Raw genomic sequence first — 143,852 nt, forward strand, 5'->3', positions numbered from 1 at the left:
AGAGGTGAAGGTGAAATGTGAAGAAGTGATGGTGAAGAGCGAAGAAGTGAAGGTAAAATGTGAAGATGAAGATTCAACTCCAAAATCGGACCTTCGCATCGATGGAGGCAACGTGAAGCAGGAGGAGAATTCTGACTGTGAGGCAGAACGAGGCAACTCCCAGCAGTTTGTGGAAGTGGAGGTGTGGGTGGACTTCCTCCGAGACAATACCAAGTCAAATGGAGACCCGGTAGATATATAAGCCAGAGACGATGTCGCTCCAATGGATGCACCTTTGTCACAGGCCTTTAATGACAAGAATGTGAAGTTGAACACTCGGTTCCTAGATTCAATCTGCAGAAGAAGAGCGGCCAGTCTTTGTGGACCTGTGGATTGGGTAGATCTCTAACCAGGAGCGAGAGCCAATAAGCTCCCAAGCATTCGCTATGTTATCATAATTGCATTTATATGGTGCTTGCTTAATCGCTCAGCAATTCAGAGTGTTGTATCGTATTTAGTCTCAAACACTTGAAGAGCATCCCAAGTAGCAGCTGCCCCTGTGTGGCACAAGGTGGTGGCCTTGCACCGGCCTGCATGTGGACAAGAGCCTATCAGTAGGGGGCGATGGTTGATGTGGCATCTTGGTTGTGGAGTTTGTAGGTAATGTTTAGAATTTGCTAAATTTTGACTCAGATGCCAGCATGCAATGGCCGACTTATTTTGAATGGTGCATTAGTATGTTGTACATACACTGTTAAGTAGACGGTGCATATTTTTTAAATTAGCTTCTTGTTAATCGGATGTAACCTAATGCAGTATATTTCATTGCAGTAATTCAATTTTGTTAATATGCCTGTCAATAATTTTGAATGAATACTTGTCTGATTGTGTGCGTACATGTAACCTTTTGTCTATAAGGGTCAAACATTGAATAAGTGATGTTAGGACAAAGAGTGTGTTTTGGAAGTAGCCTTTCAGATAACTCAGGTGAGACCCGTTCTTCTTGTGATACAGGTCAAAGGGTATTTTTGTGATTTCGGGAAGCATCTCCCTCTGGAGCAACTCATTGTCTTTGAAATAGGGAGCACACTGATCATTCATCAATTACAAGGCATACCACTTAAAAGTTACACGAAGAGGAGATACATTCTCTACAACACGAATTATAATTTGGTATTACGTGTTGACACAAATTTCGTCTAACTAGGACTAGAAATGCTCCTTACTGATTAACATCTGGATGTTTGAAGTTATCAGTTGAAGCAAGCCCGGCTGCTGTTGAGATGCTGTGCACCAATTAGGGTCCACAGGTGGCTTGCACTGAATCAATGACGCACTCCCAGAAGTCTGTTGCTAGTTATAGTTCTGTTAAACATTCCTTTGTTTTGTGGAGAGATCGATAAATAAAAGATGTCGTGTCTGCTGATCTGCTTTATTAGGCCGTAAGGTGAACTAGGAAAAAGTGGCTAGAAAATGATTTTCGTTCCCACACCTGGGAACTACTTTTTAAATGATTTTTTTCATAGACAAAACCATTTTCGACTTTATGTTAAAAGTTCTCCGCAAAATACCCTGCAGTTTTTTTTTCAAAATCCATAAATGTATATAATTGTGAATTGGAAAAAACGAAAATCTTATGCTGCTGGTTTTGTTTGTAACCTTATTTATATACATTTTAGCAACACCAAATATCTCTCAAACTGACACTTATACATGTACCTAAACACTTGAGACAGGTTTTGGTGCATTATATACTCAAGTGTGAATGTCGATCATGAAATATGGCACATTTGTAGAAAATATGCTTCAACTTCATGGATTGGCATTAAGCAAAATTAAACATAAACATTTTAAATTTAGCAAAACTGTGATGTTTTGTACATCAAAATTTTCAGTAGGTACTGTGTAATCACAGAAAGATACAAATATAAGCACACTTTGGCCCAAGTTGGCTGAAATAACTCGAAATGCTACACTGTCCACTTGTTTTGGAATGCTGCCAAAAAAAATTACAATTCTACCACAGATTCTTTACAGCTCAAAATCACCTTAAATTATAACACAGCGCATATTTACTCATTGGTATCATCCCTATCACTATCAGAGCCATCATCCCATGTAGGTCTTTCTTCTGTTTCCTGTAAAACATTTGCACAATTTTGACACCGACATAAATCAGTACAAGACAGTCTTGCAGACATACAGGAACATCTTCCAGTCTCACATTTGCTATGCTTGCAACTGCAGTGGACTGCCTGCAACACACTTTCAGGGGCAGGATTTCTAGTCAACCAGGTCACTGTTAACTCACCATCATCGAGGTGCCATCCATTGCCAACGGGTGAAGGGGCACACATTATACCTTTTCAGAGAATGTCTCATTATGGCTGCTTGGTAGTTTGCCCTTTTGCAGTGTTGGTACAGGGTGTCACTTGTCGGGGGCATGGATAGTTTTGGAACAGCTGACGATGCCATACAGAATGCTTTATATCTTGCATCGTTCACATTTTCGGCAGATGACTGGCCATACAGGTGGCACACATATGTGCAAAGTAGCTCAAAGGTAGACTGGTCTAGGTTAAAATTGCTACCCAGATTTGTAAAAGCAGTCAGATATTCCTCTTTCTCACAAGCAACAGAAAATGCCTTTATTTTGCCTTTGTCATAAAAGGCACTTGTAGAGTCACAACCTGAGAAGGTATGGATCCCAATAAGTGCCAAACAGACACTTGTGCCAAGAGCTGACGACACCTTAGCTAAGTCAATGAGCCTTAATTCTAGATTTGAAGCTTTCGTGACTGCAAGGATTCATACTCTTAGTTCTTTTGGTAAAGTCACGTCGGTGAAAATGAAATTAAAATTAATAAAAAAAATAAAATCACGACGTTTCGGAGGCAACACAAGCTTCCGTCTTCAGGTGAAACTCAGATTTTTTTGCTGTGACAGTTTTACCTGAAGACGGAAGCTTGTGTTGCCTCTGAAACGTCGTGATTTTGTTGTTTTTATTTTTTATTAATTTTAATTTCATTTTTACCTACGTGACTTTAACGAAAGAACTGAGAGTATCAATGAGCCTTGTTTTATTGCAAACCCCGTGAAAAAATACAACCTACATGGTAAATCTGGCTGCAGACTTAAAGCAATCACTGCCACATTAGTATCAGGGCTCTTGATGACTACAGTTTGATGTTCCTGTGCAGCATGTTGTGCATGTAAAAACACCCCGGTGTCACATTCTTCATGATCACATGTCAGATCTTCAACAGCACTGAGAGTATGTAAACCCACCATTACAGTCACGCAGTGACACAGGTCTCCATGTGCTTTGTACAAGCTTAAGTCCTTTCCCACAGTGGTAAGATCAGCCTCTCGCCACACAGCATAGAGGAATTCTGCCAGTGCTTCTTTGTTTGTTCCATCTGATAGAAACTTTTTCCATTGTGTTGGTGTCTTCTGATCCCGTCCATAAATTTTCACCAGTTTTGTACCACCACCAGCTCTATGTGACCGTTCCATTCAGACGCTGTCTCCCCGACAGACCTGGTCTTTACCTGAGGACGGCTGCTTGCGTTGTGGCCGGAACGTCATGAGAATTATTTTATTATGTTTTATTTTTATTATGTTTTATTTTTATTATTTTATTACTTCCCTTCTACGTGACTTTACCGAATGAACCAAGAAGATGAATCCCTGCAGTCACGAAAGCTTTAAATCGAAACGTTCTAGGGTTTTAATACTCCTTTTTGGATACTGGTCAATCACAAAGTCTATCCGTGTACAGTTGTGTATCAGAGCAAGTTTGACTATGTATTGCAGTATGGTCTCTGCAAGCTCCCCAAAGGTACTTGGTATTGACCGAATGGCTTGAATGACTGCCATGCCATCAAAGAGAATAGCTCCATCTGTCGGAACTTTGTCAACTAAACAGTCTCCACCTTTGGTTTCCAATAAATCCATAAGAGTTGATTTGTTTGTTTTAGCAAGTGAACCATCAGCACTGCCTAAAGGATATGACACGGTTCCCAAGGAGTAAGACAGAATATCCCGCAGGTCAATTTGTCTACTTTGACCTATGACGAGTAATCTGGAGAATAGTTTCTTGTCGGCACGTAGAATCACTTCCTTGCCTGCTGTAGATTTCTTCTTTGTCTTTGCTTGGTCACTAAAGGTCTTCAGTTTTTGTGTGGCCTCGGGATGCCGGGCTCCTCGGCAGCGTGGTGCGACGCCTCGCCAGGACGTCGCGCCTCGACCCAAGTCTCCCCAGCAAAATCCGGCGAGTCGTGGCACCCCACATGATTGGCCCACACACACACCTGCCACTCACTCACACACCGCAACTAACGGGGGTCAGAAATTATCCATTGTCACGCCAAAACGTACCTCCGGGGGGTGTGCGGTCCAACCGACCCAGTGGTCCGAGTTGGCTCATCGTGTTGTTGCCGCGTCGTCGGGGTCGTCAGTTGTTGTGGGACATATTGATGGGGTCGAGGTATGAGTCTTGATTGATACGGGAGCATCGGCGACTATTGTGTCCGATTTGATTTACAACATTCTCCCCATTCAAAGTCGTCCCTTGCTCCCTGTTGATGTCCCATGTTACGCTGCTAATGGGGGTTCGTTGGGCATTATCGGACAGATCCGCGCGCAAATTTGTATTGGGGACATTAAATTATCCGGCCCGATATTGGTCTCCTCCTCGCTGGCGGTTCCGTGCCTGTTGGGGACGGATTTCTTGGCAAAAATGCCCATTCATATACTAATCGACCAAGGATGCATTGAACTCCCGTCAGGGCGACGTATGGCCTTTTTGTTATCCCCCGCTACCACTGTCCATGCGGCGTTTGCAACGGTACCGGCGCTGGTCGCGAGGACGGTACGCGTACCGCCGGGAGCTCAAATGCTCGTACCTCTTAGGCTGCGCCGGCCGTTTGCGGAGGGCGTCGGGGATCGGGGGGTTCTATTGGGACCATCGAGGGCCGGGGTCAATGGACCCGACTTGGTAGCGGCCCAGACCCTGGTAAAAGGGAACGAGGACCCCTTCATCGCGGTCCTCAATGTGGGGTCGCGAACGGCCGTGGTTCCTCAGGGGACCGTGCTCGCGCACGCGACGCCGGTGCCTCGTGAGGAACCGGTTGTTGCTCAGGTGAGCGCCGGTTCGCCCTTGCTACCGCATTCAGATCGTGATGAGGGGTGGCTCGATGCGCTTTGCGCGGGATCGGTGGACCTGTCCGGTCCACAGCGTGAGAGACTTCGAGTCCTCCTTCGCGAATTTTCAGACGTTTTTAGTCTAAATAAATACGATATTGGCTGTACTAAATTGCTGAAACACCATATTGACACGGGTGACAGCGCGCCAATCCGCCAAAATCCCTTTCGGTTAAGTCCCGCCGAAAAGGAGCATGTTAAATCGGCCGTTGACGACATGCTAGCTGCGGATATCATATCGCCTTCCACCAGCCCTTGGGGCGCGCCGATCGTTCTGGTTAAAAAACACGACAGATCATTGCGCTTTTGTGTGGATTTCCGTCGGCTTAACAAAATTTCTGTAGCCGACGCATACCCGCTTCCCCGGATGGATGAATCGCTTGATGCCCTGGCAGGGGCGCGATTCTTCTCCACATTGGATTTAATGTCCAGGTTCTGGCAGCTCCCTCTGGATGACGAATCAAAACCGAAAACTGCTTTCCGTACGCTGCAGGGCCTTTTCCAATTTAATCGCTTGCCGATGGGATTACATTCCACGCTGGCAACTTTTCAGCGATTAATGGAATTGGTTCTGGCTGGCTTGCAGTGGGATTCGTGTCTGATTTACCTAGACGATGTCATCGTCTTTAGTAGAACATTCGAGGAACACCTCCAGAGGTTGCGTGCCATTTTTCTCAAGATGCGGGCTGCTAATTTGAAGTTCAAGCCCCAGAAGAGTTTCTTGCTCCGCGAATCGGTGCGCTATTTGGGTCACATTGTGGGCCGTTCAGGCATTGCCACTGATCCCGCCAAAACGAAATGTGTTAGCTCCTGGCCGACTCCCACCTTGGTGGGTGAGGTCAGGAGTTTCATCGGATTCGCATCATACTACCGCCGGTTTGTCGCTGATTTCGCTACCATTGCAAAACCCTTACATGCCTTGACAGCTAAGGGGGTCAAATTTCATTGGGGTAAGGAGGAAGACGCTGCTTTTCACTCGCTCCGGGACGCCCTAGTCGGGGCTCCGCCATTGAGTTACCCCGATTTTACAAAACCCTTCTTGCTCGATACAGACGCAAGCAACACGGGCATCGGGGGCGTTCTCTCCCAGGTTATTGGGGGCGTGGAACATGTGGTTGCGTACGGCAGTCGGGTGTTGTTTCCGGCGGAACAAAGATACTGCGTTACCCGTAGGGAACTATTGGCAATCGTGTACTTCATTCAACAATACCGCCCATATCTGTACGGTCGGCGTTTCACCGTCTGCACAGATCATGCGGCGCTGCAGTATGCTTTGCGGGTTCAACAGCCATCGGGACAATTGTCTCGATGGTTGGAAATCCTTCAGGATTTCGATTTTGCGACTACCTATCGTAAGGGCATTCGCCACACCAACGCGGACGCTCTGTCCCGGTTACCACCCACCTCTGAGTGCGCTTGCCTTCTGGGTTCAGGGCGTTGCAGACCTCCGAATGTCAGCTCTAATTCGGTTTTAGCAGCCGCCGCTGATGCGCCTTGCGTTGCCGGTCCTATCGAGCAAGAAGGGAGGGATTCCTTGCTGGGGTTGTCGGTTGCGGAGTGGGGGCGCCTCCAAATGGAGGACACCTCCCTCCTCGCTTTGCGCCGTCGCATCGGGGGAATTGTGCAGGGGGGTGAAAATGTCGACTCCTGGGGGTTGGTCCAGGGCCTTCTCATGCACTGGGATGGCAAATCCCGTCGACACCGGCTGGTGGTGCCTTCTGCGTTGCGGGGGAGGGTCGTGTGGGCTGCGCACGAGCGACCCCTCCACTTAGGGACCCACAAAACCCTTGCCACACTCCAACTAGATTTTTCATGGCCGGGCATGGCAAGGGATGTGGAGGACCTGTTGGAGTCATGCACTCAGTGCGCACAAAGGAAGCCACCAGCCAAGGGGTCTAACCCACCCTTACAGTCCGTAAAAGTTTCCCGAGTTAACGAGCTCGTTGCACTAGATATTCTGGGCCCATTCCCCGCTACGCCTAGGGGGAATAGATACCTGTTAACCGGGGTAGAATATTTTACGAGATGGCCTATGGCCTGGGCCCTCACCAATCAGTCAGCAACAGCCATCGTGTAGGCCTTTGTCCAGGGCTATGTCCTCGACAAAGGTGCTCCCGAGCGACTGCTGACCGATCAGGGTAAAAAATTTTCGGGGAAGCTTCTCCACGAGGTGTGCGAGCTCCTGGGAACGAAAAAGATTCGTATCTCCCCATATCATCCGCAAACGGACGGAATGGTGGAGCGGCTGCATCGGACCATCACGTCCATGCTGTCCCAGCAGGTGTCTGAATCCCAGACCGATTGGGACCTTCATATCCCGGGGGTTTTGGCAGCATACAGGATGGCTCCCCATGCGGCGACCGGGTTTTCGCCCTTTTTCCTAATGTATGGCCGCGAGCCTAACCCACCTGTTCCGACTCAGCTGCGGATCTCCACGCCGCATAGTAAATCCAAATTGGCCGAACATGTGAAATTCAACGTCGCTAAATTGACAGAGGCGCGGGAGGCGGCCATGCAGAACTCTGAACTCCGCCAGAAGGCAAATGAGAGGCTCAGGCTGGCTCGGGTGCACGTGCTTCAGTGGAAGCCGGGTGACCAGGCGTGGTTGCACTGTCCCCAAATCCTGCTAGCAACCTCGTCTAAACTGGTGCGGCCGTGTCGGGGGCCCATGGAGGTGGTGCAGGTTTTGCGCCCACAATGTGTGCGTATCCGATGGGGGAAACGTCGGTGGTTTGTGCACCCCTCCAGGTTAAAACTGTTCGTTGCACCCCATGTTCCTACTTCACACACGCGTGGCCAATCATGTGAGGGGTCCACCGACTCCCGGAGTACGACTTCTCTGCTGTCATCTGACTTAACACCGTCTGTTCCACCTCCAGGCGCACCAGGAGTGACACGCTCACGACCGCCAACCCCTCCCGGGGGGGTCAGGGGTCACTCTGCAGCGGAGCCGGACACCCTCACACCCGGACTGCTAACAACCGCCACTGGCCAAACCAGAGGGGTCCCTTGTGACGGCCCCGCTGCAAGGACGCGCGCCAGAACGCGTAGACTTTTGTGAGGCCGGCCGCCAACGCGACCCTTGCGAGCGACCGCCCTCGGTTCTTGTATATATGTTGTTTTTACGGGATGGGGTATTTATTCGGTCGGGGTGCGTCGTGTTGGTTTGTTCTTCTTCTTGTTGTTGTTGTTGTTGTTAAACATTTGTGAGGCACACACGGGTTCAAAGGGGGGGATGCATCTTTATTGCTATTTTGTTGCAGCCGGGACGGCTGCGAGCTGTACAGGGGGGGGGTGATGTAGAGCCGTTGTAGCCGTTCTAGACGGCCTGATTTAGACTTGCCGCGGGTGGCAAACAAACACAATGGGCGTGGCTACGTCGGTATGCGGAGCAGGTGCTCGCAGCGACGTCCTCGCCGTACGCTGGGATCCCCCACAGCCCCTCCCCTCGGGGGGAGATGGCTATTTAAGGCGATGAGCCGAAGGGCTCTGGGTCTAGTGTTAAGCTGTAACCAGTGAAGAAAGAAGACCAGCTAGACCGGCCCTGGAACTCCCTGGGATCGCTGTCCTTTTAAGGACCGACCAGGCAAGCCAGCGGCGTGGCCCCCAGAGCCCAGAATCGACGCTCTTCTAAGAGCGGGGTCTGGGTATTCGGGGTGCCGTAACCTAGGTGTAAGCTAGCTGTGAGCTAGGCTGTTGTGTTCCGTAGCTAGACGGGTGAAGGTGCCGATACCCCTTCAGTTACTGTAAGCTTCCGAGTTACGTGCTGGTGTTAATAAATAAGCGTGTGCCTCCAACTACGTGTCAAGTCTCCCTGGAACCATACTACACAAGTATTGTAGGAACCTTCTTTGAGAATCCCTTTGGTATTTTGTCTCTGCCTTCTACTAGTTGAAGTTGGGCAAGGCTAGTGTCTAGACTGACAACTGTGTCCCATGCTGCACAATGTCCTAGTCTATTTAGAAGTGACACAATTTGTGATGAACCTGTTAAATGGCGAACCGTTAGACTAAGACACAATGATTTAGGGGTCTGCCTCCGACCCTTAGATGCAAGATACACAATGTCTTGACAGATAGATATCACTTTTAGGGTCAAATCATCTGGAATATCAACATAATGGGCCAGTGTTGGTTCCTCAGTTGCACCAATAATCCAGGAAATCAGATTGTATAGTTCAATTGGAACGACAGATTTTGCCTCGCTCACATTTAGGTCATCTGATGTGGGTGGCCACGGGCATTTCATACCGGGAGAGTCACAAAGAAGCATCCTTAATATTAATGCCGCACTGTAAAGTGTCCTCGTGTCCTCTGCAGTATTGATGGAGGCCATTGAACTTGGTCTTTGTGGACCAGCTTTTGCACTAGCCCTGTTTTCACAGTCACTTTCGCTAGTTACCTCAGTTGACTCTGTTGTTTCTGTACCTGATGGATGAGGTAGCCTATCAGCTTATCTGCAGACAATGTCTCAACGAAAACCATCTCACTTATGTTGCGCTTCTTGGGGGAGTGAAACACCAGCTGGGTGAAATCACGGGCCAACCTCCTACTTTTGAAATGTGAAAATGTGAGGGAATTATTAATTAATATTTATTAATATAAAATATTGCTAACTCACTGCTCTTCTGAGGTCACAGTAACTGATGCACTAGACTTTGTCAAAAACCTGGTGTACTGTCTATAACAGGACTTGTGGTATCGCACCTCCAGAGACACAGTCTTTGTCTCGAATATGCACAAGAATGCTAGTGTCTTCCTTCATCTCAGCAGCTATCAGCAAATTACCTGTAAATACATTAATAAAAACTAATTAAACTAATAAAAAACTGTGTTAAGAGTTAAACAATATTGAGTGTTCTGGCTGTAGCTGTGTAACGGGTTCCGGAGACACTTGTAGAGGTAACTTCTTAATTACTCTCCAACACTCCAACAGTCCAACTACTCTGTTACAGCCTAGGTACACAGCCTAGGTACACAGCCTAGATACACTACTCTGGCTACGCTCTGGAACTCGCCCTCACAAGGACGTAGAGCCGGGAGTTCCAGAGTCCCACCACTAGCCCTCACAGCGTCCCAGGGTCCTCACATGGCTGGTCTTGGGTCTTGAGCTACAACTGGCCCTGATCGTCCAGGGAGCTCCCCTTTTATGCCTAGTCCCTAACGAGGGGTGGGGCCTTGTGCGCCCCCAGATATCCCACAGAGCACACACAGCCCCTCCCCCCCCGTTGATGGCGCCAAGGGGCTTAAGCGCCTGGGCCGCCCGGGAACCCAACGCCTGGTGCCAAGGGGCTTAAGCGTCTGGACCGCCTGGGAACCCAGTGCCCGGCGCCAAGGGGCCCAAGCGCCTGGGCCGCCCAGGGTCCCAGAGCCCCCCAGCAGCCCCTCCCATGTCACTACAGCTGTATGCAAAACAATGCAAATCTGTCTCTGACTGTAAAATAAACATTACATAAATTATGTAATTGTAATTGAAAGTTAGCCATGGTACCCAGCATAAGGGAATAAAAGTTCAAACGTGTGTGTTTGTGTGTGTTTTGTTTTTACCTACCTGCTGACGTTTCTGCCTGTGAAAGATGGTCTTTCTGGCGTTTGGGGAAGTAATAAAATAATAAAAATAAAACATAATAAAACAAATCTCATGACGTTTCGGCCACAACGCAAGCAGCCGTCCTCAGGTGAAAACCAGGTCTGTCGAGGCGACAGCGTCTGAATGAAACAGCACACGTGCTTGGAGCACATATATAAGCTGGGTTGGAAGAGGGGAAAAGGGCGCCTTGACAAAAAAATATGCATATCAAGAGGAATTTAGCATATTTATGGGAAATGCAGGTATGTGATTAGTACTACTTATGCCCGTGCATTATGCAGGATTAGCAGCATCAAAGGGAAGGGATATGGGAAATGCAGGTATGTGATTAGTACTACTTATGCCCGTGCATTATGCAGGATTAGCAGCATCAAAGGGAGGGGATATGGGAAATGCAGGTATGTGAATAGTACTACTTATGCCCGCGCATTATGCAGGATTAGCAGCATCAAAGGGAGGGGATAGGGGTAGCATTAATAAAGGGAAGGAGTGTTAATAGTATGTAGCTGCAGTAACTAAAACCACCACGTAAACAACTAAAGTATAACTACATAGTATCATCAGTATACTAAATATACTCTACAATAAGCTGAGTTACTAACAGTAAGTAATACATTACAATTCTACGTCGTAAAAAATATATAATATGCTTCCATCTAAACTTTATTCTCTTACATCACACGAGTCTACACCGTACTATATACTGCCATAGACAAACCCAACATTAAATTATATACTGTATTGCTATAAACCACCCTAAACCTTATACATTGTAATACTACACTGTGTATTATTCTGCCCACCCTAATGTATATCACACTGCTGTATATTCACTATACAATTACGAAACTATATATTTCTTTGTACATTGTATTAAAGCATATACATTTTATACTATTTGTTATTATACACTGTACCATTGACCGTCGTGTGAAAGATACTAAGAGGAAGCAACGAAATATGTCAATGGGTGAGTAGTGATTGGAAACTTGCAGCGGAGCAAAGAATCCATTCCCTGCGGAGAATACAATGCCAGTGAGTGGAACACGGTCTGAAAGTCACCATAAACGTGAACACAATCAGTTAAGATCCGAAATGGTTTATTACGTCCTTCCAATGATTGCTAAGCCAGAATCCATCTTCTCGATTGAAATTGTCTCTGTGTTTGTATATGTGGATCGCCTCATGAACGAATCTCTCATGGTAGCCAGATGGCTTGCAGAGAACCTCTGTCTTGGAGAAGTCAATATCATGTGAACCCACTGATTTGTAACAGTGATCTGCCACGGCTGAGGTGTTTGTCCTACCGTGTTTCAAGTCTGATTTATGTTCACGGATGCGGTCCGAGAAATGTCGTTTGGTTTCTCCAATGTAACTGCTACCACAGAAGCAACTTAGTTTGTAGACGCCAGGGCACTATGTCTGGAACCACATCTTTTACAGACGGGACCAGATCACGGATTTTATGTACTGTGTTGAATCGGACCTGGATCTTGTGTTTAATCAGGATTTAGGAGATCTTTTTTGTGACCCCAGCAATGTAGGGTAAGGTGATGGTCTTGAGAGGCTCCTCAACAAGATCCTTCTTAATGGTTGGAGTGATGGTTTATAGCAATACAGTATATAATTTAATGTTGGGTTTGTCTATGGCAGTATATAGTACGGTGTAGACTCGTGTGATGTAAGAGAATACAGTTTATATGGAAGCATATTATATATTTTTTTATGACGTAGAATTGTAATGTATTACTTACTGTTAGTAACTCAGCTTATTGTAGAGTATATTTAGTATACTGATGATACTATGTAGTTATACTTTAGTTGTTTACGTGGTGGTTTTAGTTACTGCAGCTACATACTATTAACACTCCTTCCCTTTATTAATGCTACCCCTATCCCCTCCCTTTGATGCTGCTAATCCTGCATAATGCACGGGCATAAGTAGTACTATTCACATACCTGCATTTCCCATATCCCTTCCCTTTGATGCTGCTAATCCTGCATAATGCACGGGCATAAGTAGTACTAATCACATACCTGCATTTTCCATAAATATGTTAAATTCCTCTTGATATGCATATTCTTTTGTCAAGGCGCCCTTTTCCTCCCTTCCAGCCCAGCTTATATATATGCTCCAAGCACGTGTGCTGTTTCATTCAGACGCTGTCGCCTCGACAGACCTGGTTTTCACCTGAGGACGGCTGCTTGCGTTGTGACCGAAACGTCGTGAGAATTGTTTTATTATGTTTTATTTTTATTATTTTATTACTTCCCTTCTACGTGACTTTACCTTGCAGTCACGAAAGCTTTAAATAGAAAAGTAATGTACTTGTCCGTTTTCTTACAAATTATGCGCAAGGCAGAAAGCACAGGACCAGCACAAGGTACTGGCAGGCCGGTCCTGGACCTAAGTTTTTTTGCGGGACAATCAACTGCAGCGATACTAACGTTACTACCCGATGGCACAGACTTGCCTTGATCTTGAGCTTCAGGACGCTGTGTGGCCCGTTTCTCGGCCGCATCCAAGCGCTTTTTGTCAATGAAACGCCTGTAGCAAGTGGAGTGAAACCCAGCATCTTCGGGAACATTGTCAAACTCGATTTCTAGACAATGTTTGTATGTTTCTGCTATTCTCTGATTCTCACTGTTTGACGCAGTTTCTGAATGTATCCCACCGTGTGCGTGTAAAATCCTTTGTTTCTTCTTTCTTTATGGACGTGAGATGCATGTAGCATTGTTTAAAACACTTTTTACGGACTTTTGAAGGAGGTCTGGCCGTAATTTACTCATCTTCACTACTCGATATTGACAACAAGGGCGCAGACATCTTGGACTGTTTACCTCCCGTCCCAAAAAAGCGGCCATCTTATTGGTCGAGCGGGAAGCACGTGACGAATGTTTTGCGAAGCCTCATCACTGATGATCAAAATATGATTACTCGAGGAAAGAAATATTGCCGACTTTAAACAGTAATACAAAATAAACTGCAGGATTAGACATGGAGAACCTTTATTTTCACGCCCAAAAACAATAGATATTTTTATTTTTCTTCTTAGGTTTTTTTCGGTAAAGTCACGTAGAAAGTAAAACAAAATAAAAACAAAAATCACGACGTTTCGGAGGCAACACAAGTCTCCGTCATCAGGTGGGACCGTCACAGCCAGATTAGCTGTATCAAGTGAGGCAATGATTCAAGATGTAATCCCTTAAAAGCGAGTTGAGGGGGGAGGGAGAGGGAGGGGGGAGCTCATCAGACTATGGTAGTCAATGAAAGGAACGTATCGGGAGGGAGGGGGGGGCGAGGCCAAAAGGGTGGGCGATGGACGTGGAAGCGCTTGTGCGCAAGCGGCCAATTACTGCACACGCCAACACAATGGAGCGATTGTGCGCAAGCGGCCAGCCACTGCAACCGCCAACACAATGGGCAGAGAGGAGGAGGGGAGGTCTAATACACATGATAGACAAAAGAACGAAAATGATGATGGGTACAAACTTAGGGGGAGCTCATCAGACTATGGTAGCCAATGAATGGAACGTATCGGGAGGGAGTGGGGGGCGGGGGGGCGAGGCTAAAAAGGGTGGGCGACGGACGTGGAAGCGCTTGTGCGCAAGCGGCCAATTACTGCACACGCCAACACAATGGACAGAGAGGGGGAGGGGGGGTCTGATACACATGATAGACAAAAGAACGAAAATGCCCATGTTTATACCAATGCTGGCTGAACAATGAAGAGAGTACTGTTAAAAATAACTGGGGATGTTAACACTCGGTAAAGTACAGTAAAATAGTGCCTGTCAGATAAGATGATCCAAAAATTGTGATTAAGTCTTTTTTTTTTTTTGCGTGGTTGATAACATCTTTCCAATGATTACTAAGTTTGTACCCATCATCACGGTTGAAATTATGTCTGTGTTTGTATATTTGTATGGCTTCGTGTACAAACCTTTGATGGTAGCCGGGAGGTTTGCAGAGAACCTTGGTCTCGGAAAAGACAATTTCATGAGAGCCCACCGAGTGGTAGCAATGATCGGCCACGGCAGAAGAATCAGTTCTGCCGTGTTTCAGATCTGACTTGTGCTCGCGGACACGATCAGAAACATGACGTTTCGTTTCTCCAATGTAGCAATCACCACAAATGCAACTCAATTTGTAGACTCCAGGATACTGTAAGTCAGGAACGACATCCTTCACAGATGGAATCAGATCACGGATTTTATGCACTGTACTGAATCGGACTTGGATCTTATGTTTGTTTAGAATTTTAGGGATCTTTTTGGTCACGCCAGCTATGTATGGTAACGTGATGGTTTTGGTCGGAGTTTCATGTGGCTGTTTCTGTGTGGTGGGAGAGACAGCTTGGCGGATAGTACGGTCAGAGTATCCGTTCATCCTGAGGGCCCGATGTACATGTCTTAATTCACCGGTCAGGTGGTGTTTGTCAGAAATGCCATGTGCTCTGTGGTATAGCGTTTTTATGAGAGAGTTCTTTTGGTGGGAATTCGGTTTCAAGTAGGAATCTGTGTGGGTGGCTTTTCTGTAGACAGAATGTCCCAAGGAACCGTCAGGACTCCTCTCAAACAGAATATCCAAGAATGGTAGTTTACCGTCTTTCTCCACTTCCATGGTGAATCTGATGGATGGGTGTCTAGAATTGATGTGGTCCAAGAAGTGGTTCAATGCTGGGAGGCCATGTGGCCAGATGACGAAAGTGTCATCCACATATCTCTTCCACAGGGAAGGACGCAGGGTGGATGTCTGGATGGCGTCTGATTCAAACTTTTCCATGAACATGTTGGCTATAACTGGTGATTATTAGAATGAAAAGAATTTAGTGCCCCATATATGGGAACGGGATTAAACGTACGGCCTATATAGCAAGGAGGTAATTTTAAGAGCACATTTGAAATGCATTTCTGGTACAGATTTTTATTCGGTTACAAGGCAGAGCACATCTAGTAGATACATTCTGCACAACAACACTCATTCGTATTTTGCATGACGTCTTATATGTTGGCGAACTAGGACAAGACATGGTCCTTGCCGATTAACGTCTGGATGTTAACAACCATGGGTTGAAGCAAGCCTGACCGCCTGTGACGCCCCTCACAACCGTTTACGGCCTTGGGCCAGGAAAGTCACGAAAAAAATTGTGCACGAACGACGCATCCACGCAAGCACCCTATGCTCCGTTTTGAAGTTTTAAAATTAAACAACTTTGAATTGTATTATGTTTTGAATAAGATAATTGTATTTCTTCAATAAAAGCTTATATCATTTTACATCTGGAAGACTTAATTGAAAACGACATTTCATTTGAATTTTCTCTAGTCGTTAAGTAGATGGCCTTACTGGGGTTCAGTTCGATGCGGACTTTCACCTGGTTGGGATCGCGGGGTAGAGATAAGGCGACATAGAGCTGGCCGTGCCAGAAGACCGCCGTCTGCAGATCGATTCCAAAGTGAATGAACGTTTGTCTCTGCGCCTCCGTCGTACATGCAGGGGGCGCGTAGGTTTGCAGCGCCCCCTGCATGAAAACAATGGAAAGTGCAGGGTTCATCACAGATAGATGAAGTGCGCTTATATAAGAGTACTCGCGGGAAGTACCTGGCGTTGCCCGGGCGCAAAAGACACACACACACAGACATTCGCTTTAGATACACATGGAGTTACACACACAAATCGACGTACAGTGATACCTCGGTTCACGAACGCTTCTGTTCACGAACAACTACTGTACTTACTGTAATGTACAGTTCACCCGTTTGAGTGCTTACTGAAGTCATCTCAAGCAAGGTTAGTGTTCTCTCTTTATACATTACTATACTGTACAGTACTAATGTGTATTGTAATTTGTTTCATATTTTTGTGCTTCAAAAACCAAAAAAAAAGGTCAGAACGGATTAACCGGATTTACATTGAACCCTATGGGAAAATGTGCCTCGGTTCATGACCAATTCGGTTTGCGACCAGAGTCAGTTCACGAATTAAGTTCGTGAACCGAGGTATCACTGTACACACATACAGCGACTCACACACACGTAGACACTCACACACACATGGACCTAAGCACACATGGATTTACACACATCGACTAAGAGACACACACATTGACTTACACACAACATGGACCCACGCACACACATCGACTTACACACACACATGGACTCACACACACATACATATGTTGAGGTGCAAATTATGACGCGGAGGCAGGTCTTCAGTTAAGGGCTTGCGCCAGTTATTTATTAAGGGTTTCGGGTAACTTCCCCAGGGGTAGGGGTCCTTCACACGGACCTTCACTCTGTCTGTTCCTAGCTCGGCTAGCTCCAGGGCTCTCTCCCTCGAGTCGGTTCGGGGGTTTAGCCAACACCGACCGAACGGGGAGAGCAGCACCTTCTATCACTACGGCCAGCTTCTCTCCAGACTCCCTGAGCTCTACCCCTGGCTGGTTCTTCAACCGCTCTCTATCCCGGGCTCCCACAGTGACCCCACTTTCGTCATGGGGTCCCCCTTAAGTACCTAGAGGAGACGTGGGGTCATCGCCTCGCCCAGCGTGCATGACGTCATCGCACTGAACAGCGAGCATGAGGTCACATCCCCATATTACTCCACACAGAGACTCACACACATTGGCCTCCACACATACGGACTCGCACAGACATGGACTTTAGATACACACACATGGAGTTATACACACATATCGACTCACACAAACACATTGACTTACACAAATATGGACTAACACACACATATGGACTAACACACATACACATCGACGTACATACACACATCAATTGACACACATAGACAAACAGTGACTTACACACATGAAGCCATGCACACACATGGACTAACACACACACATGGACTGACACACACACATGGACTAACATGCACACCTGGACTTACACACACATCGACGTACACACACAGACATCTGGCGTTGCCCGGGCAAAAAAGACACAGACACACCGACTTACACACACACATGGACCTAAACACACACACATATGGACTTAAAAACACAAAGATCCCCCGTATAGCCTTAACAGACTGTTGGGGCAAGTGCTGTTAGCGAGCACCTATGAAGGCCGGAACGGCACACGAGGGGGTGGGTGGCCAGCACCACGCCCGACCGCCTTTGTCTCCCTAGTAGCAATGTTTACACACCGCACCAGGTACTCATTTGAGGCTGAGTCGACCTTAAACACACACACACATCGACTCACACACACATCGACTTACACAGCAATCCCCAATGATGCCACAGCTAGAGCAATTTTCTCTCTCTGGCGAGCCTTTGCGAGGAGCAGTTTCAAAACAAAGGTCTTCCCAGTACTGGCAGGTGCATCAAGGATAAACATGATTCGATTTGTAGTCTCAATGTCTTCCAAGATTTCCGTGTAGGCTTCTATTTGTGCATCCATCAGCTTTGGTTAATTTTCCTAAATACATGTAAGAATCTGTAAAGCATAATAGCATATTTCACATAGGATCTCTTGAGCAAGGGCATGCAGGTTGTCCCTGTAGGATGTTGGTAGTCCCATAGACGTGAAGTATTTTCCAGCAATGGAGTGCAGTTTGTCGTGAAGGAGGATGAGGGCCTGTTTGAAGATGACATCAGAAAAGTTGTCCAGGTTTGTATTTTGTTATTGAGCTCCGTGGAGGATGTCCTCACTTATGCCCTCTTTGTATTTTTGCCAGAGTCCCATGGGGTTAGATGGGCTGCAAACTTGAAGATTTATGCAGAAGAGCAATGTCATGTATGTGTTGGAGTTATGAAATTTTGATTAAAATAATACAAATTAATAATTTTCCGAAAAATGCGCAAATCGCATTAATTATGTTAATGTGTGTATTAACATGCATAAATTATGATAATGCGTGTAATGATATGCATAAATTATGATGGTGTGAGTAATTGTATGCATAAATTATGATAATCGCGGAGATAATCGTAGTAATTTATGCGGATGCTTGCGATGATGTTAATGTGAGCAGTTGTGGTAATTAGGCTCAGCTTCGTTTATCCAGAGTTATGTCAATCAGGATAACACGATGATCAATGATTAAACGTTTACCGATTATCCTAGTGTGTGTTATGAGATTTAGGTCTCCATTTTCATATCTCATCACAGGATACAGTTATCAAAAATAAGATGGTTTTGCATGGACTTGGAAAGAATCACTCGAACAGTTGGTGTTAAGCAATTTTATTCTAACAAGCATGTGACATTCTATCATGCAGGTCAAACATGCGTCAATAATTCATGAATAACCAAACACTTATGCATTTGCGATATCATGCATTCGATTAATATGAATAACTAAAATTCTTATGCAATTACGAGATTAAGCATTGACTAAAATGAATGAATAAACACTTATGCATTTACTAAATTGAATAACTCAAAACTCTTATGCATTTTCGATATTGTGCATTCGACTAATATGGATAACTAAAATTCTTATGCAAGTACGAGATTAAGCATTGACTAAAATGAATGAATAAACACTTATGCATTTACTAAATTGAATAACTCAAAACTCTTATGCATTTTTGATATTGTGCATTTAACGAACTTAATGACCAAAATTTATTATGCAATCGTAACCTCTACCTCTCCACCAGGCATCTCATTAGTTCGTTTTTGTATCTGTAGTGGTGGTATTGACGTGCGCCGACTGTGACAGTGATGGATCACGGGGCGGCGCGGGGTGCGGGGTTGGGCACGCGTTGTGGGCGTGGTGTGGACGCGCGCGCCGGGAGTGACAGATGACGGGGCGGCGCGGCGTGGGTGGTGAGGCACGATGAGATGTGGGAAAACAGGATTGTAGCCAGCGCCCGGCGATTGGTCGAATAAGTGGGTGCTCGCAGCGACGTCCGCAGGTGGGGTATAAAGGGGGACGCGCGAGAGCACTCGGGGAGAGTTACCCAGTTGAAGACCCGAAGACGGAGCTGAAGACCTAGTACCCCGAGACCCCTAGTCCCGCCGTCCTTGTGGGGACCGGGGCCCTGTGTGGCTCGGAGGCGAGGCTGTGGGACCCGGGGTCCGACGCCCCCGTGGGTCGGGCTGGGGACCCACAGTCGAGACGGATACCCCGGGCAGGGAGTGTCCCGAGTAGCTCAGTGGCGTTAGTCGCCGAGTAGCTAAGTGGATGTTGGTCATCCGAGTAGCTCAGTGGCGTTAGTCGCCGAGTAGCTAAGTGGGTGTTTGTCACCCGAGATACTAAGTGGATGTTGGTCATCCGAGTAGCTCAGTGGGCGTTAGTCGCCAAGTAGCTAAGTGGGTGTTTGTCACCCGAGATACTAAGTGGGTGTTTGTCACCCGAGATACTAAGTGGGTGTTTGTCACCCGAGATACGAAGTAGGTGTTAGTCACCTGTGAACGAGTTTGATAAAATAAAGAGTGTGTTACCCGTGAAGTCGTCTCCCGCCGAGTTAATACATTACATATCGATCACAATCGGCGACTGGCCGAGTTTGAAAACAAACATGACACACTTCATTTGCGGTAATAAACAGCACTTATTGTATCCCAGAGGCGAAGGTCTATGTGAGGGCGGGTGTGGGGAGAGCGAGTCTGATTTTTTTTTAATTAATTCTTCGGCGAGATTCTCTGACAAAGGGGAACTGGTTTGACAAGATTTTCTCTCTCTGTGCACGGTCGATTTGTAATGAGAATTTCGGGAGGTTGAGTTTGCCTCGACGAGTCTATTGATCGCCTATGTGATGAGCGGAACAAGGGAAAGGCACGGAAACCAACCTCACTCTTATAACCGACGGACTCTTAATCACTCGATGGGCCACGATTCCTCATGGCCAGCTGATGGTTCATGTAGTTGATAATCAGTCTTCCAATAATTGTGTAGGGTTGATACGACAGTAAGGGTGAACTAGATAGGATAGTCTCACAGGTGAGTGGGGCGTCGATGCGTGCGTGTGTGTGGGTCTATTGGTGGGGGAAGTTGTGGGTACGAACGACTTTCGGAGGAGGGTCCTCTTTGTCGCGGCTGCGGTGATCGGCGGCTGCAGACTCCTTCCTCGGTAGAGCCCGTACGAAGATTGGCGGCGCGGTCGGGCGAGCACCTCGGCGTGGTGGCGGCAAGAGAGCTGGCTCGTTCACTCGTGTGCGGCAGGCGAGCACCTCGGCGATGCACGTCAAGGTGGTTGAGTCTCGTGTGCTCGTTTGCGGCAGGCGATGCACCTCGGCGATGCACGTCAAGGTGGTTGAGTCTCGTGTGCTCGTTTGCGGCAGGCGATGCACCTCGGCACCACGCGAACCTCGTCCTTCTGGATGACGAGAGCTTCTTCGCTGGCGGTGACGAGAAGAGATGGCTGTCGCCCTGGAGATCTCTGGTGGCCTTAGCCCGGAGACGAGATGAGATGTAAGCCGGAGCTCGTGAAGAACTGTGATGAGGCTCGGAGCCCTGGCGATCTGTGGTGGGGCCAGAGGCCCTGACGATCTGTGGTGAATGTATTTTTTTTTGGCTTATATCGAGAATATCCACTCAGTTTCCCGAGTTGTTCAAAGTCTGTCATAAAACCTTCTTGTGGGTGGGGCCATCTGCATCCGTGTGTGTGTGTCCGTCCGTGTGTTTCGCGTGCGTGTTTGTCCGTGTGTTTATTAGCTTTGAAGACACAGCTGTGTGTCGTTCTGGAAGGGGGGGGGGCTCGTGACGGCGCCAACGAAGATATCCATTAGCCAGACCGATGATTCGCGTCGAGTTCTATATATATAAAAGAGATATTCGAATCCATGTTTTTGTTACTGAATAATATTTGTCGCGACAACCTACGCGTTAAGCGAGCTTAATTATTTCCGCCCTCGCTCGGGGATCATATCTTTTGTCTCACACAGCTTAAGTTGTTTTGGTTTGGAAGTTGAAATGCGATTTATTCCATTATGCCCCAGTTATGCCGAAACCGTGTTCCCGATGTTTCATCGTGACCCGATCTCTCATGGAGATGTTATTCCTTGCGTGTGCAATTTTTGCTATCCGTGTTGTGGGAAGACAAAGACGGTTGTTTCCACGGTGGAAGCACCCGGCACATGCGCTTATTTATTTATTTCCCAGAGCGTGTTAATTTCCTTTGAGCCCTTGCCCGGGAGTTTTATTGGTGTCATTTCCTCGCTTTTGTGCCTGCGTGTGGAGATCCTCTCGGAAAGATGAAGACGGTTGTGTTGTGGGAAGACAAAGACGGTTGTTTCCACGGTGGAAGCACCCGGCGCATGCTTTTATTTATTTATCTTCGAAGACGTGTTAATTTCCTTTGAGCCATTGCCCCCTTTATGGGTGCATTTCCTCGCTTTTGTGCCTGCGTGTGGAGATCCTCTCGGAAAGACAAAGACGGCCGTGTTGCTCGCTTCTCATGGGGTGTTGTCTCTGGTTAATTTTGAGAGCCTTCTCCGCCTTTCCTCTTCTACTTTAATTCCGTACTTATTATTTGACTTCTTGTGATTATTTAATCTGATATCCCGGCTAGGGATCTTTGTTTTGGAGCGAAATAGATGCCATAATTGTTCTTCGATGCTTCGGCCCGGCCGTGTAGAAATTATTTAAAGGTAAATAATGTCAGTATTTAATTAACAATGATGAGTCGCGATTTTGGTGCAGACTGTAGTCTGCTTTCCAATTGGAGTGAGGATGGATACTGTTTGCTTAATCTTCATGGCTAAGTTTACTTGTGCATCTAACATGGTTCGAAGACCCGTGTGTGCTTTTTGTCGTCAATGCTGTTTCTTTGTTAAAACATAACCATCTCTTCCTCCGGGTGCCCGGCCCTGCAAGGTTTTTTTTACGAGAGGGTGTCATTTCGACCCTCTGCCTGCCATCCCCCCCTCCCTTGTTCCTCCTGTGTGAAATTCGGGGAGTTTTTATGATCTTGATTACCCTTCTTTCATGCCCTCTTTCCTTTGAAATGAGGTGTGCGCACATCTGTGTTAGTGTGTGGGGGCCTCTGTGGGAGTGTGGGGCGTGTTCGTTCCCACGTTGCCGCGTCTATTAAAAAAATGATATTATCTATGTTGGCAGAATGATTCTTAAAAAAAATTAATTTTAAATATTAAAAAGGGGGGCATATACACAACAGTTGGAAAGGGGACTGACCAACAGAAGCTTCTGTCATAGCTTTATGAATATGGTGATCATGCGCAATAATTGCACGAACATTGCAAGCTTCCCTGTATGTTTGACAGACAACTCGTTCCACTGTTTATAGGTTTTGGAAAGATTTGTGCCGTTTGGCAACATGGAGAAGCATTGGGAGAAAGTAGCACTGCTAATTGTTGGGATGAACTGTGTAGACTCGTCCGAAGGCATCCGATTCACCGTCAGCAGCCCTTCGCTTCCATTTTTTTAGCAGTCCATGTATAGTAGGAGGGAACTTAATGGTAAAGCAGGTTGGCAGCAAATGGGTCACTTGGACAGGGCCTGTTGTTGGGCATTTCCTTTGGTGACGTAGATGCGTTGACCATTTTGGAGGTGAAGTGCCAAATGATGGGGAAGTCAAAAATTCAGCAAATGGCCTCATTGTTGCTGATGTATGTTACTTGGAAAAAAGGTTTTGGGTCATGCATACTTTGCCTGTCTGTTTTGTAAGGCAAAGACAGCCAATTACACCATTGGAACCTCATTTGCCAGTAAAAAATATTATTGGTTATTTACCCTTTTATCTGGCAACAAAACTGACACCTTTTTTACAAGGAGTCATGTTTGCATGGACCACAATACCTGCAGTCATAATGCAAACAAAAAACATAACTCTGATAATGTATGCACTGTCCTTAAAGTTGATTGGTCCACACCCGAGACAGCTTTCCTTAGAGCCTAGTCTCACATGGTGTTGGACCATATGACACCAAAAGGCGCACCAACACCATGTGAGACTAGGCTCTAAGGAAAGCTGTCTTGGGTGTGGACCAATCAACTTTAAGGACAGTGCATATATTATCAGAGTTATGTTTTTTGTTTGCATTATGACTGCAGGTATTGTGGTCTATACAAACATGACTCCTTGTAAAAAGGTGTCAGTTTTGTTGCCAGATAAAAGGGTTAAAAAACAATTATCAAAGACAGACATGTCAGAGCCTTTTTACTTAAAAATGTCATGGTGACATTTCTTACTTTTTTACGTAATATATAGGATACTAAGGCAAAGCACACCCTAGGATTGCACTTTTGTTGAAAAATGAAGCTGTAAAAATATGGCCATTATAAAATGTTCCACTTTTAATCTAATACATGGCATACTAAGAGTAAATACAATTGATGAATTAACTTTTTGTTGAAAAATGAAGCTATGAAAATTTGGCTTATTTTGGTTAAAACTGGCATAAGTAAGTACCCAATTTTCCTTTTGGGACGTGAAAATGTAATCGTGAAATTTCTCACTTTTAAAGTAATATAGAGCATACTAATGCTTAACAAAATGGAGGAATTCACCTTTTCTTAGAAAATCTATCTATGAAAATGTAGCAAATTTTGGCCGAGAACGGCATTGGTAAAGTATGCCGATTTGATCTTTTTACTTCAAATTTGATGGTGAATATTCCCACTTTTAATGTAATATATAGGCTACTCAGGCTCAACACAAATTTTTATTTAAAAATACAGCTGTAAAAATTCGTTCAATTTTAGGCAAAAACGGCAGAGGTTAGTATGTAGATTTTCTGTTTGGAACGTGAACATTTCAACGTGAAATTTTCCACTTTTAATCTAATACATAACATACTAAGTCTAAATACAATGGAGCAATGAACTTTTGTCGACAAATAAGGCTGTGAAAGTTTGGCCAATTTTGGTCGATTTTATTTTACTTTTAAATTTCATGGTGAAATTTCCCACTTTTTTTACGTAATATATCGGATACTAAGGCTAAGCACACCCGAGGATTGCACTTTTGTTGAAAAATTAAGCTGTAAAAATTTGGCCATTATTGGCCAAAAACGGCATAGGTTAGTATGCCGATATTCTATATTGGGACGTGAACATTTCATCATAAAATTTTCCACTTTTAATCTAATACATATCATACTAGGGTTAAATACAATAGAGGAATTAACTTTCGTCCGAAAATAAAGCTATGAAAGTTGGGCTTATTTGGCCTAAAATCGGCACAGTATGCCGATTAACTTTTTTATATTCGAAAATTTCTTGTATGAAATTCCCCACTTTTTCACGTAAAATATAGGCTACTCAGGCTAAACACAACCAAGGAATGCACTTTTCGTTGAAAACAAAATCTAAAAAAATTGGATCAATTTTGCCAAAAAACGGCATAGGTTAGTATGGCGATATTCTTTTTATGGACGTGAAAATGTCATCGTGAAATGTCGCCAGCGGTGTGCTGGAGAGCCAAGCCACATCTACAAAGTGCTGCTCATAGCGAGCAGCACCGATGGAGGGCGATGTTGACACACCGCACCGGTTACTCGTTTGAGGCCGAGTCGACACTGCTGCTTCCTTTCTGTCAACAAACTTGAACTCTGACCCCGCTCTCTGACGTCACCCATCCGCGTGACCTCATTGGCGTCAAACGCCAGGGGGAGGTGTGCCTCGCTAGTGACGTCATGTCACCTACCCCCGACGACCGCGCTCTTGAGCGTGACGTCACCCATGCTCGGCCGCTGCCGATATCTGTCCCAGTGCCAATCATTATTTGGGCAAAGCCACGCCCGGTAACTGGCGGCTCATTAACATAATGTATTCGTGAAAGCTGTCGCGAGTTGAGAGCCGCTCATTGTGGGAGGGGAGTGTCATCTTACCCCGCAAGTGACGTCATGTCACCTGCTGCCGCGTGACATCGAGAGGGACCAGGAAGTTGCCGCTCGGCCCGTGCACTGAAATCCGAAGTGAGAAATTCTCATCGCGGTTGTGGTGGTTGTGGTGGTGGTTGTTGTGGTGGTGGTGGTTTTTGTTGTTGTGTACCGAGGTAGAGCCTCGCTCTCTCTCTCGTAGGGATGTCAATTGAGTAGCAGCGAGCATGGAAGCGATGTCCACGTTGAAGCTTTACAACGCGGGGCCTTGCCTCCTGCCCTCGCCTGATCGCGTTTGCTTCAATTCTCTCGCTTAAGTTTAATTTGTCTTGACCCGGCTCGCCACTTTGTAACTTTGTTTAAATATTCAATATTAACACAGTTTTTTTTTTCATTTTACCAGACTACGCCCGCGTTGAGCTGCTTAACCGCTCTTGTTTTCACAAGCGACCTGCCCACAACAACAAGGTGAGGCTTGTCAACAGCGTAGTGGTGTTCACTCTAGACGCGTGGTGGTGTTCACTCTCGAAGCGTGGCGGCGCTCACTCTAGAAGCGTGGCGGCGTTCACTCTAGATGCGTGGCGGCGTTCACTCTAGAAGCGTGGCGGGGTTCACTCTGGACGCGTGGCGGCGTTCACTCTGGACGCGTGGCGGCGTTCACTCTGGACGCGAGGCGGCGTTCACTCTGGACGCGTGGCGGCGTTCACTCTGGACGCGTGGCGGCGTTCACTCTGGACGCGTGGCGGCGTTCACTCTAGACGCGTGGCGGCGTTCCCTCTAGACGCGTGGCGGCGTTCCCTCTAGACGCGTGACGGTGTTCACTCTCTACATATGGAGGGGAAACCGTGGGGTCCGGAGGGAAAGCCACGTGACCACGGGGAGAGAGAGAGACACGCAGCCTCGGCTGTGTTGATTGATCCTCGATGAATGATTTGGAGTGAGCAAGCATTAATACTGCGCAGGTGAAGGTGGCCAGGCGTGGGTCTGGACACACCACCACCTGTAAACCATACAGTGTGTGATAGTGGCGGAGCCAGTGGGGGTGGGGGTGGCACGTGCCCCCCTAACGATCTGATGGAAATCCATAATTTCGATCAGATCATTGGGATTTGAAGCTTTCGTGACTGCAAGGATTCATATTCTTAGGTTTTTTCGGTAAAGTCACGTAGGTTAAAAATTTAAAATTAATGAAAGTAAAATAAAATGAAAATCACGACGTTTCGGAGGCAACACAAGCTTCCGTCTTCAGGAGGAACCGTCACAGCCTGACAGCTGTATCAAGTAAATGAGAGATTACAGGAGATACCACTCCGTATATATAATGGTTGAGGGGGGGGGGGAAGGGCCAGGAATGGCCCACTTTTTATTATTATGGTAAGGTGCGGCTTGAGACTATGAATAGACTGCATAACAAAAGACTGAGCCTTTATTATGGAGAAATTCGGTTTGTGACTACGCCTAGTCTACATAACACAAGTGTGAAAAAAGAAAGCTAAACCTGGTAGAAAGCTAAACATGGTAAAACAAAACTGGCTGTCTATCAGTAACCTGTAATAGTTTTCTGTCAAATAAGATGGTCCAAATAAGTGTAGTTAAATCTTTTTTGCATGGTTAATCACATCTTTCCAATGATTACTCAGTTTGTAACCATCATCACGGTTGAAATTATGTCTGTGTTTGTATATTTGTATGGCTTCATGTACAAACCTTTGATGGTAGCCAGGAGGTTTGCAGAGCACCCTGGTCTCGGAAAAGACAATTTCATGAGAGCCCACAGAGTTGTAGCAATGATCGGCAACGGCCGAAGAATCAGTTCTGCCATGTTTCAGATCTGACTTGTGCTCGCGGACACGATCAGAAACATGACGTTTCGTTTCTCCAATGTAGCAATCACCACAACTGCAACTCAATTTGCAGACTCCAGGATACTGTAAGTCAGGAACGACATCCTTCACAGATGGAATTAGATCACGGATTTTATGCACTGTACTGAATCGGACTTGGATCTTACGTTTGTTTAGAATTTTGGAGATCTTTTTGGTCACGCCTGCTATGTATGGTAACGTGATAGTTTTGGTCGGAGTTTCATGTGGCTGTTTCTGTGTGGTGGGAGAAACAGCTTGGCGGATAGTGCGGTCAGAGTATCCGTTCATCCTGAGGGCCCGATGTACATGTCTTAATTCACCGGCCAGGTGGTGTTGGTCAGAAATGCCATGGGCTCTGTGGTATAGCGTTTTGATGAGAGAATTCTTTTGAGATGGGTGGTGGTGGGAATCCGGTTTCAAGTAGGAATCTGTGTGGGTGGCTTTCCTGTAGACAGAATGTCCCAAGGATCCGTCAGGTCTCCTCTCAAACAGAATATCCAAGAATGGTAGTTTACCATCTTAATTTTAATTTTTTACCTACGTGACTTTACCGAAAAAACCTAAGAATACAGATCATTGGGGTTTATTAGTAACTAACTTCACTACCCGGCTTTGCCTGAGACTTGGATTATTGTCTTGGATTAATTTCATATTCCCTTATATTTGACTGAAAAACCCTGAAAAAAAATGTATGCTTGCAAGAAAGTAAAAAGCCGAAACAAATCACTTAAAATCGGATGTTTTCACTCACGGAATTTTAACCTTAACCCACTTCTACGTAAGGTCGATTTTGGACCCTCGGGAAGGGAATGACATGGCGAGCTGAAAATAGTCGAGTTCACTTCGAAATTCCAGACAGCATAAGCTGTGAAAATTTCATGACGCCAGAGCTCGGCGTTGAAGAGTTTTTGCTGCTTCACTAAAAAAAACAGATGTAATTTCTGCGTTATATTTAAGATAACAGTTGTACCCGTTCTTCACACGGATATGTTTTGAAACTTTGAGAAGCCAATGGCTTCATTGGCCAGGAGCGAAGCGCCACCTAAAATCTCCCGGCACACTGTTAACAACTCTAGAAGTATGGCGCGCAAAGAGCCATATGGTAGGGGTAAGCATTGCAGAGCGCTTAACTCAGGTGTGATGCGGGTTGACGCCACACACTTCATGGTCATTTCCCCCATCCCCCCCCCCCAAAATACAAAAGTCTATTTTTATACTTTTTACATTGTGTACAGTATGGAACCTACCCATATGCCAAATTTCAAGTGTGTAGCATGTTGGGAAGTATGCTAAACATTTCGAACAGGCACACGTATCCACACATTTCCCTTTCAGATATATAGATAAATGGGCATTTTGCCAGCCCCACTGCCACCGTGTCTCATTATTACGTGCCAGGGACTCTATGAGAGGACAACAGTCCGAGTCCATAATTGGCAATAAGTAACGGCAAAGCAATTAGAAGCGACTCGCAGAATTGTGCGCAGTTGCGTATACAGTACACGACTTCCCTGAAGGCAAACACCTTCAGCGAGCCCGATGCCGATCACCCGCGTCAAATAAAAAACAAGGGACTAGTTCTTATTTACTAACAACTCCTTACTTACTAACAACTCACTTACTAACAACTCACTTACTAACAACTCCTATTATTTTTCATTGCTGGAGGGGTTGCCCCCCCCACCTGAAAATCCTGACTCCGCCTCTGAGTATGAAGTTTGTATTTGCAGTAAAGACTATTAACTCTATTGCGCACGGAGGTTATATCAAAACAGTATTTTTTTCGTTTTATTCTGGAACTCTTTGTAAGAATGGAGTCGGGAAGTTATCACAGCACACGTGCTGCTGAAGTCGGAACTGTTCATACCAGCATTCAAGGACATCTGTGCCTGGCTTCACACCTCTAAGTTTCGATTTAACATGAATTTATGCATTTCTGCATAACACAAATCGTATTATTTTCAACACCCTTTGCTATGTCAGCTGAATTTTGCTTTCATAAATATTATTTTTGAAGCCAGACAGCCGAAATTGTGTTAGGAGTTTTGGGTTAACATTCATTTTGAAGAATAGAGGGCTTCCAGGCATGTTTGTGACCATTTGCCCTCTCATTGTGTGCCATAACAGCCCGTGTGATGAATTTGGGACTAAGTATAGACGTGTAAGTGATGTGACTGTATATATGCATTCCTCTGTGCATTGATACTGATGTGTAGATGGTGTGGATATTCTTTTTTTCTGTCTGCAGCTGTCGCTTCCTCTGCAGAATTGGTCTGATGGAGCAAAGGCACTCGGCGCGGCTCGGTGCAAAAAGGCATCAATGCGACCGGTGTGCATACAGCACGGATCGTCTTGAACATTTGACACAGCACCAGAGAACTCACACAGGAGAGAAACCCTTCAAGTGCAGTATGTGTAGGAAGGCGTTTGCACAGTCATCTGCTCTTGTAGCACACCAGAGAACACACACGGGAGAGAAACCCTTCCGGTGCAATGTGTGTGGGAAGGCGTTTGCACAGTCATCTACTCTTGTAGCACACCAGAGAACACACACGGGAGAGAAACCCTTCAGGTGCAGTTTGTGTGGGAAGGCATTTTCACATCCATCTGCTCTTAAAAAACACCAGAGAACACACACAGCAGAGAAACCCTTCAGGTGCACTCTGTGCAGGAAGGCGTTTTCAGATTCATATAATCTTGTAACACACCAGAAAACGCACACAGGAGAGAAACCCTTCAAGTGCAGTGTGTGTGAGAAGGCATTTGCACTTTCATCTACTCTTGTAACACACCACAGAACACACACGGGAGATAAACCCTTCAAGTGCAGTGTGTGTCAGAAGGCGTTTGTACGTTCATCTACTCTTGTAATACACCAGAGATCACACACGGGAGAGAACCCCTTCAAGTGCAGTGTGTGTGGGAATCTGTTTTCACAGTTATCTACTCTTGTAGCACATCAGAGAACACACACGATAGAGAACCCCTTCAGGTACACTCTGTGCGGGAAGGCATTTGCACCAAATCTTCAAAGACACCAGAGAACACATAAGCATCAGAATATCCACAAGGAGTGGAGTCTGAAATCAGCTTGTGAAAGTCAAATTGCCACAATGAGCCCATCTCTCATGAAACAACCGGAAGAAAATCCCAGCTTAGACACTTTTAAAGGTATCGAGGTGAAATGTGAAGAAGTGAAATGTGAAGTGATGGTGAAGAGCGAGGAAGTGAAGTTAAAATGTGAAGATGAAGATTCAACTCCAAAATCGGACCTTCACATCGATGGAGGCAACGTGAAGCAGGAGGAGAATTTTGAGGCAGAGCGAGGCAACTCACAGCAGTTTGTGGAAGTGGAGGTGTGGGTGGACTTCCTCCGAGACAAAAAAAGTCAAATGGAGACCCGGTAGATGTGTAAGGCTGAGATGATGTCGCTCCAATAGATGAACCTTTGTCACAGGCCTTTAATGAAAAGAATGTGAACTTGAACACTCAACCTAGGTGCAACCTGCAGAGTAAGAGTGGCCAGTCTTTGTGGACCTGTGGGTTGGGTAGATCTCTAACTAGGAGCGAGAGCCAATAAGCTCCCAAGCATTCACTATGTTATCAATTGCATTTACATGGTGCTTGCTTAATCGCCTGGGAAATTCGGAGTTTTGCGTCGTATCTCGTCTCAAACACTCGAGCATCCCCAAGTAGCAGCTGCCCTTGTGTGGCACGAGGTGGTGGCCCTGCACCGGCCTGCATGTGGACCAGAGCCTGTCAGTAGGGGGCGATGGTTGATGTGGCATCTCAGTTGTGGAGTTTGTAGGTAATGTTTAGAATTTGCTAAATTTTTACCCAGACGCCAGCATGCAATGGCCTACTCGTTTTGAATGGCGCAATAGTATGTTGTACATACACTGTTAAGCAGACTGCATATTTTTTTAAATGGCTTCGTGTTAATACGATGTAACCTGATGCAGCATATTTAAGTGCAGTAATTCAATTTTGTTCATATGCCTGTCAATCATTTAGAATGAATACTTGTCTGATTGTGTACGTACATGTAACATTTTGTCTATAAGGGTCAAACATTGAATATGTGATGTTGGGGGCAAAGTGTGTGTTTTTGACGTAACCTGTACAGATAACTCAGGTGAGACTCGTTGTTGTGGTACAGGTCAAAGGGTACTTTTGTGTTTTCAGGAAGCATCTCCCTCTGGAGCAACTCATTGTCTTTGAAATGGCGAGTACACTCGGATCATTCATCAGTTACAAGGCATAACACTCAAAAGTTACACATATAGGAGGTACATTCTCTACAACACGAATTATAATTTTATGTTATATGTTGACATAGATTTTGTCGAATTCGGACAAGAAATGGTCCTTGCTGATTAACGTCTGGATATTCACAACCATGGGTTAAAGCAAGCCTGACCGCCTGCGGTGCCCCTCACAACCATTTACGGCCTTGGGCCAGGAAAGTCACGAAAAAAATTGCACACGAACGAAGCATCCACGCAAGCTTCCAATGCTCCATTTTGAAGTTTGAAATGAAACAACTTTGAATTGTATTATGTTTTGAATTAGATAATTGTATTTCTTCATTAAAAGCCAATATTTTACATCTGGAAGACTTCTTTGAAAACGACATTTCATGTGAATGTATCTCGTCGTGAAGTAGATGGCCTTGCCGGGGGTTCGGTTCGATGCGGACTTTCACCTGGTTGGGATCGCGGGATCGAGATAAGGCGACACAGCTGTCCGTGCGAGAAGACCGCCGTCAGTAGATCGATTCCAACGCGATCGACCGTCTGTCCCTGCGCCTCTGTCATTCATGCAGGGGGCGCGTAGGTTTGTAGCGCCCCCTGCATGAAAACGATGGAATGTGCAGCGTTCGTCACATGAAGTTGTGCATAAGCGCCATAACAAGGTGCTGTAAGCTGACCTGCCACCACGTTCACGGGTCGACGGGGCAGCCAGGAGAGAGCGAGGTGCGTAGGGGTCGACCAAAGGTTAACCCCCCCCCCCCCCCCCGTGACCAGAGACTAACACCCCTGACCCCCCACCCGTCCCCAAGGTCCCTTAAAATAAGACCTTCCAGAAGGTTCTGGGAGTGGGGGGGGGTCAGGAGGGGATGGGTGACCCTGACCTGAGGATAAAAGGCCGGCCCTCTGGACGGGCCCGGTAGTGTTCACCAACTAAAGTCTGAAGACATCCGAAGACCTGAAGACTGGACCAGCACCCGGGGACCCTCAACCGAGGCTCTCGTTAGAGCCGTGTTGTAGTGGATCCCAGGTGGCTCGGACACCCTGGGACCCTCCCCGAGCTCTAGCCAGAGCCGGGTTGTAGCGGACCAGAGGTGAGCTCCTGTACCCTGGCTGGGATGGGTCGTCCAGTCTTCCCTGAACGCCGGGCTAAGGGACCCGTGGGTAGCAGAGCCCGAAGTGTGGAAGGAGCCGAGTTCAAAAGAGTTATAATAAATGCTTTGCCTCAACTAGACGTCTCCGTGTGGTTAGTAAAGGACACAACACTTATATGGGTTTTCAAAGTACCTTCGTTTTACAGAAAGCAACTTCGCGTGAGCCCACCGCATTAAAACAATGCTCAGCTGAGCGGGGCGAGCCACGGGGGGGGGGGGGGGGTCACCTTATCTTTGTCACGTGCCGTAGCTCACGTGACTTCTGCCGCGATAATGTCTGGATGTTTTCGCCTGAGGACCGCTCGTGTTCCGATCGAAACGTCGTGATTTATTGTTTTTCGATAACCCACATTGCTTACACGTACACAACACACACAATGAAATTAATAGAAACTAGAACGACTTCCGGGAATGGGTAAAGATTGAGGCATCTCTTTCAAGTGTTCGATTCATCATCTCTCTGTCCATCTGTGTCTCTGTTCGCCTCTGTGTGTCTCTCTCTGCCTGTGTGTCTCTCTATCTGTCTCTGTGTTCCTCTTGTCTGTGCCTGTCCGCCTGTCTTGTCTGTCTCAAACTTGCTCCCAACACACAAAGACAAAGACCCCCGTATAGCCTGGACAGAATGTTGGGACAAGTGCTGTTAGCGATCACCTAACACACAGACAAAGATCCCCCATATAGCCTGGACAGAATGTTGGGGCAAGTGCTGTTAGCGATCACCTAACACACAGACAAAGATCCCCCGTATAGCCTGGACAGAATGTTGGGACAAGTGCTGTTAGCGATCACCTAACACACAGACAAAGATCCCCCATATAGCCTGGACAGAATGTTGGGGCAAGTGCTGTTAGCGATCACCTAACACACAGACAAAGATCCCCCGTTATAGCCTGGACAGAATGTTGGGGCAACTGCTGTTAGCGATTATCTAACACAGACAAAGATCCCCCGTATAGCCTGGACAGAATGTTGGGGCAAGTGCTGTTAGCGATCACCTAACACACAGACAAAGATCCCCCGTATAGCCTGGACAGAATGTTGGGGCAAGTGCTGTTAGCGATCACCTAACACGGACAAAGATCCCCCGTATAGCCTGGACAGAATGTTGGGGCAAGTGCTGTTAGCGATCACCTAACACACAGACAAAGATCCCCCGTATCGCCCCCCTTCTAGAACCCCCTCGAAGGTTCCCGAGCTTCTCCCGCCGAGCCCCTCGCGTCCCCTTCTCCCCACGTCCCTTCCTCCCGCCTAGCCCCTCCGTCCCCTTCTCCCCACGTCCCTTCCTCCCGTCTAGCCCCTCCAACCCCTTCTCCCCACGTCCCTTCCTTCCGCCTAGCCCCTCCATCCCCTTCTCCCCATGTCCCTTCCTCCCGCCTAGCCCCTCCGTCCCCTTCTCCCCACGCCCCTTCCTCCCGCCTAGCCCCTCCGTCCCCTTCTCCCCACGTCCCTTCCTCCCGCCTAGCCCCTCCATCCCCTTCTCCCCATGTCCCTTCCTCCTGTCTAGCCCCTCGCGTCCCCTTCTCCCCACGTCCCTTCCTCCCGTCTAGCCCCTCCATCCCCTTCTCCCCACGTCCCTTCCTCCCGTCTAGCCCCTCGCGTCTGGTGGACAGAGTTGGCATGGCAGTCGAGCTCCTTTTTGCCAGCAGTCAGCGCTCCACGCCGCAGTGACTCCGATTCCACATCGCGACACAAAGGAAGGCCGCTTGTCAGAGTGAATGTAGCAACAGCAACAATGGTGATGATGATCAGTTTATAGAGCAGGGTCTCACTCGGTCTTATGACAATTCCTGGAGGGTCCTTGCTCTACTTTTTGATGTTTAGCCATTACATTTTTAATGACATATTTTGCTTCGTTTGAGACTAAACTTTTGACCAGCCGGAGCAAGGAACCACCACTCACGAGGGAGTCACACCCCAAGATGGATCGATATCAACACTCGTTAATGTCACCGAGTTATTTTTGTGTTTCTTTGTAAAAAAAAAGAGCAATCAATTTTTATCTTAATTTGAAGCTTTCGTGACTGCAGGAATCCATACTCTTTGGGCCTTTCGGTAAAGTCACGTAGGTAGAAAATTAATAAATCACGAGGACACTTCAATCGCAACACGAGCCATCGTCCTCAGGTGAATTAAATGGCTGAACGTCAAAAGTAGAGCCAGGATCCGCTCTTTCTCATGCCGCAGCAGTTTACCTGCTGTATTTTTTCACCTGAGGACGATGTCTCGTTTTGCGATCGAATCGTCGTTGTGATTTAATTTTCTACCTGCGTGACTTTACCGAAAGAACCAAAGAGTAAGCAATCAATTTTTTTTAATACTGTTGTGCGGACAAGAACGCTTCCCACCGCGCGTTGCACTCACCACGGTGCTGGTGTGAGCCCTGCCGCGGTGTGAGCCCTGCCGTGGTGTGAGCCCTGCCATGCTGTGAGCCCTGCCACGGCGTGAGCCCTGTCACACATGAGCCCTGCCACGGTGTGAGCCCTGCTATGCTGTGAGCCCTGCCACGCTGTGAGCCCTATCACGGTGTGAGCCCTGCCACGGTGTGAGCCCAGAGACGTGACGCAGATCCACGTGACGGCTCTCAGCCGCGAGTTCTCCTTCTTGCTCCCCACAGTTCGACTTTCAAGGCGACGCTGCCCGCCGATGCTGCTGCCTGAACTGCCGAGTGCGTGAGTGTGTGAGTGGCAAAAACAACCCCCTACCTCCTCACGGTGCTGGACGGGCAACGCTGTCATGGACAGTGCCGTGGGGGGAGGGCCAATTCCGATTGGCCTCTCCCTTCATGGCGTCTCTAACCACCACAGTGGCTAAATGGGGGCTTTGTATGGGTGCGAGAGGCTGGTAACCCCTCCACCTTCAATAAATTACCACTAAACCACGAATGAAATATGTAACTAATGAGCTTGTGCCGGAGGCCCCGGGGGGACAGGCGTCTATGACGTCTCCTGGCCAAACCCCATTTGCCAGAGCTAGGAGATTTAATTTTTACCCTCGGGACTCCTCCAGAAACAACGAAAAGCCACTTCGGATGGCCACGTGGAATGTTTGAACGCTCACTGCGGAGGAGAGGCTGCCACTCTCTGTCGTGAGCTGGACCGGTACCCGCCTGGATCTCTGTGGCATTCAGGAGGTCCGGTGGACCGACTCTGGCTCCTGCCACCATGAGGGGTGGACAGTCCTCTACTCGGGGCAGGAGACTTCCAAACAACAGGGTGTGGGAGCGTGGCGGTGAGGTGTGAGAAGCTGTAAGCCCCAGGATACTTTGGGCTCGCCTTTCCATCAACCGGAGGCGAGGAGTGGTGGTCGTGGTTACTTATGCCCCCACCTAAGACGAACATCCGTGGAGGGATGCAGGCAAGGCTGATGAGTCAGATGCCTTCTATGACCTCCTGTCACAGGTGCCCCTCGGGATAGAGAGTTGGTCATGATGCTGGCACCTGGTCTGGAGTGATTGGAAGGCATGGGCAAGATCAGCTCAATAATAACGGTAGGAGGCTGCTAGATTTTTTGTGCAGCCCATGGGCTTGTAATTACCAAAATGCTGTTCCGGCATCGGCGCATCCACAAAACATCATGGATGCATGCCGGGTCCAAGCAAGAACATCTGCTGGACTACGTAGTGACGGACCAGCGGATGCAAGCCCATGTCCTTGACACCAGGACCTACCGTGGAGTTGATCTTCCCTCTGACCAACGACTTGTCATCTGTAAGATGCGCCTGCCATTCCTCCACTCCGGTGGTTGGTTTACACCCAGGACCCCATTCCAACCTAAGGTGGCCTGGTCTCAGCTAGCTGATGGAAGTTGCAAGCGAGATTTTCATCATCGCTTGCAGCTGGGGTTGGCATCGTCCCCCACTCCTCCTGATGTTGAGGGTAAATGGGCGAGGTTTAGGACTGTGACTCATGCAGCTGCAATGGCTGCTTTAGGTACGCGGTCCAGATCTCTCCAGAGACCCTGGCTGACAGAGGAGGTGTTCAGGATGGTTGAGAAAAAGCGACAGGCCCACTCTAATCGTCTACAGCATCCTACTTTTAAAGAAAATGAGGAGGCTTACCGCAGCCTTCGCTCGGAGGTTCAGAGAGCCGTGAGGCGCTGCAAGGATGGGTGGTGGTCACGGGTTGCTGAGGAGATGGAGTTTGCCTCAGTGGCCCACAATCACAAATCCCTTTTTAACTCCATCAAAAAAATAACCTGCAGCGCCACACCTATTACCATCATTAGGGGAAAAAACAGTGATCCAATCTCCGACCCCCAGGAACAGGTTTGAAGATTTGCTGAGCATTTCTGTGAGGTCCTGGAGGAGGGGAAATCCCTCAGCCAGGAAAACATCATGGCACAACGTGGGGATAACCCTGCTGAGGCTGCGGTGCCTCAAATATTGGAAGAAGTCACCCCCTGTGAGTGGCTGGCTGAGGTGACATCTGTTGAGGAAGTACTGAAGGCGATCCAGAGTCTGAGACCAGGAAAGGCACCGGGCAGAATGCTGAGGGAGGGTGGCGTCTGTGCTCAGACTGCCCTATTATGACATCATAACAACAGTCTGGACCACTCGGTGGGTTCCGCAGGATTAGAAGGATGCACAGCCTGTAACAACTACAGGGGCATCTCACTCCTCAGTGTGCCGGGAAAGGTCCTGGCAAGGGATATTCAACATTGCCTTGCTAGGCACGCTGAGGAAAGGCTTGAGGAGCCCCAATGCGGTTTCAGGAAAGGGCGGTCCTGCACAGATGTCATATTTTCTGTCCGTCTGCTACAGCAGAGGTGTAGGGAATTCCAACAAGACCTACAGTGAGGGAAAAAAGTATTTTATCCCCTGCTGATTTTGTACGTTTGCCCACTGACAAAGAAATGATCGGTCTATAATTTTAATGGTAGGTTTATTTGAACAGTGAGAGACAGAATAAGAACAACAAAATCCAGAAAAACGCATGTCAAAAATGTTATAAATTGACTTGCTTTTTAATGAGGGAAATAAGTATTTGACCCCCTCTCAATCAGAAAGATATCTGGCTCCCAAGTGTCTTTTATACAGGTAACGAGCTGAGATTAGGAGCATACTCTTAAAGGGAGTGCTCCTAATTTTAGCTTGTTACCTGTATAAAAGACACCTGTTCACAAAAGCAATCAATCAGATTCCAAACTCTCCACCATGGCCAAGACCAAAGAGCTCTCCAAGGATGTCAGGGACAAGATTGTAGACCTACACAAGGCTGGAATGGGCTACAAGACCATCGCCAAGCAGCTTGGTGAGAAGGTGACACCAGTTGGTGCGATTATTCGCAAATGGAAGAAACACAAAAGAACTGTCAATCTCCCTCTGCCTGGGGCTCCATGCAATATCTCACCTTGTGGAGTTGCAATGATCATGAGAACGGTGAGGAATCAGCCCAGAACTACACGAGAGGATCTTGTCAATGATCTCAAGGCAGCTGGGACCATATTCACCAAGAAAACAGTTGGTAACACACTACGCTGTGAAGGACTGAAATCCTGCAGCGCCCGCAAGGTCCCCCTGCTCAAGAAAGCACATATACATGCCCGTCTGAAGTTTGCCAATGAACATCTGAATAATTCAGAGGACAACTGGGTGAAATTGTTGTGGTCAGATGAGACCAAAATGGAGCTCTTTGGCATCAACTCAACTCGCCGTGTTTGGAGGAGGAGGAATGCTGCCTATGACATTATGCTTTGGGGGTGTTTTTCTGCTAAGGGGACAGGACAACTTCACCGCATCAAAGGGACGATGGACGGGGCCATGTACCGTCACATCTTGGGTGAGAACCTCCTTCCCTCAGCCAGGGCATTGAAAATGGGTCGTGGATGGGTATTCCAGCATGACAATGATCCAAAACACACGGCCAAGGCAACAAAGGAGTGGCTCAAGAAGAAGCATATTAAGGTCCTGGAGTGACCTAGCCAGTCTCCAGACCGTAATCCCATAGAAAATCTGTGGAGGGAGCTGAAGGTTCGAGTTGCCAAACGTCAGCCTCGAAACCTTGGAGAAGATCTGCAAAAATGAGTGGGACAAAATCCCTCCTGAGATGTGTGCAAATCTGGTGGTCAACTACAAGAAACGTCTGACCTCTGTGATTGCCAACAAGGGGTTTGCCACCAAGTACTAAGTCGTGAAAATGCAAATCAATTCATAACATTTTTGACATGCGTTTTTCTGGATTTTGTTGTTGTTATTCTGTCTCTCACTGTTCAAATTAACCTACCATTAAAAGTATAGACTGATCATTTCTTTGTCAGTGGGCAAACGTACAAAATCAGCAGGGGATCAAATACTTTTTTCCCTCACTGTACATCTCTGCTTTATTTACATATGATACCATCAGTAGGCCTGGGCCTCTGGGTTGTTCTTCGTGTATTCGAAGTCCCTGACCCTCTGCTCATGATCATTAAGGACCTTCATGATGGTGAGCGAGCCCGGGTAAAACTACGTGGCCGGGTGGCTCTCCCTTGCGCCCTAATCCATTGCATTGTCTACGCGCCCATCCTCCCCTCTTACATTTGTAATAAAGGACTCCTTCACACGATGTTGGTCTCCTTCTTGGTTCTTTCGGTAAAGTCACGTAGAAGGGAAGTAAAGAAATAATAAAAATAAAACATAATAAAATAATTCTCACGACGTTTCGGCCACAACGCAAGCAGCCGTCTACTTGACAGACCTGTTCTCCACCTGAAGACGGCTGCTTGCGTTGTGGCCGAAACGTAGTGAGAATTATTTTATTATGTTTTATTTTATTATTTTATTACTTCCCTTCTACGTGACTTTACCGAAAGAACCAAGAAGATGAATCCCTGCAGTCACGAAAGCTTTAAATCGAAATGTTGGTCTCCGTTGGTCCTTTATTGATGTTCTTCTCCTCCTCGCCCCGCTGGCCTCCTCCTTGGCCCAGCGTCGTCTCTCCTTGCGCCCCGCGCACTCTGCAGCTACCCTGCTGCCTGTGCAACCTCGCACCCTCTGCTAGCCCTCCGCTAGCCCTGCAGCTACTCTGCTGCCTGTGCAACCTCGCACCCTCTGCTAGCCCTCCGCTAGCCCTGCAGCTACTCTGCTGCCTGTGCAACCTCGCACCCTCTGCTAGCCCTCCGCTAGCCCCGTGCAACCTGCACGGTCCCGCTAGCCACAATGCTAGCCCCGTGCAACCTCGCACGCCCTGTGCGCCCCGCGCACTCCGCTCTCCCCGCACCCCGCTGGCTGGCGCCGTCTGGCGAGCCCTATCAGCCTCGCGGCTGAGGGCACGGCGTCCACCCAATGTGGTCTCCCTCTTCACTCCCTCGACTGCTCCAGATGTCTTCCGGTCTCCTTCCTATAACCTCTCTCCCACGAGACCCTGACTCCTCCCTCTCCCACGTGACCCTGACTCCTCCCTCTCGGATCGTCACATCCGGCCTGCCCATTTACGCTCGCATTACACATTGCTCAAGTTTAGCTTTAATCAGCTCAGGAATTTCCCTCCCACCTCCTCTCACACGTTGCTCGCTTTGCTCCCCCATTTCCTTATTCCCCTGTGCTGGGTGTGCTCTCACTGTGGTTTTCTCGGAGAGCTCGTCGTGCCCATACAATTTTAAGCTAATTCACGGCACCGCAGTGCAATTTGGCCTGGGGGGGGGGGGGGGTCGGCCAATCTCTTGGCACTGGGAAACTGTGGGATGTCCCCACGAGGGGCCCCTCGGGTAAAAACCCAGGGCACCAGGTGACCCCCCACTGGACCCTACGTGGGTGCATGTGTGTGTTTAGAAGGGGTGTGCGTGCGTTCATGTGTGGGGGGGGGGGGGGGGGGGGGTGCGAGGGGGTAGCAGCGCTGGCAGAGTTGCTCCGTTGCTGTGGCACCACTTAGCCCCCCGAGGTGCCCGTCCCCGTCCCGGGTTGACTGGAGCACCTTGCCTGGGCCGCCCCCACCAGGCCCTCGTTGCCGGTCTCGTGGGCGGTGGCTCCGTTCTCTGGAGCTCCCGCGGAGGTCTCCTTCTCCACTCCAAAGGCTCCTCCCGCGCCCCATCTGTGGGCTGGTGTTGTATATGCCAGGTCTTGAAATTTTGTAAAAAATTTAAAGGAAAATGGAAAAATGAGATAGTATCAGAATATATGCTAATTTACGTAATTATGTGCATCATTTATGCGATTTCGTTTGGTGTAAATGTAAGTGAGTATGCTAATGTATGCAGTTAGGATAATTAGGCTCGGCTTCGTTGTCTAGGGTCGTATTATCAATCAGCATAATACAATGAATTGTATGAAGTTATGCAAGTGTGATGTAAGTATGTTAAATTAAGCTCTTTAACATTTACTGATTATGTCTTAGTGTGTTTATGTCAGGTCTCCAAATTCAAATCTCACCGCAGGATACAGTTCTTATAATTAAGATGATTATGCATGAACTTAGGAAGGCACCACTCAGACACTTCTGTGTTAAGCAATTTTAATCTCTAATAAAAAAAAAACAGTATTCTAATATGCGAACTCTTATGCTTGGAATTGTCAACACAGTACTGGAGATGTTCTCCTCATTGATCCGTACATTTAACCCTCAATGATTATGTTGTTAAAATGGGTAACAGAACAATCGATAATTCCTCAGAGTAACGCGAGCATATACGGCGATAGGATAACATCCTTAAAATTAATGTAACAATATTCATACAAGCAGTAATGAAGGAACATGTTCCTAAAGCAATAGTAGTTATCAATTAATTCATTGCCAAGATTACGCAATTAACGAAAACGAATGACTAAAATACTTCTAATAATCGTATTCATGTAACTTGACGGGCAGCAATGCTTTTCACGATCAGTTGATATTTAACGCACCACCTTGGAATGGCAACCCTTCTTGAAACACAAAGATAACTTTTTGGAACAATCTTATTAGTCCCGATATGCGTGTTGTGTGCGTGTGTCTTCTTTGATCAATTCTTTGCGTAAAGCAGACGCCGAGGTTGGGCATTCCTTGTACCAAAATTTTATTTGTTCCCTGCGGAGCGGTGAGTGTGTGAGGGTGGGCGTGTCATACAAACGGCTTCGTTGCTCTCTCTCGCTCGGGGCGTGTCTGCAGCAGCTTATCCGCTGCTGGATGATGAGTCGGTACGACGCTCACCATTGGCGGTGCGCGATGATTCCGTCGTCAGATAGCGCCCGCAGCTCATCCACTGCTGGCATTCCTCACTCTTGTCTTGGTTCCCAGCTGGTGCTGGTCGATGTGTGTGCGTTGAACCCACGGCGCTCTCGCTGGCACTCTCCTCTTCCTCACGGGCGGCTGATCAGGCTCTTTCCCCTGCTGGATGAGCTGAGTCGGCATGACGCTTGTCTTTGAAGGTGATCGACAGCGCTCGCCGCTCGTCCGCTGGCAGCTGACACCCTTGCTCGGTGGCGCTAGTGGCGCTGCTGCGCGCTCTCTCCGGCTCCATGCTCTCTGGCGATGCCCGGTTGCACGTGCAGCTGGTTCTTTGCAATGCTGGCTTGGTCGATGCTTGGTGCTTTCCGCCCTTTCTTCCGGTTGATTGCTCATCGTTGCTTGTCACTCTATCTCTCGGGCTGCAGCTGCCCGTGGGAGCTGGCACTCAGTGTAGAATAACTTTGCGCGAAACTTCTTCTGTCAGCGCTGAACTCATACTCGGTGACCCATCGCTACTCGGCAAGCCTCGCCATCCTTGGTCGATTGCAGAGTCTCACCCCGGAGCCTGCCGCTTGCAGTACTGCTTGCTTGGTCGATGCTTGGCGCTTTCCGCCCTTCCTCGAAGTTGATTGCTTGACGTTGCTCGTCACTCTTTCTCTCGGGCTGCAGCTGCTCGTGGGAGCTGGCACTCACTTTCAAAACTTGTAAATTGTATTCGCACACCTCTTAAACAACTGTGAAAGCTTAGTACAATAGAACTTATCACAATCCTTGACTATGCAAGCGACTCAAAACATCAGGTTAAATGTATAATAAAAACTTTCAGCAATACTCTGTCGGTCCATGCCGAACTAAGCACCGAGCATCACCTTGCCCCTCTTCTCTGCGAGACACAACACCCATGGTTGATCTGGAGGCCATGCCCCGGAGCCTGCCCCTTTGCAAGACTCTCTTGTCGTAGTAGCGATGTATGGGTCGTGTCTCTGGTTATATCTGAAATTCTCTCCCCTCTCTCCGCGTCTCTTGCATTCCCCCCCCCCTTTCTCCGTGGTCTCTGCTAAAAGGGAGGGGAGGCATCCTTCCATCGTATTTTATGGCTACCATGTGTTGTCAAATTGTTGGAAGACAAAGGCGGCCGGGGAGGCTCTGATTCTATGGAATACATATTATCTGGTCTTGTGTGTTTGACCTATTTCTTGTACCCCCGGTCAAATATCTCGTGGTTATTATTTGGTTTATGTTTAACCAAAATTTGTCATGTCATTAGATGTTACCTCCGGTATTCAAGGGTTTTATTAACTTTTGCCCCCTGTCTGTATCCAGGGATTCGTGCTTTTTATTCTCGAGTTATATTTTGATATCCTGAGGTCGGAGGTGTAATTAAGGTTCCATTTAAGCTTTCTCGACTGCGGGGATTAATATTTCTTGGTTCTCTTGGTAAAGTCACGTAGATAGAAAGATACAATAAAAAATATATATATATATGCGGTGAATAAGAGTAAAATAAGAAAATGTATAATAAAACCACTAATGTAGACTGCAGTCTGGTTTTTAATCTGGGTGAGTGTGTTGGCAGTCTATAATGTCCACTTATTCTGGTCGCTAATTTTTTGACTTTTGCCGTTGTGTTAAAAAAAAACCCAAAAAAAAAGAAAAAACGTTGCTTGTTTTGTCATCCCTCGTCCTGGGAGATGTGTTTATGAACTGTCCAAATCGTTTGGGGAGGTCATGACATGCGGTCCTTTGACAATCTGGAGATTTTGCAGATCGCCGTTAACCCCTCTTTGCCCCGGAGTTTATTGTTTAATGTTATTTTTTATGACCTCCAGATGCTCGGTGAGGCTTGTGAGGGGTAGCGGAGTGAAGAGTGTTGGTCTCATTTATTTATTTACTATTTAAGAAAAATAAATATTGGCCGAATTATTCTTAATATGAAATAATGGAAAAAGGCCTATATATACAACACTGGGGAACAAACTCAGGGGCAGAGGGGTTTAGGGGCCGCCGCCCCCGCCGCCTCCTATCCGGGCCGGGGCCTCCTGGAGGCCGGGGTCCCGTGGGGCCCATATACGGTGCAAAGCCCTCGGGTATGGGGGGCGCGGGGATCCCGGGATTTCGGGGTATCCGAACGGCGGGGGTCTCTCTCGCCGGGGCTGCCCTCCATTGTTTTAATCGGCGGACGTTAACCACCATTTCTCGGCCCCTCTCCCCGTCCTGGATCAGCACCATCCAGGGGGAGATCTGCCGCATCATGGTCCAGGGTCCACGCCAGTAGGTGGTCAGTTTCGCCATCTGTCCAGCTCCTGTGCGTGGGGTGTGCAGCCATACCACTGATGTGCGGCCTCCCCCTGCTGGTTGGCCCGTCCACGGGCCCCTCGTAGGGTCACCCCTAAAGGTGCTCCACGGGCTGGCTCCCTTCCTCCGGTTGCGGCGGGGGAATGCTGAACAACAGATCTGCTGGCAGGCGAGACTCACGACCAAACATCATTAGGAACGGGGTCTGTCCCGTAGATGTATGTACCATGGTGGTGTAGGCGAACAGGGCATAGGGGAGGTGTTCGTCCCAATCCTGTTGATTGGCGGCCGCCATACGTTTGAGTTTCCCGGCTAGGGTCTGGTTCATACGCTGCACCATACCATTCGCCTGGGGGTGGTATGTCGTAGTTCGGTCCTTCTGGATTCCAAACTCCAGGCACAGTGCCTGAAATAGCTCTGCCTCGAGCTCACTACCCTGGTCAGTAATGACTCGTTCAGGGATCCCATGTTTAAGCACGTAATGCTCTACGAATGCCCGGGCAACCACAAGGGCCATTTTGTCAGGGATGGCCACCGCCACGGGATAGCGCTTGAAATACTCCCCCGCTACGAGGATATACCGATTGCCTCGGTGGGATCGTGGGAATGGCCCCTGTAGGTCGATCCCAATTAGCTGGTTCGCCCGGCTGACACGGAACGGCCTCAGGGGCACCTGATACCACACCGGTTTCTTCCCACACTGTTGACAAGTGCGGCAGCCCTGTACCCACGTCTTGTGCCAGTTTGGGCCAGAGATACTGGCGACGCAGGGTCTCCCGAGTGCGACAATCCCTGTCATGGCCCCCGAGCGGGTGGTCGTGCACCAGCCGTAGCAGCTCGGGCCACACCTGGGCAGGAACACGGATGCACCCCGGTTGCCCAGCTTCGGTTAGTTCCCGCACCACCCCGTTCTTTACACACAACCGGGCATACAAACCACTCCAGGGTCCCTGCAGTGCGACCTTTTTCTCCCGCAGGGCCGCCTCCACTGCCTCCAGGTCCGAGTCCCGCCGCTGGGCCTGTTTCAGCTGCTCTTCATCCTGGCCTGGGAACGCACAGCCGACGTCCTCTTGGATCCGACCGAATGGGGCTGAGCGGCCCATCGGGCCCTGGGGTGTAGGCCCCATGCCCGCCGGGCGGTCCACTGGGTCCCTGGCTTTCTGCAGGGACCTCCGTGGCACACACGGCACTTTCTCTCAGCGGAGGGGGGTTAGTCTCAGGGCGCTCCAGGGGGGCCGTTGCCTGTTGGCAGCATCCCCCCTTGAAGCACGGGCAGGCCTCCTCTGCCCTCGTCTCAGCGCACACCGCGGGTCGCCTTGACAAGGCGTCCGCGTTGGCGTGCGATCGCCCAGCCCTGTACTCGATATGCAGGTTATATTCCTGCAGCTGCGTCAGCCACCGGGCCATCTGCCCCCGCGGTTCCTTGAATGTTAGGAGAAACTGCAGAGCATAATGGTCAGTGCGCACGCGACATTTCCTGCCGTACAGATACGGCTGGAACTGCTTACATGCGAAAATCACGGCATAAAGTTCCTGACGGGTCACGCAATAATTCAGTTTGGCCCCGCCCAGGGTCCGGCTGGCGTATGCGATGACCTGCTCTATCCCATCCTGCACCTGTGACAACACCACGCCCAGCCCACTGCTGCAGGCATCGGTGTCCAAAATAAAATTGGTGGAAAAGTCAGGGAAAGCCAGGGTGGGGGTATGGGTGAGGTGGTCCTTGAGGGTGGTGAAGGCTGTCTGGCAGGCCTCAGTCCTTGATAGGTGTTCTTAGGGGAAGTGAGTTGGGTGAGGGGGCATGCAATCTCGCTTAATCCCTTCACAAATCGACGATAATAAGTTGCTAGCCCCAAAAATGACCTGATCTCCGTCAGGTACCTCAGCCTAGGCCATTCCACTATGGCGCGTACATTTTTTGGACCGTTGCACACCCCTGCCTCGCTGACACGGTGTCCGATGTACCCAACCTCGCTCTGCGCAATATGACACTTATGCGGCTTGAGCTTGAGATGGGCTGCTCGCAGTCGTTGGAACACCTCCCGTAACCTGGACCAGTGCTCAGACAGGGACTTACTGAACACTATCACGTCATCCAAGTAAATTAGGCACTATTCCCATTGCAAGCCCCACATTACTAACTCCATCAACCGCTGGAATGTCGCAGGCGTGTTAGTGAATCCGAACGGGAGTACTCGGAACTCGAACAGTCCCATCGGGGTGGTAAATGCGGTCTTTGGCCGATCCTCCTCCGCCATCTCCACCTGCCAGTACCCAGACGCTAGATCGAGGGTGGAAAAATACCATGCCCCCTCGAGGCTGTCAAAGGTGTCATTGATGCGGGAGATGGGGAAGGCATTGCCGAGGGTAACCGCGTTCAGCTTTCAATAATCCACACAGAACCGGGTCGACCCATCCTTCTTCGTCACCAGCACGACTGGGGCAGACCAGGGGCTCGCTGAGAGCTGGATTATGTTATTGTGGAGCGTATCCGCGACTGCCCCTTTAATCTGGGCCCGTTCAGGTGCGCCCACCCGGTATTCTGGATTCCAAGAACACAGGATGAGATGTTACTATCCTTTGTGCAAGCACTTCCAAGAGTTCATGAACAGTGAGCCTGGTGAAATTTGGGGAGCGCATCTTCAGTAGTGAACCTTTGGTTCCTAGGGTGTTTCGGCCTTTCATACTATACACCCTCCCCAAAGGCGGCCAGCAACAGGGTGATCAATCCTACGCTTGCGTCCCATTCCCAATTAGTCATAGGAGTTGCCTTGTTGTTGATAGCCAACATCCCATGGGACTATGCATGGCAGGGGCGTCCTCCTCCCTGAGTCAAGCATTGTTGACTGCATACCTCCTGGCCCTCTCACTTTGGGGCCCAGCTGGGGTCTTTCCTCTTCATCCAGAGCCACTGACTGCTGCCTTTTGCCGCCTCCGATACAGCTCTGATTGCCGAACGCTGGCTCTGGCCCTTAATTCCCAGGTCTCTAAGCAGTCTGGTTGTAAATGTTGCCACAAAACCTCTGCAGCCCACCTCCACTGGTCGGACTTCTGTGTTCCAGCCATGATGCCGTGCTTCGGCAGCTAGATCGGCATAGCACAGATGTTTTCGCTCATAAGCCTCATCTACTGAGTCCTCCCAGGGTACTGTGAGCTCAATGATGAAGACCTTCTTGAGCGAACGGGACCAGAGCACCATGTCAGGTCTTAGGGTGGTGGTTGCGATCTCCGGAGGAAACACAAGTTGCCGGCCAATGTCAGCTAGCATTTTCCAGTCGCGGGCCAAGCGCAGCTGGTCTCGCTCTAATGGTGTAGAGCTGCTCTTCGGTGGTTTAGCCCCTTCGCGGACAAAGGTCGTCCGTAAGGGGTGTGATGCTGCTGGGGGTGGTAGAGAGTTGGTGGCAGCTCGCTTGTCCTCCAGGGCGGACGCAAGGGTTTTAAGGACTTGGTTGTGACGCCAAGTGTAGCGTCCTTGTGTGAGGCTTGTTTTACACCCTGTGAGAATGTGCCTGAGGTTGGCTGGCATGGAACAGAGGGCACAGTCCGGATCTTCACCATACCATTGGTGAAGATTAACTGGTGTTAGAAAGACGTCATATGTTGCTCTTATGGAAAAGCTCAACCGCCTCGCTTCCATGGCCCACAGATCCTTCCAGCTGATCTTCCTCTTCTCCACACTGCCCCATCGAGTCCACTGTCCCTGTTTGGCAAGAGAGACTGCCTTGGCCCACCTTGCAGCCTCCTCCTGATGGCGTACTTCCTGCACTACCATCTTCCGCCGCTCTGGTGCAGTGGCCTTACTCCAAGCAGCACGGCTAGTTAGCCCAAGGCCTCCTCTCCCTTGCTGAACATGACCCACAATGTCAGCATGTCTGAGGGTTGCTGTTGCCTCCTGGACTGCTTTTCCTGGCCTCCATTTGCGCCCAGTTGCCAAGGTCGGCGCGTTGTTGCTCACCACTGGGTCTCGAGATTCATTCAGTGTCATCTGGAGCCTGGTTTTTTGCACACTTGAATTCCTCGGTTAGACTGGTGAGGGGCAGCTTGAGGACACCATCTCCATAGAGGCCTATGGTGGTAAGGCATCGTGGAACTCCGAGCCACTTCTTTAAGTAGCTCGTGACTCCTCTTTCCATCTTCTCCACTGTTGAGATTGGAACCTCATACACACCTGTGTCAATTTGGTGCTTAACGAGGTCTGTCCGGCCCACATCCGAATCGTGCTCACTGAACACGTCGGTGTACTCCCGCAGCAACTCGTGCAGCTGATCGGCCTCCCCCTTGGGTTAATCTGCCCAGGGTACATGTAGCACATCAAGCAGGGAGACGACTTCGGCTCTGGGAGTCGGGACGACTTGCCAGGCCAGGTCCTGGTTGTCCTCGGCGCGGCAGGGGTCCTCAGCTCAGAGGGCAAACACCGAGCTGTTAGAGTAGCGTGCGTGCAGGGGGTGTACTGTGGCTAACGCAGTGTGCCGTCGCAGCGCTGCTGGGGTACTGTGGAGGGGTGGTGGGAATCAGTGGCGGCTCCTGCAAAATCTCTCAGGGGGGGCAAATGTCTGGATGATTGATAAGGATAAGGTCCACCCATGCAAAGGATAAATTAACAGCTTAAGCATGTAAAGGCAACTTCACGTCTTTAATATTAATGAAAAATAAAGTGACTCTTACAATACATCTTGTTTGTTTCTATACTCACTGTTAATACAATCCACTCATGTTTCTTTTATTAAAGATTCCACTAGGTGGCGACAAATAATTTTGTTGGATGAAACGTGCTTACGTATGATGACGTAAGCACGTTAGTGCGAGCCCTCCCGGAAGCCATAGAGAATGCATTGCAGCGCCCCCCGTTCGAAAAAAAACATCTTTGAATGTAAGTCTATGGGACCACTCGGGGCGATTCTCAGCCGGAGGGAAATCGCCCAAAAAGAGGTGGTACTCCACAGAACGTAGCATGACGCTGATTGGACTATATCCAGAGGCACAGTGACGGCTAGCGTGACTCTGTGGTTGAATGACATTGGTGGTGCGTCGCCCAATCGCCCTAATGAAGAAACCGCCCCTGGTGGGAATCCAGTTTCAAAAGAATTCTCTCATCAAAACGCTATACCACAGAGCTCATGGCATTTCTGACCAACACCACCTGACCAGTGAATTAAGACATGTACATCGGGCCCTCAGGATGAACGGCTACTCTGACCGCACCATCCGCCAAGCTGTTTCTCCCACCATATAGAAACAGCCACTTGAAACTCCGATCAAAACTATCACGTTGCCATACATAGCAGGCGTGACCAAAAAGATCTCCAAAATTCTAAACAAACATAAGATCCAAGTCCGATTCAGTACAGTACATAAAATCCGTGATCTAATTCCATCTGTGAAGGATGTCATCCCTGACTTGCAATACCCTGGAGTCTATAAACTGAGTTGTAGCTGTGGTGACTGTTACATTGAGGAAACGAAACGTCATGTCTCTGATCGTGTCCGCGAGCACAAGTCAGATTTGAAACACGGCAAAATTGAGTCTTCTGCCGTTGCCGATCATTGCTACAACGCGGTGGGCTCTCATGATATTGTTTTTTCCGAGACCAAGGTGCTCTGCAAACCCTCTGGCTACTATCAAAGGTTTGTACACGAAGCCATTCAGATATACAAACACAGACATAATTTTAACCGTGATGATGGGTACAAACTTAGTAATCATTGGAAAGATGTTATTAACCATGCAAAAAAGATTTAACTACACTTTTTTGGGACCATCTTATCTGACAGGCACTATTTTACTTTACCGAGTGTTAACATCCCCAGCGTTTAACAGTACTCTCTTTATTGTCTGCCAACACTGGTATAAACATGGGCATTTTCGTTCTCTTCTATCATGTGCACCAACAGGTGCTTGTGCACAGGCATGTCCACGTACACGTGCACCCCGTGCTCTTTTTTAGCCCCCCCCCCCTCCAATACGTTATCATGTGCACCAACAGGGACTTGCGCACAAACACGTTCACGTCGACGTCTACGAGCAACTCGTGCTTTCTTTAAGCCCGCCCCCCCCTCCCGATATGTTCCATTCATTGGCTACCACATTCTGATAAGCTCCCCCCCCTCTCCTCCCCCTTAACTTGTATTTAAGAGCTTGCATCTTGGAATCCCTGCCTCACTTGATGCAGCAAATCTGGCTGTGACGGTCCCACCTGATGACGGAGACTTGTGTTGCCTCCGAAACGTCGTGATTTCATTATTTTATTTTTATTAATTTCATTTTTTACCTACGTGACTTTACCGAAAGAACTAAGAGTATTAATCCTTGCAGTCACGAAAGCTTCAAATCTAGAATGTTCAAGTACAATCCTTATTTGGGCAAAGCCACGCCCAGTGACTGGCGGCTCTTTAACATAATGTATTCGTGAAAGCTGTCGCGAGTTCTTTGCGACGGCTTCGGCACCAACACCCCATCCCTCCACGTACGGGCCAAGCTCATTAACATAATTTACAGAGCCCCTCATTGTGGCAGGGGAGTGTTATCGTACCCCGCAAGTGACGTCATGTCACCTCCTGCTGCCGCGTGACGTCACGAGTTAACAGGAAGTTGCGGCTCCGCCCGTGCACTGAAATCCGAGGTGAGAAATTCTCATCGCGGTTGTTGTGGCGGTTGTGGTGGTGGTTGTTGTGGTGGTTGTTGTGGTGGTGGTTGTGGTAGTTGTTGTTGTTTACCGAGGTAGAGCCTCGCTCTCTCTCTCGTAGGGATGTCAATTGAGTGGCAGCGAGCATGGAAGCGATGTCCACGTTGAAACTTTACAACGTGGGGCCTTGCCTCCTGCCCTCGCCTGATCGCGTTTGCTTAAATTCTCTCGATTTAGTAATCTTTGGAAGAACGTAATCAACCAGGTAGGGTGTTGACTGTTATGTTAGACGACTCTTCGTATTGTAATGCATTGTATTGCTCAGTTTACTAGGTTTGTTTCCTCTTTCTGATGATGATTGCTTGTGTTGCAATCGAAACGTCGTATGCAATTATTTAATTCATTTTTTCCTTTCTACGTGACTTTACCGAAAGAACCAAAGAATATCTTGCTTAAGTTTTAATTTCTTTTCACCTGGCTCGCTACTTTGTAACTTTTATTTAAAATATTCACGCAGTTTTTTTCCATTTTTTACCAGACCTCGGTCCGCTTGAACTGCTGTACCGCTCTTGTTTTCAGAAGCGACCTGCCCACAACAACAACAACAAGGTGGGGCTTGTCAACAGCGTGGCGGTGTTCACTCTGGACGCGTGGCGGTGTTCACTCTAGACGCGTGGCGGTGTTCACTCTAGATGCGTGGCGGTGTTCACTCTGGACGCGTGGCGGTGTTCACTCTGGACGCATGGCGGTGTTCACTCTGGACGCGTGGCGGTGTTCACTCTGGACGCTTGGCGGTGTTCACTCTGGACGCGTGGCGGTGTTCACTCTGGACGCGTGGCGGTGTTCACCCTAGACGCTTGGCAGTGTTCACTCTAGACGTGTGGCGGTGTTCACTCTGGACGCGTGGCGGTGTTCACTCTGGACGCGTGGCGGTGTTCACTCTGGACGCATGGCGGTGTTCACTCTGGACGCGTGGCGGTGTTCACTCTGGACGCGTGGCGGTGTTCACTCTGGACGCGTGGCGGTGTTCACTCTGGACGCGTGGCGGTGTTCACTCTGGACGCGTGGCGGTGTTCACTCTAGACGCTTGGCGGTGTTCACTCTAGACGCGTGGTGGTGTTCACTCTAGACGCGTGGCCGTGTTCACTCTGGACGCGTGGCGGTGTTCACTTTGGACGTGTGGCGGTGTTCACTCTGGACGCGTGGCGGTGTTCACTCTGGACGCGTGGCGGTGTTCACTTTGGACGTGTGGCGGTGTTCACTCTGGACGCGTGGCGGTGTTCACTCTAGACACGTGGCGATGTTCACTCTAGGCGCGTGGCGGTGTTCACTCTCGGCGCGTGGCGGCGGTCACTCTAGACATGTGGAGTGGGAGAAACCGGGGGATCCCAAGGAAAATCCACGCGACCACGGGGAGAGAGAGAGAGAGACGCAGCCTCGGCTGTGTTGATTGATCCTCAATTAATTGCTTGGTGGAGGGAGAAAGCATTAATACTGAGCAGGTGAAGGTGGCCAAGCGTGGGTCTGGCCACACCACCACCTGTGAACCATGGCGGTGTGTGACAGTGGTGGAGCCAGTGGGGGTGGGGGGGCACGTACCCCCCCAACGGTCCGATCGAAATCCCTAATTTCGATAGGATCATTGGGGTTTATTAGTAACTAACTTCACTACCCGGCTTCGCCCGGGACTTGGATTCTTGTCTTGAATTAATTTCAAATTCCCTCATTTTACTGAAAAACTCTGAAAAAATTGATGCTTGCAAGAAAGAATAAAGCTGAAACAAATCAATTTACCTAAATCGGATGTTTTCACTCAAGGAAATTCAACCTTAACCCACTTCTACGTAAGGTCGATTTTGGCCACTCGGCAAGGGAATGACGTGGAGAGCTGAAAATAGTCGCCGTTCACTTAGAAATTCCAGACAGCATAAGCTGTGAAAATCTCATGACACCAGAGCTCGGCGTTGGAGAGTATTTTCTGCTTCACACAAACAGATGTAATAACTGCTTTATATTTAAGATAGCTGTAGTACCTGTTCTTCGCACAGATATGTATTGAAAGTCCGAGAAGCCAATGGCTTCATTGGCCTGGAACGGAGCGCCACCTAAAATCTCCCGGCTCACTGTTAACAGCTCTAGAAGTACAGCGCACGAAGAGCCATATTATAGGGGTAAGCATTGCAGAGCGCTTAACTCGGGTGTGATGCAGTTTGACGCCACATACTTCATGGTCATTTCCCCCCCCCCCTCAAATACAAAAGTCTATTTTTATACTTTTTCCATTTTGTACAGTGTGGAACCTACCCACATGCCAAAGTGTGTGGCATGTGGGGAATTATGCTAAACATTTAGAACAGACACACGTATCCACACATTTCCCTTTTATATATATAGACTAGCTTTACTATCCAGCTTCGCCCAAGACTTGGATTCACCACGCCCGGCCGCCTTTTTCTCCCCAGTGGCGATGTTCACACCACACCAGTTACTTGTGTGAGGCTGAGTCGACCTAGGGGAGGCCCAGGACCGGTTCAAATAATCGTCACCGGTGTTGGCCGTGAACGGGAATCGAACTCGGGTCGCCGGGTTCGTAGCGCAGCGTAGCGCTAACCACTACATTCCCGCTCTCCCCACACACAAACGCACGCACGTCCATAGGTACACATACACACGCTTGCTGCAGACACATACAACTTTGAAGGTGCGTACGGCAGTAAACAACTAAAATAATAAAGCAATGCTGCACGAAGAACGCCTTAGACATGCAACACATTTGTACGGAACTTTATCCGCGGGGGGTTAGGGGCGGGGATGCGTGACGTCAGCAGGCACACTGCGTTACGCTTGCGCAGGTGATATGACAGATGTGACGTCACAGCTCACTTGCCGTGCAAAATATATGTATTATTGCGCCCCCGCCAAAAAAAAATACAAAAGACGATTTTTATCATTTTTGCATGGTGTACAGTCTGGAAAGTACCCACATGGCAAATTACAAGTTTGTTGCATGTTGGGAAGTATGCTAAACATTTTGAACAGACACGTATCCGCACATTTCCCTTTTATTTATATAGATAAATCGGCATTTTGCGACTCCAACTGCCACCGTGTGGCATATTATTACGTGCCAGGGACTCTGAGAGGACAACTGTCCGAGTCCATAATTGGCAATAAGTAACGGCAACGCAGTTACAAGCGACTCAGAATTGTGCGCAGTTGCGTATAAAATACACGACTTCCCTGAAGGCAAACACCTTCAGCGAGCCCGATGCTGATCACCCGCGTCAAATACAAAGCAAGGGACAAGTTCTTACTTACTAACAACTCCTTACAACTATCATTTTTCATTGCTGGAGGGGTTGTCCCCCCCTAACCTGAAAATCTTGGCTCCACCTCTGAGTGTGTGACTGTCAAGTTTGTATTTGCAGTAAAGTCTATTAACTCTATCTTGATTTGAAGCTTTCCTGACTGCAGGAATCCATACTCTTTGGTTCTTTCGGTAAAGTCACGAAGGTATAAAATAACATGAATCTCGACGTTTCGATCACAACACAAGCGGTCGTCCTCAGGCGGAAAAAAATATAATGCAGCAGTGGAACTGCTGAACCACCAAGAGAGCAGTTACAACAAGGTTCTATATCAACTGCTCTCTCGCTGGTTCAGCAGTTCCACTGCTGTATTATATTTTTTCCGCCTGAGGATGACTGCTTGTGTTGCGATTGAAACGTCGTGATGTCTTTTATTATATTAACTCTATTGAGCACGGAGGTTATATCAAAACAGTTTATTTTTGTTTTCCTCAGGAACTCTTTGTAAGAATGGAGTCAGGAAGTTATCACAACACACGTGCAGCTAAAGTCGGAACTGTTCATACCAGCATTCAAGGACATCTGTGCCTGGCTTCACACCTTTAAGTTGTGATTGAACATGAATTTATGCATTTCTGCATAACACAAATAGTATTATTTTCAACACCCTTTGCTATGTCAGCTGAATTTAGCTTTCATAAATATTCCTTTTGAAGCCAGACAGCTGAAATTATGTGCTCGGAGTTTTTGGGTTAACATTCATTTTGAAGATACTAGGGCTTCCAGGCATGTTTGTGACCAATTGCCATCTCATTGTGTGCCATAACAGCCCGTGTGATGAATGTGGGATACTTTTTCATTATGAATATATGAATAAGTATAGACGCGTAAGTCATGTGTGACTGTGTATATATGCATTCCTCTGTACATCGATACTGACGTGTAGATGGTGTGGATTTTTTTCTTCTGTCTGCAGCTGTCGTTTCCTCTGCAGAATTGGTCTGATGGAGCAAAGGCACTCGGCGCAGCTCGGTGCAAAAAGACAACGATGCGACCAGTGTGCATACACCACGGATCGTACTGGAAATTTGACATGGCACCAGAGAACACACACGGGAGAGAAACCCTTCAAGTGCAGTGTGTGTGGGAAGGCGTTTTCAGATTCATCTACTCTTGTAGAACACCAGAGAACACACACGGGAGAGAAACCCTTCAAGTGCAGTGTGTGTGGGAAGGCGTTTGCACATTCATCTACTCTTGTAATACACCAGAGAACACACACGGGAGAAAAACCCTTCAGGTGCACTCCATGCGGGATGGCGTTTGCACAGTCATCAAATCGTCTTGTACACCAGAGAACACACAAGCACCAGAAGATCCACAAGGAGTGGAGTCTTAAATCAGCTTGTGAAAGTCAAAGTGCCTCAATGAGCCCATCCCTCATGAAACAAGAACCGGAAGAAAATCCCAGCTTGGACACTTTTAAAGGTATCGAGGTGAAATATGAAGAGGTGAAGGTGAAATGTGAAGAAGTGATGGTGAAAAGCGAAGAAGTGAGGGTAAAATGTGAAGATGACGATTCAACTCCAAAATCGGACCTTCACTTTGATGGAGGCAACGTGAAGCAGGAGCAGAATTCTGACTGTGAGGCAGAGCGAGGCAACTCCCAGCAGTTTGTGGAAGTGGAGGTGTGGGTGGACTTCCGAGAAAATACAAAGTCAAATGGAGTCCCGGTAGATGTGTAAGCCTGAGACTATGTCGCTCCAATAGATTAACCTTTGTCACAGGCCTTTAATGAAAAGAACGTGAACTTGAACACTCAACCTAGGTGCAACCTGCAGGGTAAGAGCGGCCAGTCATTGTGGACCTGTGGGTTGGGTCGATCTCTAACCAGGAGCGAGAGCCAATAAGCTCCCAAGCATTCACTATGTTATCATAATTGCATTTACATGGTGCTTACTTAATCGCCTCTAGCAACTCGGAGTTTTGTAACATATCTCGTTTCAAACACTCGAAGAGCATCACCAAGTAGCAGCTGCCCTTATGTGGCACAAAGTGGTGGCCCTGCACCGGCCTGCATGTGGACAAGAGCCTGTCAGTAGGGAGTGATGGTTGATGTGGCATCTCAGTTGTGTAGTTTGTAGGTAATGTTTAGAATTTGCAAAATTTTGACCAAGACGCCAGCATGCAATGGCCTACTCGTTTTGAATGGCGCAATAGTATGTTGTACATGTGTAGGGGCTGCTGTCCCCCGATTCCTCTCCCCCTCCCTATTCTTCTGCACGCCTCGCCGCTGCCGCTTCCCCTCTGTGAGACATTACTCCTGGCCCCTGGCCTCGGGTCATTCACCCCCACTCTCCACGTGCATCCCCTCACACATTAGTAGGAGACTCCCTTGGCACACCATAGCCCTCGCACGTATACGAACGGCCACCCAAACGCGACGTCTCCGCTCGCACAACCCCGCGCACCAATCACACGTGCTGAACGGGGGGGGGTCAGGTCGGAGGGCAGTAACGTCGCTCGCACACACGTGGCCGCCGAGGGCGGGTAATAGCGCTTGTTTAAAGGGCCGTGGGGGCAGGTGTTCGCGGTGGGTGTGAGCCTGCACGCAGCACGGGTGTCCATAGCCACAGAACGAAGCGTGCACCCACGGAAGCACTGACCACACACGTGACGGCGAGCGCACACACACCACCACGCACTTTCAGCACCCCCCGTGGGTACACACTAAACCAAAGCCGTATGAATAATCCCACGTGTACCCGTGCGTGCCTGCCGTTGCTCGCCGTGGGCACACGCTAAACCAAAGTCGTATGAATAATCCCACGTCTATCCTTGCGAGTCTACCGTCGCTCCCCGTGGGCACACGCTAAACTAAAGCCGTATGAATAATCCCACGTGTACCCTTGTGGGTCTGCCGTTGCTCACCATGGGCGCACGCTAAGCAGTTAACGCAGCGCAAGCATGATAACCGAATAGAGGGTCAGATCCGCGCATTAATCCGTCGTTCACGCCTATGCACACACGCAGCGCGGAGGGTAGGGGCCACAGGACGAGACGCGCACTCCCGGAGTCCTGCGGGCGCAGCTTTTCTTCCACCAGGACGCGGTGCGCCCAGCCACACAACGTTAAAGCGAGCGCACACACACAATCCACTTTCAACACACTCGTCGAATTCACACGAGGCTGTGATCATTTACTAACAATTTATTCCCGGCGCGACTGCGAGTCACTCTCACCGAATCCGTCGGAGTCAGCAAGGCAGGACTAAACTATTTCCCGATGGTCTGAACCTTATTCTGTTAGGACTTAAACCCCTTTGGCTATTAAGCTAAATACCGTCCTCACAGCACTTCGACTCATCACACGGACGTTCGAGTGGCTGGACTGAAGAGTCGACCACCCCGATGGCTGACTTAAGAAGCAAGACCCCCTTTTTTCCCTTTCTACGGCCTCTTTTATTGTTACTACATCAAAAGGTAACCCGAAGCCGATTCACTAGCCAATCGGCTCGCTGGGAGTTCCAAGCCGCATTTCGTTGTCTTGTCCGTGCACCGGTTGGCTGCCGAGTGCCCGACCGATCAGAGGGGAGACCCCGCTTTCCCGCCGTTCGTGGCTCCGCGCCCCTACCTGCTTGCTGACCCGTGTGTGGGGTGTGTGTTAACCGCAGTGGCTGGGTAGCCCCGTCGTGACCATGTAATTTCAACCCAAGTCACGGCGCCGCGGTGCGAGTTAGCATTGGGGGAGATCGCCCAATTCCCTGGCTGCAGGAAACCGTGAAGATTATCCCTATGAGAGGGCTTCTGGGTGAAAACCTGTCGGTCAGGTGACCTCCCCTCGGAGCTCTATGTGGGGAGAAATGTGTGAGGGTGTGTTTGTGGGGGGTGGTGAGGGGGCAGCAGCGTCGGGCCCCGTCGCATGGTGGTGGCGAGATCGTAGATGGGGCGCCCGCAGAGTGGCTTCGCGGCGGTGGCATCACACATGCACTGTTAAGCAGACGGTGCGTATTTTAAAAAATAGTTTCCTGTTAACATGATGTAACTTGATGCAGTATTTTTAAGTGCAGTAATTAAATGTTAAAATGACTGTCAATTTAGAATGAATACTTGTCTGATTGTGTGCGTACATGTAACATTTTGTCGAAAAAGGTCAAACATTGATTAAGTGATGTTAGGACAAAGTGTGTGTTTTGGAAGTAATCTGTACAGATAACGCAGGTGAGACCCGTTGTTCTTGTGATACAGGTCAAAGGGTATTTTTGTGTTTTCAGGAAGCATCTGCCTCTGGAGCAACATATTGTCTTTGAAATAGGGAGCACACTCGGATCATTCATCAGTTACAAGGCATACCATTTAAAAGTTACACGTAGAGGAGATACATTCTCTACAACACGAATTATAATTTTGCATTACGTGTTGACATAGATTTTGTCGAACGAGGACTAGAAATGCTCCTTGCTGATTAACGTCTGGATGTTCGTAACTATCGGTTGAAGCAAGCCTGGCTGCTGTTGAGACACTGTCCACCAATAAGGGTCCACAGGTGACTTGCACTGAATCAATGATGCACTCCCAGAAGGCTGTGCTAGTTATATTTTGTGTAAAACATTCCTTTGTTTCGCGGAGAGACCGATAAATGAAAGACGTCTTGTCTGCTGATCTTGCTCATATCTGTGTACATCGATATCCCACATTGCTTACACGTACACACCACACACAATGAAATAGAAACTAGAACGACTTCCGGGGATGGGCAAAGATCAAGGAATCTCTTTCAATGGAGCGAGTTCAGTGTGTTCGATTCAACATTTCTCTGTCCGTCTGGGTCTCTGTTCGCCTCTGTGTGTTTCTACCTGTGTCTCTCTGTCGTCTCTGTCTCTGTGTTCCTCTTGTCTGTGTCTGTCCGCCTGTCTTGTCTGTCTGTGTGTGTCTATCAGCGTCTGTCCAACCGTAGTCAATGACTGTCAGTAGCAGCAGGCGCCCGTTCAACTCCCACGGCTACACGCCACTCAAACTTGCTCCCAACACACAAAGACAAAGATCCCCTGTATAGCCTGGACAGAATGTTGGGACAAGTGCTGTTAGTGAGCACCTAACAGACAAAGATATCCCCCATATAGCCTTAGACTGTAGGGGCAAGTGCTGTTAGCGAGCACCTATTAAGGGTGGGATGGCACCACGCCCGGCCGCCTTTGTCTCCCTAGTGGCGATGTTTACATACCGCACCGGATACTCGTTTGAGGCTGAGTCGACGTAGGGGAGGCTCAGGACCGGTTCAGAAAGTCGTCACTGGCGGTGTTGGCCACGAGCGGGAATGGAACTCGGCTGGTCGGTGCGGAGCGGAGCGCTCACCACGACACTGCCGCTCCCCTTCTGTCAACAAACTTGAACTCTGACCCCGCTCTCTGACGTCACTGCTCAGCGTGACCTCTTCGGCGTCAAACGCCAGGGGGCGGTGTTCCTCGCTAGTGATGTCATGTCGCCTACCCCCGACCGCCGCGCTCCTGAGAGTGACGTCGCCTCCACTCGGCCGCTGCCGATATCCAGTACCAATCCTTATTTGGGCAAAGCAACGTCCGATTACTGGCGGCTCATTAACATAATGCATTCGTGAAAGCCGTCGCGGGTTTATTGCGACGTGTTCCGCGCCCCATCCCTCCACATACAGGCCAGGCTCATTAACATAATTTATTTTAGTTACAGAGCCGCTCATTGTGGGACGGAAGTGTCATCGTACCCCGCAAGTGACGTCATGTCACCTGCTTCTGCGTGACGTCACGAATTAACAGGAAGGTGCCGCTCCGCCCGTGCGCTGAAATCCGAGGTGAGAAATTTTCATCGCGGTTGTTGTGGCGGTTGTTGTGGCGGTTGTGGTGGCGGTTGTGGTGGCGGTTGTGGTGGCGGTTGTGGTGGCGGTTGTTGTGGCGGTTGTGGTGGTGGTTGTTGTTGTTGTTGAATGCCTAGTGAGTAGCAGCGAGCATGGAAGCGATGTCCAGGTTGGAACTTTACAACGCGGGGCCTTGCCTCCTGTTCTCGCCTGATCGTGTTTGCTTAAATTCTCTCGCTTAATTTAGCATTCTTTGGAAGAACGCAATCCGCCAGGCGATGCGTTCATTGTGTGTTGACCGACTCTCTGTGTTACATTGCATTACATTTCCAAATTTTACTCGGTTTGTTTGATTAAGTGTGTTTTCTCTCTCTCTCTCTGTCCTCGTGTTGTCGCTCTATTATTTACTTATTTAGTCACCAAACCTCCAAATCTCTCATTCACACAAGGCCGTAATTATAATATACATTGGGGGGAACACACCCCCCATGTTGACTCCATGGCTATGGCCTTGCATTGACATGCTAATTTCCCTACTCCCCCTCTCTCTCTGCCCCCCTCCCTCTCTTTTTAAGGCCTCGACACAGAGACATTGTTTCTCTGTGTGCCTATGTCTGTGTCTCTCTCTGTGTGTCTCTCTATGTGTCTCTATGTGTGTGTCTCTCTGTGTGTCTCTGTGTCATCTCACTATGTGTGTGTCTCTCTTTCTGTGTGTCTGTGTTATCTCTCTCTGTGGCTCTCTCTGTGTCTCTCTGTGTGTCTCTGTGTCATCTCTCACTCTCTCTCTGCTTATGTGTCTGTCTATGTGTCTCCGTGTCTGTGTTTTGTCTCTCTCAAATGTAGCAATCTTTGGATGAACGTTATCAGCCAGGTAGTGTGTTGACTGTTGTGTTAGACGAATATCTGTGTTGTAATGCATTGTATTTATAAGTTTACTAGGTTTGTTTCCTCTTTCATTTGTACCTGATAATGATTGCTTGTGTTGCAATCGAAACGTCGTATGCTAGTATTTATTTTATTTTTTATTTCTACGTGACTGTACCGAAAGAACCAAAGAGTATCTTGCTTAAGATTTAACTTCTCTTCACCTGGCTCGCAACTTTGTAACTTTGTTTTATTTTAAATATCCACACAGTTTTTTTCTTCATTTTTTACCAGGCCACGCCCGCGTTGAGCTGCTATACCGCTCTTCTTTTCAAAAGCGACCTGCCCACAACAACAAGGTGGGGCTTGTCAACAGCATGGTGGTGTTCACTCTAGATGCGTGGCGGTGTTCACTCTAGACTCGTGGCGGTGTTCACTCTAGACGCGTGGCGGTGTTCACTAGGCACGTGGTGCTCTAGGCGCTTGGCGGTGTTCACTCTAGGCGTGTGGTGGTGTTCACTAGGCACGTGGTGCTCTAAGCACGTGGTGGTGTTCACTCTGGATGCGTGGTGGTGTTCACTCTGGACGCGTGGTGGTGTTCACTCTGGACGCGTGGCGGTGTTCACTCTAGACACGTGGAAGTGTTCACTCTAGGCGCTTGGCGGTGTTCACTCTGGACGCGTGGCGGTGTTCACTCGAGACGCGTGGCGGTGTTCACTCTAGACGCGTGGCGGTGTTCACTCTGGATGCGTGGCATTGTTCACTCTGGACGTGTGGCGGTGTTCACTCTCGACGCGTGGCGGTGTTCACTCTCGACACGTGGCAGTGTTCACTCTAGGCGCTTGGCGGTGTTCACTCTGGACGCGTGGCGGTGTACACACTAGACGCGTGGCGGTGTTCACTCTAGGCGCTTGGCGGTGTTCACTCTAGGCGCTTGGCGGTGTTCACTCTGGACGCGTGGCGGTGTATACTCTAGACGCGTGGCGGTGTTCACTCTAGGCGCGTGGCGGTGTTCACTCTAGGCGCGTGGCGGTGTTCACTCTAGGCGCGTGGCGGTGTTCACTCTAGGCGCGTGGCGGTGTTCACTCTAGGCACGTGGCGGTGTTCACTCTAGGCGCGTGGCGGTGTTCACTCTAGGCGCGTGGCGGTGTTCACTCTAGGCGCGTGGCGGTGTTCACTCTAGGCACGTGGCGGTGTTCACTCTAGGTGCGTGGCCGTGTTCACTCTAGACGCGTGGCGGTGTTCATTCTGGACGCGTGGCGGTGTTCACTAGGCACGTGGTGCTCTAGGCAAGTGGTGGTGTTCACTCTAGGCGCATGGCGGTGTTCACTCTAGACGCGTGGTGGTGTTTACTCTGGACGCGTGGCGGTGTTCACTCTGGACACGTGGCAGTGTTCAGTCTAGGCACTTTGCGGTGTTCACTCTAGACACGTGGCGGTGTTCACTCTCGGCGCGTGGTGGTGTTCACTAGGCACGTGGTGCTCTAGGCGCTTGGCGGTGTTCACTCTAGGCGCGTGGTGGTGTTCACTAGGAACGTGGTGCTCTAAGCACGTGGTGGTGTTCACTCTGGATGCGTGGTGGTGTTCACTCTGGACGCATGGCGGTGTTCACTCTGGACGCGTGGTGGTGTTCACTCTGGACGCGTGGCGGTGTTCACTCTAGACACGTGGCAGTGTTCACTCTAGGCGCGTGGCAGTGTTCACTCTAGGCGCTTGGCAGTGTTCACTCTGGACGCGTGGCCGTGTACACTCTAGACGCGTGGCCGTGTACACTCTAGACGCGTGGCGGTGTTCACTCTAGGCGCTTGGCGGTGTTCACTCTGGACGCGTGGCGATGTTCACTCCAGGCGTGTGGCGGTGTTCACTCTAGGCGCGTGGCGGTGTTCACTCTAGGTGCGTGGCGGTGTTCACTCTAGACGCGTGGCGGTGTTCACTCTGGACGCGTGGCGGTGTTCACTAGGCACGTGGTGGTGTTCACTCTAGGCGCATGGCAGTGTTCACTCAAGACGCGTGGCGGTGTTCACTGGACGCGTGACGGTGTGCACTCTGGACGGGTGGCGGTGTTCACTCTGGACGCGTGGCTGTGTTCACTCTGGACGTGTGGCGGTGTTCACTAGGCACGTGGTGCTCTAGGCGCGTGGCGGTGTTCACTCTAGGCGCGTGGCGGTGTTCACTCTAGGCGCGTGGCGGTGTTCACTCTGGACACGTGGCGGTGTTCACTCTGGACACGTGGCGGTGTTCAATCTGGACGCGTGGCGGTGCTCACTCTGGACGCGTGGCGGTGTATACTCTAGACGCGTGGCGGTGTTCACTCTAGGCGCGTGGCGGTGTTCACTCTAGGCGCGTGGCGGTGTTCACTCTAGGCGCGTGTCGGTGTTCACTCTAGGCGCGTGGCGGTGTTCACTCTAGGCACGTGGAGGTGTTCACTCTATGTGCGTGGCCGTGTTCACTCTAGACGCGTGGCGGTGTTCATTCTGGACGCGTGGCGGTGTTCACTAGGCACGTGGTGCTCTAGGCACGTGGTGGTGTTCACTCTAGGCGCATGGCGGTGTTCACTCTAGACGCGTGGTGGTGTTCACTCTGGACGCGTGGTGGTGTTCACTCTGGACGCGTGGCGGTGTTCAGTCTAGGCGCTTTGCGGTGTTCACTCTAGACACGTGGCGGTGTTCACTCTCGGCGCGTGGTGGTGTTCACTAGGCACGTGGTGCTCTAGGCGCTTGGCGGTGTTCACTCTAGGCGCGTGGATGTGTTCACTAGGCACGTGGTGCTCTAAGCACGTGGTGGTGTTCACTCTGGATGCGTGGTGGTGTTCACTCTGGACGCATGGCGGTGTTCACTCTGGACGCGTGGCGGTGTTCACTCTGGACGCGTGGCGGTGTTCACTCTAGACACGTGGCAGTGTTCACTCTAGGCGCGTGGCAGTTTTCACTCTAGGCGCTTGGCGGTGTTCACTCTGGACGCGTGGCGGTGTTCACTCTAGGCGTGTGGCGGTGTTCACTCTAGGCGCGTGGCGGTGTTCACTCTAGGTGCATGGCGGTGTTCACTCTAGACGCGTGGCGGTGTTCACTCTGGACGCGTGGCGGTGTTCACTAGGCACGTGGTGGTGTTCACTCTAGGCGCATGGCGGTGTTCACTCAAGACGCGTGGCGGTGTTCACTCTGGACGCGTGACGGTGTGCACTCTGGACGCGTGGCGGTGTTCACTCTGGACGCGTGACGGTGTGCACTCTGGACGGGTGGCAGTGTTCACTCTGGACGCGTGGCTGTGTTCACTCTGGACGCGTGGCGGTGTTCACTCTGGACACGTGGAAGTGTTCACTCTAGGCGCTTGGCGGTGTTCACTCTGGACGCGTGGTGGTGTTCACTCTAGAAGCGTGGCGGTGTTCACTCGAGACACGTGGCGGTGTTCACTCTAGACGCGTGGCGGTGTTCACTCTGGATGCGTGGCGTTGTTCACTCTGGACGTGTGGCGGTGTTCACTCGACGCGTGGCGGTGTTCACTCTCGACGTGTGGCGGTGTTCACTCTGGACGCGTGGCGGTGTTCACTCTAGACGCGTGGCGGTGTTCACTCTAGACGCGTGGCGGTGTTCACTCTAGACGCGTGGCGGTGTTCACTCGACACGTGGCGGTGTTCACTCTAGGCGCTTGGCGGTGTTCACTCTGGACGCGTGGCGGTGTATATTCTAGACGCGTGGCGGTGTTCACTCTAGGCGCGTGGCGGTGTTCACTCTAGGCGCGTGGCCGTGTTCACTCTAGACGCGTGGCGGTGTTCATTCTGGACGCGTGGCGGTGTTCACTAGGCACGTGGTGCTCTAGACACGTGGCAGTGTTCACTCTAGGCGCGTGGCGGTGTTCACTCTAGACGCGTGGTGGTGTTCACTCTGGACGCGTGGCGGTGTTCACTCTGGACACGTGGCGGTGTTCACTCTAGGCGCTTTGCGGTGTTCACTCTAGACACGTGGCGGTGTTCACTCTAGGCGCATGGCGGTGTTCACTAGGCACGTGGTGCTCTAGGCGCGTGGCGGTGTTCACTCTAGGCGCGTGGCGGTGTTCACTCTGGACACGTGGCGGTGTTCAATCTGGACGCGTGGCGGTGTTCACTCTGGACGCGTGGCGGTGTTCACTCTAGACACGTGGAAGTGTTCACTCTAGGCGCTTGGCGGTGTTCACTCTGGACGCGTGGCGGTGTTCACTCTAGAAGCGTGGCGGTGTTCACTCGAGACACGTGGCGGTGTTCACTCTAGACGCGTGGCGGTGTTCACTCTGGATGCGTGGCGTTGTTCACTCTGGACGTGTGGCGGTGTTCACTCTCGACGCGTGGCGGTGTTCACTCTCGACGTGTGGCGGTGTTCACTCTGGACGCGTGGCGGTGTTCACTCTAGACGCGTGGCGGTGTTCACTCTAGACGCGTGGCGGTGTTCACTCTAGACGCGTGGCGGTGTTCACTCTAGACACGTGGCGGTGTTCACTCTAGGCGCTTGGCGGTGTTCACTCTGGACGCGTGGCGGTGTTCACTCTAGGCGCGTGGCGGTGTTCACTCTAGGCGCGTGGCGGTGTTCACTCTAGGTGCATGGCGGTGTTCACTCTAGACGCGTGGCGGTGTTCACTCTGAACGCGTGGCGGTATTCACTAGGCACGTGGTGGTGTTCACTCTAGGCGCATGGCGGTGTTCACTCAAGACGCGTGGCGGTGTTCACTCTGGACGCGTGACGGTGTGCACTCTGGACGGGTGGTGGTGTTCACTCTGGACGCGTGGCTGTGTTCACTCTGGACGTGTGGCGGTGTTCACTAGGCACGTGGTGCTCTAGGCGCGTGGCGGTGTTCACTCTAGGCGCGTGGCGGTGTTCACTCTGGACGCGTGGCGGTGTTCACTCTGGACGCGTGGCGGTGTATACTCTAGGCGCGTGGCGGTGTTCACTCTAGGTGCGTGGCCGTGTTCACTCTAGACGCGTGGCGGTGTTCATTCTGGACGCGTGGCGGTGTTCACTAGGCACGTGGTGCTCTAGGCACGTGGTGGTGTTCACTCTAGGCGCATGGCGGTGTTCACTCTAGATGTGTGGTGGTGTTCACTCTGGACGCGTGGCGGTGTTCACTCTGGACACGTGGCGGTGTTCAGTCTAGGCGCTTTGCGGTGTTCACTCTAGACACGTGGCGGTGTTCACTCTCGGCGCATGGTGGTGTTCACTAGGCACGTGGTGCTCTAGGTGCTTGGCGGTGTTCACTCTAGGCGCGTGGTGGTGTTCACTAGGCACGTGGTGCTCTAAGCACGTGGTGGTGTTCACTCTGGATGCGTGGTGGTGTTCACTCTGGATGCGTGGTGGTGTTCACTCTGGACGCGTGGCGTTGTTCACTCTGGACGTGTGGCGGTGTTCACTCTGGACGCGTGGCGGTGTTCACTCTAGACACGTGGCAGTGTTCACTAGGCGCTTGGCGGTGTTCACTCTGGACGCGTGGTGGTGTTCACTCTGGACGCGTGGCGGTGTTCACTCTGGACGCGTGGCGGTGTTCACTCTGGACGCGTGGCGGTGTTCACTCTGGATGCGTGGTGGTGTTCACTCTGGACGTGTGGCGGTGTTCACTCTAGACGCGTGGCGGTGTTCACTCTGGGCGCGTGGCGTTGTTCACTCTGGGCGTGTGGCTGTGTTCACGCTGGACGCGTGGCGGTGTTCACTCTGGACGCGTGGCGGTGTTTACTTGGGACGCGTGGCGGTGTTCACTCTAGACGCATGGTGTTGTTCACTAGGCACGTGGTGCTCTAGGCGCGTGGCGGTGTTCACTCTAGGCGCGTGGCGGTGTTCACTCTAGGTGCGTGGCCGTGTTCACTCTAGACGCGTGGCGGTGTTCATTCTGGACGCGTGGCGGTGTTCACTAGGCACGTGGCGGTGTTCACTCTAGACGTGTGGTGGTGTTCACTCTGGACGCGTGGTGGTGTTCACTCTGGACGCGTGGCGGTGTTCACTCTGGACACGTGGCGGTGTTCAGTCTAGGCGCTTTGCGGTGTTCACTCTAGACACGTAGCGGTGTTCACTCTCGGCGCGTGGTGGTGTTCACTAGGCACGTGGTGCTCTAGGCGCTTGGCGGTGTTCACTCTAGGCGCGTGGTGGTGTTCACTAAGCACGTGGTGGTGTTCACTCTGGATGCGTGGTGGTGTTCACTCTGGACGCGTGGCGGTGTTCACTCTGGACGTGTGGCGGTGTTCACTCTGGACGTGTGGCGGTGTTCACTCTGGACGCGTGGCGGTGTTCACTCTAGACACGTGGCAGTGTTCACTCTAGGTGCTTGGCGGTGTTCACTCTGGACGCGTGGCGGTGTACACTCTAGACGCGTGGCGGTGTTCACTGTAGGCGCTTGGCGGTGTTCACTCTGGACGCGTGGCGGTGTTCACTCTAGGCGTGTGGTGGTGTTCACTCTAGGCGTGTGGCGGTGTTCACTTTAGGTGCATGGCGGTGTTCACTCTAGACGCGTGGCGGTGTTCACTCTGGACGCGTGGCGGGTGTTCACTAGGCACGTGGTGGTGTTCACTCTAGGCGCATGGCGGTGTTCACTCAAGACGCGTGGCGGTGTTCACTCTGGACGCGTGACGGTGTGCACTCTGGACGGGTGGCGGTGTTCACTCTGGACGCGTGGCTGTGTTCACTCTGGACGTGTGGCGGTGTTCACTAGGCACGTGGTGCTCTAGGTGCGTGGCGGTGTTCACTCTAGGCGCGTGGCGGTGTTCACTCTGGACACGTGGCGGTGTTCAATCTGGACGCGTGGCGGTGTTCACTCTGGACGCGTGGCGGTGTTCACTCTGGACGTGTGGTGGTGTTCACTCTGGACGCGTGGCGGTGTTCACTCTGGACACGTGGCGGTGTTCAGTCTAGGCGCTTTGCGGTGTTCACTCTAGACACGTGGCGGTGTTCACTCTCGGCGCGTGGTGGTGTTCACTAGGCACGTGGTGCTCTAGGCGCTTGGCGGTGTTCACTCTAGGCGCGTGGTGGTGTTCACTAGGCACGTGGTGCTCTAAGCACGTGGTGGTGTTCACTCTGGATGCGTGGCGGTGTTCACTCTGGACGTGTGGCGGTGTTCACTCTGGACGCGTGGCGGTGTTCACTCTGGACGCGTGGCGGTGTTCACTCTAGACACGTGGCAGTGTTCACTCTAGGCGCTTGGCGGTGTTCACTCTGGACGCGTGGCGGTGTACACTCTAGACGCGTGGCGGTGTTCACTTTAGGCGCTTCGCGGTGTTCACTCTGGACGCGTGGCGGTGTTCACTCTAGGCGTGTGGTGGTGTTCACTCTAGGCGTGTGGCGGTGTTCACTCTAGGTGCATGGCGGTGTTCACTCTGGATGCGTGGCGGTGTTCACTCTGGATGCGTGGCGGTGTTCACTCTGGACGCGTGGCGGTGTTCACTCTGGGCGCGTGGCGGTGTTCACTCTGGGCGTGTGGCTGTGTTTACGCTGGACGCGTGGCGGTGTTCACTCTGGAGGCGTGGCGGTGTTTACTCGGGACGCGTGCCGGTGTTCACTCTAGACGCATGGTGTTGTTCACTAGGCACGTGGTGCTCTAGGCGCGTGGCGGTGTTCACTCTAGGCGCGTGGCGGTGTTCACTCTAGGTGCGTGGCCGTGTTCACTCTAGACGCGTGGCGGTGTTCATTCTGGACGCGTGGCGGTGTTCACTAGGCACGTGGTGCTCTAGGCACGTGGTGGTGTTCACTCTAGGCGCATGGCGGTGTTCACTCTAGACGTGTGGTGGTGTTCACTCTGGACGCGTGGCGGTGTTCACTCTGGACACGTGGCAGTGTTCAGTCTAGGCGCTTTGCGGTGTTCACTCTAGACACGTGGCGGTGCTCACTCTCGGCGCGTGGTGGTGTTCACTAGGCACGTGGTGCTCTAGGCGCTTGGCGGTGTTCACTCTAGGCGCGTGGTGGTGTTCACTAGGCACGTGGTGCTCTAAGCACGTGGTGGTGTTCACTCTGGATGCGTGGTGGTGTTCACTCTGGACGCGTGGCGGTGTTCACTCTGGACGTGTGGCGGTGTTCACTCTGGACGCGTGGCGGTGTTCACTCTAGACACGTGGCAGTGTTCACTCTAGGCGCTTGGCGGTGTTCACTCTGGACGCGTGGCGGTGTACACTCTAGACGCGTGGCGGTGTTCACTCTAGACGCGTGGCGGTGTACACTCTAGACGCGTGGCGGTGTTCACTCTAGGCGCTTGGCGGTGTTCACTCTGGGCGCGTGGCGTTGTTCACTCTGGGCGTGTGGCTGTGTTCACGCTGGACGCGTGGCGGTGTTCACTCTGGACGCGTGGCGGTGTTTACTCGGGACGCGTGGCGGTGTTCACTCTAGACGCATGGTGTTGTTCACTAGGCACGTGGTGCTCTAGGCGCGTGGCGGTGTTCACTCTAGGTGCGTGGCCATGTTCACTCTAGACGCGTGGCGGTGTTCATTCTGGACGCGTGGCGGTGTTCACTAGGCACGTGGTGGTGTTCACTCTAGGCGCATGGCGGTGTTCACTCTAGACGTGTGGTGGTGTTCACTCTGGATGCGTGGTGGTGTTCACTCTGGACGCGTGGCGGTGTTCACTCTGGACACGTGGCGGTGTTCAGTCTAGGCGCTTTGCGGTGTTCACTCTAGACACGTAGCGGTGTTCACTCTCGGCGCGTGGTGGTGTTCACTAGGCACGTGGTGCTCTAGGCGCTTGGCGGTGTTCACTCTAGGCGCGTGGTGGTGTTCACTAGGCACGTGGTGCTCTAAGCACGTGGTGGTGTTCACTCTGGATGCGTGGTGGTGTTCACTCTGGACGCGTGGCGGTGTTCACTCTGGACGTGTGGCGGTGTTCACTCTGGACGTGTGGCGGTGTTGACTCTGGACGCGTGGCGGTGTTCACTCTAGACACGTGGCAGTGTTCACTCTAGGTGCTTGGCGGTGTTCACTCTGGACGCGTGGCGGTGTACACTCTAGACGCGTGGCGGTGTTCACTGTAGGCGCTTGGCGGTGTTCACTCTGGACGCGTGGCGGTGTTCACTCTAGGCGTGTGGTGGTGTTCACTCTAGGTGCATGGCGGTGTTCACTCTAGACGCGTGGCGGTGTTCACTCTGGACGCGTGGCGGGTGTTCACTAGGCACGTGGTGGTGTTCACTCTAGGCGCATGGCGGTGTTCACTCAAGACGCGTGGCGGTGTTCACTCTGGACGCGTGACGGTGTGCACTCTGGACGGGTGGCGGTGTTCACTCTGGACGCGTGGCTGTGTTCACTCTGGACGTGTGGCGGTGTTCACTAGGCACGTGGTGCTCTAGGCGCGTGGCGGTGTTCACTCTAGGCGCGTGGCGGTGTTCACTCTGGACACGTGGCGGTGTTCAATCTGGACGCGTGGCGGTGTTCACTCTGGACGCGTGGCGGTGTTCACTCTGGACGTGTGGTGGTGTTCACTCTGGACGCGTGGCGGTGTTCACTCTGGACACGTGGCGGTGTTCAGTCTAGGCGCTTTGCGGTGTTCACTCTAGACACGTGGCGGTGTTCACTCTCGGCGCGTGGTGGTGTTCACTAGGCACGTGGTGCTCTAGGCGCTTGGCGGTGTTCACTCTAGGCGCGTGGTGGTGTTCACTAGGCACGTGGTGCTCTAAGCACGTGGTGGTGTTCACTCTGGATGCGTGGCGGTGTTCACTCTGGACGTGTGGCGGTGTTCACTCTGGACGCGTGGCGGTGTTCACTCTGGACGTGTGGCGGTGTTCACTCTAGACACGTGGCAGTGTTCACTCTAGGCGCTTGGCGGTGTTCACTCTGGACGCGTGGCGGTGTTCACTTTAGGCGCTTCGCAGTGTTCACTCTGGACGCGTGGCGGTGTTCACTCTAGGCGTGTGGTGGTGTTCACTCTAGGCGTGTGGCGGTGTTCACTCTAGGTGCATGGCGGTGTTCACTCTAGACGCGTGGCGGTGTTCACTCTGGACGCGTGGCGGGTGTTCACTCTAGGCGCATGGCGGTGTTCACTCAAGACGCGTGGCGGTGTTCACTCTGGACGCGTGACGGTGTGCACTCTGGACGGGTGGCGGTGTTCACTCTGGACGCGTGGCTGTGTTCACTGTGGACGTGTGGTGGTGTTCACTAGGCATGTGGTGCTCTAGGCATGTGGTGCTCTAGGCGCGTGGCGGTGTTCACTCTAGGCGCGTGGCGGTGTTCACTCTGGACACGTGGCGGTGTTCAATCTGGACGCGTGGCGGTGTTCACTCTGGACGCGTGGCGGTGTTCACTCTGGACGCGTGGCGGTGTTCACTCTGGACGCGTGGCGGTGTTCACTCTGGATGCGTGGCGGTGTTCACTCTGGACGCGTGGCGGTGTTCACTCTGGGCGCGTGGCGGTGTTCACTCTGGGCGTGTGGCTGTGTTTACGCTGGACGCGTGGCGGTGTTCACTCTGGAGGCGTGGCGGTGTTTACTCGGGACGCGTGCCGGTGTTCACTCTAGACGCATGGTGTTGTTCACTAGGCACGTGGTGCTCTAGGCGCGTGGCGGTGTTCACTCTAGGCGCGTGGCGGTGTTCACTCTAGGTGCGTGGCCGTGTTCACTCTAGACGCGTGGCGGTGTTCATTCTGGACGCGTGGCGGTGTTCACTAGGCACGTGGTGCTCTAGGCACGTGGTGGTGTTCACTCTAGGCGCATGGCGGTGTTCACTCTAGACGTGTGGTGGTGTTCACTCTGGACGCGTGGCGGTGTTCACTCTGGACACGTGGCAGTGTTCAGTCTAGGCGCTTTGCGGTGTTCACTCTAGACACGTGGCGGTGTTCACTCGCGGCGCGTGGTGGTGTTCACTAGGCACGTGGTGCTCTAAGCACTTGGTGGTGTTCACTCTGGATGCGTGGTGGTGTTCACTCTGGACGCGTGGCGGTGTTCACTCTGGACGTGTGGCGGTGTTCACTCTGGACGCGTGGCGGTGTTCACTCTAGACACGTGGCAGTGTTCACTCTAGGCGCTTGGCGGTGTTCACTCTGGACGCGTGGCGGTGTTCACTCTAGGCGCTTGGCGGTGTTCACTCTGGACGCGTGGCGGTGTTCACTCTAGGTGTGTGGTGGTGTTCACTCTAGGCGTGTGGCGGTGTTCACTCTAGGTGCATGGCGGTGTTCACTCTAGACGCGTGGCGGTGTTCACTCTGGACGCGTGGCGGGTGTTCACTAGGCACGTGGCGGTGTTCACTCTGGACGTGTGGCGGTGTTCACTAGGCACGTGGTGCTCTAGGCGCGTGGCGGTGTTCACTCTAGGCGCGTGGCGGTGTTCACTCTGGACACGTGGCGGTGTTCAATCTGGACGCGTGGCGGTGTTCACTCTGGACGCGTGGCGGTGTTCACTCTGGAAGCGTGGCGGTGTTCACTCTGGACGCGTGGCGGTGTTCACTCTGGACGCGTGGCGGTGTTCACTCTGGATGCGTGGCGGTGTTCACTCTGGACGCGTGGCGGTGTTCACTCTGGACGCGTGGCGGTGTTCATTCTGGGCGCGTGGCAGTGTTCACTCTGGGCGTGTGGCTGTGTTCACGCTGGACGCGTGGCGGTGTTCACTCTGGACGCGTGGCGGTGTTTACTCGGGACGCGTGGCGGTGTTCACTCTAGACGCATGGTGTTGTTCACTAGGCACGTGGTGCTCTAGGCGCTTGGCGGTGTTCACTCTGGACGCGTGGCGGTGTTCACTCTAGGCGCGTGGCGGTGTTCACTCTAGGCGCTTGGCGGTGTTGACTAGGCATGTGGTGCTCTAGGCGCGTGGCGGTGTTCACTCCAGACGCGTGGCGGTGTTCACTCTAGATGCGTGGCGGTGTTCACTAGGCACGTGGTGCTCTAGGCGCGTGATGGTGTTCACTCTAGATGCGTGGCGGTGTTCACTCTGGACGCGTGGCGGTGTTCACTCGAGACGCGTGGCGGTGTTCACTCTAGACGCGTGGCGGTGTTCACTCTGGACGCGTGGCGGTGTTCACTCTAGGCGTGTGGTGGTGTTCACTCTAGGCGTGTGGCGGTGTTCACTCTAGGTGCATGGCGGTGTTCACTCTAGACGCGTGGCGGTGTTCACTCTGGACGCGTGGCGGGTGTTCACTAGGCACGTGGTGGTGTTCACTCTAGGCGCATGGCGGTGTTCACTCAAGACGCGTGGCGGTGTTCACTCTGGACGCGTGACGGTGTGCACTCTGGACGGGTGGCGGTGTTCACTCTGGACGCGTGGCGGTGTTCACTCTAGGCGCGTGGCGGTGTTCACTCTAGGCGCGTGGCGGTGTTCACTAGGCACGTGGTGCTCTAGGCGCGTGGTGGTGTTCACTCTAGGCGCTTGGCGGTGTTGACTAGGCACGTGGTGCTCTAGGCGCGTGGCGGTGTTCACTCTAGACGCGTGGCGGTGTTCACTAGGCACGTGGTGCTCTAGGCGCGTGGCGGTGTTCACTCTAGGTGCGTGGTGGTGTTCACTCTGGACGCGTGGCGGTGTTCACTCTAGACACGTGGTGTTCACTTTCGGCGCGTGGCAGTGTTCACTCTAGACGCGTGGCGATGGTCACTCTGGACGCGTGGCGGTGTTCACTCTGGATGCGTGGCGGTGTTCACTCTGGACGCGTGGCGGTGTTCACTCTGGACGCGTGGCGGTGTTCATTCTGGGCGCGTGGCGGTGTTCACTCTGGGCGTGTGGCTGTGTTCACGCTGGACGCGTGGCGGTGTTCACTCTGGACGCGTGGCGGTGTTTACTCGGGACGCGTGGCGGTGTTCACTCTAGACGCATGGTGTTGTTCACTAGGCACGTGGTGCTCTAGGCGCTTGGCGGTGTTCACTCTGGACGCGTGGCGGTGTTCACTCTAGGCGCGTGGCGGTGTTCACTCTAGGCGCTTGGCGGTGTTGACTAGGCATGTGGTGCTCTAGGCGCGTGGCGGTGTTCACTCCAGACGCGTGGCGGTGTTCACTCTAGATGCGTGGCGGTGTTCACTAGGCACGTGGTGCTCTAGGCGCGTGATGGTGTTCACTCTAGATGCGTGGCGGTGTTCACTCTGGACGCGTGGCGGTGTTCACTCGAGACGCGTGGCGGTGTTCACTCTAGACGCGTGGCGGTGTTCACTCTGGACGCGTGGCGGTGTTCACTCTAGGCGTGTGGTGGTGTTCACTCTAGGCGTGTGGCGGTGTTCACTCTAGGTGCATGGCGGTGTTCACTCTAGACGCGTGGCGGTGTTCACTCTGGACGCGTGGCGGGTGTTCACTAGGCACGTGGTGGTGTTCACTCTAGGCGCATGGCGGTGTTCACTCAAGACGCGTGGCGGTGTTCACTCTGGACGCGTGACGGTGTGCACTCTGGACGGGTGGCGGTGTTCACTCTGGACGCGTGGCGGTGTTTACTCTGGACGCGTGGCTGTGTTCACTCTGGACGTGTGGCGGTGTTCACTAGGCACGTGGTGCTCTAGGCGCGTGGCGGTGTTCACTCTAGGAGCGTGGCGGTGTTCACTCTGGACACGTGGCGGTGTTCAATCTGGACGCGTGGCGGTCTTCACTCTGGACGTGTGGCGGTGTTCACTCTGGACGCGTGGCGGTGTTCACTCTGGACGCGTGGCGGTGTTCACTCTGGACGCGTGGCGGTGTTCACTCTGGACGCGTGGCGGTGTTCACTCTGGGCGCGTGGCGGTGTTCACTCTGGGCGCGTGGCTGTGTTCACGCTGGACGCGTGGCGGTGTTCACTCTAGGAGCGTGGCGGTGTTCACTCTGGACACCTGGCGGTGTTCAATCTGGACGCGTGGCGGTGTTCACTCTGGACGCGTGGCGGTGTTCACTCTGGACGCGTGGCGGTGTTCACTCTGGACGCGTGGCGGTGTTCACTCTGGACGCGTGGCGGTGTTCACTCTGGATGCGTGGCGGTGTTCACTCTGGACGCGTGGCGGTGTTCACTCTGGGCGCGTGGCGGTGTTCACTCTGGGCGTGTGGCTGTGTTCACGCTGGACGCGTGGCGGTGTTCACTCTGGACGCGTGGCGGTGTTTACTCGGGACGCGTGGCGGTGTTCACTCTAGACGCATGGTGTTGTTCACTAGGCACGTGGTGCTCTAGGCGCTTGGCGGTGTTCACTCTGGACGCGTGGCGGTGTTCACTCTAGGCGCGTGGCGGTGTTCACTCTAGGCGCGTGGCGGTGTTCACTCGGCACGTGGTGCTCTAGGCGCGTGGTGGTGTTCACTCTAGGCGCTTGGCGGTGTTGACTAGGCATGTGGTGCTCTAGGCGCGTGGCGGTGTTCACTCCAGACGCGTGGCGGTGTTCACTCTAGATGCGTGGCGGTGTTCACTAGGCACGTGGTGCTCTAGGCGCGTGATGGTGTTCACTCTAGATGCGTGGCGGTGTTCACTCTGGACGCGTGGCGGTGTTCACTCGAGACGCGTGGCGGTGTTCACTCTAGACGCGTGGCGGTGTTCACTCTGGACGCGTGGCGTTGTTCACTCTGGACGTGTGGCGGTGTTCACTTTCGACGCGTGGCGGTGTTCACTTTCGACGCGTGGCGGTGTTCACTCTCGACGTGTGGCGGTGTTCACTCTGGACACGTGGCGGTGTTCACTCTGGACGCGTGGCGGTGTTCACTCTAGACGCGTGGCGGTGTTCTCTCTAGAAGCATGGCGGTGTTCACTCTAGACGCGTGGCGGTGCTCACTCTGGACGCGTGGCGGTGTTCACTCTGGACGAGTGGCGTGTTCACTCTAGCCGCGTGGCGGTGTTCACTCTAGATGCGTGGCGGTGTTCACTCTGGACGCGTGGCGCTGTTCACTCTGGACGCGTGGCGGTGTTCACTCTAGGCGTGTGGCGGTGTTCACTCTAGGTGCGTGGCGGTGTTCACTCTAGACGCGTGGCGGTGTTCACTAGGCACGTGGTGGTGTTCACTCTAGGCGCATGGCAGTGTTCACTCTAGACGCGTGGCGGTGTTCACTAGGCACGTGGTGGTGTTCACTCTAGGCGCATGGCAGTGTTCACTCAAGACGCGTGGCGGTGTTCACTCTGGACGCGTGACGGTGTGCACTCTGGACGGGTGGCGGTGTTCACTCTGGACGCGTGGCGGTGTTCACTCTGGACGTGTGGTGGTGTTCACTAGGCACGTGGTGCTCTAGGCGCGTGGCGGTGTTCACTCTAGGCGCATGGCGGTGTTTACTCTGGACACGTGGCGGTGTTCAATCTGGACATGTGGCGGTGTTCACTCTGGACGCGTGGCGGTGTTCACTCTGGGCGCGTGGTGGTGTTCACTCTGGGCGCGTGGCGGTGTTCACTCTGGACGCGTGGCGGTGTTCACTCTGGACGCGTGGCGGTGTTCACTCTAGACGCATGGTGTTGTTCACTAGGCACGTGGCGCTCTAGGCGCTTGGCGGTGTTCACTCTGGACGCGTGGCGGTGTTCACTCTAGGCACGTGGCGGTGTTCACTCTAGGCGCGTGGCAGTGTTCACTAGGCACGTGGTGCTCTAGGCGCGTGGTGGTGTTCACTCTAGGCGCTTGGCGGTGTTGACTAGGCATGTGGTGCTCTAGGCGCGTGGCGGTGTTCACTCCAGACGCGTGGCGGTGTTCACTCTAGATGCGTGGCTGTGTTCACTAGGCACGTGGTGCTCTAGGCGCGTGATGGTGTTCACTCTAGATGCGTGGCTGTGTTCACTAGGCACGTGGTGCTCTAGGCGTGTGGCGGTGTTCACTCGAGATGCGTGGCGGTGTTCACTCTGGACGCATGGTGGTGTTCACTCTAGGCTCGTGGCAGTGTTCACTCTAGACACGTGGTGTTCACTTTAGGCGCATGGCAGTGTTCACTCTAGACGCGTGGCGGTGGTCACTCTGGACGCATGGCGGTGTTCACTCTGGACGCGTGGCGGTGTTCACTCTGGACGCGTGGCGGTGTTCACTCTGGACGCGTGGCGGTGTTCACTCTAGACGCGTGGCGGTGTTCACTCTGGACGCGTGGCAGTGTTCACTCTGGACGCGTCGCGGTGTTCACTCTGGACGCATGGCGGTGTTCACTCTGGGCGCGTGGCGGTGTTCACTCTGGGCGTGTGGCGGTGTTCAAGCTGGACGCGTGGCGGTGTTCACGCTGGACGCGTGGCGGTGTTCACTCTGGACGCGTGGCGGTGTTTACTCGGGACGCGTGGCGATGTTCACTCTAGACGCATGGTGTTGTTCACTAGGCACGTGGTGCTCTAGGCGCTTGGCGGTGTTCACTCTGGACGCGTGGCGGTGTTCACTCTAGGCGCGTGGCGGTGTTCACTCTAGGCGCGTGGCAGTGTTCACTAGGCACGTGGTGCTCTAGGCGCGTGGTGGTGTTCACTCTAGGCCAGGGGTCTGCAACCTTTAAGACATAAAGAGCCACTTGGACCCGTTTCCGAAGGAAAAAATAAACTGGGAGCCGCAAAACCATTGCAACATTTAAAACAAATATAACACTGCATATATTGTTTCTTACCTTATTGCTATATACAGGATCGTGCAGTCAGCTGTCAATCTGAATAAAAAAAGGACTTTTTCACTTAACAATGTAAAATATATTTTTGCAAATTAATAGCTAAATTACCTGGTTAATGGGATTTTTGCTCCTGAACCTCAGTGCACAGTGTCTGCACATCAGGGCTGTAAGACGTCACCTTCATTTTCACACAGGCTTGCAAGCTGTCATCTGTGAGGCGTGATCGATGTTTGTTTTTAATATAGTTCATGTTGGAGAAGACCTGCTCACATACATATGTGGAGCCGAAGATCGACAGGACTCCAAATGCATACTTTTTCATGTTTATATAAGTGTTGGGGATGGCATTCCATGTTTCGAATACAAGTTTGTCCTGTTTGGGAACGTTTTCAATATCACTCCATTTATGATTCTGAGCCAGAATGGCCTTCTGACGGGCAACATCCTCAAGAGTAGCGGTCAAGCATTTGAACTTGGACACCCATATATCTTTGTCGGCTATATCGGCCAGTTCCATCTCAAGATCAGGTTGACTTACACCTGCAAATGCATTCATATTCAATAGGGATGGATCGATCGCCAGGGGAGTGACAGGGAAGGATAATGTCGTTTTTTCCTCTCTGAACTCACAGAATCGTTTCCCAAACGAACTTTGCATTGTGGTGATTGCAGACTTGAAATATTCCAAATTTATCGTATCATGACTTTGTTTGAACTCTCTCAAAGAGGGAAAGTGAGACAGTGTACCTCTCTGTAAATCTTTGACAAACACTGTCAACTTGCGCTCGAATGCCAAAACCTCCTCCAGCATGTGCAGGGCTGTGCCTCCTTTCCCCTGAAGGGTTGTATTTAGCGTGTTTAGATGTGCTGTCATGTCTACCATAAAATGTAATTTTTCCAGCCACTCTGGCTGTTCCAGCTCAGCAAAGGTGAGCTCTTTGCTGCCCAGGAAGGTTTTTACTTCTTCCAAACATGTGACAAAGCAACGGCAACGTTATTGCCTGTCACCGGGCGGGCAGTGTGGAGCGGAGCGGCGACCTGTCAGCAGCGGCTACGCCAGAGCAGGTGTCACAGTGCGCCTCCTCCCCTCGCTAGCATCCGCCCCGGAGCTGCGGTCAAGGTTCAAAAGAGCCGCATGCGGCTCCGGAGCCGCAGGTTGCCGACCCCTGCTCTAGGCGCTTGGCGGTGTTGACTAGGCACGTGGTGCTCTAGGCGCGTGGCGGTGTTCACTCCAGACGCGTGGCGGTGTTCACTCTAGATGCGTGGCGGTGTTCACTAGGCACGTGGTGCTCTAGGCGCGTGATGGTGTTCACTCTAGATGCGTGGCGGTGTTCACTAGGCACGTGGTGCTCTAGGCGCGTGGCGGTGTTCACTCTAGATGCGTGGCGGTGTTCACTCTAGGCGCGTGGCGGTGTTCACTCTAGATGCGTGGCGGTGTTCACTCTGGACGCATGGCGGTGTTCACTCTAGGCTCGTGGCAGTGTTCACTCGAGACACGTGGTGTTCACTTTAGGCGCGTGGCAGTGTTCACTCTCGACGCGTGGCGGTGGTCACTCTGGACGCATGGCGGTGTGCACTCTGGACGCGTGGCGGTGTTCACTCTGGACGCGTGGCGGTGGTCACTCTGGACGCATGGCGGTGTTCACTCTAGGCTCGTGGCAGTGTTCACTCGAGACACGTGGTGTTCACTTTAGGCGCGTGGCAGTGTTCACTCTCGACGCGTGGCGGTGGTCACTCTGGACGCATGGCGGTGTTCACTCTGGACGCGTGGCGGTGTTCACTCTGGATGCGTGGCGGTGTTCACTCTGGACGCGTGGCGGTGTTTACTCGGGACGCGTGGCGGTGTTCACTCTGGGCGTGTGGCGGTGTTCACTAGGCACGTGGTGCTCTAGGCGCGTGGTGGTGTTCACTCTAGGCGCTTGGCGGTGTTGACTAGGCACGTGGTGCTCTAGGCGCGTGGCGGTGTTCACTCTAGATGCTTGGCGGTGTTCACTCTGGACGCATGGCGGTGTTCACTCTAGGCTCGTGGCAGTGTTCACTCTAGACACGTGGTGTTCACTTTAGGCGCGTGGCGGTGTTCACTCTGGACGCGTGGCGGTGTTCACTCCTGGACGCGTGGCGGTGTTCACTCTGGGCGCGTGGCGGTGTTCACTCTGGGCGTGTGGCGGTGTTCACGCTGGACGCGTGGCGGTGTTCACTCTGGACGCGTGGCGGTGTTTACTCGGGACGCGTGGCGGTGTTCACTCTAGATGCATGGTGTTGTTCACTAGGCACGTGGTGCTCTAGGCGCTTGGCGGTGTTCACTCTGGACGCGTGGCGGTGTTCACTCTAGGCGCGTGGCGGTGTTCACTCTAGATGCGTGGTGGTGTTCACTCTGGGCGCGTGGCGGTGTTCACTCTGGGCGTGTGGCGGTGTTCACGCTGGACGCGTGGCGGTGTTCACTCTGGACGCGTGGCGGTGTTTACTCAGGACGCGTGGCGGTGTTCACTCTAGACGCATGGTGTTGTTCACTAGGCACGTGGTGCTCTAGGCGCTTGGCGGTGTTCACTCTGGATGCGTGGCGGTGTTCACTCTAGGCGCGTGGCAGTGTTCACTCTAGGCGCGTGGCGGTGTTCACTAGGCACGTGGTGCTCTAGGCGCGTGGTGGTGTTCACTCTAGGCGCATGGCAGTGTTCACTCAAGACGCGTGGCGGAGTTCACTCTGGACGCGTGACGGTATGCACTCTGGACGGGTGGCGGTGTTCACTCTGGACGCGTGGCGGTGTTTACTCGGGACGCGTGGCGGTGTTCACTCTAGACGCATGGTGTTGTTCACTAGGCACGTGGTGCTCTAGGCGCTTGGCGGTGTTCACTCTGGACGCGTGGCGGTGTTCACCCTAGTCGCGTAGCGGTGTTCACTCTAGGCGCGTGGCGGTGTTGACTAGGCATGTGGTGCTCTAGGCGCGTGGTGGTGTTCACTCTAGGCGCTTGGCGGTGTTGACTAGGCACGTGGTGCTCTAGGCGCGTGGCGGTGTTCACTCCAGACGCGTGGCGGTGTTCACTAGGCACATGGTGCTCTAGGCGCGTGATGGTGTGTTCACTCTAGACGCGTGGCGGTGTTCACTAGGCACGTGGTGCTCTAGGCGCGTGGCGGTGTTCACTCTAGATGCGTGGCGGTGTTCACTCTGGACGCATGGCGGTGTTCACTCTAGGCGCGTGGCAGTGTTCACTCTAGACACATGGTGTTCACTTCAGGCGCGTGGCAGTGTTCACTCTAGACGCGTGGCGGTGGTCACTCTGGACGCATGGCGGTGTTCACTCTGGATGCGTGGCGGTGTTCACTCTGGACGCGTGGCGGTGTTCACACTGGACGCGTGGCGGTGTTCACTCTGGGCGCGTGGCGGTGTTCACTCTGGGCGTGTGGCGGTGTTCACTCTGGACGCGTGGTGGTGTTTACTCGGGACGCGTGGCGGTGTTCACTCTAGACGCATGGTGTTGTTCACTAGGCACGTGGTGCTCTAGGCGCTTGGCGGTGGTCACTCTGGACACGTGGTGGTGTTCACTCTAGGCGCGTGGCGGTGTTCACTCTAGGCGCGTGGCGGTGTTCGCTAGGCACGTGGTGCTCTAGGCGCGTGGTGGTGTTCACTCTAGGCGCATGGCAGTGTTCACTCAAGACGCGTGGCGGAGTTCACTCTGGACGCGTGGCGGTGTTCACTCTGGACGCGTGGCGGTGTTCACTCTGGACGCGTGGCGGTGTTCACTCTGGACGCGTGGCGGTGTTCACTCTGGACGCGTGGCGGTGTTCACTCTGGACGCGTGGCGGTGTTTACTCTAGATGCGTGGCGGTGTTCACTCTGGGCGCGTGGCGGTGTTCACTCTGGACGCGTGGCGGTGTTCACTCTGGACGCGTGGCGGTGTTTACTCTAGACGCGTGGCGGTGTTCACTCTGGGCGCGTGGCGGTGTTCACTCTGGGCGCTTGGCGGTGTTCACTCTGGACGCGTGGCGGTGTTCATTCTAGGCGCGTGGCGGTGTTCACTCTAGGTGCGTGGCGGTGTTCACTAGGCACGTGGTGCTCTAGGCGCGTGGTGGTGTTCACTCTAGGCGCATGGCAGTGTTCACTCAAGACGCGTGGCGGTGTTCACTCTGGACGCATGGCGGTGTTCACTCTAGGCTCGTGGCAGTGTTCACTCTAGACACGTGGTGTTCACTTTAGGCGCGTGGCGGTGTTCACTCTGGACGCGTGGCGGTGTTCACTCCTGGACGCGTGGCGGTGTTCACTCTGGGCGCGTGGCGGTGTTCACTCTGGGCGTGTGGCGGTGTTCACGCTGGACGCGTGGCGGTGTTCACTCTGGACGCGTGGCGGTGTTTACTCGGGACGCGTGGCGGTGTTCACTCTAGACGCATGGTGTTGTTCACTAGGCACGTGGTGCTTTAGGCGCTTGGCGGTGTTCACTCTGGACGCGTGGCGGTGTTCACTCTAGGCGCGTGGCGGTGTTCACTCTAGATGCGTGGCGGTGTTCACTCTGGGCGCGTGGCGGTGTTCACTCTTGGCGTGTGGCGGTGTTCACGCTGGACGCGTGGCGGTGTTCACTCTGGACGCGTGGCGGTGTTTACTCAGGACGCGTGGCGGTGTTCACTCTAGACGCATGGTGTTGTTCACTAGGCACGTGGTGCTCTAGGCGCTTGGCGGTGTTCACTCTGGATGCGTGGCGGTGTTCACTCTAGGCGCGTGGCGGTGTTGACTAGGCATGTGGTGCTCTAGGCGCGTGGTGGTGTTCACTCTAGGCGCTTGGCGGTGTTGACTAGGCACGTGGTGCTCTAGGCGCGTGGCGGTGTTCACTCCAGACGCGTGGCGGTGTTCACTAGGCACATGGTGCTCTAGGCGCGTGATGGTGTGTTCACTCTAGACGCGTGGCGGTGTTCACTAGGCACGTGGTGCTCTAGGCGCGTGGCGGTGTTCACTCTAGATGCGTGGCGGTGTTCACTCTGGACGCATGGCGGTGTTCACTCTAGGCGCGTGGCAGTGTTCACTCTAGACACATGGTGTTCACTTCAGGCGCGTGGCAGTGTTCACTCTAGACGCGTGGCGGTGGTCACTCTGGACGCATGGCGGTGTTCACTCTGGATGCGTGGCGGTGTTCACTCTGGACGCGTGGCGGTGTTCACACTGGACGCGTGGCGGTGTTCACTCTGGGCGCGTGGCGGTGTTCACTCTGGGCGTGTGGCGGTGTTCACTCTGGACGCGTGGTGGTGTTTACTCGGGACGCGTGGCGGTGTTCACTCTAGACGCATGGTGTTGTTCACTAGGCACGTGGTGCTCTAGGCGCTTGGCGGTGGTCACTCTGGACACGTGGTGGTGTTCACTCTAGGCGCGTGGCGGTGTTCACTCTAGGCGCGTGGCGGTGTTCGCTAGGCACGTGGTGCTCTAGGCGCGTGGTGGTGTTCACTCTAGGCGCATGGCAGTGTTCACTCAAGACGCGTGGCGGAGTTCACTCTGGACGCGTGGCGGTGTTCACTCTGGACGCGTGGCGGTGTTCACTCTGGACGCGTGGCGGTGTTCACTCTGGACGCGTGGCGGTGTTCACTCTGGACGCGTGGCGGTGTTCACTCTGGACGCGTGGCGGTGTTTACTCTAGACGCGTGGCGGTGTTCACTCTGGGCGCGTGGCGGTGTTCACTCTGGACGCGTGGCGGTGTTCACTCTGGACGCGTGGCGGTGTTTACTCTAGACGCGTGGCGGTGTTCACTCTGGGCGCGTGGCGGTGTTCACTCTGGGCGCTTGGCGGTGTTCACTCTGGACGCGTGGCGGTGTTCATTCTAGGCGCGTGGCGGTGTTCACTCTAGGTGCGTGGCGGTGTTCACTAGGCACGTGGTGCTCTAGGCGCGTGGTGGTGTTCACTCTAGGCGCATGGCAGTGTTCACTCAAGACGCGTGGCGGTGTTCACTCTGGACGCATGGCGGTGTTCACTCTAGGCTCGTGGCAGTGTTCACTCTAGACACGTGGTGTTCACTTTAGGCGCGTGGCGGTGTTCACTCTGGACGCGTGGCGGTGTTCACTCCTGGACGCGTGGCGGTGTTCACTCTGGGCGCGTGGCGGTGTTCACTCTGGGCGTGTGGCGGTGTTCACGCTGGACGCGTGGCGGTGTTCACTCTGGACGCGTGGCGGTGTTTACTCGGGACGCGTGGCGGTGTTCACTCTAGACGCATGGTGTTGTTCACTAGGCACGTGGTGCTTTAGGCGCTTGGCGGTGTTCACTCTGGACGCGTGGCGGTGTTCACTCTAGGCGCGTGGCGGTGTTCACTCTAGATGCGTGGCGGTGTTCACTCTGGGCGCGTGGCGGTGTTCACTCTTGGCGTGTGGCGGTGTTCACGCTGGACGCGTGGCGGTGTTCACTCTGGACGCGTGGCGGTGTTTACTCAGGACGCGTGGCGGTGTTCACTCTAGACGCATGGTGTTGTTCACTAGGCACGTGGTGCTCTAGGCGCTTGGCGGTGTTCACTCTGGATGCGTGGCGGTGTTCACTCTAGGCGCGTGGCAGTGTTCACTCTAGGCGCGTGGCGGTGTTCACTAGGCACGTGGTGCTCTAGGCGCGTGGTGGTGTTCACTCAAGACGCGTGGCGGAGTTCACTCTGGACGCGTGGCGGTGTTCACTCTGGACGCGTGGCGGTGTTCACTCTGGACGCGTGGCGGTGTTCACTCTGGACGCGTGGCGGTGTTCACTCTGGACGCGTTGCGGTGTTCACTCTGGACGCGTGGCGGTGTTTACTCTAGACGCGTGGCGGTGTTCACTCTGGGCGCGTGGCGGTGTTCACTCTGGACGCGTGGCGGTGTTCACTCTGGACGCGTGGCGGTGTTTACTCTAGACGCGTGGCGGTGTTCACTCTGGGCGCGTGGCGGTGTTCACTCTGGGCGCTTGGCGGTGTTCACTCTGGACGCGTGGCGGTGTTCATTCTAGGCGCGTGGCGGTGTTCACTCTAGGTGCGTGGCGGTGTTCACTAGGCACGTGGTGCTCTAGGCCCGTGGTGGTGTTCACTCTAGGCACATGGCAGTGTTCACTCAAGACGCGTGGCGGTGCTCACTCTGGACGCATGGCGGTGTTCACTCTAGGCTCGTGGCAGTGTTCACTCTAGACACGTGGTGTTCACTTTAGGCGCGTGGCGGTGTTCACTCTGGACGCGTGGCGGTGTTCACTCCTGGACGCGTGGCGGTGTTCACTCTGGGCGCGTGGCGGTGTTCACTCTTGGCGTGTGGCGGTGTTCACGCTGGACGCGTGGCGGTGTTCACTCTGGACGCGTGGCGGTGTTTACTCAGGACGCGTGGCGGTGTTCACTCTAGACGCATGGTGTTGTTCACTAGGCACGTGGTGCTCTAGGCGCTTGGCGGTGTTCACTCTGGATGCGTGGCGGTGTTCACTCTAGGCGCGTGGCAGTGTTCACTCTAGGCGCGTGGCGGTGTTCACTAGGCACGTGGTGCTCTAGGCGCGTGGTGGTGTTCACTCAAGACGCGTGGCGGAGTTCACTCTGGACGCGTGGCGGTGTTCACTCTGGACGCGTGGCGGTGTTCACTCTGGACGCGTGGCGGTGTTCACTCTGGACGCGTGGCGGTGTTCACTCTGGACGCGTGGCGGTGTTCACTCTGGACGCGTGGCGGTGTTTACTCTAGACGCGTGGCGGTGTTCACTCTGGGCGCGTGGCGGTGTTCACTCTGGACGCGTGGCGGTGTTTACTCTAGACGCGTGGCGGTGTTCACTCTGGGCGCGTGGCGGTGTTCACTCTGGGCGCTTGGCGGTGTTCACTCTGGACGCGTGGCGGTGTTCATTCTAGGCGCGTGGCGGTGTTCACTCTAGGTGCGTGGCGGTGTTCACTAGGCACGTGGTGCTCTAGGCCCGTGGTGGTGTTCACTCTAGGCGCATGGCAGTGTTCACTCAAGACGCGTGGCGGTGCTCACTCTGGACGCATGGCGGTGTTCACTCTAGGCTCGTGGCAGTGTTCACTCTAGACACGTGGTGTTCACTTTAGGCGCGTGGCGGTGTTCACTCTGGACGCGTGGCGGTGTTCACTCCTGGACGCGTGGCGGTGTTCACTCTGGGCGCGTGGCGGTGTTCACTCTGGGCGTGTGGCGGTGTTCACGCTGGACGCGTGGCGGTGTTCACTCTGGACGCGTGGCGGTGTTTACTCGGGACGCGTGGCGGTGTTCACTCTAGACGCATGGTGTTGTTCACTAGGCACGTGGTGCTTTAGGCGCTTGGCGGTGTTCACTCTGGACGCGTGGCGGTGTTCACTCTAGGCGCGTGGCGGTGTTCACTCTAGATGCGTGGCGGTGTTCACTCTGGGCGCGTGGCGGTGTTCACTCTTGGCGTGTGGCGGTGTTCACGCTGGACGCGTGGCGGTGTTCACTCTGGACGCGTGGCGGTGTTTACTCAGGACGCGTGGCGGTGTTCACTCTAGACGCATGGTGTTGTTCACTAGGCACGTGGTGCTCTAGGCGCTTGGCGGTGTTCACTCTGGATGCGTGGCGGTGTTCACTCTAGGCGCGTGGCAGTGTTCACTCTAGGCGCGTGGCGGTGTTCACTAGGCACGTGGTGCTCTAGGCGCGTGGTGGTGTTCACTCTAGGCGCATGGCAGTGTTCACTCAAGACGCGTGGCGGAGTTCACTCTGGACGCGTGACGGTATGCACTCTGGACGGGTGGCGGTGTTCACTCTGGACGGGTGGCGGTGTTCACTCTGGACGCGTGGCGGTGTTTACTCGGGACGCGTGGCGGTGTTCACCCTAGTCGCGTAGCGGTGTTCACTCTAGGCGCGTGGCGGTGTTCACTAGGCATGTGGTGCTCTAGGCGCGTGGTGGTGTTCACTCTAGGCGCTTGGCGGTGTTGACTAGGCACGTGGTGCTCTAGGCGCGTGGCGGTGTTCACTCCAGACGCGTGGCGGTGTTCACTAGGCACATGGTGCTCTAGGCGCGTGATGGTGTGTTCACTCTAGACGCGTGGCGGTGTTCACTAGGCACGTGGTGCTCTAGGCGCGTGGCGGTGTTCACTCTAGATGCGTGGCGGTGTTCACTCTGGACGCATGGCGGTGTTCACTCTAGGCGCGTGGCAGTGTTCACTCTAGACACATGGTGTTCACTTCAGGCGCGTGGCAGTGTTCACTCTAGACGCGTGGCGGTGGTGACTCTGGACGCATGGCGGTGTTCACTCTGGACGCGTGGCGGTGTTCACTCTGGACGCGTGGCGGTGTTCACACTGGACGCGTGGCGGTGTTCACTCTGGGCGCGTGGCGGTGTTCACTCTGGGCGTGTGGCGGTGTTCACTCTGGACGCGTGGTGGTGTTTACTCGGGACGCGTGGCGGTGTTCACTCTAGACGCATGGTGTTGTTCACTAGGCACGTGGTGCTCTAGGCGCTTGGCGGTGGTCACTCTGGACACGTGGTGGTGTTCACTCTAGGCGCGTGGCGGTGTTCACTCTAGGCGCGTGGCGGTGTTCGCTAGGCACGTGGTGCTCTAGGCGCGTGGTGGTGTTCACTCTAGGCGCATGGCAGTGTTCACTCAAGACGCGTGGCGGAGTTCACTCTGGACGCGTGGCGGTGTTCACTCTGGACGCGTGGCGGTGTTCACTCTGGACGCGTGGCGGTGTTCACTCTGGACGCGTGGCGGTGTTCACTCTGGACGCGTGGCGGTGTTCACTCTGGACGCGTGGCGGTGTTTACTCTAGACGCGTGGCGGTGTTCACTTTGGGCGCGTGGCGGTGTTCACTCTGGACGCGTGGCGGTGTTCACTCTGGACGCGTGGCGGTGTTTACTCTAGATGCGTGGCGGTGTTCACTCTGGGCGCGTGGCGGTGTTCACTCTGGGCGCTTGGCGGTGTTCACTCTGGACGCGTGGCGGTGTTCATTCTAGGCGCGTGGCGGTGTTCACTCTAGGTGCGTGGCGGTGTTCACTAGGCACGTGGTGCTCTAGGCGCGTGGTGGTGTTCACTCTAGGCGCATGGCAGTGTTCACTCAAGACGCGTGGCGGTGTTCACTCTGGGCGCGTGGCGGTGTTCACTCTGGGCATGTGGCGGTGTTCACGCTGAACGCGTGGCGGTGTTCACTCTGGACGCGTGGCGGTGTTCACTCCGGACGCGTGGCGGTGTTCACTCTGGGCACGTGGCGGTGTTCACTCTGGGCGTGTGGCGGTGTTCACGCTGGACGCATGGCGGTGTTTACTCGGGACGCGTGGCAGTGTACACTCTAGACGCATGGTGTTGTTCACTAGGCATGTGGTGCTCTAGGCGCGTGGTGGTGTTCACTCTAGGCGCTTGGCGGTGTTGACTAGGCACGTGGTGCTCTAGGCGCGTGGTGGTGTTCACTCTAGGCGCATGGCAGTGTTCACTCAAGACGCGTGGCGGTGTTCACTCTGGGCACGTGGCGGTGTTCACTCTGGGCGTGTGGCGGTGTTCACGCTGGACGCATGGCGGTGTTTACTCGGGACGCGTGGCAGTGTACACTCTAGACGCATGGTGTTGTTCACTAGGCACGTGGTGCTCTAGGCGCTTGGCGATGGTCACTCTGGACACGTGGTGGTGTTCACTCTAGGCGCGTGGCGGTGTTCGTTAGGCACGTGGTGCTCTAGGCGCGTGGTGGTGTTCACTCTAGGCGCATGGCAGTGTTCACTCAAGACGCGTGGCGGAGTTCACTCTGGACGCGTGGCGGTGTTCACTCTGGACGCGTGGCGGTGTTCACTCTGGACGCGTGGCGGTGTTCACTCTGGACGCGTGGCGGTGTTCACTCTGGACGCGTGGCGGTGTTCACTCTGGACGCGTGGCGGTGTTCACTCTGGACGCGTGGCGGTGTTTACTCTAGACGCGTGGCGGTGTTCACTCTGGGCGCGTGGCGGTGTTCACTCTGGACGCGTGGCGGTGTTCACTCTGGACGCGTGGCGGTGTTTACTCTAGACGCGTGGCGGTGTTCACTCTGGGCGCGTGGCGGTGTTCACTCTGGGCGCTTGGCGGTGTTCACTCTGGACGCGTGGCGGTGTTCAATCTAGGCGCGTGGCGGTGTTCACTCTAGGTGCGTGGCGGTGTTCACTAGGCACGTGGTGCTCTAGGCGCGTGGTGGTGTTCACTCTAGGCGCATGGCAGTGTTCACTCAAGACGCGTGGCGGTGTTCACTCTGGGCGCGTGGCGGTGTTCACTCTGGGCATGTGGCGGTGTTCACGCTGGACGCGTGGCGGTGTTCACTCTGGACGCGTGGCGGTGTTCACTCTGGACGCGTGGCGGTGTTCACTCTGGGCACGTGGCGGTGTTCACTCTGGGCGTGTGGCGGTGTTCACGCTGGACGCGTGGCGGTGTTTACTCGGGACGCGTGGCAGTGTACACTCTAGACGCATGGTGTTGTTCACTAGGCATGTGGTGCTCTAGGCGCTTGGTGGTGTTCACTCTAGGCGCTTGGCGGTGTTGACTAGGCACGTGGTGCTCTAGGCGCGTGGCGGTGTTCACTCCAGATGCGTGGCGGTGTTCACTCTAGACGCGTGGCGGTTGTCACTAGGCACGTGGTGCTCTAGGCGCGTGATGGTGTTCACTCTAGACGCGTGGCGGTGTTCACTAGGCACGTGGTGCTCTAGGCGCGTGGCGGTGTTCACTCTAGATGCGTGGCGGTGTTCACTCTAGGCGCGTGGCGGTGTTCACTCTAGGTGCGTGGCGGTGTTCACTTTAGACACGTGGTGTTCACTTTAGGCGCGTGGTGGTGTTCACTCTAGGCGCATGGCAGTGTTCACTCAAGACACGTGGCGGTGTTCACTCTGGACGCGTGGTGGTGTTTACTCGGGACGCGTGGCGGTGTTCACTCTAGACGCATGGTGTTGTTCACTAGGCACGTGGTGCTCTAGGCGCTTGGCGGTGGTCACTCTGGACACGTGGTGGTGTTCACTCTAGGCGCGTGGCGGTGTTCACTCTAGGCGCGTGGCGGTGTTCGCTAGGCACGTGGTGCTCTAGGCGCGTGGTGGTGTTCACTCTAGGCGCATGGCAGTGTTCACTCAAGACGCGTGGCGGAGTTCACTCTGGACGCGTGGCGGTGTTCACTCTGGACGCGTGGTGGTGTTCACTCTGGACGCGTGGCGGTGTTCACTCTGGACGCGTGGCGGTGTTTACTCTAGACGCGTGGCGGTGTTCACTCTGGGCGCTTGGCGGTGTTCACTCTGGACGCGTGGCGGTGTTCACTCTAGGCGCGTGGCGGTGTTCACTCTAGGTGCGTGGCGGTGTTCACTAGGCACGTGGTGCTCTAGGCGCGTGGTGGTGTTCACTCTAGGCGCATGGCAGTGTTCACTCAAGACGCGTGGCGGTGTTCACTCTGGGCGCGTGGCGGTGTTCACTCTGGGCGTGTGGCGGTGTTCACGCTGGACGCGTGGCGGTGTTCACTCTGGACGCGTGGCGGTGTTCACTCTGGACGCGTGGCGGTGTTCACTCTGGGCACGTGGCGGTGTTCACTCTGGGCGTGTGGCGGTGTTCACGCTGGACGCGTGGCGGTGTTCACTCTGGACGCATGGCAGTGTTTACTCGGGACGCGTGGCAGTGTTCACTCTAGACGCATGGTGTTGTTCACTAGGCATGTGGTGCTCTAGGCGCTTGGCGGTGTTCACTCTGGACGCGTGGCGGTGTTCACTCTAGGCGCGTGGCGGTGTTCACTCTAGGCGCGTGGCGGTGTTCACTAGGCACGTGGTGCTCTAGGCGCGTGGTGGTGTTCACTCTAGGCGCTTGGCGGTGTTGACTAGGCACGTGGTGCTCTAGGCGCGTGGCGGTGTTCACTCCAGATGCGTGGCGGTGTTCACTCTAGACGCGTGGCGGTGTTCACTAGGCACGTGGTGCTCTAGGCGCGTGATGGTGTTCACTCTAGACGCGTGGCGGTGTTCACTAGGCATGTGGTGCTCTAGGCGCGTGGCGGTGTTCACTCTAGATGCGTGGCGGTGTTCACTCTAGGCGCGTGGCGGTGTTCACTCTAGGTGCGTGGCGGTGTTCACTCTAGACACGTGGTGTTCACTTTAGGCGCGTGGTGGTGTTCACTCTAGGCGCATGGCAGTGTTCACTCAAGACACGTGGCGGTGTTCACTCTGGGCGTGTGGCGGTATTCACTCTGGGCGTGTGGCGGTGTTCACGCTGGACGCGTGGCGGTGTTCACTCTGGACGCGTGGCGGTGTTCACTCTGGACGCGTGGCGGTGTTCACTCTGGGCGCGTGGCGGTGTTCACTCTGGGCGTGTGGCGGTGTTCACGCTGGACGCGTGGCGGTGTTCACTAGGCACATGGTGCTCTAGGCGCTTGGCGGTGTTCACTCTGGACGCGTGGCGGTGTTCACTCTAGGCGCGTGGCGGTGTTCACTCTAGGCACGTGGCGGTGTTCACTAGGCACGTGGTGCTCTAGGCGCGTGGTGGTGTTCACTCTAGGCGCTTGGCGGTGTTGACTAGGCACGTGGTGCTCTAGGCGCGTGGCGGTGTTCACTCCAGATGCGTGGCGGTGTTCACTCTAGACGCGTGGCGGTGTTCACTAGGCACGTGGTGCTCTAGGCGCGTGATGGTGTTCACTCTAGACGCGTGGCGGTGTTCACTAGGCACGTGGTGCTCTAGGCGCGTGGCGGTGTTCACTCTAGATGCGTGGCGGTGTTCACTCTGGACGCGTGGCGGTGTTCACTCTGGACGCGTGGCGGTGTTCACTCTGGGCGTGTGGCGGTGTTCACGCTGGACGCGTGGCGGTGTTCACTCTGGCGCGTGGCGGTGTTTACTCGGGACGCGTGGCGGTGTTCACTCTAGACGCATGGTGTTGTTCACTAGGCACGTGGTGCTCTAGGCGCTTGGCGGTGTTCACTCTGGATGCGTGGCGGTGTTCACTCTAGGCGCGTGGCGGTGTTCACTCTAGATGCGTGGCGGTGTTCACTCTGGGCGCGTGGCGGTGTTCACTCTGGGCGTGTGGCGGTGTTCACGCTGGACGCGTGGCAGTGTTCACTCTGGACGCGTGGCGGTGTTTACTCAGGACGCGTGGCGGTGTTCACTCTAGACGCATGGTGTTGTTCACTAGGCACGTGGTGCTCTAGGCGCTTGGCGGTGTTCACTCTGGACGCGTGGCGGTGTTCACTCTAGGCGCGTGGCAGTGTTCACTCTAGGCGCGTGGCGGTGTTCACTAGGCAAGTGGTGCTCTAGGCGCGTGGTGGTGTTCACTCTAGGCGCATGGCAGTGTTCACTCAAGACGCGTGGCGGAGTTCACTCTGGACGCGTGACGGTATGCACTCTGGACGGGTGGCGGTGTTCACTCTGGACGCGTGGCGGTGTTTACTCGGGACGCGTGGCGGTGTTCACTCTAGACGCATGGTGTTGTTCACTAGGCACGTGGTGCTCTAGGCGCTTGGCGGTGTTCACTCTGGACGCGTGGCGGTGTTCACCCTAGTCGCGTGGCGGTGTTCACTCTAGGCGCGTGGCGGTGTTCACTAGGCACGTGGTGCTCTAGGCGCGTGGTGGTGTTCACTCTAGGCGCTTGGCGGTGTTGACTAGGCACGTGGTGCTCTAGGCGCGTGGCGGTGTTCACTCCAGACGCGTGGCGGTGTTCACTAGGCACATGGTGCTCTAGGCGCGTGATGGTGTGTTCACTCTAGACGCGTGGCGGTGTTCACTAGGCACGTGGTGCTCTAGGCGCGTGGCGGTGTTCACTCTAGATGCGTGGCGGTGTTCACTCTGGACGCATGGCGGTGTTCACTCTAGGCGCGTGGCAGTGTTCACTCTAGACACGTGGTGTTCACTTCAGGCGCGTGGCAGTGTTCACTCTAGACGCGTGGCGGTGGTCACTCTGGACGCATGGCGGTGTTCACTCTGGACGCGTGGCGGTGTTCACTCTGGACGCGTGGCGGTGTTTACACTGGACGCGTGGCGGTGTTCACTCTAGACGCGTGGCGGTGTTCACTCTGGGCTTGTGGCGGTGTTCACTCTGGGCGTGTGGCGGTGTTCACTCTGGACGCGTGGTGGTGTTTACTCGGGACGCGTGGCGGTGTTCACTCTAGACGCATGGTGTTGTTCACTAGGCACGTGGTGCTCTAGGCGCTTGGCGGTGGTCACTCTGGACACGTGGTGGTGTTCACTCTAGGCGAGTGGCGGTGTTCACTCTAGGCGCGTGGCGGTGTTCACGCTGGACGCATGGCGGTGTTTACTCGGGACGCGTGGCAGTGTACACTCTAGACGCATGGTGTTGTTCACTAGGCACGTGGTGCTCTAGGCGCTTGGCGATGGTCACTCTGGACACGTGGTGGTGTTCACTCTAGGCGCGTGGCGGTGTTCACTCTAGGCGCGTGGCGGTGTTCGTTAGGCACGTGGTGCTCTAGGCGCGTGGTGGTGTTCACTCTAGGCGCATGGCAGTGTTCACTCAAGACGCGTGGCAGAGTTCACTCTGGACGCGTGGCGGTGTTCACTCTGGACGCGTGGCGGTGTTCACTCTGGACGCGTGGCGGTGTTCACTCTGGACGCGTGGCGGTGTTCACTCTGGACGCGTGGCGGTGTTCACTCTGGACGCGTGGCGGTGTTTACTCTAGACGCGTGGCGGTGTTCACTCTGGGCGCGTGGCGGTGTTCACTCTGGACGCGTGGCGGTGTTCACTCTGGACGCGTGGCGGTGTTTACTCTAGACGCGTGGCGGTGTTCACTCTGGGCGCGTGGCGGTGTTCACTCTGGGCGCTTGGCGGTGTTCACTCTGGACGCGTGGCGGTGTTCAATCTAGGCGCGTGGCGGTGTTCACTCTAGGTGCGTGGCGGTGTTCACTAGGCACGTGGTGCTCTAGGCGCGTGGTGGTGTTCACTCTAGGCGCATGGCAGTGTTCACTCAAGACGCGTGGCGGTGTTCACTCTGGGCGCGTGGCGGTGTTCACTCTGGGCATGTGGCGGTGTTCACGCTGGACGCGTGGCGGTGTTCACTCTGGACGCGTGGCGGTGTTCACTCTGGACGCGTGGCGGTGTTCACTCTGGGCACGTGGCGGTGTTCACTCTGGGCGTGTGGCGGTGTTCACGCTGGACGCGTGGCGGTGTTTACTCGGGACGCGTGGCAGTGTACACTCTAGACGCATGGTGTTGTTCACTAGGCATGTGGTGCTCTAGGCGCTTGGTGGTGTTCACTCTAGGCGCTTGGCGGTGTTGACTAGGCACGTGGTGCTCTAGGCGCGTGGCGGTGTTCACTCCAGATGCGTGGCGGTGTTCACTCTAGACGCGTGGCGGTTGTCACTAGGCACGTGGTGCTCTAGGCGCGTGATGGTGTTCACTCTAGACGCGTGGCGGTGTTCACTAGGCACGTGGTGCTCTAGGCGCGTGGCGGTGTTCACTCTAGATGCGTGGCGGTGTTCACTCTAGGCGCGTGGCGGTGTTCACTCTAGGTGCGTGGCGGTGTTCACTTTAGACACGTGGTGTTCACTTTAGGCGCGTGGTGGTGTTCACTCTAGGCGCATGGCAGTGTTCACTCAAGACACGTGGCGGTGTTCACTCTGGACGCGTGGTGGTGTTTACTCGGGACGCGTGGCGGTGTTCACTCTAGACGCATGGTGTTGTTCACTAGGCACGTGGTGCTCTAGGCGCTTGGCGGTGGTCACTCTGGACACGTGGTGGTGTTCACTCTAGGCGCGTGGCGGTGTTCACTCTAGGCGCGTGGCGGTGTTCGCTAGGCACGTGGTGCTCTAGGCGCGTGGTGGTGTTCACTCTAGGCGCATGGCAGTGTTCACTCAAGACGCGTGGCGGAGTTCACTCTGGACGCGTGGCGGTGTTCACTCTGGACGCGTGGTGGTGTTCACTCTGGACGCGTGGCGGTGTTCACTCTGGACGCGTGGCGGTGTTTACTCTAGACGCGTGGCGGTGTTCACTCTGGGCACTTGGCGGTGTTCACTCTGGACGCGTGGCGGTGTTCACTCTAGGCGCGTGGCGGTGTTCACTCTAGGTGCGTGGCGGTGTTCACTAGGCACGTGGTGCTCTAGGCGCGTGGTGGTGTTCACTCTAGGCGCATGGCAGTGTTCACTCAAGACGCGTGGCGGTGTTCACTCTGGGCGCGTGGCGGTGTTCACTCTGGGCGTGTGGCGGTGTTCACGCTGGACGCGTGGCGGTGTTCACTCTGGACGCGTGGCGGTGTTCACTCTGGACGCGTGGCGGTGTTCACTCTGGGCACGTGGCGGTGTTCACTCTGGGCGTGTGGCGGTGTTCACGCTGGACGCGTGGCGGTGTTCACTCTGGACGCATGGCAGTGTTTACTCGGGACGCGTGGCAGTGTTCACTCTAGACGCATGGTGTTGTTCACTAGGCATGTGGTGCTCTAGGCGCTTGGCGGTGTTCACTCTGGACGCGTGGCGGTGTTCACTCTAGGCGCGTGGCGGTGTTCACTCTAGGCGCGTGGCGGTGTTCACTAGGCACGTGGTGCTCTAGGCGCGTGGTGGTGTTCACTCTAGGCGCTTGGCGGTGTTGACTAGGCACGTGGTGCTCTAGGCGCGTGGCGGTGTTCACTCCAGATGCGTGGCGGTGTTCACTCTAGACGCGTGGCGGTGTTCACTAGGCACGTGGTGCTCTAGGCGCGTGATGGTGTTCACTCTAGACGCGTGGCGGTGTTCACTAGGCATGTGGTGCTCTAGGCGCGTGGCGGTGTTCACTCTAGATGCGTGGCGGTGTTCACTCTAGGCGCGTGGCGGTGTTCACTCTAGGTGCGTGGCGGTGTTCACTCTAGACACGTGGTGTTCACTTTAGGCGCGTGGTGGTGTTCACTCTAGGCGCATGGCAGTGTTCACTCAAGACACGTGGCGGTGTTCACTCTGGGCGTGTGGCGGTATTCACTCTGGGCGTGTGGCGGTGTTCACGCTGGACGCGTGGCGGTGTTCACTCTGGACGCGTGGCGGTGTTCACTCTGGACGCGTGGCGGTGTTCACTCTGGGCGCGTGGCGGTGTTCACTCTGGGCGTGTGGCGGTGTTCACGCTGGACGCGTGGCGGTGTTCACTAGGCACGTGGTGCTCTAGGCGCTTGGCGGTGTTCACTCTGGACGCGTGGCGGTGTTCACTCTAGGCGCGTGGCGGTGTTCACTCTAGGCACGTGGCGGTGTTCACTAGGCACGTGGTGCTCTAGGCGCGTGGTGGTGTTCACTCTAGGCGCTTGGCGGTGTTGACTAGGCACGTGGTGCTCTAGGCGCGTGGCGGTGTTCACTCCAGATGCGTGGCGGTGTTCACTCTAGACGCGTGGCGGTGTTCACTAGGCACGTGGTGCTCTAGGCGCGTGATGGTGTTCACTCTAGACGCGTGGCGGTGTTCACTAGGCACGTGGTGCTCTAGGCGCGTGGCGGTGTTCACTCTAGATGCGTGGCGGTGTTCACTCTGGACGCGTGGCGGTGTTCACTCTGGACGCGTGGCGGTGTTCACTCTGGGCGTGTGGCGGTGTTCACGCTGGACGCGTGGCGGTGTTCACTCTGGCGCATGGCGGTGTTTACTCGGGACGCGTGGCGGTGTTCACTCTAGACGCATGGTGTTGTTCACTAGGCACGTGGTGCTCTAGGCGCTTGGCGGTGTTCACTCTGGATGCGTGGCGGTGTTCACTCTAGGCGCGTGGCGGTGTTCACTCTAGATGCGTGGCGGTGTTCACTCTGGGCGCGTGGCGGTGTTCACTCTGGGCGTGTGGCGGTGTTCACGCTGGACGCGTGGCAGTGTTCACTCTGGACGCGTGGCGGTGTTTACTCAGGACGCGTGGCGGTGTTCACTCTAGACGCATGGTGTTGTTCACTAGGCACGTGGTGCTCTAGGCGCTTGGCGGTGTTCACTCTGGACGCGTGGCGGTGTTCACTCTAGGCGCGTGGCAGTGTTCACTCTAGGCGCGTGGCGGTGTTCACTAGGCAAGTGGTGCTCTAGGCGCGTGGTGGTGTTCACTCTAGGCGCATGGCAGTGTTCACTCAAGACGCGTGGCGGAGTTCACTCTGGACGCGTGACGGTATGCACTCTGGACGGGTGGCGGTGTTCACTCTGGACGCGTGGCGGTGTTTACTCGGGACGCGTGGCGGTGTTCACTCTAGACGCATGGTGTTGTTCACTAGGCACGTGGTGCTCTAGGCGCTTGGCGGTGTTCACTCTGGACGCGTGGCGGTGTTCACCCTAGTCGCGTGGCGGTGTTCACTCTAGGCGCGTGGCGGTGTTCACTAGGCACGTGGTGCTCTAGGCGCGTGGTGGTGTTCACTCTAGGCGCTTGGCGGTGTTGACTAGGCACGTGGTGCTCTAGGCGCGTGGCGGTGTTCACTCCAGACGCGTGGCGGTGTTCACTAGGCACATGGTGCTCTAGGCGCGTGATGGTGTGTTCACTCTAGACGCGTGGCGGTGTTCACTAGGCACGTGGTGCTCTAGGCGCGTGGCGGTGTTCACTCTAGATGCGTGGCGGTGTTCACTCTGGACGCATGGCGGTGTTCACTCTAGGCGCGTGGCAGTGTTCACTCTAGACACGTGGTGTTCACTTCAGGCGCGTGGCAGTGTTCACTCTAGACGCGTGGCGGTGGTCACTCTGGACGCATGGCGGTGTTCACTCTGGACGCGTGGCGGTGTTCACTCTGGACGCGTGGCGGTGTTTACACTGGACGCGTGGCGGTGTTCACTCTAGACGCGTGGCGGTGTTCACTCTGGGCTTGTGGCGGTGTTCACTCTGGGCGTGTGGCGGTGTTCACTCTGGACGCGTGGTGGTGTTTACTCGGGACGCGTGGCGGTGTTCACTCTAGACGCATGGTGTTGTTCACTAGGCACGTGGTGCTCTAGGCGCTTGGCGGTGGTCACTCTGGACACGTGGTGGTGTTCACTCTAGGCGAGTGGCGGTGTTCACTCTAGGCGCGTGGCGGTGTTCGCTAGGCACGTGGTGCTCTAGGCGCGTGGCGGTGTTCACTCCAGACGCGTGGCGGTGTTCACTAGGCACATGGTGCTCTAGGCGCGTGATGGTGTGTTCACTCTAGACGCGTGGCGGTGTTCATTAGGCACGTGGTGCTCTAGGCGCGTGGCGGTGTTCACTCTAGATGCGTGGCGGTGTTCACTCTGGACGCATGGCGGTGTTCACTCTAGGCGCGTGGCAGTGTTCACTCTAGACACGTGGTGTTCACTTCAGGCGCGTGGCAGTGTTCACTCTGGATGCGTGGCGGTGTTTACACTGGACGCATGGCGGTGTTCACTCTGGACGCGTGGCGGTGTTCACTCTGGATGCGTGGCGGTGTTTACACTGGACGCGTGGCGGTGTTCACTCTAGACGCGTGGCGGTGTTCACTCTGGGCGCGTGGCGGTGTTCACTCTGGGCGTGTGGCGGTGTTCACTCTGGACGCATGGTGTTGTTCACTAGGCACGTGGTGCTCTAGGCGCTTGGCGGTGGTCACTCTGGACACGTGGTGGTGTTCACTCTAGGCGAGTGGCGGTGTTCACTCTAGGCGCGTGGCGGTGTTCGCTAGGCACGTGGTGCTCTAGGCGCGTGGTGGTGTTCACTCTAGGCGCATGGCAGTGTTCACTCAAGACGCGTGGCGGAGTTCACTCTGGACGCGTGGCGGTGTTCACTCTGGACGCGTGGCGGTGTTCACTCTGGACGCGTGGCGGTGTTCACTCTGGACGCGTGGCGGTGTTCACTCTGGACGCGTGGCGGTGTTCACTCTGGACGCGTGGCGGTGTTTACTCTAGACGCGTGGTGGTGTTCACTCTGGGCGCGTGGCGGTGTTCACTCTGGGCGCTTGGCGGTGTTCACTCTGGACGCGTGGCGGTGTTCACTCTAGGCGCGTGGCGGTGTTCACTCTAGGTGCGTGGCGGTGTTCACTAGGCACGTGGTGCTCTAGGCGCGTGGTGGTGTTCACTCTAGGCGCATGGCAGTGTTCACTCAAGACGCGTGGCGGTGTTCACTCTGGGCGCGTGGCGGTGTTCACTCTGGGCGTGTGGCGGTGTTCACGCTGGACGCGTGGCGGTGTTCACTCTGGACGCGTGGCGGTGTTCACTGGACGCGTGGCGGTGTTCACTCTGGGCGCGTGGCGGTGTTCACTCTGGGCGTGTGGCGGTGTTCACGCTGGACGCGTGGCGGTGTTCACTCTGGACGCATGGCGGTGTTTACTCGGGACGCGTGGCAGTGTTCACTCTAGACGCATGGTGTTGTTCACTAGGCATGTGGTGCTCTAGGCGCTTGGCGGTGTTCACTCTGGACGCGTGGCGGTGTTCACTCTAGGCGCGTGGCGGTGTTCACTCTAGGCGCGTGGCGGTGTTCACTAGGCACGTGGTGCTCTAGGCGCGTGGCGGTGTTCACTCCAGATGCGTGGCGGTGTTCACTCTAGACGCGTGGCGGTGTTCACTAGGCACGTGGTGCTCTAGGCGCGTGATGGTGTTCACTCTAGACGCGTGGCGGTGTTCACTCTAGATGCGTGGCGGTGTTCACTCTAGGCGCGTGGCGGTGTTCACTCTAGGTGCGTGGCGGTGTTCACTCTAGACACGTGGTGTTCACTTTAGGCGCGTGGTGGTGTTCACTCTAGGCGCATGGCAGTGTTCACTCAAGACACGTGGCGGTGTTCACTCTGGGCGCGTGGCGGTATTCACTCTGGGCGTGTGGCGGTGTTCACGCTGGACGCGTGGCGGTGTTCACTCTGGACGCGTGGCGGTGTTCACTCTGGACGCGTGGTGGTGTTCACTCTGGGCGCGTGGCGGTGTTCACTCTGGGCGTGTGGCGGTGTTCACGCTGGACGCGTGGCGGTGTTCACTAGGCACGTGGTGCTCTAGGCGCTTGGCGGTGTTCACTCTGGACGCGTGGCGGTGTTCACTCTAGGCGCGTGGCGGTGTTCACTCTAGGCGCGTGGCGGTGTTCACTAGGCACGTGGTGCTCTAGGCGCGTGGTGGTGTTCACTCTAGGCGCTTGGCGGTGTTGACTAGGCACGTGGTGCTCTAGGCGCGTGGCGGTGTTCACTCCAGATGCGTGGTGGTGTTCACTCTAGACGCGTGGCGGTGTTCACTAGGCACGTGGTGCTCTAGGCGCGTGATGGTGTTCACTCTAGACGTGTGGCGGTGTTCACTAGGCACGTGGTGCTCTAGGCGCGTGGCGGTGTTCACTCTAGATGCGTGGCGGTGTTCACTCTGGACGAGTGGCGGTGTTCACTCTGGACGCGTGGCGGTGTTCACTCTGGGCGCGTGGCGGTGTTCACTCTGGGCGTTTGGCGGTGTGCACGCTGGACGCGTGGCGGTGTTCACTCTGGACGCATGGCGTTGTTTACTCGGGACGCGTGGCGGTGTTCACTCTAGGCGCGTGGCGGTGTTCACTCTAGGCGTGTGGCGGTGTTCACTAGGCACGTGGTGCTCTAGGCGCGTGGTGGTGTTCACTCTAGGCGCTTGGCGGTGTTGACTAGGCACGTGGTGCTCTAGGCGCGTGGCGGTGTTCACTCCAGATACCTGGCGGTGTTCACTCTAGACGCGTGGCGGTGTTCACTAGGCATGTGGTGCTCTAGGCGCGTGATGGTGTTCACTCTAGACGCGTGGCGGTGTTCACTAGGCACGTGGTGCTCTAGGCGCATGGCGGTGTTCACTCTAGATGCATGGCGGTGTTCACTCTGGACGTGTGGCGGTGTTCACTCTAGGCGCGTGGCGGTGTTCACTCTAGACGCGTGGCGGTGGTCACTCTGGACGCGTGGCGGTGTTCACTCTGGACGCGTGGCGGTGTTCACTCTGGACGCGTGGCGGTGTTCACTCTAGACGCGTGGCGGTGTTCACTCTGGGCACGTGGCGGTGTTCACTCTGGGCGTGTGGCGGTGTTCACGCTGGACGCGTGGCGGTGTTCACTCTGGACGCGTGGCGGTGTTTACTCGGGACGCGTGGCGGTTTTCACTCTAGACGCATGGTGTTGTTCACTAGGCACGTGGTGCTCTAGGCGCTTGGCGGTATTCACTCTGGACGCGTGGCGGTGTTCACCCTAGGCGCGTGGCGGTGTTCACTCTAGGCGCGTGGCGGTGTTCACTAGGCACGTGGTGCTCTAGGCGCGTGGTGGTGTTCACTCTAGGCGCTTGGCGGTGTTGACTAGGCACATGGTGCTCTAGGCGCGTGGCGGTGTTCACTCTAGACGCGTGGCGGTGTTCACTAGGCACGTGGTGCTCTAGGCGCGTGGCGGTGTTCACTCTAGACGCATGGCGTGTTCACTATAGACGCGTGGCGGTGTTCACTCTAGACACGTGGCGGTGTTCACTCTCGGCGCGTGGTGGTGTTCACTAAGCACGTGGTGCTCTAGGTGCTTGGCGGTGTTCACTCTAGGCGCTTGGTGGTGTTCACTCTAGGCACGTGGTGTTGTTCACTTGGCACGTGGTGGTGTTCTAGGCGCGTGGTGGTGTTCACTCTAGGCGCGTGGTGGTGTTCACTCTAGGCGCGTGGTGGTGATCACTCTAGACGCGTGGTGGTGTTCACTCTAAGCTGTGGTGGTGTTCACTCTGGACGCGTGGAGGTGCTCACTCTGGACGCGTGGCGGTGTTCACTCTGGACGCGTGGCGGTGTTCACTCTGGACGCGTGGCGGTGTTCACTCTAGACGCTTGGCGGTGTTCACTCTGGACGCGTGGAGGTGTTCACTCTGGACACGTGGCAGTGTTCACTCTGGACGCGTGGAGGTGCGGGATCCGGAGGGAAATCCACGCGACCACGGGGAGAGAGAGAGACACGCAAACTCGGCTGTGTTGATTATTTTTTCAATGAATTACTTGGTGGAGTGAGGAAGCATTAATACTGAGCAGGTGAAGGTGGCCAGGCGTGTGTCTGGTCACACCACCACCTGTCAACCATGCCAGTGTGTGACAGTGGCGGAGCCAGTAGGGGTGGGGTGAACACGTGCCCCCTAACGATCCGATCGAAATCCCTCATTTCAAATCGGATCATTGGGGTTTATTAGTAACTTGCTTCACTACCCGGCTTCGCCCGGGACTTGGATTCTTGTCTAGGATTAATTTCATATTCCCTTATATTTCATTGAAAAACCCTGGAAAAAAATGTATGCTTGCAAGAAAGTAAAAAGCCGAAACAAATCACTTAAAATCGGATGTTTTCACTCAAGGAAATTCAACCTTAACCCACTTCTGTGTAAGGTCGATTTTGGCCACTCGGGAATGGAATGACATTGCGAGCTGAAAAAAGTAGCGTTCACTTCGAAATTCCAGACAGCATAACCTTTGAAAATGTATTGACGCCAGAGCTCAGCGTTGGAGAGTTTTTGCTGCTTCACGCAAACAAACATGTATTTACTGCTTTATATTTAGGATAGCCGTTATACCCTTTCTTCGCACGGATATGTAATGAAACTCCGAGAAGCCAATGGCTTCATTGGCCAGAAGCGAAGCACCACCTAGAATCTCCCGCCAAGCTGTTAACAGCTCTATAAGTACGGCAAGCGAAGAGCCATATGGTTGGGGTAAGCATTGCTGAGCGCTTAACTCGGGTGTGTTGTAGGTTGATGCCACACACTTCATGGTAATTTCCCCCACCCCCTCAAAATACAAGTCTATTTTCATACTTTTTTCATTGTGTACAGTATGGAACCTAAGCACATGCCACATTTCAAGTGTGTAGCATGTTGGGAAGTATGCTAAACATTTCGAACTGACACATGTATCCACACATTTCCATTTTTTACATATATAAATCGGCATTTTACGACCCCCACTGCTACAGAAATTTGTGCAGTTGCTTATACAGTACACGACTTCCCTGAAGGTAAACACCTTCAGCGAGCGTGATGCCGATCACGCTTTGAATAAAAATCATAGGACAAGTTTTTACTTAGTAACAACTCCTTACTAACAACTCCTCACTTACTAACAACTCCTATCATTTTTCATTGCTGAAGGGGTTTCCCCCCTACCTGAAAATCCTGGCTCCGCCTCTGAGTGTGTGACAGTGTCAAGTTAAGTTTGTATTTGCAGTAAAGTCTATTAACTCTATTGAGCACAGAGGTTATATCAAAACGGTAGTTTATTTTTGTTTTCCTCTGGAACTCTTTGTAAGAATGGAGTCGGGATGTTATCACAGCACACGTGCAGCTGAAGTCGGAACTGTTCATACCAGCATTCAAGGACATCTGTGCCTGGCTTCACACCTCTAAGTTGCGATTGAACATGAATTTATGCATTTCTGCATAACACAAATAGTATTATTTTCAACACCCTTTGCTATGTCAGCTGAATTTAGCTTTCATAAATATTCCTTTTGAAGCCAGACAGCTGAAATTGTGTGCTCGTAGTTTTTGGGTTAACATTCATTTTGAAGATACTAGGGCTTCCAGGCATGTTTGTGACCATTTGCCCTCTCATTGTATGCCATAACAGCCCGTGTGATGAATGTGGGATACTTTTTCACTATATCATGAATATATCAATAAGTATAGACGTGTAAGTCAAGTGTGACTGGGGAAATATGCATTCCTCTGTGCCTCGATACTGTTGCTTCCTCTGCAGAATTGGTCTGATGGAGCAAAGGCACACAGCACGGCTCGGTACGACAATGCAACAATGCGACCGGTGTGCATACAGCACGGATCGTACTGGAAATTTGACCTTGCACCAGAGAACTCACACAGGAGAGAAACCCTTCAAGTGCAGGGTGTGTGGGAAGGCGTTTGCACAGTCATCTTCTCTTGTAGCACACCAGAGAACACACACGGGAGAGAAACCCTTCAAGTGCAGTGTGTGTGGGAAGGTGTATGCACAGTCATCTAATCTTGTAAAACACCAGAGAACACACGCGGGAGAGAAACCCTTCAAGTGCAGTGTGTGTGGGAAGGCATTTGCACAGTCATCTGCTCTTGTAATACACCAGAGAACACACACGGGAGAGAAACCCTTCAAGTGCAGTGTGTGTGCGAAGGCGTTTGCACTTTCATCAACTCTTGTAGTACACCAGAGAACACACACGGGAGAGAAACGCTGCAGGTGCAACGTGTGTGGGAAGGCATTTTCACATCCATCTGCTCTTAAAAAACACCAGAGAACACACACAGCAGATAACCCCTTCAAGTGCACTCTGTGCGGGAAGGCGTTTTCAGATTCATATAATCTTGTAACACACCAGAGAACTCACACGGGAGAGAAAGCCTTCAAGTGCAGTGTTTGTGGGAAAGCGTTTGCTCATTCATCTACTCTAGTAGCACACCAGAGAACACACACGGGAGAGAAACCCTTTAAGTGCAGTGTGTGTGGGAAGGCGTTTGCACAGTCATCTCCTCTTGTAGCACACCAGAGAACACACACGGGAGAGAAACCCTTCAAGTGCAGTGTGTGTGGGAAGGCGTTTGCACAGTTATCTACTCTTGTAGCACACCAGAGAACACACACGGGAGAGAACCCCTTCAGGTGCACTCCGTGTGGGATGGCGTTTTCACAGTCACCACATCTTCAAAGACACCAGAGAACACGTAAGCATCAGAAGATCCACAAGGAGTGGAGTCTGAAATCAGCTTGTGAAAGTCAAAGTGCCACAATGAGCCCATCTCTCACGAAACAAGAACCGGAAGAAAATCCCAGCTTGGACACTTTTAAAGGTATCGAGGTGAAATATGAAGAGGTGAAGGTGAAATGTGAAGAAGTGATGGTGAAGAGCGAAGAAGTGAAGGTGAAATGTAATGACGATTCAACTCCAAAATCGGACCTTCACATCGATGGTGGCAACATGAAGCAGGAGGAGAATTCTGAGGCAGAGCGAGGCAGCTCCCAGCAGTTTGTGGAAGTGGAGGTGTGGGTGGACTTCCTCCGAGACAATACAAAGTCAAATGGAGACCCGGTTGATGTGTAGCCTGAGACGATGTCGCTCCAATAGATGAACCTTTGTCACAGGCCTTTAATGAAAAGAATGTGAACTTGAACATTCAACCTAGGTGCAACCTGCAGAGTAAGAGCGGCCAGTCTTTGTGGACCTGTGGGTTGGGTAGATCTCTAACCAGGAGCGAGAGCCAATAAGTTCCCAAGCATTCACTATGTTATCAATTGCATTTACATGGTGCTTGCTTAATCACCTGGGACATTCGGAGTTTTGCATCGTATCTCATCTCAAACACTCGAAGAGCATCCCCAAGTAGCAGCTGCCCTTGTGTGGCACAAGGTGGTGGCCCTGCACCGGCCTGCATGTGGACAAGAGCCTGTCAGTAGGGGGCGATGGTTGATGTGGCATCTCAGTTGTGTAGTTTGTAGGTACTGTAATGCTTAGAATTTGCAAAATTTTTACCCAGACGCCAGCATGCAATGGCCTACTCGTTTTGAATGGCGCAATAGTATGTTGTACACACTGTTAAGCAGATGGTGGTATTTTTTACACGCTTTTATAAACTCACTCTGTTGTCGTATCCTCAAATCTTGTAACTCAATTTTTACCCACTTCCCAATGTTTTATCGACTGCAAACTTGGTATATATATGTATGTCATACTGACGACAATACTATATAATATTTTTTCATGTTACGTTTCGGATTGGGTCTAATTACACGCTTTTTGTCCATGCTCAACTCACATTGGCTGTAAATCACCACGGTCCCTTACGTTATGGCAAGCTTCGGGGCCACTTCCTGGAGTCGTGGAGTTTTGCCATTACTCGTACGGTACATTTCATTAAAGCGTATTTTACAATGTTACTTATTGTGTTGTTAATGGCGTGGCGGAGACACGCGGCCCGCGGGGCGGAGCCAAGCGTGGCTCTCCGAGGGGCGGGGCTTGTGGATGGAGGGGAGGGGCGATTGGGGGAGGGAGCACGGGGGGAGGGGCAGCTCGGAGTTGGCCGGGGGGAGGTGCGGGGAGACGCAGGGAGGGAGTCATGGGATGACAGCTCTGCTGTGCTGGGTGGTGCTGTGTTGGCTGCTATACTGGGTGGTGCTGTGTTGGGTGTTGTGCTGGGTGGTGCTGTGTTAAGTGCTGTGCTGGGTGGTGCTGTGTTCAGTGCTGTGCTGGGTGGTGCTGTGTTGAGTGTTGTACTGGGTGGTGCTGTGTTGAGTGTTGTACTGGGTGGTGCTGTGTTGGGTGTTGTGCTGTGTTAAGTGTTGTACTTGGTGGTGCTGTGTTAAGTGTTGCACTGGGTGGTGCTGTGTTAAGTGCTATACTGGGTGGTGCTGTGTTGGCTGCTATACTGGGTGGTGCTGTGTTGGGTGTTGCACTGTGTGGTGCTGTGTTGAGTGTTGTACTGGGTGGTGCTGTGTTGAGTGTTGTACTGGGTGGTGCTGTGTTGGGTGTTGCACTGTGTGGTGCTGTGTTGAGTGTTGTACTGGGTGGTGCTGTGTTGGGTGTTGCACTGTGTGGTGTTGTGTTAAGTGTTGTACTGGGTGGTGCTGTGTTGAGTGTTGTACTGGGTGGTGCTGTGTTGGGTGTTGCACTGTGTGGTGCTGTGTTGAGTGTTGTACTGGGTGGTGCTGTGTTGGGTGTTGCACTGTGTGGTGTTATGTTAAGTGTTGTGCTGGGTGGTGTTGTGTTGAGTGTTGTACTGGGTGGTGCTGTGTTAAGTGCTGTGCTGGATGGTGCTGTGTTAAGTGCTGTGCTGGGTGGTGCTGTGTTGGGTGTTGCACTGGGTGGTGCTGTGTTGGGTGTTGTACTGGGTGGTGTTGTGTTAAGTGTTGTACTGGGTGGTGCTGTTCTGGGTGGTGCTGTGTTAAGTGCTGTGCTGGGTGGTGTTGTGTTGGGTGTTGCTGTGTGCTGTACTGGGTGATGCTAGGTGACTTCCTGAAAAGTGCTATTACCTATTGTATCTAACCCCTAAAATGATGTCTTTGATGACGAATATTGAATGATGACGAGGATGGTGCTTCTGTTTTCTTTAGTTTTGACGACAGTCGTGGTGGTGTTGATGGTGGTGATGCCGTGCCGGCCTTCATAGGTACTACTCGCTAACAGCACTTGCTCCTACAGTCTGTTAAGGCTATAGCGGAGATCTTTGTCTTTGATGGTGATGATGGCGGTGGTGGTGTTGTTGGTTAGCGCGCTGTGCTTTGAACCCGGCGACCCGAGTTCGATTCCTGCTCACGGCCAACAACAATGACGATTATCTGAATCGGTCCTGGCCTTCCCCTAGGTCGACTCGGCCTCAAATGTGTATCTGGTGCTTTGTGTAAGCATCGCCACTGGGGAAACAAAGGTCGTGGTGCTGGCTACCCACACCCTCGTGTGCATATTCAGCTTTCATAGATGCTCGCTCACCGCACTTACTCCAAAATTCTGCAAAGGCTATACGGCTTATCTTTGTATTAGCTGGTGGTGATGATGGTGGTGGTGATGATAACACTATCATGATGGTTTTAACGATGATGGGAACTTTATCAGAGTGGTAACCAATGAGGTAACAATCGCCCATGCTCTCAGGGATTCCACAATTTATCACGTGATCGATATAATAACACTAACTAAAAAAGTGTTCCTTGGTCGTAAGTGTGGTGCCACGGCAATGGAGCAACTCCGCCGGAGTTGCTATCCCCTCGCACCCTTCCACACGAACGCACGCGCACACCCCCACTAAACAACAACAACCACAACCGCCATTCGCCACTAAGTGGCGGTGACGTCACCACGACGCTTGTGCCAGGCCAAGTGCACCTTGAGGCTACGTGAAGTGTCGAACGCCCGCTGGCAGGAGGTCACGGGGCAGACCCAGGTGCCACGGGTCGACTGACCGAGATGACCAAGATGACTGGCTAATGCACCACCTGTGCCCCCTACTGTACCAACTTGCTGTGCTTTAGCCACCCGGCGCTCCGCTCGTTGTTGTGAGCGTCGCTCCTCCGCCCTCCGTTGTTGTTGGAGGGCGACTGCCTCCAACTGCCCAGTAGCGTCCTTAACGAGCCTCCTCCACAGAGGCCGATCTTGACACCGCTGGTACCAGTCATCGGCAAGTCCACTCAGCTCCACGTCCTCCTGTGCCACATCACTCCATCTCTTCTCTAGCCCGTGCCGCGCCTGTTTAGCCCCCTCGATCCGGCCGAACAAAAGCTGTTTAGGCATGCGGTGGCTGGGCATGCGGGCTACATGACCCAGCCAACGCAGCCTTGCCTGCCGGAGGAGCTCACCAATGGGACTTTGCCCAGATCTTTCAAGGATTTGTGAGCTCCTCACACAATCCAGCCTGGTTAAACCCAGGATGGATCGTAGGCAGGCCAGCCTAAATGTTTCCAACCGGCGAAGATGCTCCATTAGGGGGGTCCACGTTTCGCAAGCGTAGAGAAGGGAGGGAATGACCATGGCCGAGAAGACCTGAAGCTTCGTGCGGAGCGACAGACCAGGTAGCTTCCACACAGCGTTACGCAACCGATGAAAAGATATTGCCGCTCGACTGATTCGGAGTGAGACCTTTGCTGATAAACTGGAGCCGGTCATAAGCACACTGCCCAGGTATGGGAAACTCTTCACTCTCTCCACAACTGCCCCATCACCAATTGGGAGTTGTGGGGGTGGAGTGTCCGATGGTACAAAATACCCAGGCAGGTGCTTAGTTTTGGTGGGGCTGATGGTAAGGCCCCACCTCTTAGTGGCACGCTCCAGTCTCAGCAGCGTCTCCAACTCCTCTTCTGAATGAGCAGCTATTACCAAATCATCGGCATACATAACGTGGTTGACCAATAGGGAGCCATCCCTTGATCGCACCCGGGCGTCGATCAGTCTCCCATTATATCTGTACCAAATGGATATTCCCCCGGTACAGCTATTGAAGGCTTCACGAATTACGCAGTCGAAATAGATGTTAAATAATGTGGGAGCCAGAGGACATCCCTGTCGCACCCCAAGGTGTACAGGGAATGGCTCCGACTCCCGGCCACATAGTTTTACCCGGGCCCGCTCACCATCATGAAGGTCCTTAATGATCGTGAGCAGAGGGTCAGGGACTCCGAAAGCACGAAGAACAACCCAGAGCCCAGGCCTACTGATGGTATAATAGGCCTTGACCAGGTCAATAAAGCAGAGATGTAGGTCTTGTTGGAATTCCCTACACCTCTGCTGTAGCAGACGGACAGAAAATATGGCATCTGTGCAGGACCGCCCTTTCCTGAAACCGCATTAGGGTTCCGCAAGCCTCTCCTCAGCGTGCCTAGCAAGGCAATGTTGAATAATCCTTGCCAGGACCTTTCCCGGCACACTGATGAGTGAGATGCCCCTGTAGTTGTTACAGTCTGTGCGGTCCCCCTTTTTAAAGAGGGGGACCACCAGGGCATCCTTCCAATCCTGCGGAACCCGTCCAGTGGTCCAGACTGTTATGATGTCATATAGGGCAGTCTGTGCACAAACGCCACTCTCCCTCAGCATTTCGCTTGGGAGATCATCTCTGTCCGGTGCCTTTCCTGGTCTGAGACTCTGGATCGCCTTCAGTACTTCCTCAACAGATGGCACCTCAGCCAGCCACTCACACGGAGTGACCTCTTCCAATATTTGAGGCATCGCAGCCTCAGCAGGGTTATCCCCACTTTGTGCCATGATGTTTTCCTGGCTGAGAGATTTTCCCTCCCCCAGGACCTCACAGAAATGCTCAGCAAATCTGCAAACCTGTTCCTGGGGGTCGGAGATTGGATCACCGTTTTTCCCCTAATGATGGTAATAGGTGTGGAGCTGCAGGTTACTTTTTTGATGGAGTTAAATAGTGATTTGTGATCGCGGGCCACTGAGGCAGACTCCATCTCCTCAGCAACCTGCGACCACCACCCATCCTTGCAGCGCCTTACGGCTCTCCGAACCTCCGAGCGAAGGCTGCGGTAAACCTCATTCTCTTGATGTGGGATGCTGTAGCCGATGAGAGTGGGCCTGTCGCTTTTTCTCAATTAACCTGAACACCTCCTCTGTCAGCCAGGGTTTCTGGGGAGGTCTGGACCGCGTACCCAAAGCAGCCATTGCAGTTGCATGAGTCACAGTCCTAAACCTCACCCATTTACCCTCGACATCAGGAGGAGTGGGGGACGATGCCAACCCCAGCTGCAAGCGATGATGAAATTCTTGCTTGCAACTTTCATCAGCTCACTGAGACCACGCCACTTTTGGTTGGAATGGGGTCCTGGGTGTACACCCACCACCGGAGTGGAAGAATGGCAGGCGCATCTAACAGATGACTAGTTTGATGGTCAGAGGGCAGATCAGCTCCACGGTAGGTCCTGGTGTCAAGGACATGGGCTCGCATCCGCTGGTCCGTCACTATGTAGTCCAGCAGATGTTCTTACTTGGACCCGGCATGCATCCATGATGTTGTGTGGATGCGCCGATGCCGGAAGAGTGTGTTGGTAATTACAAGCCCATGGGCTGCACAAAAATCTAGCAGCCTCCTACCGTTGGTATTGAGCTGATCTGGCCCATGCCTTCCAATCACTCCAGACCAGGTGCCAGCAACATGACCAACTCGGGCATTGAAGTCACCCAACAAGATGACTCTGTCCTGAGTGGCCACTTTAGCCAGCACCTGTGACAGGAGGTCATAGAAGGCATCTGACTCATCGGCTTTGCCTGCATCCCTCCACGGATGTTCGTCTTCGGTGGGGGCATAAGTAACCACGACCACCACTCCTCGCCTCCAGTTGATGGGAAGGCGATCCCAAAGTATCCTGGGGCTTACAGCTTCCCACACCTCACCGCCACATTCCCACGCCCCCTTCATTCTTTTGTTCAGAAGAAGAGCCACACCCTGTTGTTTGGCAGTCTCCTGCCCCGAGTGGAGGACTGTCCACCCCTCATGGTGGCAGGAGCCAGAACCGGTCCACCGGACCTCCTGAATGCCACACAGATCCAGGCGGTACCGGTCCAGCTCCCGACAAAGGAGTGGCAGCCTCTCCTCCGCAGTGAGCGTTCGAACATTCCACGTGGCCATCCGCAATGGTTTTTCGTTGTTTCTGGAGGAGCCCCGAGGGTGAAGATTCAATCTCCTGGCTCCGCCAAATGGGGTTTGGCCAGGAGACGTCATAAAAGCCTGTCCCCCCGGGGTCTCCGGCACAAGCTTATTTGTTACATGTTTATGTTTATATCGTAGTTTAGTGGTAATTAATTGAAGGTGGAGGGGTTACCAGCCCCTCACACCCGTCCAGAGCCCCCGTTTATCCACTGTGGTGGTCACAGATGCCATGAGGGGAGAGGCCAATGAGGCATTGGTCCTCCCCACACAGCACTGCCCACGACAGTGTTGCCCGTCCGGCACCGCGAGGAGGTAGGGGGTTGTTTTGCCGGACCCCACTAAACACACACACGCACACCCCCACTAAACACACACGCACACCCCCACTAAACACACACATGCACCCACGTAGGGTCTCGTGGGGGGTCACCTGGTCCGATGGGTTTTTACCCGAGGGCCCCCCTAGCAGGGATGTCCCACGGTTTCCCAGGACCAGGAGATTGGCTGAACTCCCCCCCTCCCCCCAGGCCGGATTACATGGCGGCCCCCCTAAAGGGGGGCATAGAGCTTTACAGGCTGGCCGCGATGAAGCATACACGACATGGGAGATGGCCTCAGGGCAGACACCCTGCGGACAGTGTAAACAGTGGGGTGGGAGGGAAAAGCCCCTGGGCATATAGGAGGAGGATTTAAGAGAGAGAGAGACCTAGGGAATTACCGGTGACTCAGATAAGGAACGCACATAAGTGGACAATGGAGAAGAGGAGGGGGGATGACGTGATGCCCCCCCCCCAACGGCCGGTAAAAAGCACCCGATTGGACGCACAGGATGACATGTCACCTAGGGATTAATGGTTTTTGAGAGCATAAGAGGGGAGGGAGAGGGACATTTTTTTAGCAGAGTTCTCTTGGAACCGTGGTGAAATCCCAACCGCCCTCAGCATCCGAGTGACGCCTGCTGGGTGTAGCGGCGAACCATCGCTCCGGAAGAGTCTTCGTTGTCCAGCGTCCTGCCCAACCCCCACCGTGTGACGCCGTGAGTGTGCCTGCGAGGCCGAGTCAGCCCAGTCCGCCGTTAGCCCTAGCTTGAGCATAGTCGCACATTGTGAAGGGTGGGTAACAAGGGGCTGGGCGCTGTCCGGAGGGTGTCCGTGAGAGGGGGCCATAAGCAAGGGGTCACTATTCACACCGGGAATAAAACCTTGATACGAGATTGATGGTTGACGCGTTGTGCGTGTGTGTAAAGAGCGGTGGGACAGTGATTGGCGCACTGCCGTGTGTGGGTGAGATATACTAGTGAGTGTATATTCCGCGAGAGAATATTAATTAATTATTTACGAATAGCGGAGGCCAGCGAATCAACAACCACGTCTGGCCGTTCGCCGTGTTGACGCAACGGGGGGACGTCGCGGGTGCAGACGAGCGAGTGGTGGGGGCGCACACGTAATAATCACTAGGCGGTGGTGAGCCAGCCACGAGCAGCGATGTCCCTTAGAGGACGCTGGTGCAGGGGGGCCAATCACCCGATCGCCGGGGGGCCCAGCGAGAAGCGGTGGAGGGGGTGGACATCGCGCCCCGCCCGCTCACGGGGAGCGGGGAGATGGGCATCAGCCCCCACATGAGTGTTATTTCCTAATTGCTCATGCCTCAAAAGTACAGAAAGTGGCTCTTATTCCACACAAACTTTGCTTGTGTGACCAGGACAGTGTGAAATAGTTTTAATGGGTGATCTAAATTGGAATTGGCTAAACCCGCCGGCCGTGGCCACAAATTTTGCAGATGAATTTAACCTGTTTCAATTAATAAATGTCCCCACAAGACCCAACCTTAAACATCCAGGACAGTCATCTCTGCTTGACGTCCTATTGACAAATGCCCCTCACAATTTCGCACTGACTGGTGTTCTGGGTAATAACCTTCGTGATCACTCCTTCATTTTTGGGGTGAGATCATCAGCCAGACCCAAAGCCCCCCCTAAATTGGTTGAGAAGCACTCCATGAGACACTTCAGCACTCAGGCATTTATTAATGATGTGCTTCACTCGGATATTGACAAGGTCTGTGATATCCCCAACCTGACCACAGCTTGGGAAACCTTCAGGTACACGTTTCTCCAAATTCTTAACAAACATGCTCCATTGGTTAGATTTCAAATTTAAGGCAACCGCCCACCATGGTTTGATCCTTTGATTACAAAGCTCATGAAAACTAGGGACAAGGCTTGGGCATGTGCTCGGAAAAGTAATTTGATCATTGACTGGCTTGAATGCAGGATTTTAAGGAATAGATGCGTCAAAAAATACGGCATGCAAAAAAGGCCTACTTTTCCTCCACTCTCCTGGAATCACATGGAAATGCCAGGATTTTCTGGGAAACAATAAAATGTATCGAAAAGACATCCAAAACAGATAATCTGCCTGTTGAGCTTAACCGAAATGGGGAATATTTTTCATATCCCAAAAAAATTGTTGACAATTTTAACCTTTTTTTTTGAAGCTGGTAACCTTTTTGATAATGTATTGGGAGTCACCCCTGCTCATGCAAATTCCTACACCCCTGTCCAAACATTAAACGAATTTAGTTTCCAGCCAATCCACGAAAGTAATGTTCTGAAACAACTGTCTTACCTCAAAGGGTCCTCCTCTACTGGAGCGGATAGTATTCCCATCTTTGCTCTACTAACTGTTGGTCACCTAATATATAAACCTATAGCCCATATTTTCAACCTGTCCATCAAAGAAGCATCATTTCCTCTAGAATGGAAACATACCTATGTCCGTCCACTTCACAAAGGGGACCCTAAAGATGATCCAAATAACTAACGACCTATCTCAATTTTGTCCCCGTTCATGCAAATTTTTGAAAAATTATTGAACTACCAAATTAGCAGTTTCCTGTCCGCCAACAATCTATCTTATATATAAAAGTCTCCGTGCGCTCGCGCTTGCGGGGGATTTGGCTCTCGGACGGTGGGGTTTAAAACCGAAATAATTTGCCAGGCGGCACGCCCTAAGCCCCGTGGTGGGAATAGGCTATTCCGTTTTCCCGTCCGTAAACTTTAAAGTAGTTTAATTAACACATCTGTGCCGTTTCTATTATTATTGCACGACATCGACCATACCAAGTGACGCCAATTGCGTGGGAGGGGGGGGCGGACCCTGCCAAGTCATGCGCGTTCGCTCCAGCTCACGGGAGACATTTTCTTTTACGCGTTTTACAGTCAACACGTACACACATCACGCTGCAGATATTTATTCACAGTGTCATGTCCTCTTCGCCCCCCCCCCACAACACGATGCGTTCAGTTTATACTATAGACTCCGTATATAATAATATTTTACTGCTTGCATAGCATTATTCTTGCACGGGCGGCGGATGTTGGAGAGGGGGTAGCGGCCCAGCCTCTAGCCTGCCAACGTGCCAAACTCCGCGCCTCGCCAATGTAGGCCAGGACGGGGGCTACGCATCGCACAAGGCCTCAACACGCCCATGCGAAGTACAAATTTCCTTGCTTCTTACGCTAACAACTCAAGTCCATTGTTTATTATTGTTAAACACATTAGTTGACAAACATTACAATAATAATGTTTGTGTGCAGATACAAACTCAGCTTCATTGTTTACCATTATGAAACAAGTTCACAGATGTTACAATAATTATGTTTGCGTGAAGATAACTCGGGTTCCTTGTTTACCATTATGAAACGAGTTGACATGTTACAATAATTATGTTTGTGTACACAAAACTATTTTTGGATTTTTGGGTTGATCAATTTTCCCTTTTTTTGCTGCGCTTTTATAACGCTGTCACGGTCTACTGCCAGTCTGTGATTTCTGCTTATTTCTTAAATGCATTTCTATTGTTTCCATCGCTCACGTCACGCTATTTACTCATACGTAATACTGCGATACTGATAGCTGTGCCATCATCGGGGATTGCTGTGCCCGTCGATGTGTGTGTGTGAGTCCATGTGTGTGTCTTTGAGTCCATATGTGTGTGCGTGTAGAGCCATGCGTGTCTTTAACTCCATGTGGGTGTCTTTTTCGAACGGACAACGCCCCGTGTGTGTGTACGTCAAAGTATTTATGTGTGTGTGTCAGTCCATATGTGTGTGTGTTAGTCCACATGTGTGTCTAAGTCTATACATGTGTGTGTCACTCGATGTGTGTGTGTAAGTCAATGCATCTGTGTGTGAGTCCATATGTGTGTTAATCCATGTCTGTGTATCTAAAGTAGATATCTGTGTGTCACAGTCCATATGTGTATGTGTGTGCAGGGCTATGTGTGTGTCAGTCTATGTATGTGAAGTATTGGAAATGACGGCAGGAAACTTCTTGACGGGTAACACACTTTTTTATTAAATCTTAACTTGTCACGATACAACGTGTGGTCTCTCTTCTTCCGACTCCGGTCTCGATCCAACGTGTGATCTCTATTCTTCTGACTACACACTTCTCTTAACTCGTGTAGACGCTATGCCTCTGGCTACACACACACTTCGCTTAGCTCGTGTAGACACTATGCCCCTGGCTACACACACTTCACTTAGCTCGTGTAGACCCTATGCCTCTGGCTACACACTCTTCACTTAGCTCGTGTAGACCCTATGTCCCTGGCTACACACTCTCCACTTAGCTCGTGTAGACCCTATGTCTCTGGCTACACACTCTTCACTTAGCTCGTGTAGACCCTATGTCTCTGGCTACACACTCTTCACTTAGCTCGTGTAGACCCTATGTCCCTGGCTACACACTCTGCATGCTCACACCGCATGCTCACGCTGCCTGCTCACACTGCCCTACGCCTCGGGCTACACAGAGTCCCGGTCCCTATAGGACAGCGGGACTAGGTACCGCAGGCCCTATCTCTTCCTTTCCGTCTTCAGTCTTCGCTGGTTACATCTCTCCCCGTTCGCTTGTGTGCATCCCCTTATATAGTCCCGGCTCCCGGGAGACGGAGCGGATGCGGACTTCGACGTGAGCATCGCTCCTTAGCTAACCAATCACGACGCGCTGTTCCTACGATCCCTTTTCCCCCAGCGCGTGTTTCCACCACACAACCAATCACGCCGCGCTGCCACACGATCACTCCCTCTCCAGCGCGTCACCGGCACACAGCCAATCACCACGCGCTGGCACACGATCCCTATCCCAGCGCGTATCACCACTACATCACCCCCTCCCACATAGCTCGCAGCCGGCCCGGCTGCTAAACAACAACACAACACAACGTTAACACAGCAAACCCCCCCCCCCCCCCCCCAGTGTGCCCCGTAAAGCAACAATAACACAACAACAACAACAACAACCTATGTACAATCGACAACCAACACAATAAAAATCAACAACAACACACACCACCTACATAAGAAGCTATGTACAGCCCGACGAACAACACAATAAAAGCGAATTCCAGAAAACGAACGCGCCAAGTGTCTCTGTGACTAAACGCAGTGACGAGGCGCTCCGGCTGCCTCGACTCCTCACGTGGTAGGTCACAAAAAGTAGCGCGACCTAGCGCGAGTCCGTCTGGCCGGTCCGTCGTATGGGACGGGACGCTGACGACCGTCCGGTGGCTCCGACTGCTCTAGACGGCGCGGATCGGGCCTGGAAGGACCGGCCCCGCCGCGAAGATCCGGCCGCCGGTGGTCGGCAGCTGTCAGTTTCGTGACACCTGGGAGCGGATCAGGCGGAGATATGTGAGGATCAGGCAGAGACATTTCCCCCTCCGGGTCGTCGGACACGTCACATGCTCGGCCCTCATAACACAAGGGGAGGCCATATGGAGGCGAGAACGGTTTCAGTCGGGAGGGGTGGACGTACCAACGGCGCTTTCCCCACTTTATCTGAACGCACTGGGGGCGTGCAACCCGCACGACCTCCACGGGTCCCCGCCATGGCTTCAACAATTTAGGCGACGTAGCCAAAGGTGCCTGAGGGCAATGCAGCCAGGCCCTGTCACCTGGTTTCCAGTTGTGCACGGACACTTTTCGTGCACGCAACCGCTCGTTTGCAATTTGGCGAGCCCGTGAATTAAGACGTGCGGCTTCCCTTGCCTCCGTCAGCTTACAAATATTAAATTTAATATGCTCTGCCAATTTTGAATTAGTTCGTGGTGCGGACAGGCCCAGCTGCGTTTTCATGGGCGGGTCAGCTTCCCGACCGTACATCAGATAGAATGGGGAAAACCCCGTTGCTGCATGGGGGGCCATTCTATACGCGGCGAGGACTCCCGGGACCTGCAGGTCCCAATCAACATGTGCCTCACACACCTGCTGGCACAGCATAGAAGTCAAAGTTCTGTGGAGTCTCTCCACCATCCCGTCCGTCTGCGGGTGGTACGGGGAGGTACGCACCTTCTTAGTGCCCAACAGGTCGCATACCTCTTGCAGCAATTTACTAGAAAAAATTTTCCCTGGTCGGTCAGCAGGCGTTCGGGAGCCCCCTTGTCCAGGACGTAGCCCTGGACAAAGGCGTCCGTCACAGCCGCCGCCGACTGGTTGGCGAGTGGCCACGCCATAGGCCACCAGGTAAAATATTCGACCCCCACCAACAGGTACTTGTTACCCCTAGGCATGACTGGAAAAGGCCCCAGAATATCGAGCGCAACGAGCTCGTTAGTGCGTGAGACTTGAATAGATTGCAGCGGTGGATTAGCTGCCAAGGCCGGTGGTTTTCGTCTGGCGCACTCAACACATCCCTTCAGAATATTCACCACGTCACTCCCCATCCCCGGCCAATAATAGTCACGCTGAAGCAGGGCAAGCGTCTTGTTAACTCCCAAATGCAAGAGGCGTTCGTGTGCGGCCAAGACAACTTTCCTCCTCACAGCGGAAGGCACCACAAGTGCGTGCCGCCGGGACAAACTGTCCCATCGCATCAATAGGCCTTGCTTAAGTACATAGGAGCCAGTCCGCTCCTTGGCCTCTTCGGAACCCCCCACCCTGCGACGCAATGCTAGCAGGGAGCTGTCCGCCATTTGGAGACGGCCCCACTCAATCAGCGACAGCGAGAGCAGCACGTCCTCACCCCCTGGGGTAGCGGGAACATCCCCAATCGCCGCCCCCGCGGTCGCGACCAATGCCCCCATACCTTCCGCACCCGGCGGTTTACAGCGAGCCGCTCCCGACAAGCACGCACATTTGTGACAAGGCAACAATCGCGACAGTGCATCGGCATTAGTGTGTCGCAACCCTTTACGGTATGTAGTCGTGAACTGATAGTCCTGAAGGACTTCCAACCACCGTGACAATTGACCCGAGGGTTGGGCGACCCTCAATGAATACTGGAGCGCCGCGTGATCCGTCCGGACCGTAAAGTGACGACCATAGAGAGAGGGTCTGAATTGTTGTACAAAAAAAACAATGGCAAGCAGCTCCCGACGGGTGACGCAGTAGCGCTGCTCTGCCGGCGACAACACCCTGCTACCGTAGGCGACCACCCTTTCGACTCCCCCAACAACCTGGGATAGCACCCCCCCAATGCCCGTGTTGCTAGCATCCGTGTCCAGCAAAAATGGACTCGCAAAATCAGGATAGCGCAAGGGTGAGGCACCCACCAAGGCGTCCCGGAGGGAGCAGAACGCGGCCTCCTCCTCCGGTCCCCATCGGAACTTCACTCCTTTTGCCGTTAGAGCGTGCAAGGGTTTTGCAATGGTGGCAAAATGCTCAACGAATCGGCGATAATACGAAGCAAACCCGATGAAACTGCGCACGTCCGAAACTGACGTGGGCGTCGGCCATGAACTGACACAGTCCGTTTTTGCGGGATCGGTAGAAATTCCCGAAGAGTCGACAATGTGGCCCAAGTATCTAACGGACTTACGAAGAAGGTGGCATTTGGCCGGTTTAAACTTTAATTTAGCCGATCGCATGCGCAAGAACACCCCTCTCAATCGCTGGAGGTGTTCCTCAAACGTTCTACTGAACACAATGACATCGTCCAGGTAAATTAAGCACGTATCCCATTGCAAGCCCGATAAAACTAACTCCATAAGGCGCTGAAACGTCGCGGGAGAGGAGTGAAGTCCCATGGGTAACCGGTTAAACTGAAACAGGCCCCCTGGAGTCCGAAATGCTGTCTTAGGTTTAGACTCTTCGTCGAGTGGCAACTGCCAGAATCCCGATAATAAATCAAGAGTCGAAAAATATCGCGCCCCCGACAAAGCATCGAGGGACTCGTCCATCCTGGGGAGCGGATACGCGTCAGCCACAGAGATCTTATTCAGGCGATGGAAATCAACGCAAAATCGCAGGGACCCGTCCTGCTTTTTAACCAGCACAATAGGTGCTCCCCAAGGACTGGAAGAAGGCGAAATAATGTCAGCTTCTAGCATATCGTTGACAGCCGACTGAACATGTTCCTTCTCAGCAGGACTCAGTCGGAAGGGGTTTTGCCTGACCGGTGCCGCATCGCCCGTTTCAATGTGGTGGCGCAACAGGTCCGTGCACCCAATGTCATACTTATGTTTACTGAATACATCAGAAAATTATATCAGCAACTCGCGCAGCGCACCCAACTGCACCCCTGACAAATCGTCCGATTCGGCGCACAGCGAATCGACCCATTCAAGGTCCTCCTTTGGTTTGATGTTCTGCGTGGGGCTCGGATCAACCTGCGCAACCAGCCGCTCTTCCGCAGGGACCCGTGCCGCGTGAGCTAGCACGGTGCCCTGCTGAATGACGGCCGGCCGCGAACCCGCGTTTAAAACCATCACAAACGGATCCTTGTCAGCCCTAACCAAAGTGTGCGCCACCGACAAATCGAGACCTCCGACAGCCCTATTAGAAGGACCCAACAGCATGCCTTGTTCCGAGGTCTCCCCTACCCACGGTTTCCGCAACCGGAGGGGAATTAACATCTGTGAACCCGGGGGTATGTGCACGGTCTGTGTCGCCACCGCTTGTATCGTAGCGCACGCCGTCCGAATTTCAGTAGGGTTCGTCAAAAATGAAATGCGGCGACCCGATGGTAGTTCAATGCAACGCTGGTCAATGAGAATTTTAATGGGCATTTTTGCCAAAAAATCAGTGCCCAATAGACGAGGAACCGCCAAAGAGGACGAAACGAAAACGGGTCCCGACAATTTGATGTCTCCAATGCAAATGGACGCCCTAATCTGACCGATAATGCCCAACGATCCCCCATTAGCGGCGTAAAATGGCACATCCACAGGAAGCAGCGGACGACATTGGACTGGTAGGATGTTGTAAATTAGGTCCGATATAATAGTCGCCGACGCCCCCGTGTCCACTAACACCCTGACCTCGACCCCATCAATAGATCCCGTAACAACGGATGAACCCGCTGAGGCAGCCACTATTCTGTGCCCCAACTCCGACCATTCAATGTCTCCCCGGTCCCGGCCGAACCCCCCTCGCCGAACTGAATCCCCGAACCCTACTCGGCTCTCCTCCGCCGTAACGCGACGGCCCCTGTGTGTCGAGCATGCGAGCCGAGCGTGTGAGGTGCCGCGACTTGCCGGGGTAAGTAGGGATGACTTGGGGCCGTGGTCGTCGTCCAGCCGAGGTCCCATGGCGCGTTGACGTGGGGCGCGGCAACCGGACGCCACGTGGCCCCGGAGGCCGCAGTTATAACACGTGATGAGGGTCGTCGGAGATCTCGGTCGCTCCAGCTTGCGGGCCGATTGCAGAGGCGAACGACCCCCCGACCTCCAGTCCCCTGGTCGTCCCGCGGTGAACGCCTCCTCTCGTGGGCTGACGACTTTGGGTTCGGTGACTACCGGGCCCGGAGCTGGGGCCACGGCAGCGTTGCAGACGACCCCCTGTTTACGTTGAAGAACCTCGTGCGCTTGTATACTTGTAGCGACCCGCAGGGAAGAAATATCGATCTCGTCGGCCGTGTTAATAGGGACCCCCAGGTCCTGCGCCAACTTGAGCAGTTGCTCCAAAACCATCGCATCTTGGCCCTCCTCGTCCATACGAGGGAACGTGGCGTCGGCGAGAGCCAGCAACGCCGTGCGATAGGCGAGCGCGGTCTCCGTGTCCGCCTTCCGCCTTGCATAAAAATGATGGCGACACGCCGAGGGAGGTCCGTAGACCTTGGCTATGAGACCCAGCGCAGCCTTAAGCGTGGAGCGGTCCGACTTCCGTGCGGACATGAAGGCCGCGAGCGCGTTGTCGTCCAACATGGTAGGCAGTGCCCGCAGCGCTTTAGCGTCGGACCAGGCGGACATCTCCTGATGCGCCAAAAACCTGCGCTGAAATTGGCCCCAATCCCCGCCTTCCGCCTTGAAGGTTGACAATGTAGGCAGGCGCTGTTGAAAGATGAAGTCGTCTTCTGCCTCGTGGTTCCTTCCCGCCGCCCCGTCGGTGTGTAAAATGGCGGCCCCAGTGGCGGGTGTCTGATGGCGGTCCGCAGCGCGCGTTGATGACGTAAGCGGGCGCGCTTGGAGAACCGCCGCCACGTGGTGGTCTCCGTTCCCGCCAACAGTCGGCGCAGATGAAATGGCGGGAATCGCCAAGTCATTTTGGCGGGAATCTGCGGGGCGACCCTGTAGAATGTCCGCCGCCGTCCCCGCTCCTCCCGACGAGCTGATTTCCGCCAGGATGGACGCGGCGGCGAGCAGCAGCTCCGCCAGACGGGAGTGTGCCTCACGGAGCACTGCATCGGTCCCCAGTCGCTCGCCCAGCGCCGTCGGCGGATCTTGCAGCGTAGGCAATTCTTCGTCTTCACCCCCCGATGCCAGCTGGCCCGAGTCGTCAAGGTTATCCCCGCGGTCAATCCCGTGGGTCCGATGAGTCCTCCTTGTATCCATGCTTGGAAGACTGTTTCACTTCTGACGCCAGTTGAAGTATGGGAAATGACGGCAGGAAACTTCTTGACGGGTAACACACTTTTTATTAAATCTTAACTTGTCACGATACAACGTGTGGTCTCTCTTCTTCCGACTCCGGTCTCGATCCAACGTGTGATCTCTATTCTTCTGACTACACACTTCTCTCAACTCGTGTAGACGCTATGCCTCTGGCTACACACACACTTCGCTTAGCTCGTGTAGACACTATGCCCCTGGCTACACACACTTCACTTAACTCGTGTAGACCCTATGCCTCTGGCTACACACTCTTCACTTAGCTCGTGTAGATCCTATGTCCCTGGCTACACACTCTCCACTTAGCTCGTGTAGACCCTATGTCTCTGGCTACACACTCTTCACTTAGCTCGTGTAGACCCTATGTCTCTGGCTACACACTCTTCACTTAGCTCGTGTAGACCCTATGTCCCTGGCTACACACTCTGCATGCTCACACCACATGCTCACGCTGCCTGCTCACACTGCCCTACGCCTCGGGCTACACAGAGTCCCGGTCCCTATAGGACAGCGGGACTAGGTACCGCAGGCCCTATCTCTTCCTCTCCGTCTTCAGTCTTCGCTGGTTACATCTCTCCCCGTTCGCCTGTGTGCATCCCCTTATATAGTCCCGGCTCCCGGGAGACGGAGCGGATGCGGACTTCGACGTGAGCATCGCTCCTTAGCTAACCAATCACGACGCGCTGTTCCTACGATCCCTTTTCCCCCAGCGCGTGTTTCCACCACACAACCAATCACGCCGCGCTGCCACACGATCACTCCCTCTCTAGCGCGTCACCGGCACACAGCCAATCACCACGCGCTGGCACACGATCCCTATCCCAGCGCGTATCACCACTACATATGTGTAAGTTCATGTGTGTGTGTCTTAGTCCATATGTGTGTGTGTAAGTACATATGTGTGTTTACGTCAATGTGTGTTTTAGTCCACGTATTGCGAGTCGGTGTGTGTGTGAGTCGCTGTATGTGTGTACGTCCATATATGTGTGTGCAACTCCATGTGTGTATATCTCAAGTGGATGTCTGTGTGACAGTATACGTGTATGTGTGTGTACGGCAATGTGTGTGTCACTCTATGAATGTGTGTGTCGCTGTATGTGTGTACGTCGATATGTGTGTGTAATTCCATATGTGCGTATCTCAAGTGCATGTCTATGTGTGTGTGAGTCCATATGTGTGTGTGTCTGTAAGTTGATGTGTCTGTGTGTGTCAGTCCATATGTGTGTGTGTGTCTCAGTCCATGTGCGTGTGTGTTAGTCGCTGTGTGTGCATGCCTCCATGTTAGTCAGTGTAACTCCATTTATTTGCGTGTCTGTAGGTCCATGTGTGCATCTTAGTCCATGCGTGTGCTTTATTGACCTGCTCAAGGCCTATGATGTCATCAGTAGGCCTGGCCTCTAGGTTGCTCTTTGTGCTTTCCGAGTCCCGAACCCACTCATCACCATCCTTAAGGACCTTCATGATGGTGAGCGGCCCCACATCTTAACTACGTGGCCATGAGTCAGAGCCATTCCCTTTACACCTTGGGGTGCAACAGGGATGTTCTCTGGCTCCCACATTAGTTTAAATATATTTGGACCACGTAGTTCGTCGAGCCTTCATTGCCTGTACCGGAAGAATTCCCATCTGCTACAGATACAATGGGAGGCTGATCGATGCCAGGGTGCGGTCAAGGGATGGCACCCTATTGTTCAACCACGTTATGTATGCCGATGATCTGCTAATTGCAACTCACTCGGAGGAGTTCGAGGTGCTGCTGCTGTACTTGGAGCTTGCCACCAAGAGGTGGGGCCTTACCATCAGCCCCATCAAAACTAAGCACCTGCCTGGCTATTTTGGACCATCGGACACTCCACCCCCACAACTCCCATTTGGTGATGGGGCAGTTGTGGAGACAGTGCAGAGTTTCCCATACCTTGCCAGTTTGCTAATGACCGGCTCCAGTTTAACAGCAAAGGTCTCACTCCGAATCAGTCGGGCTGCATTATCTTTTCATTGGCTGCGTAACACTGTGTGGAAGCTACCTGGTCTATCACTCTGTACGAAGCTTCAGGTCTTCTCGGCCACGGTCATTCCCTCTCTTCTCTACGCTTGTGAAACTTGGACCCCCCTAATGGAACATCTTCGCCGATTATAAACATTTAGGATGGCCTGCCTACGATCCATCCTGGGTTTAACCAGGCTGCATTGTGTGAGGAGCTCACAAATCCTTGAAAGATGTGGACAAAGTCCCATCGGTGACCTCCGGCAGGCAAGGCTGCGTTGACTGAGTCATGTAGCCCGCATGGCCAGCCACCGCATGCCTAAACAGGTTTTATTCGGCCGGATCGAGGGGGCTAAACAGGCGCGGCACGGGCTGGAGAAGACATGGAGTGATATGGTACAGGAGGACTTGGAGCTGAGTCCACTTGCAGATGACTGGTACCAGCCGTGTCAAGATCTGCCTCTGGAGCAGGCTCCTGAAGGACGCTACTGGGCAGTTGGAGGCAGTCACCCTCCAACAACAACGGAGGGCGGAGGAGTGACGCTCACAACAACGAGCGGAGCGCCGGGTAGCTAAAGCACACAAAGTTGCCACAGTAGGGGCCACAGGTGGTGCATCAGCCAGTCGTCTGTCAGTCGACCTGTGCCATCTGGGTTTGCCCTGTGACCTCCTGCCAGCGGGCGTTCGACACTTCACGTGGCCTCAAGGTGCACATAGCCTGGCACAAGTGTTGTCGTGACGTCACCGCCACTTAGTGGCGAATGGCGGTTTTTGTTCAGTCTATGTATGTATGTGTGAGTCGATTTGTGCGTGTAACTCTATGTGTGTGTGAGTCCATTTGCGTGTGTAACTACATGTGTGTCTGCCTTTTTCGCCCGGGCAATGCCGGGTACTTACCGCTAGTTACATCTAAAACAATCTGGGTTCAGAAAAAAATACAGCACCACATTTGCTGCATTAGACTCTCTGAATCACATTTACAGTAGCCTGAATAATAAGCAGTACTGCGCCTGTCTTTTTCTTGACCTGTCCAAAGCTTTTGATACAGTAGACCACAACACCCTGCTTAGTAAACTAAGTTGCCTCGGTTTTTCCGAAAACGCAATAAAATGGTTTTAAAAATACCTCTTTTCTCGTACCCAAACTATTCACAGATGGTTGGAGGTCAAACAGTGTTAAGATAACAATAGGGGTTCCACAGGGTTCCATCCTCGGCCCCCTCTTGTTCTCTCTTTATGTTAATCACTTGGGCGCTGACCTGGATCATTCCAGGGTAAATCTTTTTGCAGATGACACGATACCAATTACTGCTGGCCGCTCTCCGGATGACGTGATGGCTAGGCTCCAGGGTGATTTCAACAAACTACAACATCAGCTAGTTGCTCTTAAACTAGTCCTGAATACCTCCAAAACCAAGGTGATATGCTTCTCACCAGGACTGAAACAGGAAGTTATTTTCCCCAATTATGTTCCTTAAATAATGATCAAATAGAGGAAGTCAAGAGCTATAAGTATCTTGGGGTCATCCTGGATTCAAAACTGAAATTTGAAGATCACATTGATTACATTGGTAAAAAGACAAAAAAAATGTGTATCGACACAAGCACTGCTTCCCTCCTGTTCCGTTTGGAATTGATAAAAGCTACCATACTGCCCCTACTTGATTACTGTGACATCGTGTATAAATCAGCCCCAAGTACTGTACTGAAAAAGCTTGATTCCATTGATCACTGCCTTAAGATTTGCATTGAACTGCCCAAATAGGACTCACCACTGTGATCTCTACATTGGGTCAAACTTAACTTATCTTAATGATCGACGGCTTGTGCATCAGATCTTATTTATTCACGATGTACTTACAAACAAAACCGCAGACTACCTGCTGGATCTCCTCTCTGTTTCAAAGAACAAATTTGACCTAAGGTCTTTGCTCATTTACCAGTTGTGGTTGTTGTTGTTTGACTTGCATCCCACTGGGATTTTTGCACACAGCGTTGGTGTACGGTGCTTTTTCTGGAATATTTTGCTGTTTTTTCCTGGATTTTCTGTTTGCAGAGTCACAGTCACTTTAAGATGTTTTCTTGTTCATGTTTTTGTTTTTTGTTGCGGTTGCACCCGATTCAAGAGCCGAATGGCTCACAGTGCTATATCAAATAAATGAAACTGAAACCTGATATTTTGAAATGTAGCTATTTTCAATGAGAAAACGTGTGCATTTGTGTCTTTCGTTCAATAAAGTCCTGCTCACAAAAGCAAGGTTTGTGGGGAATAATTAGGCATTTTCTGTACTTTTGAGGCGTAAGCAGTTAAAAAAATAACACTTAGTACCCAGGAATAAAAATAGTGTTACATCGTGTATAATCGATTATTCTCTCCGGCCTCGTGATCCTCATATGCCCTGTCCCGTTTGTAAATTTGTAAAGTTCTGCTCTCTGCCTTTGGCAAAACCAAAAAAACACAAGCATCATTAGCATCTCATTTTGCATATCATTTCTATGTATGCTAATCAGTTGGCAAGTGCCGCGCAGCATAAACACCACGACTTCCACGCAAAAGGGGAGCGCGTGTCTAAGTGGCCAGACGTTTCGGGCAACAACCTCCCTGCTCTTACCAGGGTTCACCAAGAAGGGAAAAGCCTCGGCAAGTCTCTTGCCACTTTTGCTCAGCAGGGTCTTGCCAGTGACCGCAGTGAGTGGGTGATGGTTACTTTGTCGTTGTCATTTTATTATTACATGCTTTTATTTAACTCCCTGTGTCTGTCGTTGTCGTATCCTCAAATCTTGTAACTCAATTATTACCCACTTTCCAATGTGGTATCGACTGAAAACTTGGTATACTTATGTCATACTGATGACAATATTATATTCTATCATAAAAAATAAATAACATTTTAAAACATTCTTTTTACACTGTTATGTTTCGGCTTGCCTCTCATTGTCCACGGTCAACTGACGTTGGCTGTAAATGACCACGGTCCCTTACGCTGGGGCAAGCTTCGAGGCTACTTCCTGGAGTTCTGCACTGCTTTTATAACGACAGTACATTTGTAATAAAAGACTCCGTCAGGCACTGCTGGTCTCCGCTTGTCTTTTATTCAGGTTCTTCTCCGCACCCCGCTGGTCTCCACGGACCAGCGTCGTCTCGCGCGCGCCCCGCGCATGCTCCCTCTCGCGTGCCACGCACGCTCCTCCGTTAGTTCCTCTACTCCCGCACTCCGCACACCGCTGGCCGATGGCGTGCTGAGGTCCTTCGGCCACGTGGCCGATGGCGCGGATCTCTCTCTCACCACCCAACGTGGGTCAGACTCTTAACTTCCCCGACTGCCCTGATCTCTTCCGGGCTCCCACTTATATCCATTCCCCCCACGTGACCCTGACTTCTCCCCTTCCGGATCGTCAGATCCGGCCTTCCCATACTACCCCGCTGGCTCCGCCCCCATTCACCTCGCCTCCCATTGGAGCTGAGGTGAACGGTGGCCCCTCCCACGCGCCCCGCAGACCAGGCTCCGCCCCCCAATACCCTGGGCCGTGTGATTGGACCAGAGCCCAGCAACAACCCCATTTACGCTCGCATTACACATGTAAGGAGTAACATTTTAGCAAGGGACTTTCTCTGGTCTGGGACCAACTTGCCCAAACATGGGAAGTGGTGTATTTATGCTATTTGAATATAATACTTTGAATAGTGTAATTTATGTACCTTTAAGATACTATTGTTGTATATATAGGCATTTTTCCAAAATTCATATTAAGAATAAATCGGCCAATATTTTTTAAAATAATAAATAAATGAAACCAACACTCAACCCCGCTATCCCTCACAAGCCACACAAAGCATCTGGAGGTCATAAAAAAAAACATTAAACAACAAATTTCGGGGTAAAGAGGGGTTAGCGACTATCTGTAAATCTCCAGATTGCCAAAGAACCGCACGCACGGACGCTCTGGACAGTTCACAAACAAATATGCAGAGCCATAAAAAACACACGCACATAGCAGAGACACACAACATTACAACTACCGTTTTCTTTAACGGTAAAAGTTTGAAACTCAGCAAAAATAACAAATCAACGTTATAGACTGCAGTCTATATTAGTGGCTTTATTATTATTACTTATTTTATTTCACCCTTATTCAACTCGTATATTATTTTGTATTGTATTTTCTATCCATGTAACTTCACCAAGATAACCAAGGGATGTGAATTCTGGCAGTCAAGAAAGTGAGGGCATTCAGACGCTGTCGCCTCGACAGACCTGGTTTGCACCTGAGGATGGCTGCTTGCGTTGTGGCCGAAACGTCGTGAGAATTATTTTATTATGTTTGATTTTTATTATTTTATTACTTCCCTTCTACGTGACTTTACCGAAAGAACTAAGAAGAAGTGAGGGCTTGGTTATATCTCCAGCCTCGGGATATCAAAATATAACACTAGGATAAACACCGATCCCTGGTGACACAGACTTATAACAAGGCTTGGCAAAACCCTCGGAATAATGATAGTAACGAGGGGCATTACGAATCTTGGTTAAACAAACCAAATAACAACCACGTGATATTAGACCAGGGGTAACCCATAAGAGATACAAGGAATAGGTTCAACACACACAAGACCAGATAATATGTATTCCATGGAATCAAAGCCTCCCCGGCCACCTTTGTCTTCCAACAATTTGACACAAACACATGGTAGCCACAATTACGTATGAAGGGTGTCTGGCCTCGAGATAGCAAACACTACGAAGGGGGGGGGGGGGAATGCAAACAAGCATAAACTTGACGGAAAACAGTCTGTTCGGGGTCATCAAGGCAAGAGGGGGGGGGGGGGGGCAATCAGGTGCGGCCGCGGAGAGAGGACGGTGACAGAGGGCATCTGTTTGTTTTCTCTCGCAAGAGGCGTGCAGAGAGGGGAGGGAATTTCAGATATAACCAATGACACAGATCATGCAATTTAGTCTTGCAAAGGAGCAGGCTGCGGGAAGTCTTGCAAAGGAGCAGGCTGCGGGGCTTGGCCTCAACATTAGCAATGGGTGTGGTGTCTCGCAGAGAAGAGGGGCGAGGTGATGCTCGGTGCCGAGTTCGGCATGGATCGACAGAGTATCGCTGAAAGTTTTATTCTACATTTATCCTGATGTTTTGAGTCGCTTGCAAAGTCAAGGATTGCGACAAGTTGTATTGTACTTAGCTTTCACAGTTGTTTAAGAGGTGTGCGAAAACCATTCACAAATTTTGAGAGAGAGTGCCAGCGGACAAGCAGCGCACAGTAAGAGCCCTCTTGAAGGAAGGGCGGAGAGCACGGAAGTTGAGCAGAGCAAAGGCGAAGCCCTTAAGTAAGGGCGAGTTTCCGTGTGAAGCTGGCAGCTGCCCGATCAAGGAGAGAGCCAAACGACGTCTCGGACCGAATCCGTGAACATAAAGCAGACCTGAAACACGCTAGGACGAACACCTCAGCCGTGGCAGATCACTGTTATAATTCAGTGGGTTCACATGACATTGACTTCTCCAAGACGGAGGTTCTCTGCAAGCCATCCGGCTAGAATGAGAGATTCGTTCACGAGGCAATCCATATATACAAACACAGACAATTTCAACCGAGAAGATGGATTCTGGCTCGGCAATCATTGGAAGAACGTGATAAACCAATTCGGGTCTTGATTGATTTTGTTTTACGGTGACTTTCAGACTGCAGTCCATTCGCTGGCATTGCCTCTTAGTACCTTTCACGCGACGGTCAATGGTATGGTTTATAGAAGATTGTATAATAATAAATAGTATAACAGTGTAATGTTTCTGACTTTAACATCCTGCTAATTTTCTCGCATTAGCACAGCTTATTCAATGCTAAATTATTCTTTTGATATGTAAACTCCTTTGTCAAGACGCTCTTCTCCTCCCACCCAGCTTAAAATACGCTGCCAAGCTTAGCAGTGTTCATTGGAGCGCCGTCTTTCAGACAGCTCCTCTGTCTTCACCCGAGGACGGCTGCTTGTGTTGTGGCCGAAACGTCGTGAGAATTGTATTTTATTATGTTTTATTTGTATTACTTTCCTTCTACGTGACTTTACCGAAAGAACCAAGAAGATGAATGTGATTACCTCCATAATTAGCATAATATATGCACATAATTGCATGATTTAGCACAATTTCCAATAATTACACATTTTTCCAATCTTCATTTGATTTTTATTATTTTTATTAAATTTTCAAGACCCAGCATATACAACACTATGCACTCCCATAGTCCCTAGGATGAATACATATTTTGATTTAAGGCTGTGGGCACTCTGGAAACAAACTTCCACATGGAAAACTCCAACCGTCAGCGTAAGTACAATATTAAAATGCTATTATTTTTTCCCCTTGCACATTGCCCGTCTTTGTAATGTACCAACGCCCAATTACTGCAACGGTTGTAAACTTCTAGGGCCATTTTTATGGCAGATTAAAGTGGCATAGGAATGCATTTCTTACGTGAAATTGTTCAACTGCTCATTGTACATGGAAAAGAATGACTGCCAGTTAGGACAATTGGGAAGGTTTAAAAAAACATTTGCCTATATTAGGTACATACCACTAGTCCTGGCACATGAATTGTAGACCACCTAATCGTTTCCATACTCACCCTCATGAACTGGGCTATGGTGTAGTTACACAAAGTGCTCGCAACACCAAGCAAAGACCCCACAAGACAGAAAAGTAATGCAGAGTTGTATTAAATCAAGTTAAGCAAAGCAACTGAAGATCAGCGCAGCCACTCCCAGACCAAGGACGGGAGCAGCACCTGTAAAACAATTGAGAGAAAGGGCCTGGTGGGTAACTGCGGAGCCGTTAAGCTAGGGGTTCCACATGCCAGAGGTTGTGGGGGCATTTGACCTATCCAAGTTTAATACGAGAGTTCACCGCCGATCGCCGATCAGTGGGATAGGCGCCGCCGTTTGGGCCATCACCCAATCAGAAGTTAGGGGCGGAGCTTAAAGGCTCTGGGGAAGTAACCATCTAGAAGGATCGTGAGGGGGCGTGTTGGTGACGTAGGTCAGGGGATAAGGGAAAGCGGATGAGAGTTCATGGTCAGTGTGCGGAGTCAGAGTGGGACCACGTCGCGCGCCTCCGGAACGCCATCGGCCACGTGGCGGGCCGGAGGCTTCCTCCCAGCGAGCCACCTGTCAGCCACCTGTCAGTGGCGCGCGGGAGAAGTTGTGAGCGAGCTGGCGCGAGAGAACGCCTAACCGCGCGGGAACGGGAGTGCAGCCGTGTCGGAGAGAGAGAGAGCGGAGCTGTCCAGCTGTGAAGGAGTAAATAAACAATAAAGAAGACAAGTTCCAGATCGTAGACGCAGTGGTTTGTCACAAGTATTTGGCCAAGGTGTGAAAGGCGTGCTGTTCAATTATGTCACTAACCAAGGTTTGCCATTTAACACTGGTGTATGGGTTTAGTTCACCATGTCACACATGTTATTAAAAAACAATCACAAATATCATATTAGGTCTTTTAAACAGCTTGCCATCTTAAACAAATATTTACATCCGACAACCAAAGGACATAGGAGGATCATGACAATATCTGTTGGGCATACCTTCAGGGCACTGCTGTAATATCAGCGTTTTGTACCTTTTCAACTAGTTATTGGGGAATGGTTGTAGTTGAATTTGGATGTCATAGGCCCTTTGAAAAAGGAGAAAGAAACAGACTTCGACGAACAAATTGCTTCCCCCAAATTGCATAAAGTTCCGTATCGAGATTAAGTATTAGACTGCTAATCCAAGAGGTCAACATTAGAGAGTCATTGCCTCATGGACGTCCTGGTTTAACGTTAATCGAATCAGATGGTATGAATAAGTATAACCCGTAAAAACAAAGTTTTTCACTATAAATTCTTTATATGCGTGGCAGCGAACTTAATATAAAGGATTTAAAAATATATTCGCCTGTGGAGGACGTGGGGATCGATCCCGCGACCTTTGGCATGGGAAGCGAGGGCGCTACCAACTGCGCTACTCCGCCACGGCCTGTGGAGGTGTTACGCTCTGGGCTCTTACACTGTGACGTTGAGCCAAAGCCATGAACGAGTTCTATTTGCATATATGTAAAATAAAAATTTTTTGCCTAAAAAGTGTAACATTTTGGGATTTTTTTTCACGAACATTAATTGTCTCGCACAACGAGTCTGTGTGGAAAATGTCAGCTCGATTGGATCACGGGAAGTGGGTTAAAAAACGACCGAAAGATTTGCACGGTCGTAAGCAAGCAAGCACGCAAGCAAGCAATCAAGCACGCAAGCAAGCAAGCAAGCGAACTTAATATAAGTATAACCCGTAAAAACAAAGTTTTTCACTATAAATCCTTTATATGCGTGGCAGCGAACTTAATATAAAGGATTTAAAAATATATTCGCCTGTGGAGGACGCGGGGATCGATCCCGCGACCTTTGGCATGGGAAGCAAGGGCGCTACCAACTGCGCTACTCCGCCACGGCCTGTGGAGGGGTTACGCTCTGGGCTCTTACACTGTGACGTTGAGCCAAAGCCATGAACGAGTTCTATTTGCATATATGTAAAATAATTTTTTTTTGCCTAAAAAGTGTAAAATTTTGGGATTTTGTTTCACGAACATTAATTGTCTCGCACAACGAGTCTGTGTGGAAAATGTCAGCTCGATTGGATCACGGGAAGTGGGTTAAAAAACGACCGAAAGATTTGCACGGTCGTAAGCAAGCAAGCAAGCACGCACGCAAGCAAGCAAGCAAGCGAACTTAATATAAGTATAACCCGTAAAAACAAAGTATTTCACTATAAATCCTTTATATGCGTGGCAGCGAACTTAATATAAAGGATTTAAAAATATATTCGCCTGTGGAGGACGCGGGGATCGATCCCGCGACCTTTGGCATGGGAAGCAAGGGCGCTACCAACTGCGCTACTCCGCCACGGCCTGTGGAGGGGTTACGCTCTGGGCTCTTACACTGTGACGTTGAGCCAAAGCCATGAACGAGTTCTATTTGCATATATGTAAAATAAAAATGTTTTGCCTAAAAAGTGTAAAATTTTGGGATTTTTTTTCACGAACATTAATTGTCTCGCACAACGAGTCTGTGTGTAAAATGTCAGCTCGATTGGATCACGGGAAGTGGGTTAAAAAACGACCGAAAGATTTGCACGGTCGTAAGCAAGCAAGCACGCAAGCAAGCAAGCATGCGAACTTAATAAAAAGGATTTAATAAAGGATTTAAAAATAGATTTTACCCTTTCTCTTTGGTTCTTTCGGTAAAGTCACGTAGGTATGAAATAAAATAAAATCACGACGTTTTGGGCACAACACAAGCGTCCATCATCATTGATTTGAGGCTTTCGTGACTGCAAAAATCCATACTCCTTGGTTCTTTCAGTAATTTATTTTATACCTACGTGACTTTACCGAAAGAACCAAAGAGTATGGATTCCTGCAGTCACGAAAGCCTCAAATCAAGATTTTACCCTTTCTAGCAATAAAACAGGTGTTAATATATTTCACAAATAGATACCTTTTACAAGGAATTAAGTCTGCATTAACCATACATACTTTTGGTAAAGTGCTCATTTTATATAGGTATCGTCTTTGAAACGGATTGGTCTACACCAGAGACAACCTTCTTTATGGCCTAGTCCGAGTCAAACAAGAAAACGCCAAAAGGCGAACAGTAAAGACAATCCATGCATCAGAGCATTTATATCCCTGGGCGAGCAGATACATCATGGGACCTTTTTGCCAGTATCAAAGTATGAAAAATAGCTTTTACCCTGAGACTGGAAAAAAAATGTGCCATGAAAAAATCTGGTATCTTTACCTTTGGATGCAGATGTAGAAACCTGTGGCGGCTGCTGTTTTGCAGGGCTGCTTGGCTCAACAAGATCTGAGAAGGGCTTGGCAATCACGATGGGGCCCAGCATCACATCTTCCACCGCATACGACTGTCCTGAGTGAGCGGACCACATTTGTAATGTGGCGAATGTCCAAGGCTTAAGAGCTTGGTCTTTTGTAGCCCATATTACCAGGTTTCATTCAATGCAATATTGTTTTACATTGTCCCAAAAAAGTGATTCTGCCAATTTTTTTATGATTAGATCGGGATGTCGCACTGGGGCACATAAATGGTGAGTTCAGCTCTGATAGCATCGCTGAAAGTTTTATTTTGCATGTATCCTGATGTTTTTAGTTGCGGACTGCAATAAGTTGTATTGTACTAAGTTAAGAGTTGCGAGAAGCTAAGGTGGTGCGAAAATACATGTTATAATAAAATACATTGATTCACGATTTCGGGCGCAACACAAGCGTCCATCATCAGGTGCTTTCCCACCTGATGGATGCTTGTGTTGCGCCCGAAACGCCGTGATTTATTTTATACCTACGTGACTTTACCAAAAGAACCAAAGAGTATGGATTCCTGCAGTCACGAAAGCTTCAAATCAAGATTGCATGTTATACGTTTGAGAATTGAGCGAGGAGCTGTGACAAGCAGCCGACAGTGGCAGGAACCCTCCTGAAGGAAGGGCGGGGACCACCAAGGGTAGTCGCGCTAGCCAGCTGCTACTCGGAGGACCAGCAGCGCAACAGCCAATGACTAACCACGAGCGTGCGGACTCGGAAACCCGAGCAAACTCCAGCAAAGGTCGCGTCTACAAGGATCAACAGTGTCTGGTGCCAAGGGGAGGGGGGGGGGGTGCGAGTGCTGACGTGAACATCACGCACATTGACGCAGACTGAGGCAGACCCCATCATCCCTGCCAGCACGGGCACTGCTGACAGCACGAGCATCGTGTCGACTCAACCACTCAGCGGTGGAGAGACTGACAAACAGCAGGCGAGGGTGCCGTGTGTGTGCGTGACACGCAGACCCGAGGTATTTTCGGTACAAGAAACGCCGCACCTCGGAAGCCGCCAACTCCGTTAGCAAAAACAAGCATAACGGGACTAAGATTGTTACAAAAAGTACTGCGTTTCTAAAAGGGTTGCCATCCCAAGGTGAAGAGCATTGTTCTGTTCCTTGCGTTACAGGAATACGGTCGTTTAGAGGTATATCAGTCATTCATTTCGTTAATTGCATCACCTTACCAATGAATTCATTGATGACACTAAACATTTATAAGCATCTATGTTACGAATCTACACTCATTGGAATACTACGGTGTTGAGATTCTTCTTTTGATCAGACTCTTGCCCGCTAATTCATTGATGCCCCATTAGCCAATTGATAAGCATCTGTTAGCCAAACAGGCACACACCCACTTGTTTCAGGGCATTTCGTTAAGTGCATAATCTTACCAATGAATGCATTGACGTTTAATTTTGCCCTTGGGCACATGTTCGTTAGCACGTTCGGTATGAATAGTCATTGTTAGACTTCCTATTGTCGCTCTAAGAAGTTAGCCAATTGTTCCGTTGCTCAGTTTTAACAAACGTAACCATTGAGGGTTAATTGTACGGATGAGATGGACATCTTCAGGAGTACCGTGTTGACAATTCCGATAAGTGTGCTCGCATATTAGAGTGTTTTTAGATATTAAGGTTGCTTAACACAGAAGAGTGGTTCCTAAGTGCATGCATAATAATCTTAATTATCCTGCAGTTCAAGTTAAAAGCGAGAATCATTGTATGATCAGGATTGGTAATACACAATGAAGCCAAGCCTAACTTTAATATTTTCATAAATTGGCATAATTTCATTACTTTAGAAAAACATTTCTCAAGAATATAAACAGCATTAATTTGGAGTGTAGGAGTGGGCATTGGCACATCCTAAATGCAGCTCCACGGAGGAATTTTACTTGCACAGTTTGCAAAGAATCCGATCCGTCAAAGCTTAATGTTAAAAGCCTTTGTATGCAAGCTCTCAAATTCAGACGCAAGAAAAAGTATTACATTAATGTCCTTTCATAAAGTACCATCGTTTTGCAAAAATGGCATCCTACCAGGGATATCCCCACGAATCATATGCCACGCAATCTGCAGTAAATGAGACCCGTAAATACCGCAGGTTTATAGTTTGAGCAATCATGCACAATTTCTTTGTATACCAATTTAGCCATTACCGTGGTTTGCGTCAGCCTTCCATGGGTCATTTTTTCCCATAATTACTGCATCATTAGCTGATAGAAATGCAGAGCGGGCAAAAGATGCGAGTATTCATTTAAAAATGCTTAAATCGACCTCGGGGAGGCCCAAGACCAGTTCGGAGAAGTATCACCTGGTGTTGGGGCGGCGGGGGGGGAAGGATAAATTGAATTCTGGTTGCAGATTTCTTAGCATTGTACTGCATCACCCTCGCATATACAAACAGCTTTAGATTGCAAGGACAGTATTTACCTGCTATTTATCGTCTAGGAATGTTTTTACGTTTATTTCTATCGAGTTTACCTGGCACATTACAGTACTTATTTCAATCGTGATGCCTCCATTTTTGATTGCCACATACCTAACACCATTCTTTAGGTTAGGCTTACATAGGGAATGTCGCAGTTTGGCTTTTGACATTTTGCAAGAACTTAACGCCCTTGATATTCATGGGTCTCCTGTATAAGACTAAATGGCTGATTACGACAGTTGTATTCAGGTCACTGCTGCCACATTCCTGCGCCTTCTTCCACTGGGGCACGTGGACTCGCAGCAGCTGCACACCGAGTCCGAGCCATCAGCAGAGACCCACCTGCATTGCACACAAACGTCGTCTGTAGTTTCACAGGCAATACTCACATTGAGAAAAGTGCCGATTGAGCACCCGTTTAGGGCAAGCAACGTACAGTGGTGTACCATTTGGCCAGCACCACACTCGACCAGACTTATGGTGACAATACCACTCGATGGGAGCAGTGACCAGGAATACAACTCTGGGCGTAGTTTTGTTTAACAGTATGATGGCACCCGACCTGTAGTCAGAGCCTTATAGGAAAAGTACTGCAAGTATTTGTAGCATCAAGGGGCAGTCTGTGGCCAGCACCACTTCCAATGTCGTGTTACACACCAGCCCTGGTGATCAGCTTGAGAAAAATCTACGAAGGTGAAGCTCAGTTGATGCTCTTGACATTAGCCACGAGTGAGATTTGAACACTGGCTACCAGGCTCATAGTACAGATTTCTCAAAATGAGCTCAAGCGAATTTCGTACGTCGTATGCAGGCTTCTAGACTTGCTAAACTCAAGACAAGTGCAGGCTCAGACCAATAACCACCTGAATACATATAAACAAGAGCAGAACCGTGGGACTGCACAGGCAATGTTGTAATACCAGTTGCAGCTAGAAACCGAAGTCAGGTCTCAGGGATCTTTGTCGAGCACATACAAGCAATATGGTGTAGTCCACATGCAAGGCATGGATTGAGCTATTGGATGGAAGACACTGAAAAACAAATTGCTGGGCAATGCAAGGAAGCAGACCAACCTGTATGCAGCCGAGGGGCTGCAGGTGCAAGCTTTATTGACAGCCGTTGGAGATGTAGCAACATCTGCAATCTTCAGCTGGCAGAAGACAAAAACCTGGACCGAGAAGAGGAAGGTGTTTTCTGTAGAAGCCTGCATGACAGTAGAGGACTTGATCGCCATTGTTGGTCAAGGTCGCAAGGAATCTATGAAGAAGCAAAGGACGTCGTCTTCATAAAAAAACAATTAGACAACTTCAAAAAATACAATTGCCAAGGCCGAGTGCAGACTAAAAGCGCATCCAGGAAAGTGGTTGCGTCAAGTCACTGCTTGTGGAAGAATCTAAGATAAACCATGGGACCTCCTTTGCCAGTACCAAAATATGAGAATAGGTTTTTCTTTTTTCTGGCAACAGGTGTTAAAACACCAAACCGAAACCTATTATAAGTGTAATGCGAGCGTAAGCGGGGTTCGCTGCTGGGCTCTGGGCCAATCATATTGGGGACGGAGCCCAGTATGGGGGCGTATGTGAAGGTCCGCCGCTCACCTCGGGTCCAATCGGAAGCAAGGTGAGTGGGGGTGGAACCTAAAGGCGGAGCCAGCAAGGCGCTATGGGGAGGCCGGATCTGGAAGGTTCGGAAGGGCGTGGTGAGAGGGAGGAGACAGGATTACGTGGTGAAGGGGATATAGGGGGGAGCCCAGGAGGGCTCCGGGTCAGTTGGGAGAGTCACGAAGCTGGACCACGTTGAGTGGCCGGAGGGAATCCGCGCCATCAGCCACGTGGCTGGAGGAGCTTCGGCACACCGTCAGCCAGCGGTGTGCAGAGCGGAGGAAGCGAAAGTGTGATGCCGCCGCCACGAAGCCGTTCAGCAGGCGCCCCATCTACGACCTCGCCACCACCAAGCGACGGAGCCGACCCCGCGTCCCCCTCACCTCACCTCACATGAACTGAACACACCCGCACGCATTTCCCCCCCCCCATAGAGCTCCGAGGGGAGGTCACCTGACCGACCGGTTTTTATCCGAGAAACCCTTATCGGGATTAACTTTCACGGTTTCCGGCGACCAGGGAATTGGACGACCTCCCCCGATGCTACGTTGCACCGCGGCGCTGCGACCGGCCTTAAGATGGTATGGTCGCGGCGAAGGGCAATCGGCCACCGCGGTTAAAACGCATCCCCCCACACACACCCCCACGGGTCGACGAGACAGGCAGAGGAGGGACGGGGCGGCATAGTTTAGCAGGCCGTGGGGATGGACGCCGCTGCATGATGCGCAAGAGCACGGCGCCATGCATGAGAAAGGGATTAATTAGAATTAACGCCGCACTTTTGTAACGCCGCACTTGCGGCACATCCAATTAGCATATCAAAGGCACCCGGTACGTGGGAAGGGGGGAGGGGCCTGAGTCCGGGAATTAGGATAAAAGGGAGCGTAGCAAGGTAGAGAGATCTCTCTCCACTTCGCTTCAAGAGGCCCGCGTTCAAGTCAGCTCCCAGCTCTGCCCTCCGGACGTCCGCGTGACGTGTCCAGACGAGCATCGAGGAAAAGTCACAGGACGCCGAATACTTCGAACCGTGAGTAGCAAGGTGAAAGGGTATCGTAAGCCGATAAATAGGGAATAGGTCCAGGGGTAGTAGGATAGGCCAGCCTCGTCGATACGTACTGATTTACCAACAAAGTCCCAGGTAGCAGACAATAAATCATTAATAGCTGATCGTGGTCTCGTGTGATCTCGTTGAGCAGTGTGTCGCGTGTGGAGCTGCGTGTGTGCGCGTGCGTTCACTCCGTGTGCGATACAGGTGCGCGATCATAACGTGAGTAGTCGGTGTGGAGTTGGAGTGCACGGAGCTGCGTGAGTGTGTGTGGGTGTGCGTACGTTCGCTCCGTGTGGGTTGCAGGTGTGCGATTAGGAAAGGGAGGTATCGTAGTAGCGTGAAGAGGGGCAGAATACTACTCGGTAACTACCCATGCCTATTGCGCGGACCCGCGGTGGAGGGGAATCCTCGAGCGACGGCTCCCACACCATGGGTGAGGAACCCAGCAGCGGTTCACATAGCAGCGGGGGGGCCAGTGATGATGTTAGCCTGGCTGTTAGCATTATCGAGGGAGGGATCTCGGGGGCCAGCGACCCCGACAAATTGGTGTCAGAAACGGGACGACCCCCCGCACCCCCAAGGGAAAGAGGCCCCCCAACCCAGATTAAAATCAAATGCACATTTACGGGCAAAGGAATTCCATCATGGAAATCGTTTGCCCACAGCATCAGGGGGGCTAAAAAGGTTAATGGGTGGTCAGATGAGGAGGCGTTGCAGCAGTTAGAGCTACATTTAGATGGGCGGGCAGCTGACTTTGTGGAAGCTTTGCCCGCAAGCGCACAAACACAGTGGGAGGAACTAATGTGCCAACTCGAAGAGCGCTTCGGCACGTATGACGAGGAGGAGGCGCAGGCGGCCTTAGAGGCACGCCGCCGCCAACCCGGCGAGGATTTGCGAGATTACGCCGAGGACGTACGCACGCTGACCCAGCTCGCGTACCCGGAGTACGAGTCAAAAATAATTGAGGGCCTCGCCGCCGGGAAGGTCCAGCGATATTTGGCACAAACCCCGTGGTGGCAGCAAAATGTCGACGGTGCACGCCTCTCCTTTGACACCCTCGTCAAGCGCGCGTGCAAATGCGATAAACTCTCGGGTGAGCGCGCGCAGCCTCGAGGGAGGGGACGAGAGTGCGCCGTAGCGAGCCTACTCTCCGACGAGGAGGAAGAGCTCGCCATCGCAGTAAGGGGACGGGCAAGGGAGCCCCAGAGACCCAGCGAGACAACCCCGGGGTGGGTAGCCGGGTTACAGACCGGCATGGGAGATATTGCTGGCCGGGTAGACCAAATGGACGGTAAGCTAACCCAAGTACGCGAGGAAACGAATAACAATATGACTAAACTGCAATCCTCCGTTGAGACCATCCGATCCGAAATGGGGGACCTACGCGCCACGGTAGGAGGGTAATCTGGAAGGGTAGCCCGACTAGAGGCGGAGGGTGGACAGCGGCGTAATGGGGGGGGAGGGAGTGGGCAGGGGGCCCACTACGGAGCCGCCCTCCCTCCCCGGACATGTTATATGTGCGATCGCCGAGGGCATCTAGTGAGAGACTGTCCTGAAATCACCCGAGCTAGGCAGACGCGGGGGTTAAACTCCAACGCCCCCTAGAGCGTGGACCAACTAGGGGTGCAATCGACGCGGTCCCGATACAAATAGACGATAATGAGAATAATGGCGAGCGAGTGATCTCCACGCAGGTTCCAGCAACAACGCCCACGGAAACGGTGACTCCTGGCGACTGGCTACGGGAGCTGGTGGCGGGGATCACGGGGGCCACGTCGCTGGTGGAAGGGGATGTGAACGGAATGCATACCCGAATCCTGCTGGACACGGGGGCGGTGGCCTCGCTCGTGAACGCAGCGCACTGCAGCGCGATCGGGGTCGACGTGCGTCACCTGCAGGCACCGGACCGCGCGCTGCACACGGCGAGCGGAGCCAGAATGGGGTTGCTGGGGAGAGCCACCCTAGAGGTCCGCATAGGCAGTCAGGTGTGCACCCAGGAGTTCTACGTGTCGAGTGCGCTGTGTCACGAGTGTATCGCAGGTACCGACCTCCTAGAACAGCTGGGACTCAACGTGCAACCCCGCCAGCGATGCGCCACCATGGAGAGCAACGGCGAATGGATACCGTTCCTGGGACGAGAACCGACGCACCCCCGCTTCGCACCTGTGGCCGCTATCCTGGCGAAGGCAGTCACCATCGGGCCGCTCACTGAGATGCTGGTGCCGGTAGCAACATCCCCCACCGACCCCGAGCTCCGACCATCAGGGGAGGTAATGCTAACTCCTCACCCGGAGTTGGCCAAACGGTATGGGGTCGTGGGGTCTGCCACGTTGGTAAACGCAGATGGGGACCGATTGTTTATGCGGATGTTTAACCCCCACAGCACCCCAGCGATACTACGACGGCGCACCCCGATAGCCACCGTACACCCCCTGCACGCACGCCACTCTAACGACTCGGTGTTCGCACTCTGGGCTGAGGACCCCGGTCGTCCTGAGGGTGACCAGGACCTGGCCTGGCGAGTCGGCCCGACTCCCCGAGCCGAGGTCGTTCCCCTGCTCGACGCGTTACATGTACCATGGGCGGATCTACCTAAAGGAGAGGCCGATCGGCTACGCGAGTTACTACTGGAGTATGCCGACGTATTCAGTAAACACGACTCGGACGTGGGTCGGACCGACCTTGTTAAGCACCAAATTGACACCGGTGCAGCCCGACCCATCAAACTCCCTGTATACCGAGTGGGCGCACCCGAACGCACCCAGATCAAAGAGGCAGTTGGGGACATGCTTCGCGATAACATAATTCAGCCCTCGGCGAGCCCCTGGTCAGCCCCAGTGGTACTAGTAACGAAAAAGGATGGGTCAACCCGGTTCTGCATCGATTACCGTAAACTGAACGCAGTTACGCTCGGCGACGCCTTCCCCATACCCTGCATCGACGACACCTTCGACAGCCTCGCCGGAGCGCGATATTTTTCCACCCTCGATCTCGCGTCCGGGTACTGGCAGGTGGAGATGGCGGAGGAGGATCAGCCGAAAACCGCATTCACCACCCAGATGGGACTATTCGAGTTTCGAGTACTCCCGTTCGGACTCACCAATGCGCCCGCGACGTTCCAGCGGCTGATGGAGTTGGTGATGCGGGGCTTGCAATGGGAACAGTGCCTGATTTACTTGGACGATGTGATAGTGTTCAGTAGATCTTTGTCTGAGCATTGGTCCAGGTTACGAGAGGTATTCCAGCGACTGCGAGCGGCTCATCTCAAGCTCAAGCCACGTAAGTGTTACATCGCACAACGCGAGGTGGGGTACCTCGGGCATCGCGTCAGCGAGGCAGGCGTGCGCACCGATCCGGAGAAGGTACGCGCCGTAGTGGAGTGGCCACGGCCAAGGAATCTGACGGAGATCAAATCATTTTTGGGGCTCGCCACCTATTATCGTCGATTTGTAAAGGGATTCAGCGAGATTGCACGCCCCCTCACCCAACTCACTTCCCCTAAGCACCCCTATCAGTGGACGGGGGCCTGCCAGACGGCCTTCACCACTCTCAAAGACCACCTCACCCACGCCCCAACCCTCGCTTTCCCCGATTTTACCACCGATTTTATTCTGGACACCGACTCTTGCAGCAGCGGGCTGGGCGCGGTGTTGTCACAGGTGTAGGGCTGTTACAGAGAGCCCGTTATGCATGGCAGCCTATGGTAAACAAGCACAGTGGGCGGGGCTACGTCAGTGCACGGGCAGGTGCCCTCTACGACGTCCGCGCTTCGGACGTTACGATCCCCCGGGGCCCCACCCCTCAGGGAGGGGGGTGTATAAAAGGGGAATGTATCGGGAGGCTCGAGAGTGATGTTTAGCTAAAGAAGAGGAGGAGGAAGACGTCTGAGATAGAGCCCTGGACTCCCCCTGGTACGCCGTCCTTATCAGGACCGCGCAGGCTCGAGCCAGTGGCGTGGTACCAGAGCCAGAGCCAGTGCTGGTCTGGACTCTGGGTACCGGGCCCGACTGACCAGTGTCGGGCCAAGATAGCCTCCCCTAGCCCATTAGTGGAGGACTCGGAGGCAGGCTAAGGTTAGCCTAGAGGTGTGTCCTCAGATAGACGGGTGAGGGGGCCGATACCCCCTCAATTGTGTATGTCACAAAGTTGGTATTCAAATAAACAAGTGTGCCTCCAACTCCGGTGTCAACGAGTCGTAAGCGTTACTACATCTGGCGTCAGAAGTGAAACAAAGTACGAACATGGATACACGCCGGACGACTCGAGTCGGAGTACCAGGGGCGGAGGACACCGCTGCAGTTGGAGGGCCCGAGATGGCTGAAGATGCCATCGAGCAGCCGGGGCTGGGTGCATCCACTCCACAGCAGCTGGAGGAAGGGGAGCCGTCGACGGAGGGGCTGAGGCAGGCGCACGCGAAGCTGGCCGAGCTGCTGTACGCCGCAGCCGCCATGCTCGACAACATCACGCGGCTGGGGGCTGCGGGACCGCCACGAGGCGACAGCAGCCAACGACCACAGCGCCTTCCCGCCATTTCAACGGAGCAACATTTTGCAACTCCCGCCATCGCCGCAGCTGCTGTTGAGGGCGTGGCCGCTTTAAGCATCGCGTCCAACGGCGGGAGTACAGTGCCTGCCGCGTCACCACGGGTGCGACCGGCGATGCCATCGCTGCTTCGGGCCGACGCTGAGTCGAGTGAGGGAGACGAGGGAGCGCGATCGTCCTCTGCAGCCGCTGCCTTACATCAGCGACTGCCGCCGCTCAAAGAATTTGTGGGCGAGGAGGGCGACTGGGGCGGCTTCCAGCGGCGCTTCCTCGCTCACCAGGAGATGGCACAGTGGACAGACGCCGAGGCTCTCCGAGCACTGCCAGCACTCCTCGACAGCGACGCCCTCGCCACACTAACATCGGCAACGAAGGAGAGGCGTTCCACGCTGCGGAAGGCGATGCAAGTGCTGTCCGCTGTGTATGGGCCACCATCGGACTGTCGTCAACTCTTTTACGATCGCCAGCGGGGGACGAAGGAGTCGCCCCTGGCGTACCGTACAAGCCTCCTGGCGCTGGCAAAGGAAGCCTTTCCACGAATGGACGACGAGGGGATCGACGCCATGGTGACAGAAAAGATACTTTTGCTGGCGGACGACTTAGACATCGTCATTGTCGCACAGGACGATGCAGAAATGTGCTCCCTCCAAGCGGCCCGTCTCCTCCACGCAAACCTGTCCTCTCAACGACGGAAGGCCAGCAAGGCGGCGAGCGGGCGCGCCGTCGCTGCGGCCACCCTCCCGGCGGAAGAGGTTTGCGCCATCAACCATCGACGGCAGCACGGAGCGGGAGCGCGGGAGGACCGGGCCGGTTCAAGCCGTCTACAACGTCCATCGTCGCCACCAGCGCTTCCACGCTGTTATAACTGCGGCATCCGGGGCCACGTCGCCTCGGGGTGCCGCTCTCCTCGGCAGCGCGGGACGACACCTCAACGGGACGCCGGCCCTCGTCACAAGCTCCACCATCATAATCCGGCGAGTCGCGGCACCCCTCATGTTTGGCCCACGCACACGCCCGTCACACACTCGAACACCGCAGCGAAGGGGGGGCAAATATCGCGTACCATGGCACCAACACGCACCGCTCTGGGTACTCACATTGAACCCAGCCAGTGGTCCGTGTTGGCCCATCGGGTTGTAGCCGCGTCATCGGGGTCGTCGGCCGTTGTGGGTCACATCGATGGGGTCGAGGTGCGCATCCTGGTCGATACAGGGGCATCGGCGACCATTATTTCGGAGTTGATTTATAACATTCTCCCTGCCCAGAGCCGTCCTTTGATGCCTGTTAATGTACCATTCTTTGCTGCTAACGGGGGTTCACTTGGCATCATCGGACAAATTCGAGCCCAGATTTGTGTCGGGGATATTAAATTATCTGGGCCGATTTTTGTTTCCTCCTCGCTGGCGGTTCCGTGCCTGCTGGGGACGGATTTCCTGGCCAAAATGCCGATTAGGATATTAATCGACCAGGGATGCATTGAGCTCCCATCGGGCCGACGCATGGCGT

At 52.7% G+C, this 143,852-nt stretch overlaps 2 protein-coding genes and 2 long non-coding RNA genes across 4 annotated transcripts in view; 3 read left to right on the forward strand and 1 right to left on the reverse strand.

The window, feature by feature from the left end:
• LOC144737663 (uncharacterized) overlaps positions 1-8,981 on the forward strand; it is a 14,457-nt gene extending 5,476 nt beyond the window's left edge. Inside the window, exon 2 of the mRNA XM_078620471.1 lies at positions 1-8,981. This exon is cut by the window's left edge and continues 1,101 nt beyond it. Within this exon, the coding sequence (XP_078476597.1) occupies positions 1-241 (241 nt within the window). The 3' untranslated portion in view covers positions 242-8,981.
• A 16,424-nt stretch (positions 8,982-25,405) lies between these two features.
• Positions 25,406-32,014, forward strand: LOC144737682 (uncharacterized). The gene is made up of 3 exons (XR_013589052.1): positions 25,406-25,629; positions 25,937-26,001; positions 29,647-32,014. It is a non-coding gene; the product is annotated as an uncharacterized LOC144737682 (long non-coding RNA).
• Positions 32,015-57,342: 25,328 nt separating this feature from the next.
• LOC144737683 (uncharacterized) lies at positions 57,343-59,663 on the reverse strand. Its single transcript, XR_013589053.1, has 2 exons — positions 59,371-59,663; positions 57,343-58,136 (listed from the first exon to the last, which is right to left on the reverse strand). It is a non-coding gene; the product is annotated as an uncharacterized LOC144737683 (long non-coding RNA).
• Positions 59,664-59,941: 278 nt separating this feature from the next.
• Positions 59,942-104,798, forward strand: LOC144737668 (uncharacterized). The gene is made up of 3 exons (XM_078620479.1): positions 59,942-59,973; positions 61,135-61,199; positions 102,633-104,798. The coding sequence occupies exon 3, from the start codon at positions 102,643-102,645 to the stop codon at positions 103,963-103,965; it is 1,323 nt and encodes a 440-aa protein (XP_078476605.1). The 5' UTR covers positions 59,942-59,973; positions 61,135-61,199; positions 102,633-102,642; the 3' UTR covers positions 103,966-104,798.
• Positions 104,799-143,852: the final 39,054 nt, after the last annotated feature.

The sequence above is a fragment of the Lampetra planeri genome, chromosome 72 (assembly GCF_965212315.1).
Source record: "Lampetra planeri chromosome 72, kcLamPlan1.2.h2, whole genome shotgun sequence".
Lineage (NCBI taxonomy): Eukaryota > Metazoa > Chordata > Hyperoartia > Petromyzontiformes > Petromyzontidae > Lampetra > Lampetra planeri.

Bases quoted from the DNA above. Each gene is read 5' to 3' on its own strand.
- LOC144737668 (XM_078620479.1), top strand. From the start codon at position 102,643: ATGGAGCAAAGGCACACAGCACGGCTCGGTACGACAATGCAACAATGC.